Source organism: Oncorhynchus kisutch, unplaced genomic scaffold, assembly GCF_002021735.2.
Source record: "Oncorhynchus kisutch isolate 150728-3 unplaced genomic scaffold, Okis_V2 Okis03b-Okis08b_hom, whole genome shotgun sequence".
Classification (NCBI taxonomy): domain Eukaryota; kingdom Metazoa; phylum Chordata; class Actinopteri; order Salmoniformes; family Salmonidae; genus Oncorhynchus; species Oncorhynchus kisutch.
Genome location: NW_022261980.1, coordinates 14,806,237 through 14,933,736, shown reverse-complemented (window position 1 = coordinate 14,933,736; position 127,500 = coordinate 14,806,237). Strand labels below are relative to the sequence as shown.

Below are 127,500 nucleotides of genomic sequence, written 5' to 3'. Positions count from 1 at the left end.
CCCGGCCACAGATCCACGGTGGACCACAAAGCCTGGATCAGCTGAGCAACAACCCACTGTACCAGGCCTCTGTCGGGCTTGGTGAGGGCCGGGACACCCCCTGGAAGGTACCACAGAAGCAGAGAGAAGGGGACCCTGGCAGAAGCCCCCAGGACCAGACTCCTCAGCAGGAGGAGAGTATGTATGCAGAGGTTCCAGAGGGGCCATCTCCTCCCCGTCATCTGATTACAGACAACACCTATGAGCAGATCCCAGGGGACGGTGGCCTAAAGAGGACACAAAGCACAGCCACAGACCAGGAGGGAAACACCTATGAGATGCTGGAGAACCTGAAGTCCAAGGAGTCTACTTGGGGCAAGAAGGTAAAAGAACTACTGAAATAGTCCTTGAGTATCTAGATACACAAAATGACATTCACGATGTTATGCAAAATGAAAAGATTATTATATAAATATATACAGTCCACGTAACTGGTAAAATGAAGGAAACACGCGAGTGCAACTGTGTACAACAACATACTGTATGTGTTCCTACCAACATCTGACTGCACTCACTGCAGACATCCAGGTAACAGGTAACGTATATGGAAAGCAGCAGGTGCTTCTACACAGGTGTGGTTCCTGAGTTAATTAGCAATTAACATCCCATCATGCTTAAGGTCATGTATAAAAATGCCCAGTTGTCCATTATTTTGGTTACCGTGGATAGAAGAAGAGATCTCAGTGACTTTCGGATCTCAGTGGCTCTCAAATGGAGCGTGAGGGGTTTAAAGGTGTGTGTGTGTGTGTGTGTGTCTCAGTCACCAGATCTCAACCCAATTGAACACTTATGGGAGATTCTGGAGTGGTGACTGAGACCAGCGTTTTCCACCACCATCAACAAAACAAAACACCAAATGATGGAATTTATGTAGAAAATATAAAAAAGAAAGATAAACCCTTGAATGAGTCGGTGTGTCCAACCTTTTGACTGGTCCTGTATATACCCACACTGTATAATGATAACATATATTCTATTGATTCTGTTGCTATGCAGAATATCACATGGAGAAAATTATTCCCTGAATACAAGAAGAAATAGCAGCACCCTGCAGATTCAGCAACAAACCAATCAGCACCCTGCAGATTCAGCATTAAACCAATCAGCACCCTGCAGATTCAGCAACAAACCAATCAGCACCCTGTAGATTCAGCAACAAACCAATCAGCACCCTGTAGATTCAGCAACAAACCAATCAGCACCCTGCAGATTCAGCAACAAACCAATCAGCACCCTGCAGATTCAGCAACAAACCAATCAGCACCCTGCAGATTCAGCAACAAGACAATCAGCACCCTGCAGATTCAGCAACAAACCAATCAGCACCCTGCAGATTCAGCAACAAGACAATCAGCACCCTGCAGATTCAGCAACAAACCAATCAGCACCCTGCAGATTCAGCAACAAACCAATCAGCACCCTGCAGATTCAGCAACAAACCAATCAGCACCCTGCAGATTCAGCAACAAACCAATCAGCACCCTGCAGATTCAGCAACAAACCAATCAGCACCCTGCAGATTCAGCAACAAACCAATCAGCACCCTGCAGATTCAGCAACAAACCAATCAGCACCCTGCAGATTCAGCAACAAACCAATCAGCACCCTGCAGATTCAGCAACAAGACAATCAGCACCCTGCAGATTCAGCAACAAACCAATCAGCACCCTGCAGATTCAGCAACAAACCAATCAGCACCCTGCAGATTCAGCAGGAAGACAATTCTTTGGTCAATGTTATTGTATTTAGGAAATGTGTTTTATTAGCAAATATAAAGTACATGCATTTTCCCTTATCTCCACATTGATTGTACTTGGAAATTGAAACTCAAGCTGTCTTGAGCAGAGAGAGAGAGAGAAACTAGTGAAGCTATACACGGAGTGTACAAAACATTATTGAGTTGCACCCCCTTTTAACCCTCAGAACAGCCTCAATTCATCGGGGCGTGGACTCTACAAGGTGTTGAAAGCCTTCCACAGGGACTCTACAAGGTGTTTAAAGCGTTCCACAGGGACTCTACAAGGTGTTGAAAGCCTTCCACAGAGACTCTACAAGGTGTCGAAAGCCTTCCACAGGGACTCTACAAGGTGTTGAAAGCGTTCCACAGGGACTCTACAAGGTGTTGAAAGCCTTCCACAGGGTCTCTACAAGGTGTTGAAAGCCTTCCACAGGGTCTCTACAAGGTGTTGAAAGCCTTCCACAGGGACTCTACAAGGTGTTGAAAGCCTTCCACAGGGACTCTACAAGGTGTTGAAAGCCTTCCACAGGGACTCTACAAGGTGTTGAAAGCCTTCCACAGGGTCTCTACAAGGTGTTGAAAGCCTTCCACAGGGTCTCTACAAGGTGTTGAAAGCCTTCCACAGGGACTCTACAAGGTGTTGAAAGCCTTCCACAGGGACTCTACAAGGTGTTGAAAGCCTTCCACAGGGACTCTACAAGGTGTTGAAAGCCTTCCACAGGGACTCTACAAGGTGTTGAAAGCCTTCCACAGGGTCTCTACAAGGTGTTGAAAGCCTTCCACAGGGACTCTACAAGGTGTTGAAAGTATTCCACAGGGATGCTGGCCCATGTTGACTCCAATGCTTCCCACAGTTGTGTCAAGTTGGCTGGATGTCCTTTGGGTGGTGGACCATTCTTGATACACACAGGGAAACTGTTGAGAGTGAAAAACCCAGCAGCGTTGCAGTTCTTGACACACTCAAACTGGTGCACCAGGTACCTACCACCATACTCCGTTCAAAGGCACTTATATATGTTGTCTGGCCCATTCACCCTCTGAATGGCACACATACACAATCCATGTCTCAATTGTCTCAAGGCTTAAAAATCCATCATTAACATGTCTCTTCCCTTCACCTAAGACTGACTGAAGTGGATTTAACATGTCTCCTCCCCTTCACCTAAGACTGACTGAAGTGGATTTAACATGACTCCTCCCCTTCACCTAAGACTGACTGAAGTGGATTTAACAAGAGACATTAAAAAGGGATCTTTCACCTGAATTCACCTGGTCAGTCTGTGTTACAGTAGTATGTATGGAGGGTCTATGGAAGGTCTATGGAGGGTCTATGGAGGGTCTATGGAGGGTCTATGGAGGGTCTATGGATGGTTGATGTATTCTGATAGAGGACATTACAGTAGTGTCTATGGAGGGTCTATGGAGGGTCTATGGAGGGTCTATGGATGGTTGATGTATTCTGATAGAGGACATTACAGTAGTGTCTATGGAGGGTCTATGGAGGGTCTATGGAGTGTTTAGGGAGGGATACCTGGTACATTAAAGGCACATAAACCTCAGTGAGAGAGTTCAGATGTTAGACTGTACTGTATAATACTACTTCCTGTTTATGGAACCCCTCTGTACTGTATAATACTACTTCCTCTTTATGGAACCCCTCTGTACTGTATAATACTACTTCCTGTTTATGGAACCCCTCTGTACTGTATAATACTACTTCCTGTTTATTGAACCACTCTGTACTGTATAATACTACTTCCTCTTTATGGAACCCCTCTGTACTGTATAATACTACTTCCTGTTTATGGAACCCCTCTGTACTGTATAATACTACTTCCTGTTTATGGAACCCCTCTGTACTGTATAATACTACTTCCTGTTTATGGAACCCCTCTGTACTGTATAATACTACTTCCTGTTTATGGAACCCCTCTGTACTGTATAATACTACTTCCTGTTTATGGAACCCCTCTGTACTGTATAATACTACTTCCTGTTTATGGAACCCCTCTGTACTGTATAATACTACTTCCTGTTTATGGAACCCCTCTGTACTGTATAATACTACTTCCTGTTTATGGAACCTCTCTGTACTGTATAATACTACTTCCTGTTTATGGAACCCCTCTGTACTGTATAATACTACTTCCTGTTTATGGAACCTCTGTACTGTATAATACTACTTCCTGTACTGTATAATACTACTTCCTGTTTATGGAACCCCTCTGTATCATTTTATCCATTGGAATAGTTACACCACTTGAATTCTGATTAAGGTACCATACTCATAACGACCATCGCAACATGACATTATTCCCAGATGTTTTGATGTTGCCATGTAAAATGATGTCTTTAATAAATGATTGTCATTTGGGTTATGAAGATAATGTCACAACAAGCCAGCCAGTACATTATGTACTGATGATGTTCTATGCCAGACTTCACCCTACTGTTATTTGGTTAATCAGAAAACCAGACTTCAGCTCCTGCCAGATGCTGTCCGGCGCTGGGGCCGTTAGGTCAGGTGTAATTGTGAGTTAACGGTTGTAGACATGGTTAAGTGGACTAGAGCTAATAGTGCTGGCTGGACCCAGAGCTAAATGTCAAGCAGAAATGACTGGACTTTATCTCAGCTCCACACCAACTGTTTAATGTGTTCCCATCCCAGCACTTAGAGCAGGCCGAGGAGAATGACTTCCTGCTGAACGGGACGTCCCAAATGGTACCCTATTCCCTATATAGTGCACTACTTTATATCAGAGCCCTATGGCACCCTATTCCCTATACAGTGCACTACTTTATATCAGAGCCCTATGGCACCCTATTCCCTATATAGTGCACTACTTTATATCAGAGCCCTATGGCACCCTATTCCCTATATAGTGCACTACTTTATATCAGAGCCCTATGGCACCCTATTCCCTATATATATATAGTGCACTACTTTCGAACAGGACACATTGGGGTATGTCTTGTGAATAAAGTAGTGCACTATATAATAGGGAATAGGGTGTCATAGGGCTCTAATATAAAATAGTGCACTATATAGGGAATAGGGTGCCATAGGGCTCTGATATAAAATTGTGCACTACATAGGGAATAGGGTGTCATAGGGCTCTGATATAAAATTGTGTACTACATAGGGAATAGGGTGCTATAGGGCTCTAATATAAAATAGTGCACTACGTAGGGAATAGGGTGCCATAGGGCTCTGATATAAAATAGTGCACTATATAGGGAATAGAGTGCCATAGGGCTCTAATATAAAATAGTGCACTACGTAGGGAATAGGGTGCCATAGGGCTCTGATATAAAATAGTGCACTACATAGGGAATAGGGTACCGTTTGGGATTTAGCCGAGGTCTGGATGTGGACATCTGGATAACAGAGATCATAGTTTCACGAAGGTACTGATCCATTTGATTCCATCTGCTTCTCTCTCTGTCTCTCTCTGTCTCTGTCTCTCTCTCTCTGAGAGCAGTGACTCAGATACAGTAGGACTGTTTAAAATGCTCCGTCAGCAAAACATGGAACAGCCCCCTGTTATACGAGAGACAGCAGTCATTTCAGTTCAACACCACTCCAGGGGTTAGGGTATACGACACCAGGAAGTGGTACCTGTAGTATGTTGTAGTGATGTAACAGGACCAGGAAGTGGTACCTGTATTATGTTGTAGTGATGTAACAGAACCAGGAAGTGGTACCTGTTTTATGTTGTAGTGATGTAACAGGACCAGGAAGTGGTACCTGTATTATGTTGTAGTGATGTAACAGGACCAGGAAGTGGTACCTGTATTATGTTGAGTGATGTAACAGGACCAGGAAGTGGTACCTGTATTATGTTGTAGTGACGTAACAGGACTAGGAAGTGGTACCTGTATTATGTTGTAGTGATGTAACAGGAGAAACCCTAATGGAGATTAAGGTTTTAAATAGTCAGTGTTGAAATCTGACTCCTCCCCCCCAGGAGTTCTTGGCCAGGCTGAGAGAGAGAGAGGGCTGACAGCAGTTCCTGGCCAGGCTGAGAGAGGGGGGGTGACAGCAGTTCCTGGCCAGGCTGAGAGAGAAAGAGGGCTGACAGCAGTTCCTGGCCAGGCTGAGAGATATTACAACGGCCTTTAGGCACAACCCCCCCCCTCCTAATTCAATTTTGCCCCGTATGCACCTCTCTGCTTCTCTGTACCAGACCAGGGTTCAAGTACTATTCAAATATGATCATTTCTAATACATTACCTGGGCTTCAATGAGCTTGCCTGTCACAATGGAACCAATAGAAGAGCCTGTAAAAGTCCTAACCCAACCCATCTGGAACTTAAGAATGGCTAAAGCCAATGCTAGACGTATTTCAAAGATTTTGAATAGTATGTAAACCCATATCTGCTCTGCGCTGGTCTCTGTTTGGCTAAGGTCCAGTGGAAGGAAGAGAGGCAAGGTAGGTCCTATAACTCCTTACTCTGACAGGCGTCTCGGACTGCATGTCCCCCCCCCCCCCTTGGGCAGACGCAGCCTGCATGCCCAGGTACGGAGAGGTCCGGGACACTGTAATGAAAGTAGTAAATTAAAAAAGGTCAAAGTTGAATCGGTCACCCGTCTTAAGGCCACAGTATTTGGCTACGGTGACAGTGGCCACGGTGGGGTGTTGGACGGAGGAGGAAGAGGAGGAGGAGGAGGAGGAGGAGGAGGAGGAAGAGGAGGAGGAGGAGGAGGAGGGAGGGAGGGATGATAGTGGCCACGGTGGGGTGTTGGACAGAGGCAGGGAGGAGGAGGAGGAGGAGGAGGAGGAGGAAGGGTGGGATGATAGTGGCCACGGTGGGGTGTTGGACAGAGGCAGGGAGGAGGAAGAAGAGGAGGAGGAGGAGGAGGAGGAGGGAGGGAGGGATGATAGTGGCCACGGTGGGGTGTTGGACAGAGGAGGAGGAGGAGGAGGAGGAGGAAGGGAGGGATAATAGTGGCCACGGTGGGGTGTTGGACGGAGGCAGGGAGGAGGAGGAAGGGAGGGATGATAGTGGCCACGGTGGGGTGTTGGACGGAGGTAGAGAGGAGGAGGAGGAGGAGGAGGGGAGGGAGGGATGATAGTGGCCACGGTGGGGTGTTGGACGGAGGTAGGGAGGAGGAGGAGGAGGAAGGGAGGGATGATAGTGGCCACGGTGGGGTGTTGGACGGAGGTAGAGAGGAGGAGGAGGAGGAGGAGGAGGAGGAAGGGAGGGATGATAGTGGCCACGGTGGGTTGTTGGACGGAGGCAGGGAGGAGGAGGAGGAGGAGGAGGAGGAGGGGGAAGGGAGGGATGACAGTGGCCACGGTGGGGTGTTGGACGGAGGCAGGGAGGAGGAGGAGGAGGAGGAGGAGGAGGAGGAAGGGAGGGAGGGATGATAGTGGCCACGGTGGGGTGTTGGACGGAGGTAGGGAGGAGAAGGAGGAGGAGGAGGAAGGGAGGGATGATAGTGGCCACGGTGGGGTGTTGGACGGAGGCAGGGAGGAGAAGGAGGAGGAGGAGGAAGGGAGGGATGATAGTGGCCACGGTGGGGTGTTGGACGGAGGCAGGGAGGAGGAGGAGGAGGAGGAGGAGGAGGAGGAGGAGGAGGAGGGAGGGATGATAGTGGCCACGGTGGGGTGTTGGACGGAGGCAGGGAGGAGGAGGAGGAGGAGGAGGAGGAGGAGGAGGAGGAAGGGAGGGATGATAGTGGCCACGGTGGGGTGTTGGACGGAGGCAGGGAGGAGGAGGAGGAGGAGGAGGAGGAGGAGGAGGAGGAGGAAGGGAGGGGTGACAGTGGCCACGGTGGGGTGTTGGACGGAGGCAGGGAGGAGGAGGAGGAGGAGGAGGAGGAGGAGGAGGAGGGAGGAAGGGAGGGATGATAGTGGCCACGGTGGGGTGTTGGACGGAGGCAGGGAGGAGGAGGAGGAGGAAGGAGGGATGATAGTGGCCACGGTGGGGTGTTGGACGGAGGCAGGGAGGAGGAGGAGGAGGAGGAGGAGGAAGGGAGGGATAATAGTGGCCACGGTGGGGTGTTGGACGGAGGCAGGGAGGAGGAGGAAGGGAGGGATGATAGTGGCCACGGTGGGGTGTTGGACGGAGGTAGAGAGGAGGAGGAGGAGGAGGAGGGGAGGGAGGGATGATAGTGGCCACGGTGGGGTGTTGGACGGAGGTAGGGAGGAGGAGGAGGAGGAAGGGAGGGATGATAGTGGCCACGGTGGGGTGTTGGACGGAGGTAGAGAGGAGGAGGAGGAGGAGGAGGAGGAAGGGAGGGATGATAGTGGCGACGGTGGGGTGTTGGACGGAGGTAGGGAGGAAGAGGAGGAGGAGGAGGAAGGGAGGGATGATAGTGGCCACGGTGGGTTGTTGGACGGAGGCAGGGAGGAGGAGGAGGAGGAGGAGGAGGAGGAGGAAGGGAGGGATGACAGTGGCCACGGTGGGGTGTTGGACGGAGGCAGGGAGGAGGAGGAGGAGGAGGAGGAGGAGGAAGGGAGGGATGATAGTGGCCACGGTGGGGTGTTGGACGGAGGTAGGGAGGAGGAGGAGGAGGAGGAGGAGGAGGAGGAGGAGGAGGAGGGGAGGGATGATAGTGGCCACGGTGGGGTGTTGGACAGAGGCAGGGAGGAGGAGGAGGAAGGGAGGGATGATAGCTGTTTAAAAGATGGAGTGTGACAAAACAGATAACTCGGCGCTGTCTTGCCAAGACAGACAACTTGACAACAGCTTAGATACTATAGGGAAGTTATGAAGAAATTAGAGGACAGGACATAGTGAGGACAGGACACAGAGAGGACAGGACACAGAGAGGACAGGACACAGAGAGGACAGGACACAGAGATGACAGGACACAGAGATGACAGGACACAGAGAGGACAGGACACAGAGAGGACAGGACATAGAGGGGACAGGACACAGAGAAGACAGGACACAGAGAGGACAGGACACAGAGAGGACAGGACACAGAGAGGACAGGACACAGAGAGGACAGGACATAGAGGGGACAGGACACAGAGAAGACAGGACACAGAGAGGACAGGACACAGAGAGGACAGGACACAGAGAGGACAGGACACAGAGAGGACAGGATATAGAGAGGACAGGACACAGAGAGGACAGGACATAGAGGGGACAGGACACAGAGAAGACAGGACACAGAGAGGACAGGACACAGAGAGGACAGGACACAGAGAGGACAGGACATAGAGAGGACAGGACATAGAGAGGACAGGACATAGAGAGGACAGGACATAGAGAGGACAGGACATAGAGAGGACAGGAAATAGAGAGGACAGGACATAGAGAGGACAGGACACAGAGAGGACAGGACATAGAGAGGACAGGACATAGAGAGGACAGGAGATAGAGAGGACAGGATATAGAGAGGACAGGACACAGAGAGGACAGGACACAGAGAGGACAGGACACAGAGAGGACAGGACATAGAGAGGACAGGACATAGAGAGGACAGGAGATAGAGAGGACAGGATATAGAGAGGACAGGACACAGAGAGGACAGGACACAGAGAAGACAGGACACAGAGAGGACAGGACACAGAGAGGACAGGACATAGAGGGGACAGGACATAGAGAGGACAGGACACAGAGAGGACAGGACACATTATCAGGTTAGGAGTAGAGTGGCAGAAAAACAGAATAACCTAATCACAATACCCACGACAGACCTCTTTTAGAGCAGGGCGCCAATAGATGGAGCACATCTGACTGTAATACAATCACAATGCATTCAGGAAGGTGATGGCTGAAACTGTAGCTTAGAAACAGCACTTCCCAGAGGCTTCATGCCCGGTTAGAAACTGAGGGGGCTGAGGAGGCATGTGCCCTTCAGTTTGATCATTTCGAAGTTTACAAATTATATAATACACGATCTGGTTCAAAGAGACATTTGAAGGAGAAGCAGGCCTACTAATGGATTGCTGATAGATCTGGTTCATAGAGACATTTGAAGGAGAAGCAGGCCTACTAATGGATTGCTGATAGATCTGGTTCAAAGAGCCATTTGAAGGAGAAGCAGACCTACTAATAGAGGGCTGATAGATGTTAGATGGATAGAAGGATATTGAAATCGGTCATGAGTGTCTCGACTGGTCCCAGATATGTTTGTACTATTTGGCAAGAGAGCAGAGACAGACTGGGACCCAGGCTACATGAGTCCACAGATAACACCCAGGCTACATGAGTCCACAGATAACACCCAGGCTACATGAGTCCACGGATAACACCCAGGTTACATGAGTCCACAGATAACACCCAGGCTACATGAGTCCACAGATAACACCCAGGCTACATGAGTCCACGGATAACACCCAGGCTACATGATAACACCCTCAGGCTACATGATAACACCCAGGCTACATGAGTCCACGGATAACACCCAGGATACATGATAACACCCAGGCTACATGAGTCCATGGATAACACCCAGGCTACATGATAACACCCAGGCTACATGATAACACACAGGCCACATGAGTCCACAGATAACACCCAGGCTACATGAGTCCACGGATAACACCCAGGCTACATGATAACACCCAGGCTACACGATAACACCCAGGCTACATGATAACAGGCTACATGAGTCCACGGATAACACCCAGGCTACATGATAACACCCAGGCTACATGAGTCCACAGATAACACTCAGGCTACATGATAACACCCAGGCTACATGAGTCCATGGATAACACCCAGGCTACATGATAACACCCAGGCTACATGATAACACACAGGCCACATGAGTCCACAGATAACACCCAGGCTACATGAGTCCATGGATAAAACCCAGGCTACATGATAACACCCAGGCTACACGATAACACCCAGGCTACATGATAACACCCAGGCTACATGATAACACCCAGGCTACATGATAACACCCAGGCTACATGATAACACCTCTGGTCCTTCTAGTGGAGGTTTCATTCCTGGACGGTAATGTCGATCCCCACAGGTCAACTGAACGTGGTGTTACGCAACACCTCCACCAAGGTGCCTCAGGTGATTGGGTCTGCAGTGAGGGTCTGCAGTGAGGGTCTGCATTGGGTCTGCAGTGAGGGTCAGCATTGGGTCTGCAGTGAGGGTCTGCATTGGGTCTGCAGTGAGGTGTGTGTGTCAGTGTGCGATGTGAGTGTCTATGTGTGACAGAGAGAAACAGAGAGAGAGAGAGAGAGAGAGAGAGAGAGAGAGAGAGAAAAGGTAGAGGATGGAGAGAGGGAGAGAGAGAGAGAGAGAGAGAGAGAGAGAGAGAGAGAAGGTAGAGGATGGAGAGAGGGAGAGAGAGAGAGAGAGAGAGAGAGAGAGAGAGAGAGAGAGAGAGAGAGAGAGAGAGAGAGAGAGAGAGAGAGAGAGAAAAGAGAGAGTGTGTGTGTGCATGTGTGCAGAGGTGTGTGTGTGTGTGTGTGTGTGTGTGTGTGGACACATCACCGTACTTGGCTGAGCGGCTCAGTAATTAGAATCAATGTCCTTATGGCCGTTTAACGGCTTCTGCAATATCCCTTTACAACACCGAGCTCTCTAACACAGGCTGTTAATACAACCAGCTCTCTGTTAATACACCCAGCTCTCTAACACAGGCTGTTAATACAACCAGCTCTCTAACACAGGCTGTTAATACAACCAGCTCTCTGTTAATACACCCAGCTCTCTAACACAGACTGTTAATACACCCAGCTCTCTAACACAGGCTGTTAATACAACCAGCTCTCTAATACAGACTGTTAATACAACCAGCTCTCTAACACAGACTGTTAATACAACCAGCTCTCTGTTAATACACCCAGCTCTCTAACACAGGCTGTTAATACAACCAGCTCTCTGTTAATACACCCAGCTCTCTAACACAGGCTGTTAATACAACCAGCTCTCTAACACAGACTGTTAATACACCCAGCTCTCTAACACAGGCTGTTAATACAACCAGCTCTCTGTTAATACAACCAGCTCTCTAACACAGGCTGTTAATACAACCAGCTCTCTGTTAATACACCCAGCTCTCTAACACAGGCTGTTAATACAACCAGCTCTCTAACACAGACTGTTAATACAACCAGCTCTCTAATACAGACTGTTAATACACCCAGCTCTCTAACACAGACTGTTAATACAACCAGCTCTCTGTTAATACACCCCGCTCTCTAATACAGACCGTTAATACAACCAGCTCTCTAACACAGACTGTTAATACAACCAGCTCTCTAACACAGACTGTTAATACAACCAGCTCTCTAACACAGACTGTTAATACAACCAGCTCTCTGTTAATACACCCAGCTCTCTAATACAGGCTGTTAATACAACCAGCTCTCTAACACAGGCTGTTAATACAACCAGCTCTCTGTTACTACACCCAGCTCTCTAATACAGGCTGTTAATACAACCAGCTCTCTGTTAATACACCCAGCTCTCTAATACAGGCTGTTAATACAACCAGCTCTCTAACACAGACTGTTAATACAACCAGCTCTCTAACACAGGCTGTTAATACAACCAGCTCTCTAACACAGACTGTTAATACAACCAGCTCTCTAACACAGACTGTTAATACAACCAGCTCTCTAATACAGACTGTTAATACAACCAGCTATCTAATACAGGCTATTAATACACCCAGCTCTCTAATACAGACTGTTAATACAACCAGCTCTCTGTTAATACACCCAGCTCTCTAACACAGACTGTTAATACAACCAGCTCTCTGTTAATACACCCAATTCTCTGTTAATACACCCAGCTCTCTGTTAATACACCCAGCTCTCTGTTAATACAACCAGCTCTCTAACACAGACTGTTAATACACCCAGCTCTCTAATACAGACTGTTAATACACCCAGCTCTCTAACACAGACTGTTAATACACCCAGCTCTCTGTTAATACACCCAGCTCTCTGGTAATACACCCAGCTCTCTGTTAATACACCCAGCTCTCTGTTAATACAACCAGCTCTCTAACACAGACTGTTAATACAACCAGCTCTCTAATACAGACTGTTAATACAACCAGCTCTCTAACACAGACTGTTAATACAACCAGCTCTCTAATACAGGCTGTTAATACAACCAGCTCTCTAACACAGGCTGTTAATACAACCAGCTCTCTAATACAGACTGTTAATACACCCAGCTCTCTAACACAGACTGTTAATACAACCAGCTCTCTGTTAATACACCCCGCTCTCTAATACAGACCGTTAATACAACCAGCTCTCTAACACAGACTGTTAATACAACCAGCTCTCTAACACAGACTGTTAATACAACCAGCTCTCTAATACAGACTGTTAATACAACCAGCTATCTAATACAGGCTATTAATACACCCAGCTCTCTAATACAGACTGTTAATACAACCAGCTCTCTGTTAATACACCCAGCTCTCTAACACAGACTGTTAATACAACCAGCTCTCTGTTAATACACCCAATTCTCTGTTAATACACCCAGCTCTCTGTTAATACACCCAGCTCTCTGTTAATACAACCAGCTCTCTAACACAGACTGTTAATACACCCAGCTCTCTAATACAGACTGTTAATACACCCAGCTCTCTAACACAGACTGTTAATACACCCAGCTCTCTGTTAATACACCCAGCTCTCTGGTAATACACCCAGCTCTCTAACACAAACTGTTAATACAACCAGCTCTCTAATACAGACTGTTAATACAACCAGCTCTCTAACACAGACTGTTAATACACCCAGCTCTCTGTTAATACACCCAGCTCTCTAACACAGGCTGTTAATACAACCAGCTCTCTAACACAGGCTGTTAATACAACCAGCTCTCTAATACAGGCTGTTAATACAACCAGCTCTCTAATACAGGCTGTTAATACAACCAGCTCTCTAACACAGGCTGTTAATACAACCAGCTCTCTAACACAGGCTGTTAATACAACCAGCTCTCTGTTAATACACCCAGCTCTCTAACACAGGCTGTTAATACAACCAGCTCTCTAATACAGGCTGTTAATACAACCAGCTCTCTAACACAGACTGTTAATACACCCAGCTCTCTAACACAGGCTATTAATACAACCAGCTCTCTAATACAGGCTGTTAATACAACCAGCTCTCTAACACAGGCTGTTAATACAACCAGCTCTCTAACACAGGCTGTTAATACAACCAGCTCTCTGTTAATACACCCAGCTCTCTAACACAGGCTGTTAATACAACCAGCTCTCTAATACAGGCTGTTAATACAACCAGCTCTCTAATACAGACTGTTAATACACCCAGCTCTCTAACACAGACTGTTAATACAACCAGCTCTCTAACACAGGCTGTTAATACAACCAGCTCTCTGTTAATAGACCCAGCTCTCTAACACAGGCTGTTAATACAACCAGCTCTCTGTTAATACACCCAGCTCTCTAACACAGACTGTTAATACACCCAGCTCTCTGTTAATACACCCAGCTCTCTAACACAGACTGTTAATACAACCAGCTCTCTGTTAATACACCCAGCTCTCTGTTAATACACCCAGCTCTCTGTTAATACACCCAGCTCTCTGTTAATACAACCAGCTCTCTAACACAGACTGTTAATACACCCAGCTCTCTAATACAGACTGTTAATACACCCAGCTCTCTAACACAGACTGTTAATACACCCAGCTCTCTGTTAATACACCCAGCTCTCTGGTAATACACCCAGCTCTCTGTTAATACACCCAGCTCTCTGTTAATACAACCAGCTCTCTAACACAGACTGTTAATACAACCAGCTCTCTAATACAGACTGTTAATACAACCAGCTCTCTAACACAGACTGTTAATACAACCAGCTCTCTAATACAGGCTGTTAATACAACCAGCTCTCTAACACAGGCTGTTAATACAACCAGCTCTCTAATACAGACTGTTAATACACCCAGCTCTCTAACACAGACTGTTAATACAACCAGCTCTCTGTTAATACACCCCGCTCTCTAATACAGACCGTTAATACAACCAGCTCTCTAACACAGACTGTTAATACAACCAGCTCTCTAACACAGACTGTTAATACAACCAGCTCTCTAATACAGACTGTTAATACAACCAGCTCTCTAACACAGGCTGTTAATACAACCAGCTCTCTAACACAGGCTGTTAATACAACCAGCTCTCTGTTAATACACCCAGCTCTCTAACACAGGCTGTTAATACAACCAGCTCTCTAACACAGACTGTTAATACAACCAGCTCTCTAATACAGACTGTTAATACAACCAGCTCTCTAACACAGGCTGTTAATACAACCAGCTCTCTAACACAGACTGTTAATACAACCACCTCTCTAACAGAGGCTGTTAATACAACCAGCTCTCTAATACAGACTGTTAATACAACCAGCTATCTAATACAGGCTGTTAATACACCCAGCTCTCTAATACAGACTGTTAATACAACCAGCTCTCTAACACAGACTGTTAATACAACCAGCTCTCTGTTAATACACCCAGCTCTCTAACACAGACTGTTAATACAACCAGCTCTCTGTTAATACACCCAGCTCTCTGTTAATACACCCAGCTCTCTGTTAATACACCCAGCTCTCTGTTAATACAACCAGCTCTCTAACACAGACTGTTAATACACCCAGCTCTCTAATACAGACTGTTAATACACCCAGCTCTCTAACACAGACTGTTAATACACCCAGCTCTCTGTTAATACACCCAGCTCTCTGTTAATACACCCAGCTCTCTGTTAATACACCCAGCTCTCTGTTAATACAACCAGCTCTCTAACACAGACTGTTAATACAACCAGCTCGCTAATACAGACTGTTAATACAACCAGCTCTCTAACACAGACTGTTAATACAACCAGCTCTCTAACACAGACTGTTAATACAACCAGCTCTCTGTTAATACACCCCGCTCTCTAACACAAACTGTTAATACAACCAGCTCTCTAATACAGACTGTTAATACAACCAGCTCTCTAACACAGACTGTTAATACACCCAGCTCTCTGTTAATACACCCAGCTCTCTAACACAGGCTGTTAATACAACCAGCTCTCTAACACAGGCTGTTAATACAACCAGCTCTCTAATACAGGCTGTTAATACAACCAGCTCTCTAATACAGGCTGTTAATACAACCAGCTCTCTAACACAGGCTGTTAATACAACCAGCTCTCTAACACAGGCTGTTAATACAACCAGCTCTCTGTTAATACACCCAGCTCTCTAACACAGGCTGTTAATACAACCAGCTCTCTAATACAGGCTGTTAATACAACCAGCTCTCTAACACAGACTGTTAATACACCCAGCTCTCTAACACAGGCTATTAATACAACCAGCTCTCTAATACAGGCTGTTAATACAACCAGCTCTCTAACACAGGCTGTTAATACAACCAGCTCTCTAACACAGGCTGTTAATACAACCAGCTCTCTGTTAATACACCCAGCTCTCTAACACAGGCTGTTAATACAACCAGCTCTCTAATACAGGCTGTTAATACAACCAGCTCTCTAATACAGACTGTTAATACACCCAGCTCTCTAACACAGACTGTTAATACAACCAGCTCTCTAACACAGGCTGTTAATACAACCAGCTCTCTGTTAATACACCCAGCTCTCTAACACAGGCTGTTAATACAACCAGCTCTCTGTTAATACACCCAGCTCTCTAACACAGACTGTTAATACACCCAGCTCTCTGTTAATACACCCAGCTCTCTAACACAGGCTGTTAATACAACCAGCTCTCTAACACAGACTGTTAATACAACCAGCTCTCTAATACAGACTGTTAATACAACCAGCTCTCTAACACAGACTGTTAATACAACCAGCTCTCTGTTAATACACCCAGCTCTCTAACACAGGCTGTTAATACAACCAGCTCTCTAATACAGGCTGTTAATACAACCAGCTCTCTAATACAGACTGTTAATACACCCAGCTCTCTAACACAGACTGTTAATACAACCAGCTCTCTAACACAGGCTGTTAATACAACCAGCTCTCTGTTAATACACCCAGCTCTCTAACACAGGCTGTTAATACAACCAGCTCTCTGTTAATACACCCAGCTCTCTAACACAGACTGTTAATACACCCAGCTCTCTGTTAATACACCCAGCTCGCTAACACAGGCTGTTAATACAACCAGCTCTCTAACACAGACTGTTAATACACCCAGCTCTCTAATACAGACTGTTAATACAACCAGCTCTCTAACACAGGCTGTTAATACAACCAGCTCTCTAACACAGGCTGTTAATACAACCAGCTCTCTGTTAATACACCCAGCTCTCTAACACAGGCTGTTAATACAACCAGCTCTCTAACACAGACTGTTAATACAACCAGCTCTCTAATACAGACTGTTAATACAACCAGCTCTCTAACACAGGCTGTTAATACAACCAGCTCTCTAACACAGACTGTTAATACAACCAGCTCTCTAACAGAGGCTGTTAATACAACCAGCTCTCTAATACAGACTGTTAATACAACCAGCTATCTAATACAGGCTGTTAATACACCCAGCTCTCTAATACAGACTGTTAATACAACCAGCTCTCTAACAGAGACTGTTAATACAACCAGCTCTCTGTTAATACACCCAGCTCTCTAACACAGACTGTTAATACAACCAGCTCTCTGTTAATACACCCAGCTCTCTGTTAATACACCCAGCTCTCTGTTAATACACCCAGCTCTCTGTTAATACAACCAGCTCTCTAACACAGACTGTTAATACACCCAGCTCTCTAATACAGACTGTTAATACAGCCAGCTCTCTAACACAGACTGTTAATACACCCAGCTCTCTGTTAATACACCCAGCTCTCTGTTAATACACCCAGCTCTCTAACACAGACTGTTAATATACCCAGCTCTCTGTTAATACACCCAGCTCTCTAACACAGACTGTTAATACAACCAGCTCTCTGTTAATACACCCAGCTCTCTGTTAATACACCCAGCTCTCTGTTAATACAACCAGCTCTCTAACACAGACTGTTAATACACCCAGCTCTCTAATACAGACTGTTAATACACCCAGCTCTCTAACACAGACTGTTAATACACCCAGCTCTCTGTTAATACACCCAGCTCTCTGTTAATACACCCAGCTCTCTGTTAATACACCCAGCTCTCTGTTAATACACCCAGCTCTCTAACACAGACTGTTAATACAACCAGCTCTCTAATACAGACTGTTAATACAACCAGCTCTCTAACACAGACTGTTAATACAACCAGCTCTCTAACACAGACTGTTAATACAACCAGCTCTCTAACACAGACTGTTAATACAACCAGCTCTCTGTTAATACACCCCGCTCTCTAACACAGACTGTTAATACAACCAGCTCTCTAATACAGACTGTTAATACAACCAGCTCTCTAACACAGACTGTTAATACACCCAGCTCTCTGTTAATACACCCAGCTCTCTAACACAGGCTGTTAATACAACCAGCTCTCTAACACAGGCTGTTAATACAACCAGCTCTCTAATACAGGCTGTTAATACAACCAGCTCTCTAATACAGGCTGTTAATACAACCAGCTCTCTAACACAGGCTGTTAATACAACCAGCTCTCTAACACAGGCTGTTAATACAACCAGCTCTCTGTTAATACACCCAGCTCTCTAACACAGGCTGTTAATACACCCAGCTCTCTGTTAATACAACCAGCTCTCTAACACAGACTGTTAATACACCCAGCTCTCTAATACAGACTGTTAATACACCCAGCTCTCTAACACAGACTGTTAATACACCCAGCTCTCTGTTAATACACCCAGCTCTCTGTTAATACACCCAGCTCTCTAACACAGACTGTTAATATACCCAGCTCTCTGTTAATACACCCAGCTCTCTAACACAGACTGTTAATACAACCAGCTCTCTGTTAATACACCCAGCTCTCTGTTAATACACCCAGCTCTCTGTTAATACAACCAGCTCTCTAACACAGACTGTTAATACACCCAGCTCTCTAATACAGACTGTTAATACACCCAGCTCTCTAACACAGACTGTTAATACACCCAGCTCTCTGTTAATACACCCAGCTCTCTGTTAATACACCCAGCTCTCTGTTAATACACCCAGCTCTCTGTTAATACAACCAGCTCTCTAACACAGACTGTTAATACAACCAGCTCTCTAATACAGACTGTTAATACAACCAGCTCTCTAACACAGACTGTTAATACAACCAGCTCTCTAACACAGACTGTTAATACAACCAGCTCTCTAACACAGACTGTTAATACAACCAGCTCTCTGTTAATACACCCCGCTCTCTAACACAGACTGTTAATACAACCAGCTCTCTAATACAGACTGTTAATACAACCAGCTCTCTAACACAGACTGTTAATACACCCAGCTCTCTGTTAATACACCCAGCTCTCTAACACAGGCTGTTAATACAACCAGCGCTCTAACACAGGCTGTTAATACAACCAGCTCTCTAATACAGGCTGTTAATACAACCAGCTCTCTAATACAGGCTGTTAATACAACCAGCTCTCTAACACAGACTGTTAATACAACCAGCTCTCTAATACAGGCTGTTAATACAACCGGCTCTCTAACACAGACTGTTAATACAACCAGCTCTCTAACACAGGCTATTAATACAACCAGCTCTCTAATACAGGCTGTTAATACAACCAGCTCTCTAACACAGGCTGTTAATACAACCAGCTCTCTAACACAGGCTGTTAATACAACCAGCTCTCTGTTAATACACCCAGCTCTCTGGGTGAACAGTGAAGGGACCTGGAGATGAGGACAGTAAAGGGAGCTGAAGATGAGAACAGTAAAGGGAGCTGGAGATGAGGACAGTAAAGGGGAGATGAGGACAGTAAAGGGAGCTGGAGATGAGGACAGTAAAGGGATCTGGAGATGAGGACAATAAAGGGATCTGGAGATGAGGACAGTAAAGGGAGCTGGAGATGAGGACAGTAAAGGGAGCTGGAGATGAGGACAGTAAAGGGGAGATGAGGACAGTAAAGGGAGCTGGAGATGAGGACAGTAAAGGGAGCTGGAGATGAGGACAGTAAAGGGATCTGGAGATGAGGACAGTAAAGGGATCTGGAGATGAGGACAGTAAAGGGAGCTGGAGATGAGGACAGTAAAGGGAGCTGGAGATAAGGACAGTAAAGGGGAGATGAGGACAGTAAAGGGAGCTGGAGATGAGGACAGTAAAGGGAGCTGGAGATGAGGACAGTAAAGGGAGCTGGAGATGAGGACAGTAAAGGGGAGATGAGGACAGTAAAGGGAGCTGGAGATGAGGACAGTAAAGGGAGCTGGAGATGAGGACAATAAAGGGATCTGGAGATGAGGACAGTAAAGGGAGCTGGAGATGAGGACAGTAAAGGGAGCTGGAGATGACGACAGTAAAGGGATCTGGAGATGAGGACAATAAAGGGATCTGGAGATGAGGACAGTAAAGGGAGCTGGAGATGATGACAGTAAAGGGAGCTGGAGATGAGGACAGTAAAGGGAGCTGAAGATGAGGACAGTAAAGGGGAGATGAGGACAGTAAAGGGAGCTGGAGATGAGGACAGTAAAGGGAGCTGGAGATGAGGACAGTAAAGGGAGCTGGAGATGAGGACAGTAAAGGGAGCTGGAGATGAGGACAGTAAAGGGGAGATGAGGACAATAAAGGGATCTGGAGATGAGGACAGTAAAGGGATCTGGAGATGAGGACAGTAAAGGGAGCTGGAGATGAGGACAGTAAAGGGAGCTGGAGATGAGGACAGTAAAGGGAGCTGGAGATGAGGACAGTAAAGGGAGCTGGAGATGAGGACAGTAAAGGGGAGATGAGGACAGTAAAGGGAGCTGGAGATGAGGACAGTAAAGGGAGCTGGAGATGAGGACAATAAAGGGATCTGGAGATGAGGACAGTAAAGGGAGCTGGAGATGAGGACAGTAAAGGGAGCTGGAGATGACGACAGTAAAGGGATCTGGAGATGAGGACAATAAAGGGATCTGGAGATGAGGACAGTAAAGGGAGCTGGAGATGATGACAGTAAAGGGATCTGGAGATGAGGACAGTAAAGGGAGCTGAAGATGAGGACAGTAAAGGGGAGATGAGGACAGTAAAGGGAGCTGGAGATGAGGACAGTAAAGGGAGCTGGAGATGAGGACAGTAAAGGGAGCTGGAGATGAGGACAGTAAAGGGAGCTGGAGATGAGGACAGTAAAGGGGAGATGAGGACAATAAAGGGATCTGGAGATGAGGACAGTAAAGGGAGCTGGAGATGAGGACAGAAAATGTATTTAATCAAAGTCTAGCCAAATGCTCTTATCATATGAAAGACTGAACACGTTATTATCTTAAGTGATGTTAATGCCATTATATCAAGTTGACAGGCAGGACAAGGTAACATAGCATAACATAACGGAAGGGGTGATGAGACAGAGAACAGAGCCCTTCCTTTAACTGCGGAACAGTTAGGTAACATTATGGTCCGTGGTTTAGAGGAGCGGGGAAGCGCACATTGAAAAAAAAAACAAAAAAAACAACGCGCCTTTTTATATATTAGTTTGTTTTGTGCGCGTGAGTTTTCTCCCACCTTTTGAAATGCAGGAAAATATAAAGAGAGTTGAAAGCATAGAGGATGAGCATTACTTTTACTCAACGCGAAACGGCGATTCAGCGTTTATTCACCTATTTGTTAATGTTACCACTACGTCACAGGTTCTGATTGTCATTGTGATCCAGCAGTACAAAACCCACTATATATACTTGGACTGGAGCAACAAACAAAAAAATAGCTATTTGCAATTTTATGTAACACTCATGCATTTCATAAAGATATATTGCATAGCTCTTCAACTGTTTTGCCCTCGGTGCTAAAACTGTGCTTGTAATAATTCATATACTAATATATCGTACTGTTTTTTTTTTTCTTCCGTACACCGTCAGACAGAAAATATCTTGTTGTTCAATCCACTTCCGAATTGTTGTCAGTCAGTGTTCATACAATGTATACACTTTAAAAGGTTAGGTCCGTTTAAAGAAAGAAGAAACCTAACAATTCTGCCAAAAAATAAAATAAATCCTACATCTTCTAGAAAACTGCTTATAGGTTGTGTTGTAGCTAAGCCCTACAGGTATAAAAATTAGCCCCTCGTTGTCAATGGTTCATTTTCTATCTCCATTTGGAGTCTGTTTGTGTTTCCATCTTTTAAACAAGTTTACAATTGATTATAAGAGAAAACAACCATGCATTAATGATCTTCTCTTCCGAAAAAATGGAAATGTCTTGTTGGTCGATAATGTCCTTCCTATAGAACATGAGTTGGCAAAAAAAAGGGCCTGTGCTTCCGAGAATAAAATCCCCCCGGGTCCATTTTCCTGCAGCCGAAGCCAAACCTTTTGTTCCACTTCCCTTTTCTCTCTCTTCTCAATGTTATATTTTGTACAAACATCGCATCGATCGAAGATAGACTTGGGGAAACACAAGACTTCTCTACTAACGTTTTTTTTTTGGTAGGCACTATGCTGTACTGAGGTTGAGGTCAGGGGTCATTCTGCTGTGGATCGGGGCCACAGAGACTCTGGGAGGAGTCTTCGGGGATGACGTCATCAGACGAACCAGAAAGCGACCACATTCTTCTTCTTCTTCATCTTCCCCCCTCTTCCGTCTTTGTCTAAAGCCTCATCATGTGAGCGGCTGAATCACCTCACCTCAGATCCGTAGGTGGAACGTGCTGGAAAAACAAAGAACACAACACAAGGACATAGTTAGTTACACAGCTGCATTTACAACAGATGGGACGTCATGGACTCATCCAACAAAATATAGAAAAACATTTTAGAGGTCTTGAAAACATTGGAGTGATGTATCACTTTAACTGGGTTGTCTATGAGGCTAGTTATTCTGTCAACAGTGGAGCTGGTCTTCTTTTACAAGTGTTGTCCCCTTTATCAACAACATATACAGGGCTTTCGGAAAGTATTCAGACCCCTTGACTTTTTTTTCCACATTTTGTTACGTTACAGAATTAATCTTTAATGAATTAAATAAATAAAAAATCCTCATCAATCTACACACAATACCCTGTAATGACATCACAATACCCCATAATGACATCACAATACCCCGTAATGACATCACAATACCCCATAATGACATCACAATACCCCGTAATGACATCACAATACCCCATAATGACATCACAATACCCCATAATGATTGGAGTCCACTTGTGGTAAATTCAATTGATTGGACATGATTTGGAAAGGCACACACCTGTCTATATAAGGTCCCACAGTTGACAGTGCATGTCAGAGCAAAAACCAAGCCATGAGGTCGAAGGAATTGTCTGTGGAGCTCTGAGACAGGATTGTGTCGAGGCACAGATCTAGGGAAGGGTACCAACAAATATTCTGCAGATTTGAAGGTCCCCCAAGAACACAGTGGCCTCCATGATTCTTAAATGGAAGAAGTTTAGAACCACCAAGATTCTTCCTAGAGCTGTCCAATTGGCCAAACTGAGCAATCGGGGGAGAAGGGCCTTGGTCAGGTAGATGACCAAGATCCCAATGGTCACTTTGACAGAGCTCCAGAGTTCCTCTGTGGAGATGGGAGAACCTTCCAGAAGGACAACCATCTCTGCAGCACTCCACCAATCAGGCCTTTATGATTGAGTAGTCAGACAGAAGCCACTCCTCAGTAAAAGGAACATGAGAATGTTGCAGTGACCGTATTACCGCCACACCGGAGGTCACAGTCAAATTCCACGTGACCATTTAGTCACGGTAATTAGGCTTCTTCAAGCTCTGATGCTGCTGATGGTCATTAGTTGCCTACCAGCTAACTGCCTGGTACTCAGCACTCTATTGTCCCTCTAATCAGTCTGACATCAATGCAAATGTAATAGAAAATCAAACACTTAATGAGAGCCCATGAACTCATGTTGCGTAACATTTCTACAGGCTATGAAATTGCGTGAGAAAACAGAGTGATGGCTTCTATTAAAAAGAGGAGGATCCCATCAGCTTTCTATAGGCTAGGCCTAGTATATTTACTTCTCAACTCTCCTAATATTTAGCACATTGCTTCTCTTTACAACAGGAGTATAGCCCACCTGGCTGGCATGAAAATTGAACCACGGAAAAAGCGTCCTCCATTCTCTATTCGCTATAGATGTGATGTATTTTTTCCCCCCTACCCGCTTCCATACAGGTGCATGATAATGGTCCATTCTAAATCAAAACTAATGTCACATCAATGTATTATTTAGTATATGCAAAGACAAGATTCAATCAAGAATAGTCTGAGGGGTGACAATATTAGCCTATCACTTGTGAATGATGCCCAGCATAAGAAACGGTGTCTTTTTTTCCTCTCAACTTTTTATAAGGCCTGTATCACACCTCATGTAGCCAATAGGCCTGTATGTTATAATAAGGCCTGTATCACACCTCATGTAGCCAATAGGCCTGTATGTTATAATAAGGTCTGTATCACACCTCATGTAGCCAATAGGCCTGTATGTTATAATAAGGTCTGTATCACACCTCATGTAGCCAATAGGCCTGTATGTTATAATAAGTTTGGTATCACACCTCATGTAGCCAATAGGCCTGTATGTTATAATAAGGTCTGTATCACACCTCATGTAGCCAATAGGCCTGTATGTTATAATAAGGTCTGTATCACACCTCATGTAGCCAATAGGCCTGTATGTTATAATAAGGTTGGTATCACACCTCATGTAGCCAATAGGCCTGTATGTTATAATAAGGTTGGTATCACACCTCATGTAGCCAATAGGCCTGTATGTTATAATAAGGTCTGTATCACACCTCATGTAGCCCATAGGCCTATATGTTATAATAAGGTTAGTATCACACCTCATGTACTCTAGCCCATAGTCCTATAAGGTCTGTATCACACCTCATGTAGCCCATAGGCCTATGTGTTTTGATAAGGTTTGTACCACAACTAATGTGGACAAATAACTTCTTGAAATGAAGCACATTAATCCGCTTTAGAAGGGGTGTAGAGCCTAAGTGGCAGATATAAACAACGTTTTAGTTTCAAGTTTGGGGAAGCTCATTTTCAGTTTCATTGGGAATGTGTCTAACTATTACATATCCCCTCTGAGGTTGCCCTTATCTTGTTATATGGCCTAGGAGGCTCACTGTCTCTGAGAGCTTGTCCAGGAGGGATTGTATTTGGGATGGGCGTATCTCAAATGGCAATTGATATATGCCATTGGATGAGGTAATGTTTTGGTTCTAAGTGGTACCAAGAATGAGATAAGAACTTAGTTTAGGAGACCATGTTAACCTTATGTTAGGTCCTAAGCACACAGCCAAGACAATGCAGGAGTGGCTTAGGGACAAGTCTCTGAATGTCCTTGAGTGGCCGAGACGCAATCTCTGGAGAGACCTGAAAATAGCTGTGCAGCGACGCTCCCCATCCAACCTGACAGAGCTTGAGAGAATCTGCAGAGAAGAATGGGAGAAACTCCTAAAAATACAGGTGTGCCAAACTTGTAGCGTCATACCCAATGAGACTCGAGGCTGTAGTCAATGCCAAAGGTGCTTCGTCTGAATAAAGGGTCTGAATACTTATGTAAATGTTATATTTCAGTTTTTTATCTGTATATATTTGCAAAAAATGTCATAGAATTTTTTTGTTTTGTGTTGTCATTATGGGGTATTGTGATGTCATTGTGGGGTATTGTGATGTCATTGTGGGATATTGTGATGTCATTATGGGGTATTGTGATGTCATTGTGGGATATTGTGATGTCATTATGGGGTATTGTGATGTCATTATGGGGTATTGTGATGTCATTCTGGGGTATTGTGATGTCATTATGGGGTATAGTGTTGCCATTATGGGGTATTGTGTTGCCATTATGGGGTATTGTGTTGCCATTATGGGGTATTGTGTTGCCATTATGGGGTATTGTGTTGCCATTAATGTTGCCATTATGGGGTATTGTGATGTCATTATGGGGTATTGTGATGTCATTCTGGGGTATTGTGATGTCATTATGGGGTATAGTGTTGCCATTATGGGGTATTGTGTTGCCATTATGGGGTATTGTGTTGCCATTATGGGGTATTGTGTTGCCATTATGGGGTATTGTGTGTTGCCATTAATGTTGCCATTATGGGGTATTGTGATGCCATTATGGGGTATTGTGTTGTCATTATGGGGTATTGTGTTGCCATTATGGGGTATTGTGTTGCCATTAATGTTGCCATTATGGGGTATTGTGATGTCATTATGGGGTATTGTGATGTCATTCTGGGGTATTGTGATGTCATTATGGGGTATAGTGTTGCCATTATGGGGTATTGTGTTGCCATTATGGGGTATTGTGTTGCCATTATGGGGTATTGTGTTGCCATTATGGGTATTGTGATGCCATTATGGGGTATTGTGTTGCCATTATGGGGTATTGTGTTGCCATTATGGGGTATTGTGTTGTCATTATGGGGTAATGTGTTGCCATTATGGGGTATTGTGATGTCATTATGGGGTATTGTGATGTCATTATGGGGTATTGTGATGTCATTATGGGGTATTGTGTTGCCATTATGGGGTATTGTGATGTCATTATGGGGTATTGTGTTGCCATTATGGGGTATTGTGATGTCATTATGTGGTATTGTGTTGCCATTATGGGGTATTGTGATGCCATTATGGGGTATTGTGTTGTCATTATGGGGTATTGTGATGTCATTATGGGGTATTATGATGTCATTATGGGGTATTGTGTTGCCATTATGGGGTATTGTGATGTCATTATGGGGTATTGTGATGTCATTATGGGGTATTGTGATGTCATTATGGGGTATTGTGTTGCCATTATGGGGTATTGTGATGTCATTATGGGGTATTGTGTTGCCATTATGGGGTATTGTGATGTCATTATGGGGTATTGTGTTGCCATTATGGGGTATTGTGTTGCCATTATGGGGTATTGTGATGTCATTATGGGGTATTGTGTTGCCATTATGGGGTATTGTGTTGCCATTATGGGGTATTGTGATGTCATTATGGGGTATTGTGTTGCCATTATGGGGTATTGTGTTGCCATTATGGGGTATAGTGTTGCCATTATGGGGTATTGTGTTGCCATTATGGGGTATTGTGTTGCCATTATGGGGTATTGTGTTGCCATTATGGGGTATTGTGTTGCCATTATGGGGTATTGTGTTGCCATTATGGGGTATTGTGTTGCCATTATGGGGTATTGTGTTGCCATTATGGGTATTGTGATGTCATTATGGGGTATTGTGATGTCATTATGGGGTATTGTGATGTCATTATGGGGTATTGTGTTGCCATTATGGGGTATTGTGTGTTGCCATTATGGGGTATTGTGTTGTCATTATGGGGTATTGTGTTGCCATTATGGGGTATTGTGATGCCATTATGGGGTATTGTGATGCCATTATGGGGTAATGTGTTTGCCATTATGGGGTATTGTGTTGCCATTATGGGGTATTGTGATGCCATTATGGGGTATTGTGATGCCATTATGGGGTATTGTGTTGCCATTATGGGGTATTGTGATGTCATTATGGGGTATTGTGATGTCATTATGGGGTATTGTGTGTTGCCATTATGGGGTATTGTGATGTCATTATGGGGTATTGTGATGTCATTATGGGGTATTGTGATGTCATTATGGGGTATTGTGATGCCATTATGGGGTATTGTGTTGTCATTATGGGGTATTGTGTTGTCATTATGGGGTATTGTGATGTCATTATGGGGTATTGTGATGCCATTATGGGGTATGGTGTTGCCATTATGGGGTATTGTGATGTCATTATGGGGTATTGTGTTGCCATTATGGGGTATTGTGATGCCATTATGGGGTATGGTGTTGCCATTATGGGGTATTGTGATGTCATTATGGGGTATTGTGTTGCCATTATGGGGTATTGTGATGCCATTATGGGTATTGTGATGCCATTATGGGGTATTGTGATGTCATTATGGGGTATTGTGATGCCATTATGGGGTATTGTGATGCCATTATGGGGTATTGTGATGTCATTATGGGGTATTGTGATGCCATTATGAGGTATTGTGATGCCATTATGGGGTATTGTGTTGCCATTATGGGGTATTGTGTTGCCAATCTCGGGTATTGTGTTGCCATTATGGGGTATTGTGTTGCCATTATGGGGTATTGTGTTGCCATTATGGGGTATTGTGTTGCCATTATGGGGTATTGTGATGCCATTATGGGGTATGGTGTTGCCATTATGGGGTATTGTGTTGTCATTATGGGGTATTGTGATGTCATTATGGGGTATTGTGATGTCATTATGGGGTATTGTGATGTCATTATGGGGTATTGTGATGTCATTATGGGGTATTGTGATGTCATTATGGGGTATTGTGATGTCATTATGGGGTATTGTGATGTCATTATGGGGTATTGTGATGTCATTATGGGTATTGTGATGTCATTATGGGGTATTGTGATGTCATTATGGGGTATGTGGATGTCATTATGGGTTATTGTGTTGTCATTATGGGGTATTGTGTTGTCATTATGGGGTATTGTGATGTCATTATGGGGTTATTGTGATGTCATTATGGGGTATTGTGATGTCATTATGGGGTATTGTGATGTCATTATGGGGTATTGTGATGTCATTCTGGCGTATTGTGATGTCATTATGGGGTATTGTGTTGCCATTATGGGGTATTGTGTTGCCATTATGGGTATTGTGATGTCATTATGGGGTATTGTGATGTCATTATGGGTATTGTGGTTGCCATTATTGTGGTATTGTGTTGCCATTATGTGGTATTGTGTTGCCATTATTGTGCCATTATGTGGTATTGTGTTGCCATTATGTGGTATTGTGTTGCCATTATGGGGTATTGTGATGCCATTATGGGGTATTGTGATGTCATTATGGGGTATTATGTTGCCATTATGGGGTATTGTGTGTTGCCATTATGGGGTATTGTGATGTCATTATGGGGTATTGTGATGCCATTATGGGGTATTGTGATGTCATTATGGGGTATTGTGATGTCATTATGGGGTATTGTGATGTCATTATGGGGTATTGTGATGCCATTATGGGGTATTGTGATGTCATTATGGGGTATTGTGTTGCCATTATGGGGTATTGTGATGTCATTATGGGGTATTGTGATGCCATTATGGGGTATTGTGATGTCATTATGGGGTATTGTGATGTCATTATGGGGTATTGTGATGCCATTATGGGGTATTGTGATGTCATTATGGGGTATTGTGTTGCCATTATGGGGTATTGTGATGTCATTATGGGGTATTGTGATGCCATTATGGGGTATTGTGATGTCATTATGGGGTATTGTGTTGCCATTATGGGGTATTGTGATGTCATTATGGGGTATTGTGATGCCATTATGGGGTATTGTGATGTCATTATGGGGTATTGTGATGCCATTATGGGGTATTGTGATGTCATTATGGGGTATTGTGTTGCCATTATGGGGTATTGTGATGCCATTATGGGGTATTGTGATGCCATTATGGGGTATTGTGATGTCATTATGGGGTATTGTGATGCCATTATGGGGTATTGTGATGTCATTATGGGGTATTGTGTGTAGATTGATGAGGATTTTTTAAATGTATTTAATCAATTTTAGATGGCTGTAACGTAACAAAATGTGGAAAAAGTCAAGGGGTCTGAATACTTTCTGAATGCACTGTACCGGCTGACTGGATACATCTAATAACCTTATCAACAATAGATACAGTATATCTGCTGACTGGATACATCTAGCATGACTAATAACCTTATCAACAATAGATACAGTATATCTGCTGACTGGATACATCTAGCATGACTAATAACCTTATCAACAATAGATACAGTATATCTGCTGACTGGATACATCTAGCATGACTAATAACCTTATCAACAATAGATACAGTATATCTGCTGACTGGATACATCTAGCATGACTAATAACCTTATCAACAATAGATACAGTATATCTGCTGACTGGATACATCTAGCATGACTAATAACCTTATCAACAATAGATACAGTATATCTGCTGACTGGATACATCTAGCATGACTAATAACCTTATCAACAATAGATACAGTATATCTGCTGACTGGATACATCTAGCATGACTAATAACCTTATCAACAATAGATACAGTATATCTGCTGACTGGATACATCTAGCATGACTAATAACCTTATCAACAATAGATACAGTATATCTGCTGACTGGATACATCTAGCATGACTAATAACCTTATCAACAATAGATACAGTATATCTGCTGACTGGATACATCTAACATGACTAATAACCTTATCAACAATAGATACAGTATATCTGCTGACTGGATACATCTAGCATGACTAATAACCTTATCAACAATAGATACAGTATATCTGCTGACTGGATACATCTAGCATGACTAATAACCTTATCAACAATAGATACAGTATATCTGCTGACTGGATACCTCTGGAGGGGACTGAGGAGAAACCTTGAGAGAGTTATGTTGCCATGAATTCATCTATCTTGAATTAACCCTTCCATCTTCAACCAGATCTCCTTTTAGAAACGTCTGACAGATTTATTCCTGACATTATTTCACAACTCCTCTCCTCTCCTCTCCTCTCCTCTCCTCTCCTCTCCTCTCCTCTCCTCTCCTCTCCTCTCCTCTCCTCTCCTCTCCTCTCCTCTCCTCTCCTCTCCTCTCCTCTCCTCTCCTCTCCTCTCCTCTCCTCTCCTCTCCTCTCCTCTCCTCTCCTCTCCTCTCCTCTCCTCTCCCCTCCCATCCCCTCCTTTCCTCTCCTCTCCTGTTCATATGTATTGTGTGCCAGTCTGTCAGTTGCAGCTGAGATTATACAAAAGCCATTTTCTGTGTGAGTGAGAAATGGCGTCTTTCCTGAGGAGAGAATCACAGAACAGAACAAGTCCGCATCCCAAATGGTACCCTATTCCATTCACAGTGCTTGAGCCATGATAAAAAAAAGTAGTGCACTATATAGGGCATAGGGTGCCAGAGTCCTACTGACTCTGGTCTAAAGTAGTGCACTATATAGGGACAGTACTCTGCTGCTAATAGAGCTACTATACCGACATTATACAAGGCCTGGCCAGTGAACTAGTACCAATGTCACATTGGACCGCGGCTCGGGTGACAGGACGATACTGTACCGATGACTTTTTACCCTGCCAAATGCTGGAAATGGACAATCTTTTGCATGAAGTAATATTAAAGTAGAGAGGGGGCCCTGCAAGGTCATCCAGACAGTGTATACATCTAACGGGCTGGGGAGATGACCATGAATCCATTACATCTAATGGACTGGGGAGATGGCCATGAATCCATTACATCTAATGGACTGGGGAGATGGCCATGAATCCATTACATCTAATGGACTGGGGAGATGGCCATGAATGCATTACATCTAATGGGCTGGGGAGATGGCCATGAATCCATTATATCTAATGGACTGGGGAGATGGCCATGAATCCATTACATCTAATGGACTGGGGAGATGGCCATGAATGCATTACATCTAATGGACTGGGGAGATGGCCATGAATGCATTACATCTAATGGGCTGGGGAGATGGCCATGAATCCATTACATCTAATGGACTGGGGAGATGGCCATGAATCCATGATATCTAATGGACTGGGGAGATGGCCATGAATCCATTACATCTAATGGACTGGGGAGATGGCCATGAATCCATTACATCTAATGGACTGGGGAGATGGCCATGAATCCATTACATCTAATGGACTGGGGAGATGGCCATGAATCCATTACATCTAATGGTCTGGGGAGATGGCCATGAATCCATTACAGCTAACGGGCTGGGGAGATGGCCATGAATCCATTACATCTAATGGGCTGGGGAGATGGCCATGAATCCATTACAGCTAACGGGCTGGGGAGATGGCCATGAATCCATTACATCTAATGGGCTGGGGAGATGGCCATGAATCCATTACATCTGATGGACTGGGGAGATGGCCATGAATCAATTACATCTGATGGACTGGGGAGATGGCCATGAATCCATTACATCTGATGGACTGGGGAGATGGCCATGAATCCATTACATCTAATGGACTGGGGAGATGGCCATGAATCCATTACATCTAATGGACTGGGGAGATGGCCATGAATCCATTATATCTAATGGGCTGGAGAGATGGCCATGAATCCATTACATCTAACGGACTGGGGAGATGGCCATGAATCCATTAAATCCAGCAGGATCCAGGGGTCTGTAGGGCAGCAGGCCAGTCAGAGTATTCCACACCTCAGCAGTGAATCTAAAGATACTGACAGGTTGTTGAAAACTGACAACTTAACGCTGCAATGACATGGTTCTAATACAAGTCTATTAGAAGGGCAGGTCTGGCTGTCTGTGGCTGGAGGAAAGTCCATCTGCATAGGAGCATCTACTCTGGTAGCCCAGGTATTGGCAAAATATCTGATCTGATTGGTCAAAAGACCAATTAGTGGCAAAAGGATCAGAATTGTGCTACCTGTGTAAACCAGCCTCACTCAAATGTGTGTAATGTGTATGTTTTGTGTTTATCCCTCTACTGTGAGCCAAAGCGCCAAATACACATTTCCATTCCTGTGTAAACAATGGACAAGTCTATCAGCTAGCATGCTAGTATACACCCATATACTTCCAGTCATTGCGCTAATGCTAGTTAGCATTGGCTCCCTCTTAACTTCCTTCATACCGGACACGGAGACATAAAAAATGGTATCCACAAGTTCACCTGACTCTGGGGAATTAGATAAAGGGGCTCATTGCTGAAATCCCCACGTATCCCTTTGACATGTAAATGTCTATAACCTCTCTGGGGTAGGGGGCAGTGTTTTGACATCCGGATGAAAAGCATACCCAAAGTAAACTGCCTGTTACTCAGGCCCAGAAGCTAGGATATGCATATAGAAAACACTCTACAGTTTCTAAATCTGTTAAGATAATGTCTGTAGGTATAACAGAACTGATTTAGCAGGCGAAACCCAGAGGACAAACCATCCAGGGGAATTTTTTTTTGAGGTCATAGGATTTTAAAAATTGTTTTCTTTGGGACTCCCTTTTTTTATTAGGAACCTGGTTGCAGTTCCTATGGCTTTCACTAGATGTCAACAGTCTTTAGAAATTCATTCGATGTTTTTCTTTTGAGAAATGAAGAAGTGGTGCTATTCATTGTAAGTGTCACTCCAGGTGGACTCTACTGTTTTGATGCGCGGGAACAGGAGTGCGCTTCACGTTGTTTTTATCTGGTATTAGAAACAGTTTATTCCGTCTTAAAATTTGATTGATTATTTACATTTTAGGGTACCTGAGGTTGGATTAGGAACGTTGTTTGAAATGTTTGGACCAAGTTTACAGGTAACTTATTAGATACTTTGTAGTCATGTTGGGGGAGTTGGAACCGGTGTATTTCTGAATCAATAAATTTACATTTTTGGGACATAAAAAAGGACATTATCAAACAAAAGGACCATTTGTGATGTTTCTGGGACATTTTGGAGTGCCAACAGAAGAAGATCTTCAAAGGTAAGGCATTAATTATATCGCTATTTCTGACTTTTGTGGTGCACCTGCCTGGTTGAAATATGATTGTCATGTGTTTGTATGCTGGGCGCTGTCCTCAGATAATCGCATGTTTGCTTTCGCCGTAAAGCCTTTTTGAAATCTGACACAGCGGCTGGATGAACAAGAAGTTAAAGCTTTATTTTGATGTATAACACATATATTTTGAAGAATGTTAAATATTTGAATTTAGTATTTTTTTACGCTAGCGTCTCACCTACCCGAGAGAGGATAACAACATTCACTCGCCAGGCACCTGTTACAGGAGGAGAGAGACATGTTGTTGTTTCTCTCTATTTATGTCTTACAGGGCCATCGTGTTTTATCTGTCACTGTCTCTGGTTACAGGCAGCAGCGTCCTGCCAAAGGCCTGACCTGGTTGCCACGACAACACGCTCCAACCAATAAACCATGGAAACCAGGAAGAGTTCAAGCCAATCTACAGCCGCCCCCGTGTGATTGGCAGATTTACGGGCCATATCATTGGCCAGCTAAATCAAGCTCTCTGGAATGGGAGAGGTTTTTACTAGCCAGTTCTTTCCGCCTGGTTTGGGCTCTCAAATGAAAACGATTTACAATACTGTTGATAGATTGATTGGTCCGCAGTAAAAAGGCTCTGATCAAGCACTATTGGTTCTCTCTCTCTGTGTTTAATGTCAGTCTGAAAGCAGCATCATGCAGAGCAGCAGAAGTTATCTTTGTCTGAAAGCAGCATTATATAGGGCAGCAGAAGTTATCTTTGTCTGAAAGCAGCATTATATAGGGCAGCAGAAATGATCTTTGTCTGAAAGCAGCATTATATAGGGCAGCAGAAGTTATCTTTGTCTGAAAGCAGCATTATATAGGGCAGCAGAAATGATCTTTGTCTGAAAGCAGCATTATATAGGGCAGCAGAAGTTATCTCCACCTCCATGTCATTATACACTAACCTGACACACCAGACATTATACACTAGCCTGACACACCAGACATTATACACTAGCCTGACACACCAGACATTATACACTAGCCTGACACACCAGACATTACACACTAGCCTGACACACCAGACATTATACACTAACCTGACATTACACACTAGCCTGACACACCAGACATTATACACTAGCCTGACACACCAGACATTATACACTAGCCTGACACACCAGACATTATACACTAACCTGACTCACCAGACATTATACACTAGCCTGACTCACCAGACATTATACACTAGCCTGACACACCAGACATTATACACTAACCTGACACACCAGACATTATACACTAACCTGACACACCAGACATTATACACTAGCCTGACACACCAGACATTATACACTAACCTGACGCACCAGACATTATACACTAGCCTGACACACCAGACATTATACACTAGCCTGACACACCAGACATTATACACTAGCCTGACACACCAGACATTATACACTAGCCTGACACACCAGACATTATACACTAGCCTGACACACCAGACATTATACACTAGCCTGACACACCAGACATTATACACTAGCCTGACACACCAGACATTATACACTAGCCTGACACACCAGACATTATACACTAGCCTGACACACCAGACATTATACATTAGCCTGACACACCAGACATTATACACTAGCCTGACACACCAGACATTACACACTAGCCTGACACACCAAACATTATACACTAGCCTGACACACCAGACATTATACACTAGCCTGACACACCAGACATTACACACTAGCCTGACACACCAGACATTATACACTAACCTGACACACCAGACATTATACACTAGCTTGACACACCAGACATTATACACTAGCCTGACACACCAGACATTATACACTAGCCTGACACACCAGACCACATCCATGACATCTTACCTTAGAAAGTCTGGAGCTTTAGAGATCATGTTCTCAAAGTCCGAGAAGGAGAGCTTGCTGTCCCCGTCGAGGTCAGCCTCCTCCATGGCCTTGCTACAGACCAGATTGACCTCTTCAGGGGTCAGCTCTCCTTTAGTCAGCCGGTTCAACGTCTTCTCCAGATCCTCCTTACACAGGAAGTTATCCACGTTAAAATCTGACACGCAGGAAAGAGGAAGAGAGATAAAAAATGAGATGAAGAGATTTGATTTGATTTAAAATGGGAGAAATTAAGAGATTCAAAACTTGTTTGAATGGCGCAGGACAGAACGGGTCGGAAGCAGTTTGCTGATGTTCCGCAAGAAATTCAAAAAGCCTAACTAAATAAGTTACTAAATAACTAACTTAGTAACTCAGTAAGCAAGATAAAACAGAGTAAGTATGAGTCAGAGTCCTAGTTGTCATCAGACAGACAGACACACATACAGACACTCAGACAGACAGACCTAAAGACAGACAGACAGAATAAACACACTCTCATAAGTGACTCCATAGGAGACATACTAGTATACTCAGTACTAACCAGTACTAACCATAGGAGACATACTAGTCTACTCAGTACTAACCAGTGCTAACCATAGGAGACATACTAGTCTACTCAGTACTAACCAGTGCTAACCATAGGACACATACTAGTCTACACAGTACTAACCAGTGCTAACCATAGGACACATACTAGTCTACACAGTACTAACCATAGGAGACATACTAGTCTACTCAGTACTAACCAGTACTAACCATAGGATACATACTAGTCTACTCAGTACTAACCATAGGATACATACTAGTCTACATAGCACTAACCAGTACTAACCATAGGAGACATACTAGTCTACACAGTAGTAACCAGTACTAACCATAGGAGACATACTAGTCTACTCAGTACTAACCAGTGCTAACCATAGGACACATACTAGTCTACATAGTACTAACCAGTACTAACCATAGGAGACATACTAGTCTACTCAGTACTAACCATAGGATACATACTAGTCTACACAGCACTAACCAGTACTAACCATAGGAGACATACTAGTCTACACAGTACTAACCAGTACTAACCATAGGAGACATACTAGTCTACTCAGTACTAACCAGTACTAACCAGTACTAACCATAGGAGACATACTAGTCTACACAGTACTAACCAGTACTAACCAGTACTAACCATAAGAGACATACTAGTCTACACAGTACTAACCAGTACTAACCATAGGAGACATACTAGTCTACTCAGTACTAACCAGTACTAACCATAAGAGACATACTAGTCTACTCAGTACTAACCAGTACTAACCAGTACTAACCATAAGAGACATACTAGTCTACTCAGTACTAACCAGTACTAACCATAGGAGACATACTAGTCTACTCAGTACTAACCAGTACTAACCATAGGACACATACTAGTCTACACAGTACTAACCAGTACTAACCAGTACTAACCATAGGAGACATACTAGTCTACTCAGTACTAACCAGTACTAACCAGTACTAACCATAGATTTTAAAAGCATATATGGTCTTCAGTTCTCGTGGAGCCGTTTCGCAGAGAGCAGAGAACATGTCTACAAAGTCATTGAAGCTCAAGTTGCCTTGTCCGTCCTCAGAGAAGACTTCCACGATGCGGTTTCTGAACGGGTTCTCCTGTAAGAAGGAGCAGAGGGACAGGAACAATCAGTACTGTATACAGGGCATTATGGGTATTGTAGTAGATCATGAGTGAGTCAGTTCTGTATACAGGGCATTATGGGTATTGCAGTAGATCAAGAGTGAGTCAGTTCTGTATACAGGGCATTATGGGTATTGTAGTAGATCAAGAGTGAGTCAGTTCTGTATACAGGGCATTATGGGTATTGTAGTAGATCAAGAGTGAGTCAGTTCTGTATACAGGGCATTATGGGTATTGTAGTAGATCATGAGTGAGTCAGTACTGTATACAGAGCATTATGGGTATTGTAGTACATCATGAGTGAGTCAGTTCTGTATACAGAGCATTATGGGTATTGTAGTAGATCATGAGTGAGTCAGTACTGTATACAGGGCATTATGGGTATTGTAGTAGATCAAGAGTGAGTCAGTTCTGTATACAGGGCATTATGGGTATTGTAGTAGATCATGAGTGAGTCAGTACTGTATACAGAGCATTATGGGTATTGTAGTACATCATGAATGAGTCAGTACTGTATACAGGGCATTATGGGTATTGTAGTAGATCATGAGTGAGTCAGTACTGTATACAGAGCATTATGGGTATTGTAGTACATCATGAGTGAGTCAGTACTGTATACAGGGCATTATACATGTTGTAGTACATCATGAGTGAGTCAGTACTGTATACAGGGCATTATGGGTGTTGTAGTAGATCATGAGTGAGTCAGTACTGTATACAGGGCAATATGCGTGTTGTAGTACATCATGAGTGAGTCAGTACCTTATACAGGGCATTATGGGTATTGTAGTACATCATGCTACAGGTACTACTAAGAGGAATATGGAGTCTCAACCATGACGGTGATGTAAATAGATGCAGAGTAAAGTCCTGCGTCCCCTTCTACTGTGTCTTATGTGGAACATAATAAACGGCTCTCTATCCACCGGGTCTGTACCAAACTCACTAAAAGTGGAAGTAATAAAGCCTCTCTTGAAAAAAACTATTGGCCTATATCGAATCTTCCATTCCTCTCAAAAAAGTTAGAAAAAGCTGTTGCACAGCAACTCACTCCTGTCCTGAAGACAAACAATGTATACAAAACGCTTCAGTCTGGTTTTAGACCCCATCATAGCACTGAGACTGCACTTGTGAAGGTGGTAAATTACCTTTTAATGGCGTCAGACCGAGACTCTGCATCTGTCCTCGTGCTCCTAGACCTTAGTGCTGCTTTTGACACCATCGATCACCACATACTTTTGGAGAGATTGGAAACCCTAATAGGTCTACACAGACTGGCCTGGTTTAGAGTTCTGGCCTGGTTTAGATCTTATCTGTTGGAAAGATATCAGTTTGTCTCTGTGGATGGTTTGTCCTCTGACAAATGAACTGTACATTTCGGTGTTCCTCAAGGCTCCGTTTTAGGACCACTATTGTTTTCACTATATATTTTACCTCTCGGTGATGTCATTCGGAAACATAATGTTAACTTTCACTGCTATGCGGATGACACACAGCTGTACATTTCAATGAAACATGGTGAAGCCCCAAAATTGCCCTCCCTGGAAGCATGTGTTTCAGACATAAGGAAGTGGGTGGCTGCAAATGTTCTATTTTTAAACTCGGACAAAACAGAGATGCTTGTTCTAGGTCCCAAGAAACAAAAAGATCTTCTGATGGATCTGACAATTAATCTTGATGGATGTACAGTCGTCTCAAATAAATACTCTGGACCTTGATCTCTCTTTTGACGAACATATCAAGACTGTTTCAAGGACAGCTTATTTCCATCTACGTAACATTGGAAAAATCGGAAACTTTCGGTCCAAAAATGTGGCAGAAAAATTAATCCATGCTTTTGTCACTTCCAGGTTAGACTACTACAATCCTCTACTTTCCGGCTACCCGGATAAAGCACTAAATAAACTTCAGTTGGTGCTAAACACGGCTGCTAGAATCTTGACTAGAACCAAAAAATGTGATCATATTACTCCAGTGCTAGCCTCTCGACACTGGCTTCCTGTTAAGGCAAGGGCTGATTTCAAGGTTTTACTGCTAACCTACAAAGCATTACATGGGCTTGCTCTTACCTATCTTTCCGATTTGGTCCTGCCATAGATATCTACACGTACGCTACGGTCACAAGACGCAGGCCTTCTTACTGTCCCTAGAATTTCTAAGCAAACAGCTGGAGGCAGGGCTTTCTCCTATAGATCTCCATTTTTATGGAATGGTCTGCCTATCCACGTGAGAGATGCAAACTCGGTCTCGACCTTTGAGTCTTTATTGAAGACTCATCTCTTCAGTAGGTCCAATGATTGAGTGTAGTCTGGCCCAGGAGTGTGAAGGTGAATGGAAAGGCACTGGAGCAACGAACCGCCCTTGCTGTCTCTGCCTGGTCAGTTCCCCTCTCTGAGTCACTGGCTTACTGGTGCTCTTCCATGCTGTCCCTAGGAGTGGTGCGTCACTTGAGTCACTGACGTGATCTTCCTGTCCGGGTTGGAGCCCCCCCTTGGGTTGTGCCGTGGCGGAGATCTTTGTGGGCTATACTCAGCCTTGTCTCAGGATGGTAAGTTGGTGGTTGAAGAAATCCCTCTAGTGGTGTGGGGGTTGTGCTTTGGCAAAGCGGGTGGGGTTATATCCTGCCCGTTTGGCCCTGTTCGGGGGTATCGTCGGATGGGGCCACAGTGACTCCCGACCCCTCCTATCACCTCCAGTATTTATGCTGCAGTAGTTTATGTGTCGGGGGGCTAGGGTCAGTCTGTATATGTGGAGTATTTCTCCTGTCTTATCCGGAGTCCTGTGTGAATTTAAGTATGCTCTCTCTAATTCTCTCTCTCTTTTTCTCTCTCTTTCTCTCTTTCTTTCTCTCTCTCAGAGGACCTGAGCCCTAGGACCATGCCTCAGGACTACCTAGCCTGATGACTCCTTGCTGTCCCCAGTCCACCTGGCCGTGCTGCTGCTCCAGTTTCAACTGTTCTGCCTGCAGCTATGGAACCCTGACCTGTTCACCGGGCGTGCTACCTGTCCCAGACCTGCTGTTTTCTAGAGACAGCAGGAGCGGCAGAGATACTCTCAATGATTGGCAATGAAAAGCCAAATGACATTTACTCCTGAGGTGCTGACATGTTGCACCCCCAACAGCCACTGTGATTATTATTATTTGACCCTGCTGGTCATCTATGAACATTTGAACATCTTGGCCATGTTCGGTTATAATCTCCACCCGGCACAGCCAGGAGAGGACTGGCCACCCCTCATGGCCTGGTTCCTCTCTAGGTTTCTTCCTAGGTTCCTGCCTTTCTAGGGAGTTTTTCCTAGCCACCGTGCTTCTACACCTGCATTCCTTGCTGTTTGGGGTTTTAGGCTGGGTTTCTGTGCAGCACTTTGAGATATCAGCTGATGTAAGAAGGGCTTTATACATACATTTGATTGATTGATCTACTTGATTGTCCCACTATAACAGATCTCCACGAGGTCAGTAGGTGACACAACAGCCCCAGACATCACACACGGCAGATGCCAAGTTTGGTAACAGAATTACGGCACCAACAGCACAAACCGTCATTCTGTTACCAAACTTTGCATCTGCACTGTTCAAGTAAAGGTGTTTTATTTGTCATATTTTCTATGGTTTAAAGTGTGCATAAAGCTGTATGGTTTGTTTAACTTTACAATCATTGTTTTTAAGTTTGACATACATTGGGTCTCAGCACCATTCTGTTACCGTGGAATTACATTGGGTCTCAGCACCATTCTGTTACCGTGGAATTACATTGGGTCTCAGCACCATTCTGTTACCGTGGAATTACATTGGGTCTCAGCACCATTCTGTTACCGTGGAATTCCATTGGGTCTCAGCACCATTCTGTTACCGTGGAATTGCCCTCAATCATCTTAAAAGCATTTTTAACCCCAAAAGCACCAACTGGCGTCATTTTACAACCCAAATTGGTAAATGACAAATCTCCCAAATTAAGCATATATTTTTTAACTGCTCACAGATTTATAGTCAAAATTGATGTTTCAAAATAGACATTTGTGTTTCTGTTGAGATTCTGATGGATTTCACCCATCGCCAAATGTTAACAACATTAGTCTGCTATTAACTCAAAGCGTTGTGTTTCTGTGATACTCAGAGGCTGAGACATGAGCGATATACCGGTACGACCTAAGATGGCCACCGGTATGGGCACGGGGACCAATCAGACCTTGACCTCTTACTTTGGAGATAACTCAGTTCCAATTAGGTTTGATTTGGTGTAGAGACATTGACTAGAGACGTGTACTTACATTTGAATAACGTGTTCTTTTTTAGTTATAGGCCATGCCCCCAAGGGGACACATCTGGACTGGTGTTGTTGGGTCTGTTGTAAGTGGAATGGACTGGTGTTGTTGGGTCTGTTGTAAGTGGAATGGACTGGTGTTGTTGGGTCTGTTGTAAGTGGAATGGACTGGTGTTGTTGGGTCTGTTGTAAGTGGAATGGACTGGTGTTGTTGGGTCTGTTGTAAGTGGAATGGACTGGTGTTGTATGGTCTGTTGTAAGTGGAATGGACTGGTGTTGTTGGGTCTGTTGTAAGTGGAATGGACTGGTGTTGTTGGGTCTGTTGTAAGTGGAATGGACTGGTGTTGTTGGGTCTGTTGTAAGTGGAATGGACCGGTGTTGTTGGGTCTGTTGTAAGTGGAATGGACTGGTGTTGTTGGGTCTGTTGTAAGTGGAATGGACTGGTGTTGTTGGGTCTGTTGTAAGTGGAATGGACTGGTGTTGTTGGGTCTGTTATAAGTGGAATGGACTGGTGTTGTTGGGTCTGTTGTAAGTGGAATGGACTGGTGTTGTTGGGTCTGTTGTAAGTGGAATGGACTGGTGTTGTTGGGTCTGTTGTAAGTGGAATGGACTGGTGTTGTTGGGTCTGTTGGGTCTGTTGTAAGTGGAATGTTGGGTCTGTTGGGTCTGTTGGGTCTGTTGTAAGTGGAATATACTGGTGTTGTATGGTCTGTTGTAAGTGGAATGGACTGGTGTTGTTGGGTCTGTTATAAGTGGAATGGACTGGTGTTGTATGGTCTGTTGTAAGTGGAATGGACTGGTGTTGTTGGGTCTGTTGTAAGTGGAATGGACTTGGGTTTTTTGGGTCCGTTGGGTCTGTTGTAAGTGGAATGTTGGGTCTGTTGGGTCTGTTGGGTCTGTTGTAAGTGGAATATACTGGTGTTGTATGGTCTGTTGTAAGTGGAATGGACTGGTGTTGTTGGGTCTGTTGTAAGTGGAATGGACTGGTGTTGTTGGGTCTGTTGTATAAGTGGAATGGACTGGTGTTGTTGGGTCTGTTGTAAGTGGAATGGACTGGTGTTGTTGGGTCTGTTGTAAGTGGAATGGACTGGTGTTGTTGGGTCTGTTGTAAGTGGAATGGACTGGTGTTGTTGGGTCTGTTGTAAGTGAATAGACTGGTGTTGTTGGGTCTGTTGTAAGTGGAATGGACTGGTGTTGTTGGGTCTGTTGTAAGTGGAATGGACTGGTGTTGTTGGGTCTGTTGTAAGTGGAATAGACTGGTGTTGTTGGGTCTGTTGTAAGTGGAATGGACTGGTGTTGTTGGGTCTGTTGTAAGTGGAATAGACTGGTGTTGTTGGGTCTGTTGTAAGTGGAATAGACTGGTGTTGTTGGGTCTGTTGTAAGTGGAATAGACTGGTGTCGTTGGTTCTGTTATAAGTGGTTCGCTAGGCTCTGATGTTATCTGTCTTGGAAAAGCCATACAACATTTGTTATATAGAGACTGACTTATGCTCCCAACAGTGTGCTGCAATGGTAGCTCAACCAATGTTCTACAGTATGTTTACTGAGCACTGCGTGATTACGGATCATGATTTATTAAAAGAAGATCTCAAACGACCGATCGGGCAACGCAAGAAAAATAAGAGACATGATGACTCAACAATATCACCACAGACTGAGTCCCTGTTCTCTCGCTCCTCTGTTTAAATGACCCTGTCTGTCTGTGTGGGCTCTGGTGACTGGGCTGTGCACTGCTGGGCTAGCTGGAGGGAGGGATGGAGGGATGGAGGGATGGAGGGGATGGAGACATATTGAGGCTGACTAATCACAATCGAGGTTGAGTCAGCAGAAGGTGAATGGAATGCTGCTCACCAGGAAACAGGCTTAACACATCAGTAGTAACGATCACATGAATCCTCACTGTTACCAAGCAACTATCTACTGCTCCATATTACCTCCCTGTTACCAAGCAACTATCTACTGCTCCATATTACCTCCCTGTTACCAAGCAATTATCTACTGCTCCATATTCCCTCCCTGTTACCAAGCAACTATCTACTGGCCCATATCACCTCCCTGTTACCAAGCAACTATCTACTGGCCCATATCACCTCCCTGTTACCAAGCAACTATCTACTGGCCCATATCACCTCCCTGTTACCAAGCAACTATCTACTGGCCCATATCACCTCCCTGTTACCAAGCAACTATCTACTGGCCCATATCACCTCCCCGTTACCAAGCAACTATCTACTGGCCCATATCACCTCCCTGTTACCAAGCAACTATCTACTGGCCCATATCACCTCACTGTAGGGTTGGCTAGAACAAGTTACACTTATAAGCTTAATGTCTTACAATAACATTGAACAGAGGACTAAAGAGATGAGTTCTACATGAGATTTACCAGCTCATAACACATACAGGTGGTGTGTATTAAATATCTTCGCAGCCGGTTAGAAAACTATGAAGAACAGATCATTTAAGTTTGAACTTTAAAGCTCAATTTATTAAGAAGTTAAATATTTACACTTAACTGACATTAACACCAAGCGAGTATCAATAACAACAACAACAACCCCCCCCCCCCCCCCCCCAGAACATCAGAACCAGATACCTTTAGTTCTGGCATGCTGACGATGAGCGCCAGGGGGAGTCTGATGTCAGGCTGGTTGGTGTAGTCCAGTGGTACTAGGTGAGGAGCCAGCTCGTGGAATCTCCCATGTAACCTAGGACACAGAGGCAGGAGAAGGTCAGGAAACATCCACACACATAACCCTATGGGTTTTGGGCTCTTTTGTTTTACAAGACAAGGAGGGGTTTAACCTGGTCCAAGATCTGTTTGTGCTGTAAGAGTTAGCTGTACGAGCACAAAAACAGATCTGGGACCAGGCCAAGAGAAATGAAGAGCCATTATGGACATCGTATGTTAGAGGTCTAGCGTCAGTACAGTCGACTCACTCAGTCATAAATATATTCGCATACAGTATACGGTGCTTATCTTTTCCATTCATTTTAGATTGAAACACGAAATGTATCTACACAACAGATGGACTGGGACGTGGGCTTTTCTCACACATTCCTGACACATATCCACATTTTAAGGTCTGAAAACATCTTGACAAACTTACATTTTTTGGAGCCAATTTTCTTTGATTCTCTGAGGTAAGCACCTTGTACTGTCATGGAGCTGGGATGTTTAAACCCCTTTCATACTAACAACATATTTGACATATTACCAACTGGGGGTCATTTCAACCCAGAGAAGAAACTATTGGGAAAAACAACAATCATAGCAAAACATAAAGTATTCACAAAGTATTCACAAAGTATTTAGAAGGTATTCACAAAGTATTCACAAAGTATTTAGAAGGTATTCACAAAGTATTTAGAAGGTATTCACAAAGTATTTAGAAGGTATTCACAAAGTATTCAAAGTATTTAGAAAGTATTCACAAAGTATTCAAAGTATTTAGAAAGTATTCACAAAGTATTCAAAGTATTTAGAAGGTATTCACAAAGTATTCACAAAGTATTCAAAGTATTTAGAAGGTATTCATGAACTATTCACAAAGTATTTAGAAGGTATTCATAAAGTATTCAAAGTATTCACAAAGTATTCAAAGTATTCATAAAGTATTCACAAAGTATTCAAAGTATTCATAAAGTATTCACAAAGTATTCAAAGTATACAAAGTATTCATAAAGTATTCAGGAGGTATTCATAAAGTATTCATGAAGTATTCAAAGTATTTAGAAGGTATTCATAAAGTATTCATGAAGTATTCACAAAGTATTTAGAAGGTATTCATAAAGTATTCATGAAGTATTCACAAAGTATTTAGAAGGTATTCATAAAGTATTCATGAAGTATTCACAAAGTATTTAGAAGGTATTCATAAAGTATTCATGAAGTATTCAGACCCCTTGACTTTTTCCACATTTTGTTACGTTACAGACTTATTCTAAAATATATATATCTATTTAAATACTCCTAATAATCCTCCCGAGTGGTGCATCGGTTTAAGGTACTGCATCTCAGTGCTAGGGTCGTCACTACAGACCCTGGTTTGATTCCAGGCTGTTTCACAACCGGCCGTGATTGGGAGTCCCATAGGGCGGCGCATAATTGGCCCAGCGTCATCTGGGTTAGGGTTTGGCCCGGTGTAGGCCGTCATTGCAAATAAGAATGTGTTCTTAACTGACTAGTTATATAAAGGTAAAATGTAAATAAGATCCTGTCATTATTATTGTGTGTAGTTTTTATTTATATATTTTCTATTTAACCTTAATTTAGTGAAAACTGTTTTTGTTTTTGAATTTCTTGCAAATGTCTAAATTAAAAAATACAAAAATACCTTATTTACATAAGTATTCAGACACTTTGCTATTACGAGATTCGAAATTGAGCTCAGATGCATCTGGTTTACCTTGATCATCCTTGAGATGTTTCTACAGCTTGATTGGGTATATTGTGTGTAGATTGATGGGGTTGGGGGGGGGGGGGGGGGGGGTGTATCCTTTTAAGAATAAGGCTGTAACGTAAACAAATTGTGGAATAAGTAAAAGGGTCAGAATACCTTCCTGAATGCATTGTACACTTCATTAGTGTAAAAAACCTCATTAGTTAATCATGTTAAAGAACGACCTATTTTAGTAATATATTTCATTTGCATGTTCTGAAAAAACTAAAATATATATCATCCCTCAAATAATGTACAGCTTTTTTCCAAGTACAATCTACATCAGTAGTAAAAAGCTGATTAACCACAAGTCGATTGAAATATCGTTTTTAAACATTTTTGAAGTAAATATTAATTGTCATATTTATGTGGTAAAAAAAAACAACTGTCATTTAAAGGGGCTGTACAGCAACATTTGAAACATACGTCATTTTTTGGACATTAAGTGATTCATCCTGTCACATCGGTATAAAGGGATCGGGAGACAGGCGCAGGAATGCGTAATAGTGTTTTTTATGGACATTAAGTGATTCATCCTGTCACGTCGGTATAAAGGGATCGGGAGACAGGCGCAGGAATGCCTAATAGGGTTTTTTATCGACCCTGATTACAACGTGCCGCGTAAAGGCATGGGGACGAAGACCTCACAAACACGTAAACAAGACACAGGGTTGAAACAAAACAAAAGAGCGAGTGTGATAATAATCAATTTTCATGGCAGATGGAGGGAAATACGTGAACCACGTCCTTTAGAGAGCATATATATATACACACACACTGTGTGATAGAAACAGCAGGTGTTCCTAATGTTTTGTTAATAGAAACAGCAGGTGTTCCTAATGTTTTTGCTGATAGAAACAGCAGGTGTTCCTAATGTTTTTCAGATAGAAACAGCAGGTGTTCCTAATGTTTTTCTGATAGAAACAGCAGGTGTTCCTAATGTTTTTCTGATAGAAACAGCAGGTGTTCCTAATGTTTTGTTAATAGAAACAGCAGGTGTTCCTAATGTTTTACTGATAGAAACAGCAGGTGTTCCTAATGTTTTGTTGATAGAAACAGCAGGTGTTCCTAATGTTTTGCTGATAGAAACAGCAGGAGTTCCTAATGTTTTGTTGATAGAAACAGCAGGTGTTCCTAATGTTTTGCTAATAGAAACAGCAGGTGTTCCTAATGTTTTGCTAATAGAAACCGCAGGTGTTCCTAATGTTTTGCACCCTCGGTGTATATAGACCAGGCCATTTCCATTGTGTGCATCCCAAATAGAGACAGGGGCTCTGGCGCTAACAGTGAATAGGGATTCATTTGGGACGTAGACATGAAAGACATTTACAGATGGACGACGGGTCTATTGGGACATCGGTGTGGTATGTCACTGGGTTGTCTGCTCCCAACGGCAGAAAGTGCTCTTGGGAAAAATGTTCCATTATTGATGCTGGCTATCTTGTAATAACATGAGGTCACACAGTGAAATAAATAACGGTTAATAACGACTAACTCTCCGGTGATAAATGACCTGATGATCCGTCTGTGAACAGTATCCACTGACAACGTTTTAAAAGGCAAGGAAGGACACAGCGAGAGAAAAGCACACACACACGAACACACACACACACACACGCACACACACACACGCACGCACACAGACACATACACACACGCACGCACACAGACACACACAAACACACGCACGCACAGACACACACACACACAGACACCAGGGTCGACAGTATGTCCGGGCCTTATGGGGCCAGGCCCGTCCAAATAAAATATTTATACTTTTTTTGGACAGAAGAGCACCGACAGAAAGACGCATCAATCACAGATAAATCATCCGAGTTACTGAAACAGCATCTCTCTGTCTCAGTATGTGTAGACCATGTATCTGATGCTGTCTGGACAGTGAAACAGCACCTCTCTGTCTCAGTATGTGTAGACCATGTATCTGATGCTGTCTGGACAGTGAAACAGCACCTCTCTGTCTCAGTATGTGTAGACCATGTATCTGATGCTGTCTGGACAGTGAAACAGCATCTCTCTGTCTCAGTATGTGTAGACCATGTATCTGATGCTGTCTGGACAGTGAAACAGCATCTCTCTGTCTCAGTATGTGTAGACCATGTATCTGATGCTGTCTGGCCAGTGAAACAGCACCTCTCTGTCTCAGTATGTGTAGACCATGTATCTGATGCTGTCTGGACAGTGAAACAGCATCTCTCTGTCTCAGTATGTGTAGACCATGTATCTGATGCTGTCTGGACAGTGAAACAGCACCTCTCTGTCTCAGTATGTGTAGACCATGTATCTGATGCTGTCTGGACAGTGAAACAGCATCTCTCTGTCTCAGTATGTGTAGACCATGTATCTGATGCTGTCTGGCCAGTGAAACAGCACCTCTCTGTCTCAGTATGTGTAGACCATGTATCTGATGCTGTCCGGACAGTGAAACAGCACCTCTCTGTCTCAGTATGTGTAGACCATGTATTTGATGCTGTCTGGACAGTGAAACAGCATCTCTCTGTCTCAGTATGTGTAGACCATGTATCTGATGCTGTCTGGACAGTGAAACAGCACCTCTCTGTCTCAGTATGTGTAGACCATGTATCTGATGCTGTCTGGCCAGTGAAACAGCACCTCTCTGTCTCAGTATGTGTAGACCATGTATCTGATGCTGTCTGGCCAGTGAAACAGCACCTCTCCGTCTCAGTATGTGTAGACCATGTATCTGATGCTGTCTGGACAGTGAAACAGCACCTCTCTGTCTCAGTATGTGTAGACCATGTATCTGATGCTGTCTGGCCAGTGAAACAGCACCTCTCTGTCTCAGTATGTGTAGACCATGTATCTGATGCTGTCTGGCCAGTGAAACAGCACCTCTCCGTCTCAGTATGTGTAGACCATGTATCTGATGCTGTCTAGACAGTGAAACAGCATCTCTCTCTCTCAGAATATGTAGTCCATGTTCTCATAATATGATGCTGTCTTGCATGTCATACTCTTTTTGGCCAGACAGCATCAAATACATGGGCTACACATAGTAAGACAGAGGGGGCGCTGTTTCACTCGCTCGGATGGTTTCTCCTGGTGAGATAGTTTCAGCCACCTGCGAATTGAAGGAAGGCTCTTCCCTCCCCCTGCCTCCCTCCTCCCCTCCCTCCCTCCCTCTCTCCTCACCACATAATTATATCCCTCAGCTCATCTGCTCCCGCTCTTCCCTCCCCCTGGCGTTTGATGTCGCCAGGTTGCCCTGCATCACGCACTCCTGCCATCCATCACGCACTCCTGCTATCCATCACGCACACCTGCCATCCATCACGCACTCCTGCCATCCATCACGCACACCTGGATATCCATCACGCACACCTGGATATCCATCACGCACACCTGCCATCCATCACGCACACCTGGATATCCATCACGCACACCTGGATATCCATCACGCACACCTGGATATCCATCACGCACACCTGGATATCCATCACGCACTCCTGCCATCCATCACGCACACCTGGATATCCATCACGCACTCCTGCCATCCATCACGCACACCTGCCATCCATCACGCACTCCTGGATATCCATCACGCACTCCTGGATATCCATCACGCACTCCTGCCATCCATCACGCACTCCTGCCATCAATCACGCACACCTGCCATCCATCACGCACTCCTGCCATCCATCACGCACACCTGCCATCCATCACGCACTCCTGCCATCCATCACGCACACCTGGATATCCATCCCGCACACCTGGATATCCATCACGCACACCTGGATATCCATCACGCACACCTGGATATCCATCACGCACACCTGGATATCCATCACGCACACCTGGATATCCATCACGCACACCTGGATATCAATCACGCACTCCTGCCATCCATCACGCACACCTGCCATCCATCATGCACTCCTGGATATCCATCACACACTCCTGGATATCCATCACGCACTCCTGCCATCCATCACGCACTCCTGAGATCAATCACGCACTCCTGCCATCCATCACACACACATGCCATCCATCATGCACTCCTGCCATCCATCACCCTCCTGCCATCCATCTCGCACACCTGCCATCCATCACGCACTCCTGCCATCCAACACGCACTCCTGCCATCCATCACGCACACCTGCCATCCCTCGTCACGTGCTTCAGCGTTATTGGACTCACCTGGACTCACTTATCACCTGCCTTCCCTCGTAACGCGCTTCAGCGTTATTGGACTCACCTGGACTCACTTATCACCTGCCTTCCCTCGTAACGCACTTCAGCGTTATTGGACTCACCTGGACTCACCTATCACCTGCCTTCCCTCGTAACGCACTTCAGCGTTATTGGACTCACCTGGACTCACGTATCACCTGCCTTCCCTCGCAACGCGCTTTTAATTTTATTTTTAAAGTGATTTGTCTGACAAATCAGATCAAAACATCATGACTGGTTGTGTTCATTCAACATTAAAAGGGATTTTTAGAGTAAAATGACATGTCAGTTAATATAAAACCCATAGAAAATGTTGCACGCACATAGGAGGTCACGTGACCCCCCCCCTTCCCCATGGAAATGAAATGCCCCGTCCAACTGATTGGTTGTGGCGCCGGCCCTGGAGTCTGGAACTCCTCCTCCACTGTCACCCTATGTCATCTCATCATGACTTTGTGCCTTTGATTACCAACATTACTGAAACGGATCCTTATAACAAATCCATCAGCTCACAAATAAAACCTCCCTTTATAGCTCTAACACCATTACCCCACACAGCCAGCCTGCAGAGAGAGAGAAGAGAGAGGAGAGAGAGGAGAGAGAAGAGAGAGGAGAGAGAGAGAGGAGAGAGAGAAGAGAGAGGAGAGAGAGAAGAGAGTGAAGAGAGAGAAGAGAGAGGAGAGAGAGAAGAGAGAGAAGAGAGAGAGAGAGAGAGAGAGAGAGAGAAGAGAGAGGAGAGAGAGAGAAGAGAGAGGAGAGAGAGAGAAGAGAGAGGAGAGAGAGAGAGAGAAGAGAGAGAGAGAGAAGAGAGAGAGGAGAGAGAGGAGAGAGAGAGAGAGACAGTGAGAAACAGATAGAGAGAGGGAGAGAGACAGAATGGGAGTGAGAGAGAGAGACAGTGAGAGAGAGGAGGGAGAGAGACAGTGAGAGAGAGAGAGACAGAGAGAGACAGAGAGAGAGAGAGAGAGAGAGAGAGCTAGCCCCACTACTAATGACTTAGTAAATCCCATCCATATATTGCTTAGCAGCCGGGTGGCCAGGTGCCCCTCCTCTCCTCATGATTCACACTACAGCTTGGTGTGCTGCCGTTTTATTGGGTCATTTGTGGCACATCGCTGGCGATTGCAGCCATCCATCTTGGAGACAGTGTGTGCGTCATACCTCTGAAAACCAGGCTCAGTAGAACCTCTCTGGTCTGAATGAACTATGTTGAGGTGAGGTACATCATGTCCTGGTATAACAGACAGGATGTTGAGGTGAGGTATGTCCTGTCCTGGTATAACAGACAGGATGTTGAGGTGAAGTACATCCTGTCCTGGTATAACAGACAGGATGTTGAGGTGAGGTACATCCTGTCCTGGTATAACAGAAAGGAAGTTGAGGTGAGGTACATCCTGTCCTGGTATAAAAGACAGGATGTTGAGGTGAGGTACATCATATCCTGGTATAACAGAAAGGAAGTTAAGGTGAGGTACATCCTGTCCTGGTATAACAGACAGGATGTGGAGGTGAGGTACATCCTGTCCTGGTATAACAGACAGGATGTTGAGGTGAGGTACATCCTGTCCTGGTATAACAGACAGGATGTTGAGGTGAGGTACGTCCTGTCCTGGTATAACAGACAGGATGTTGAGGTGAAGTACATCCTGTCCTGGTATAACAGACAGGATGTTGAGGTGAGGTACATCCTGTCCTGGTATAACAGAAAGGAAGTTGAGGTGAGGTACATCCTGTCCTGGTATAAAAGACAGGATGTTGAGGTGAGGTACATCATATCCTGGTATAACAGAAAGGATGTTGAGGTGAGGTACATCCTGTCCTGGTATAACAGACAGGATGTTGAGGTGAGGTACATCCTGTCCTGGTATAACAGACAGGATGTTGAGGTAAGGTACATCCTGTCCTGGTATAAACAACAGGAAGTGGCTCTCAGTTTAAAGAACAACAACGTCCAGAGGAACCGAGGGGCACCAACTGTTATCACACCGGGAAATCAGATCATGGAGAAAGTGGAATCAAGGTGGAGGTTGTTTTAAATTAGATGAACTATTATGGGACACATGGAGGGAATTGAATTGACTCACGGATAGGTCATCTCTACTGTTTACTTGATACCTTAGTTGGAACACACATTCAAATTCAGTTACTTAAAGCACCATGAGGCGAGAAGCAGAACCGAGAGGTGTGGAGTCAACAAAAAAAATGTTGAGATTACTCCACACCTTAACCACCAAGAATCAAAAAGTCGACTCCATAAATCCTGGAAGGGTCCACCATAGCAGAACCGAGAGGTGTGTTATCAGAGCCAGAAATCAGAATCAGTGGAAGGAGGAGGGTGTTGTTGAGAGTAAACAATCCCCTATTATGGGATGCCTGGTTAAAAGGGAATCAACTGACTATTTGATAGGAACATCATGCTCACTTCATGAACTTGAAAGGATGAATGAGAGTACAGAGTATTATAGACAGATGTATCAGTCTGATTAACAAGGAGTACAGAGTATTTTAGACAGATGTATCAGTCTGATTAACAAGGAGAGAGTACAGAGTATTATAGACAGATGTATCAGTCTGATTAACAAGGAGATAGTATTATAGACAGATGTATCAGTCTGATTAACAAGGAGAGAGTACAGAGTATTATAGAAAGATGTATCAGTCTGATTAACAAGGAGATAGTATTATAGACAGATGTATCAGTCTGATTAACAAGGAGAGAGTACAGAGTATTATAGACAGATGTACCAGTCTGATTAACAAGGAGAGAGTACAGAGTATTATAGACAGATGTATCAGTCTGATTAACAAGGTGTACAGAGTATTATAGACAGATGTACCAGTCTGAATAACAAGGAGAGAGTACAGAGTATTATAGACAGATGTATCAGTCTGATTAACAAGGAGAGAGTATTATAGACAGATGTATCAGTCTGATTAACAAGGAGAGAGTATTATAGACAGATGTATCAGTCTGATTAACAAGGAGAGTATTATAGACAGATGTATCAGTCTGATTAACAAGGAGAGAGTACAGAGTATTATAGACAGATGTACCAGTCTGATTAACAAGGAGAGAGTACAGAGTATTATAGACAGATGTACCAGTCTGATTAACAAGGAGAGAGTACAGAGTATTATAGACAGATGTACCAGTCTGATTAACAAGGAGAGAGTACAGAGTATTATAGACAGATGTACCAGTCTGATTAACAAGGAGAGAGTACAGAGTATTATAGACAGATGTACCAGTCTGATTAACAAGGAGAGAGTACAGAGTATTATAGACAGATGTACCAGTCTGATTAACAAGGAGAGAGTACAGAGTATTATAGACAGATGTACCAGTCTGATTAACAAGGAGAGAGTACAGAGTATTATAGACAGATGTACCAGTCTGATTAACAAGGAGAGAGTACAGAGTATTATAGACAGATGTATCAGTCTGATTAACAAGGAGAGTATTATAGACAGATGTACCAGTCTGATTAACAAGGAGAGAGTACAGAGTATTATAGACAGATGTACCAGTCTGATTAACAAGGAGAGAGTACAGAGTATTATAGACAGATGTATCAGTCTGATTAACAAGGAGAGAGTACAGAGGATTATAGACAGATGTATCAGTCTGATTAACAAGGAGAGAGTACAGAGTATTATAGACAGATGTACCAGTCTGATTAACAAGGAGAGAGTACAGAGTATTATAGACAGATGTATCAGTCTGATTAACAAGGAGAGAGTACAGAGTATTATAGCGAACGAGTCTGCAGCTATCAGCAAACGGCCTGCACCACACTACACATTGGTCATCTACAACGCATCAAAAGACAGTAAGTGTGTGTTAATAGGAATCTACATCCAATACGTCATTTTAATGTTGCCGATGCAGCTTTGCAACTTCAGAGGATTATTGAAGTGGCCCTGACCTATAGTATATTTCAAGAAAACAAATGGCCATTGGGTTTAAAAAAACAAACACACAAAAAAAACAAGCTCCTACAGGTTTTTAATTGTAAGCGGGGAGCGATTTCCTACCATAAGTCATTCTGGAAGGGCACTAGCAACCCTTCAGGAATTTCATTGCTTTAGAATACTGAGGCCAGCAAAAAAGAGAGAACAAGGGATAGGGAGGGAGGGAGGGAGGGGGAGAGAGAGGGAGGGAGGGAGGGGGAGAGAGAGGGAGGGAGAGAGGGAGGGTGGGAGGGTGGGTGGGCGGGAGACAGAGGGAAAGAGGGAGGGAGGGAGGGAGACAGAGGGAAAGAGGGAGAGAGGGAGGGAGACAGAGGGAAAGAGGGAGGGAAAGAGGGAGGGAGGGAGGGTGGGTGGGTGGGCGGGAGACAGAGGGAAAGAGGGAGAGAGGGAGGGAGACAGAGGGAAAGAGGGAGAGAGGGAGGGAGACAGAGAGGGAGGGAGACAGAGAGGGAGGGAGACAGAGAGGGAGGGAGGGAGGGAGGGAGGGAGGGAGGGAGGGAGGGAGGGAGGGAGGGAGGGAGGGAGGGAGGGAGGGAGGGAGGGAGGGAGGGAGGGAGGGAGAGGGCGGGCGAGAGGGAGAGAGGGCGGGCGAGAGGGAGGGAGACAGAGCGGGAGAGGGAGGGAGACAGAGAGGGAGAGAGGGAGGGAGAGAGACAGAGAGAGAGACAGAGATGAACTGTCTTTGGAGACGCTCCAAGTTACAGGCAACGCAGTGTGGACTGGAGACTAGGAGTTAGCTGAAAGCCCACAGGCAAGGCAGTGTGACCTGGAGACTAGGAGTTAGCTGAAAGCCCACAGGCAAGGCAGTGTGACCTGGAGACTAGGAGTTAGCTGAAAGCCCACAGGCAAGGCAGTGTGACCTGGAGACTAGGAGTTAGCTGAAAGCCCACATACAAGGCAGTGTGGACTGGAGACTAGGAGTTAGCTGAAAGCCCACAGACAAGGCAGTGTGGACTGGAGACTAGGAGTTAGCTGAAAGCCCACAGGCAAGGCAGTGTGGACTGGAGACTAGGAGTTAGCTGAAAGCCCACAGGCAAGGCAGTGTGGACTGGAGACTAGGAGTTAGCTGAAAGCCCACAGGCAAGGCAGTGTGGACTGGAGACTAGGAGTTAGCTGAAAGCCCACAGGCAAGGCAGTGTGGACTGGAGACTAGGAGTTACCTGAAAGCCCACAGACAAGGCAGTGTGGACTGGAGACTAGGAGTTAGCTGAAAGCCCACAGGCAAGGCAGTGTGGACTGGAGACTAGAGAAGAATGGGTAGTGCCAGCTGAAATGATTTACTACAAAAACTATGATATACGCTGCATTTGGAAAGCAGACCCCTTGACCCCCCCCCCCCAAAAAAAATTACTTTACAGCCTTATTCTAAAATAGATTAAATACAGTTTAAAAATCCTTGGTGCATCAAAGCTGGAACCGAGAGACTGAAAAACAGCTTCTATCTCTGTAACGATTCTCGTCCTCTTCTTCTGACGAGGAGTAGCAAGGATCGGACCAAAATGCAGCGTGGTATGTATCCATAATGATTTAATGATTTATTTAATTAATACAAAATAACAAGAGAATCAAAATGAAAACCGAGTCCCGAATGGTGCAAACACTGAAACGGAAAAATAAACACCCACAAAACACAGGTGGGAAAAGGCTACCTAAGTTTGATTCTCAATCAGAGACAACTAACGACACCTGCCTCTGATTTGACAACCATACCAGGCCAAACTCAAAAACCAACATAGAAAAACAAACAGACTGCCCACCCCAACTCACGCCCAGAGAGAATGATTTATTTCAGCTTTTATTTCTTTCATCACATTCCCAGTGAGTCAGAAGATTACATACACTCAATTAGTATTTGGTAGCATTGCCTTTAAATTGTTATGTCAAGCGTTTCGGGTAGCCTTTGTGATGGCCACTCCAATATCTTGACTTTGTTGTCCTTAAGCCATTTTGCCACAACTTTGGAAGTATGCTTGGGGTCATTGTCCATTTGGAAGACCCATTTGCGACCAAGCTTTAACTGATGTCTTGAGATGTTGCTTCAATATATCCACATAATTTCCCCCCTCATGATACCATCCATTTTGTGAAGTGCACCAGTCCCTCCTGCAGCAAAGCACCCCCACAACATGATGCTGCCACCCCCGTGCTTCACGGTTGGGATGGTGTTCTTCGACTTGCAAGCATCCCCCTTTTTCCTCCAAACATAACGATGGTCATTATGGCCAAACAGTTCCCTATTTGTTTCATCAGACCAGTGGACATTTCTCCAAAAAGTACGATCTTTGTCCCCACGTGCAGTTGCAGACCGAAGTCTGTCTTTTTGATGGCGGTTTTGGAGCAGAGGCTTCTTCCTTGTTGAGCGGCCTTTCAGATTATATCCATATAGGAATAATTTTACTGTGGATATAGATACTTTTGTACCTGTTTCCTCCAGCATCTTCACAAGGTCCTTTGCTGTTGTTTTGGGATTGATTTGCACTTTTCGCACCGAAGTACGTTCATCTCTAGGAGACAGTACGCGTCTCCTTCCTGAGCGGTATGATGGCTGTGTTGTCCCATGGTGTTTATACTTGCGTACTATTGTTTGTACAGATGAACGTGGTACCTTCAGGCGTTTGGAAATTGTTCCCAAGAATGAACCTGACTTGTGGAGGTCCACAATTTTTTTTCTGAGGTCTTGGCTGATTTCTTTTTATTTTCCCATGATATCAAGCAAAGAGGCACTGAGTTTGAAGGTAGGCCTTGAAACACATCCACAGGTACACCTCCAATTGACTCAAATGATGTCAATTAGCCTATCAGAAGCTTCTAAAGCCATGACGTAATTTTCTGGAATTGTCCAAGCTGTTAAAAGGCACAGTCAACTTAGTGTATGTAAACTTCTGACCCACTGGAATTGTGATACAGTGAATTATAAGTGAAATAATCTTTCTGTAAACAATTGTTGGAAAAATGACTTGTGTCATGCACAAAGTAGATGTCCTAACCGACTTGCCAAAACTAGTTCGTTAACAAGATATTTGTGGAGTGGTTGAAAAACGAGTTAATGACTCCAACCTAAAGTGTATGGAAACTTCCAACTTCAACAGTAAATGGTTTAACATGAACTGCACTAGCTAGCTAGCTAAACTCAGCTCATCATCAATGGTATCAAGCACATCAAAAACATAGACAACTAGCGGTCTATATTGATGTGGTTCGAATTACTAAACATTTGGATGAACAAATATTTTATGAAAACATGATGTGATGTACGACAGGTTTGTGTTTCAGAAAAGTTGATGACGTCTCTTGTAACGTGCATCGGGCCAACAGAAATTGCGTCCAAATTGCTCCGTGTGACACAGGTTTCAGAACACGACATAAAGCCAAGGCTAAATGTGTAGAATTGCAGGAACCTAGCTTAAAAACAGCAATGTTTTTACCAGAAAGGTGAGATGTTAACCTTAAACTAATGAAGATTGCAGCTGCTGGCTGGGCTTGGTTAAACTAATGAAGATTGCAGCTGCTGGCTGGGCTTTGGTTAAACTCATGAAGATTGCAGCTGCTGGCTGGGCTTGGTTAAACTAATGAAGATTGCAGCTGCTGGCTGGGCTTGGTTAAACTAATGAAGATTGCAGCTGCTGGCTCGGCTTGGTTAAACTCATGAAGCTGCTGGCTAGGCTTGGTTAAACTAATGAAGATTGCAGCTGCTGGCTGGGCTTGGTTAAACTCATGAAGATTGCAGCTGCTGGCTCGGCTTGGTTAAACTAATGAAGATTGCAGCTGCTGGCTGGGCTTGGTTAAACTAATGAAGGTTGCAGCTGCTGGCTGGGCTTGGTTAAACTAATGAAGATTGCAGCTGCTGGCTGGGCTTGGTTAAACTAATGAAGGTTGAAGCTGCTGGCTAGGCTTGGCTAAACTAATGAAGGTTGCAGCTGCTGGCTGGGCCTGGTTAAACTAATGAAGGTTTCAGCTGCTGGCTGGGCTTGGTTAAACTAATGAAGGTTGCAGCTGCTGGCTGGGCTTGGTTAAACTAATGAAGATTGCAGCTGCTGGCTGGGCTTGGTTAAACTAATGAAGATTGCAGCTGCTGGCTGGGCTTGGTTAAACTAATGAAGATTGCAGCTGTTGGCTGGGCTTGGTTTCCAATGGAGGAAGTGTTTTAACCCATTCTTAGTTTGTGAATTCTAAATTCTGTACTGGACTAGTTACACAGAGACTGCTGAGGGAAAACTGCTATAATATGGGCCGGAATGAAGCGAATGGAATGGCATCAAAGACCTGGAAACCATGGAAACCATGTGTTTGATACCATTCCACTGATTCCGCTCCAGTTATTACCACAAGCCCGTTTTCTCCCCAACCTCCTGTGCTGTGTGACAATAATCCCTATGAGCACGAGACAGTACGTATCTTTCAACGGTCTTGTGCTCACTGGGGTAAATTGCGATTGCAGCCTCAGTCCATAGTCGTCACGTGTTTCATTAATAAAGGGAAGTGCAATTAACTGTCTCCGATCCATTGAATTAACATACGGATGGTAAAGCACGTGTACTGTAGAAAATAAACTTACTGTAGGATTTCTTTGCGCGTGAAGAATGTGCAGTCCTGGAAAGAGACAAAGGAACGTTAAAAATCCCGTTGGAATGAACAGACTAGCCTAGCAGAACAAAGATAGAAGGTTTAAATGATTGGGCGGTGTGGCAGCAGCTCTCATTTGATGCCAACCATTGGGCACTAAACCCTGGGAGTGTTTAGATGAGGTACTCCACGCTCAATGGGGTTTACCACAAATCAAAGGTTTTACGTGGCGTTATTATGAAACGAGCTCATTTATTCCTTTGTTTGGTGGTAACCAAACCTGTACACCTCAGCGATAATTTAGCGTGCGCTGGCAAATTGACACGCTATTTCATATACAGCGCACTACTTTTGATGAGGGTTCTGGTAATAGGGAATAGGGAGCCGTTTGGAATGGAATCTTACAGTATATAGCCAGTAGTCCACCTACCTGGGATTTATCTCAACCACCCAACAATAAACAACTATAGCGCACGGAAAATGATCCGTGTGTAAGAGAAAGATACATTTGCCTGAAAATAAACTTATTTTCATTATGGTCATTTGCAATTCTTCGTGACGGATTAATTTCCCGAGGTTTTCGATTAAAAATAGGGATTAATAAACATAAATTGGCCTATCTAAACTACTTGTATTTGATATGACAATATGGAAATTAAGTAGCCTAAATGAGATGAAGAAAAAAAAATTTGAACACATTTTACCTGATATGCCTCGAACTGTTCATCAGTAAATATCGTTTGCTTATTACCCATCCTGGTTGAGTATTTTCCCCATCACACAGATACATTACATTGGACGTTCGTGACGTGCTTATTTCTGTTTCAGTCATTTAAGACGACATCGTCGCATTATCTTGTGAAAGATTTCATTCATAAAAACCCAACGTGGATTTAACGAACAAAAACGCGTTGATTAGAAATGCAAAATCTCAAAGAACAGGTGATTTTGTAAAGAGGTGTGACGAAAAATACAAATATATTCCTTCCCCTGCATCCTTGGAGCGGCAGCGTGGCGAGGGGTAGGTAGGGTACCACTGACTCTGCCCTTGTTGACCGTTGTCTCATCACTGGACTGTTTCAGGATGTTGCAGCCGATACAGTAGCCTACCGTCCCAGACCAAGACAAGCCAGCAGGCGGCGTCATTTAGGCAGCCAAGTGGTCAGATCTGTCCAGCTATGTGATGGGTTCCTATGGTATATGGTGCCACATTACGCTGCTTTTTAAAACACCATTAGAAGTTATATACAGTAAATCTAACGGAAGCTACTGTCTAGAGAGCTAACGGAAGCTACTGTCTAGAGAGCTAACGGAAGCTACTGTCTAGAGAGCTAACGGAAGCTACTGTATAGAGATCTAACGGAAGCTACTGTATAGAGATCTAACGGAAGCTACTGTCTAGAGAGCTAACGGAAGCTACTGTATAGAGAGCTAACGGAAGCTACTGTCTAGAGATCTAACGGAAGCTACTGTCTAGAGAGCTAACGGAAGCTACTGTCTAGAGATCTAACGGAAGCTACTGTATAGAGATCTAACGGAAGCTACTGTATAGAGAGCTAACGGAAGCTACTGTCTAGAGAGCTAACGGAAGCTACTGTATAGAGAGCTAACGGAAGCTACTGTCTAGAGATCTAACGGAAGCTACTGTCTAGAGAGCTAACGGAAGCTACTGTCTAGAGATCTAACGGAAGCTACTGTCCAGAGAGCTAACGGAAGCTACTGTATAGAGATCTAACGGAAGCTACTGTCTAGAGAGCTAACGGAAGCTACTGTCTAGAGAGCTAACAGAAGCTACTGTATGGAGATATAACAGAAGCTACTGTATAGAGAGCTAACGGAAGCTACTGTATGGAGATATAACAGAAGCTACTGTATAGAGAGCTAACGGAAGCTACTGTATGGAGATCTAACAGAAGCTACTGTCCAGAGAGCTAACGGAAGCTACTGTCCAGAGAGCTAACAGATGCCACTATAGTTTTGAATATAAAAATATGAAGAAATATGGATTATATCCATAGAGGAATCTGTCATTTTAAAATGTAATAGAAGTTTAAATGACTCACAGAGAAGATTACACAATACTAGTAAGGAGAAATGTCAAAGACGACCTAGACTGGTAAATGTTAATAGATAGGCAAGCCCTTTGTACCAATGTACTTAGGATACCTACATGTAAAACATTAACAGAGAGACTGGATGGAAAATGTGTGAACTGTGAATGAACTGCAGCTTGCAGGCTACCAGTCTGTCTTTCTCTCTTCTCTCTGCAGATTTACAGAACATGAAATGAGCCACTATTTTAGAGGAATAGGTGTCCTCATACCTGCAACCAACCAACCAACCCTGTTACATGTGATAATTATATGGCCCCTATAGTCTACATTTGTAGGCTACTTTACATGTGGTCATTATATGGCCCCTATAGTCTACATTTGTAATCTACTTTACATGTGGTAATTATATAGCCCCTATAGTAGTAGACTACTTTACATGTGGTAATTATATGGCCCCTATAGTAGTAGACTAATTTACATGTAATAAAAATATGGCCCCTACAATAGTAGGCTACTTTACATGTGATAATGATATGGCCCCTGGACTGTGATCACACAGTCCCCTGGAACAGCTGGTACTCTCATGCATGGTTCAGTGTTGCTTGCCTCAAAGCAAGCATAGAAGACATTTAGCTCATCAGGTAGGTTCACATCACCTCAATACCATCAGATGAATCCTGGAAAATATTCCAGTCAGTGCTAGCGACAAAGTCCTGTAGCTTAGCATCAATGAGCGCCTCCTGTTTGAGTTTTTGCTTGTAAACAGGAATCAGGAGGATAGAGTTACGGTCAGATTTGCCAAATGGAGGGCGTGGGAGAGCTTTGAATGTGTCTCTGTGTGTGGAGTAAAGGTGATCTAGAGTTTTGTCTACTCTAGTTGCACAGGTGACATACTGGTAGAAGTTAGGTTAAAAAAATAATAATTTCAGTTCCACTGCAATAAAAGCACTGGCCTCAAGAAGCGTCACCTCTTGATGAGCAATTTCATGCTTTCTTATGGCCCTATGCAGCTGGCTGAGTGCAGTCTTAGTGCCAGCATCGGTTTGTGGTGGTAAATAGATGGCTACAAAAAACATAGATAAAAACCCTGTGGCCTATAACCTATAAATAATATAATATAGATCTATAGTCTGAATCTGTAGTCCTTTAACAATAGGTTAGATCCATAGTATGAATCTGTAGTCCTATAATAATAGGTTAGATCCATAGTATGAATCTGTAGTCCTTTAACAATAGGTTAGATCCATAGTATGAATCTGTAGTCCTTTAACAATAGGTTAGATCCATAGTATGAATCTGTAGTCCTTTAACAATAGGTTAGATCCATAGTATGAATCTGTAGTCCTTTAACAATAGGTTAGATCCATAGTATGAATCTGTAGTCCTATAATAATAGGTTAGATCCATAGTATGAATCTGTAGTCCTATATTAATAGGTTAGATCCATAGTATGAATCTGTAGTCCTATAATAATAGGTTAGATCCATAGTATGAATCTGTAGTCCTATAATAATAGGTTAGATCTATAGTATGAATCTGTAGTCCTATAATAATAGGTTAGATCCATAGTATGAATCTGTAGTCCTATAATAATAGGTTAGATCCATAGTATGAATCTGTAGTCCTATAATAATAGGTTAGATCTATAGTATGAATCTGTAGTCCTATAATAATAGGTTAGATCCATAGTATGAATCTGTAGTCCTTTAACAATAGGTTAGATCCATAGTCTGAATTTGTTTCTCTACAGATGAAGCTAACGTGATGAACAAAGAGAAGGGAAGCCTGCCATCTGGTGGTGGACATATGTACTGTAGAAAGGATTGGATGGAGGATGTATCAGTGGTGTCAAACTCATTCAATGGAGGATTCGTTGTTCTTTTAAATGAAGACCTAGACAACCAGGTGAGGGGAGTTCCTAACTAATTAGGGACATTCATTCATCAATCAAACACAAGGGAGGAGCGGAAACCCGCAGTCACTCGGCCCTCTGGAATTAGTTTGACACTCAACTATGAAGTACATAGTTGAGTTGTACAACAAAGTAGAAGTGGTGGAACCAAACGTCATACTTCTAGTAAAAGTTAAAATATCTTAAAAGAAAATGACTCAAGTAAAAGTCACCCAGTAAAATACTATTTGAGTAAAAGTATATAAAAAAAACTATTACTTTAAAGTATTTTCACTTAAATACTTTACACCACTGCAAAGTAGACATATTATGTCGATCAAAAACAGTAATGTTCAACATGAAAGCATTTCAATAAAATAATACATCACGGATTTATTTCACGCTGTAGTATTAGGATAAACAGACATTAGATACGTTGCTTATGGTACGTTTTTTCACGCAGGTGTCTACGTCATCGTTTCCCACCCCGGAAGTCCCGTTAACGGCAGAGCGGTGCAGGACCACATTAACACAGGACTATGGCTAGCAACGTGTGGAGGTCAATGGTAAGAAAATGCCGTTTGTCAGCGTAAAGATAATCGAATGTAACTTGGCCATGTATTGGATTTATGTTTGTGTAATGTAAGTTCGTGTTCGGATGACTTTGTCGGATGTATAATGTTGTTTTCATGGGTTTTCTGTGAGGCCTTTTACTGTGCGTGTGTCCTTGTCCTGCTACTACCGTAGCGAGCTATGCTATTAACCAACCGCTTTTTATCCGCCTAATGCTTGACAAGTGACATTTCGTGTTTGTCAATATGTTTTCTGATTCAATCACACTCGACTAGAGATGGTGTGTGGATGTTGTTGGGATACGTTTTTATCTGCGCGGTAGTAATTTAACCTTCCTCCTCCAGCTCTCTCACGTCGTGGGGGCGGCAAAGAGACCGACGGTATGTTTCAGAAGGGGGGTAAGTCAAGGACTGACAAATAGACAAGTCGACTCCTGTTTTTTTATGAACTTTTCCCTCGTTGACAAAAAGCCTGAAATGATGTAATTCATGATCCAGTGTTTTTAGTGCTAGTATGTAATCCCTCTAAAAACCGATTTTAATATGGGTTTGTTTTCTCTTTACAGCTGCAAACGGTTACGTTAATTCCTGGGGATGGAATCGGTCCAGAAATATCCGTGGCTGTAATGAAGATTTTTGAGGCTGCTAAGGTAAACTGGAAAAGCTGTCAAACTCTCTCTCTCACACACATGGACAGAACATTGAACCCCAGTCCTTCCTGTACCATTTGTGTCCTCTCTCTTACCACCTGTTAGGTTCCCATCCAGTGGGAGGAGAGGAATGTGACAGCTATCCAGGGCCCAGGAGGTAGATGGATGATCCCTCCAGACTGTAAGGAGTCTATGGACAGGACCCTGATCGGGTTAAAAGGTAGGTAGCAGTTACAGAGATCCTATGGTAGTAGCTACCTGCATGGTCATGATGGACATAGTGTACTGAAGTCAGCTGGAATAAAGAACGTCATGCAGGCGGCATCGTAGGGGGTAGTATGTAGGGTTCGTAGGGGGTAGTATGCAGGGGTTCGTAGGGGGTAGTATGCAGGGGTTCGTACGGGGTAGGGGGTAGTATGTAGGGGTTCGTAGGGGGTAGTATGTAGGGGGTAGTATGTAGGGGGTAGTATGTAGGGGGTAGTATGTAGGGGGTAGTATGTAGGGGGTAGTATGTAGGGGGTAGTATGTAGGGGGTAGTATGTAGGGGGTAGTATGTAGGGGTTCATAGGGGGATGGTATGCAGGGGTTTATAGGGGATGGTATGCAGGGGTTTATAGGGGATGGTATGCAGGGGTTTATAGGGGATGGTATGCAGGGGTTTATAGGGGATGGTATGCAGGGGTTTATAGGGGATGGTATGCAGGGGTTTATAGGGGATGGTATGCAGGGGTTTATAGGGGATGGTATGCAGGGGTTTATAGGGGATGGTATGCAGGGGTTTATAGGGGATGGTATGCAGGGGTTTATAGGGGATGGTATGCAGGGGTTTATAGGGGATGGTATGCAGGGGTTTATAGGGGATGGTATGCAGGGGTTTATAGGGGATGGTATGCAGGGGTTTATAGGGGATGGTATGCAGGGGTTTATAGGGGATGGTATGCAGGGGTTTATAGGGGATGGTATGCAGGGGTTTATAGGGGATGGTATGCAGGGGTTTATAGGGGATGGTATGCAGGGGTTTATAGGGGATGGTATGCAGGGGTTTATAGGGGATGGTATGCAGGGGTTTATAGGGGATGGTATGCAGGGGTTTATAGGGGATGGTATGCAGGGGTTTATAGGGGATGGTATGCAGGGGTTTATAGGGATGGTATGCAGGGGTTTGTAGGGGATGGTATGCAGGGGTTTGTAGGGGATGGTATGCGGGGGTTTGTAGGGGATGGTATGCGGGGTTTGTAGGGGATAGTAGCCTGTAGGGCTCGGTATGCGGGGTTTGTAGGGGATAGTAGCCTGTAGGGCTCATGGGGAATAGTGGGGATTGAATGGGACACGGCCTTGATGAGAGAGGTCAGGCGACCGGTGTGGAAGCCCGTCTCGAGGTCAACATGTCTATGCTCCAGTACATCCCTGTCTTCAGTAGACGCAAACAGAAAACGTTTTGCGATGGAAAATTGGAAAGGGTATTTTATTCTACCTGTACATAGTCTTTCCCTGTTTGTCTGTTTCCATTTGGTTCCTAATGAACAGTAAACTGGTGTTTAAAGTCCCAGTGTTGTCAAAAATTAGACTTCTGTGTTTTTATATATATATACTCTCCATCCATCCACACGGAGGTTGGACCAATACTGTGATGTTTTGAACATGAGGATAATGTCCTTTTAGTGTAAGAGATGTTTTAAAAGACCACCTGCAATGTTATGATGGGATGGAGTTTAGTCTGCCTGGTGATGTTATGATGGGATGGAGTTTAGTCTGCCTGGTTATGATGGGATGGCGTTTAGTCTGCCTGGTGACATCACCTGCAATGTTATGATGGGATGGAGTTTAGTCTGCCTGGTGACCTCTGCCAATAACAGCTAGTTTTCAGTTTTCCCCTCACCACTCACTTTGGTTACCTTGAAATGATCACAATAAGGTGTTCCATTGTTATCCAGAAATTATTTGACATTGAGATAAAAAAATTAAAAAAGGTCTGCGTTGGTCTTTTAACCTCCCCCTTCTGTGTGTAGGCCCCCTGAAGACCCCCATCGCAGCCGGCCACCCCTCCATGAACCTGCTCCTCAGGAAGACCTTTGACCTGTACGCCAACGTGCGGCCCTGCGTGTCCATCGAGGGCTACAAGACCCCCTACACCGACGTGGACCTGGTCACCATCCGAGAGAACACCGAGGGAGAGTACAGTGGAATCGAACACATAGTATGTCGCTATGGTTACCACGGTCACGGTCAGGAGGAGAGAAATGGGACAAAGTTATGAGTGAAACCAGTTTGTTTTTTTTCAAATGTGTGGATTTCAAACTGAATCTGTAAAATGCCTGCAGCTAACACTGACTACAGAGGAATAGACCAGGGAGCAGTAGCTACCTCGTATGTTAAAATGCCTACAGCTAACACTGACTACAGAGGAATAGACCAGGGAGCAGTAGCTACCTCGTATGTTAACATGCCTACAGAGGAATAGACCAGGGAGCAGTAGCTACCTCGTATGTTAACATGCCTGCAGCTAACACTGACTACAGAGGAATAGACCAGGGAACAGTAGCTACCTCGTATGTTAACATGCCTGCAGCTAACACTGACTACAGAGGAATAGACCAGGGAGCAGTACCTACCTCGTATGTTAAAATGCCTACAGCTAACACTGACTACAGAGGAATAGACCACATAGCAGTAGCTACCTCGTATGTTAACATGCCTACAGCTAACACTGACTACAGAGGAATAGACCACATAGCAGTAGCTACCTCGTATGTTAAAATGCCTACAGCTAACACTGACTACAGAGGACTAGACCAGGGAGCAGTAGCTACCTCGTATGTTAACATGCCTACAGCTAACACTGACTACAGAGGAATAGACCACATAGCAGTAGCTACCTCATATGTTTGCTGGAATAGTTGTTCAGGAGAATAATTTTAATTGGCTGATCCCTCCTACTGACCAGAGGGGAACGCTACAAAACGGAATCAATGAGTTAGCCAGCTAACTTTGAGAAAGAACCAGAAATAACGATGGATTTTTTTTGTGGGGGAGGGGTTTAAAGAAAGCTAAACTTGTGTGTTTTTGGTTGTCGAATCATTTAGTCCATTTCAAACTTTATCTTTCTAAATAAAAAATAATTGTCAAGTTAGCTAGTGAACTCCTTGATCCTGCGTTGTAGTCAACCCCTCTGGGGGGGGGGGGGGGGGGGGGGGGGGAATACTCTTACAACATTAGCATGCAGGGATGTGTTCATCCGGTATGAAATGGAGGTGAAACAAGAGGTCCTACCTGAACATGACCCAAGAAGAATGTTCAGGTGACTCGTTTTTAATGGCTACGTTGTGCCCTGCTGAACATGACCCAGTGTTTCAACACTGGGGTGGGTTCTTCATTAGGGCATCTGGTGTAGTTTTCGGAGCAAATGTCAGTACTAAAATGGTTGCGGTTGGTTTGACAGTTTATTTTTACCTTTATTTTACTAGGCAAGTCAGTTAAGAACAAATTCTTATTTTCAATGACGGCCTAGGAACAGTGGGTTAACTGCCTGTTCAGGGGCAGAACGACAGATTTGTACCTTGTCAGCTCAGGGGATTTGAACTTGCAACCATTCGATTACTAGTCCAATGCTCTAACCACTAGGCTACCCTCTCAGTAACTGAGAAGTCACGTTGACTGTGATGTGACTACTCTGGACCGTCGTTTTCAACTCTTGATAAGCAGCTGTTTTCAAGGCTGAGAACTGAGCAGTCCGTATTTTCACTGTGGTGTTGTGTGGAATCGGTGTCCTCGGTTATTGAAACTGTTTTATCTGGGTTGGACAGGGCACCTCACATCACAGGTGATTGGTTATTCTCCAGGTGTTCCTTAGGTAAGCCAGAGGAACAGCAGCTTCACTAACCAGACCACCACCTCAGTCTCTAACTCTAGCGTGCCCGAATGTACACTCCCGATCAAACGTTTGGGGTCACTTAGAAATGTCCTTGATTTTTGAAAGAAAATCACAAAAAACTTGGTCCATTTTAAAATAACATCAAATTGATCAGAAATACAGTGTAGACATTGTTAATGTTGTGAATGACTATTGTAGCTGGAAACGGCAATTTTTTATGGAATATCTACATAGGCGCACAGAGGCCCATTGTCAGCAACCATCACTCCTGTGTTCCAATGGCACGTTGTGTTAGCTAATCCAAGTGGATCATTTTAAAAGGCTAATTGATCATTAGAAAAAAATTGTTGCAATTAAGTTAGCACAGCTGAAAACTGTTGTCCTGATTTAAAGAAGCAATAAAACTGGCCTTCTTTAGACTCGTTGAGTATCTGGAGCATCAGCATTTGTGGGTTCGATTACAGGCTCTAAATGGCCAGAAACAACTTTCTTCTGAAAGTTTCTCTTCTTGTTCTGAGAAATGAAGGCTATTCCATGTGAGATATTGTCAAGAAACAGAAGATCTCGTACAACGCTGTGTACTACTCTCTTCACAGAACAGTGCGAACTGGCTCTAACCAGAATAGAAAGAGGTGTGGGAAGCCCCGTTCCACAACTGAGCAAGGGGCCAAGTAGATTCGTGTCTAGTTTGAGATAGAGACGCCTCACAAGTCCTCAACTGGCAGCTTTATTAAATAGTACCCGCAAAACACCTGTCTCAACGTCAACAGTGAAGAGGCGACTCCGGGATGCTGGCCTTCTAGGCAGAGTTCCTCTGTCCAGTCTCAACGTCAACAGTGAAGAGGCGACTCCGGGATGCTGAATGACCCAAAGCACAGCTCCAAACTATGCAAGAACTATTTAGAGAAGAAGCAGTCAGCTGGTATTCTGTCTAATGGAGTGGCCAGCACAGTCACCGGATCTCAACACTATTGAGCTGTTGTGGGAACAGCTTTACCGTATGGTATGTAAGAAGTGCCCATCAAGCCAATCCAACTTGTGGGAGGTGCTTCAGGAAGCATGGGGGTGAAATCTCTTCAGATTACCTCAACAGATTGACAACGAGAATGCCAAAGATCTGCAAGGCTGTAATTGGGGGTGAAATCTCTTCAGATTACCTCAACAGATTGACAACGAGAATGCCAAAGGTCTGCAAGGCTGTAATTGCTGCAAATGGAGGATTCTTTGTCAAAAGCAACGTTTGAAGGACACAATTATTATTTCAATGAAAAATCATTATTTATAACCTTGTCAACAAGATTATATTTCCACATTTTGTAACTCATTTCATTTTTATTTTGAAGTTATTTATTTAAACTTTTATTTAACTAGGCAAGTCAGTTAAAAACAATGGCCTAGGAACCTGGGTTAACTGCCTTGTTCAGGGGTAGAATGACAGATTTGTACCTTGTCAGCTCGGGAATTCGATCTTGCAATCTTTCGGTTACTAGTCCAACGCTCTAACCACTAGGCTACCTGCCGCCCCATCGTGTATGTTTTCATTGAAAACAAGGACATTTCTAAGTGACCCCAAACGTTTGAACGGGTAGTCTATGTTCATCAACTTCTCTCTCCAGTTCTCCTTCTTTTGTTCACTTAGTTTTTTTTTCTCCAACTAAAAGGTTTTATGTGTTATTCCTACATGTGCTGTCTTAATTTGATCACTCTGCCGTATAATGTTTTGCAGGTACTGCTAACTTGTAGTGTATTCAATGTTTTAAAAGGCTTCCAAAGTTTGACATTTCCAATTTCAGACATGATTTTCCCAAATAAAAAAATGTATCTACCCTTAGAAAAATGTACATTTAAAAAATAATAATCCACATAATCATTTCCTGTTGCTGCAGGATTTACTTTCCTACTGGGGAAACTGGTCAAATTAAGATGGCACATCTGGAATTTCTTGATGTCACTTCCTTTACGGTGAAATCCTATTGTTTGTAGTTGTCACCTCAGGCTGAGAGTACTTCTAGTTCTTTTCCACTCACGGTGATGTAATGAATACCTTTTCATACGTCTTCTCTTCCAGTTTCATTGTTCCAGTTCAATTGTTTTTTTAAAGTGGCTCAGTTGTCTTTCCCAGTTGTTACCGTCCCTCCAAAACATTTTGACCAAAGTAGGACATTTAGATATTGTATTCTGTATGATTTAATGAAGTCCTCTATTGTATGATTTAGGCTCAGGTGATTGTCCTCTTCTCTTGTAGATCGTTGACGGCGTAGTTCAGAGCATCAAACTCATCACGGAAGACGCCAGTCGACGTATCGCCGAGTACGCCTTCGAGTACGCAAGAAACAACCAAAGAAACAGCGTCACGGCCGTTCACAAAGCCAACATCATGTAAGTCTCTCTAGCTCCAGAATCAAACGGGCGGTGGAGTCTAACAAATTGTACTTTAAAAAAAAAAATTATTGTGCCGTTGTGGATCATTTAAAAAAAAAAAAAAGGATTTTTTAAAGAGAAGCAAATATCGACTAAATGTATGATCACTATGGGTCAATTACAAGTCGAAACAGAATGATAAGATATTGAATGTTACGTACAACATATTTAACAGATGTTATCGCAGGTGCAGTGAAATGCTTATTTGTTCCAACAGTGCAGTAATACCTAGCAGCACAAAACAATACGCACACATATACAAATATATTAAATAAATAAATAAAATATCAGAACGAGCACATCGAATGGCACCAATATTCAGGCATTAAACTTAACGTGCCCGGTGTGTTTTGATGTGACCAGGAGGATGTCGGATGGGCTGTTCCTGAGGAAATGCAGAGAGGTGGCTGAAAACTTCAAGGACGTCAAGTTTACTGAGATGTACCTGGACACCGTGTGTCTCAACGTATGTGCCCTCCTTTACACTATCCTTCCTACGTGACGCTGTTTTGATGCACATGTCTAAAGCCTGATTTTACAACTACCGTGTCAATCGGAAGACCGCTCCCGTCTGCGTGTCTCCGCGCACCTCCCTTTGAAAGGGGACCTTGCGGATGCAGAGATTTGACCATGCCGACGGGAGTGGAAGTTCGATATTGCATCGTTCCGTTGGCGCAGACCTAGCAGATGACCCGGAAGCAGAAGGTAGAAATTAGGCGTAATCGGGTTCTCTTGTTGGAGATGGAAACGGGGCTTAATCAAGTTCTCTTGGAGATGGAAATTAGGCGTAATCGGGTTCTCTTGTCGGAGATGGAAACATGGGGCGTAATCGGGTTCTCTTGTCGGAGATGGAAACATGGGGCGTAATCAGGTTCTCTTGTTGGAGATGGAAACATGGGGCTTAATCGGGTTCTCTTGTTGGAGATGGAAACATGGGGCTTAATCGGGTTCTCTTTTTGGAAGCGGAAGATCAAATCAAATGTATTTATATAGCCCTTCGTACATCAGTTGATATCTCAAAGTGCTGTACAGAAACCCAGCCTAAAACCCCAAACAGCAAGCAGTGCAGGTGTAGAAGCACGGCTTTATGGAAACAGGGCTTTATGGAAACAGGGCTTTATGGAAACAGGGCTTTATGGAAACAGGGCTTTATCAGGTTCTCTTGTTGGAAGCTGGAGATGGAAACATGGGGCGTAATCGGGTTCTCTTGTTGGAGATGGAAACGGGGCGTAATCGGGTTCTCTTGTTGGAGATGGAAACATGGGGCGTAATCGGGTTCTCTTGTTGGAGATGGAAACGGGGCGTAATCGGGTTCTCTTGTTGGAGATGGAAACGGGGCGTAATCGGGTTCTCTTGTTGGAGATGGAAACATGGGGCGTAATCGGGTTCTCTTGTTGGAGATGGAAACGGGGCGTAATCGGGTTCTCTTGTTGGAGATGGAAATGGGGCGTAATCGGGGTTGTCTGGTTGGAGACGGAAACACGGGGCGTAATCGGGTTCTGTTGTTGGAGCGGGAGATGGAAACGGGGCGTAATCGAGGTTCTCTTGTTGGAGACGGAAACACGGCGTAATCGGGGTTGTCATGGTGAATGTTTCAGATGGTGCAAGATCCCACCCAGTTTGACGTCCTGGTGATGCCCAACCTGTATGGTGACATTCTCAGGTTAGTTACTATTTATTTGCATGCATCTATATTAATTAATCGCTATTGAATGCAATTTGTTTTAAGCTATTAATTCAAACATTTTAATAGCTTGGCAGAGTTTGGTCTTATTGGGCCTAATACTGTGTTTCATGTGTTGTGCTAATGTGACTAGATGATTCTGCTAACTAAAGGCTGCGGCTGCTACTACAGATAGAGGTGTGTGTCATGTATTGCAGTGATCTGTGTGCTGGACTTATTGGCGGTCTGGGAGTCACTCCTAGTGGAAACATTGGTGCCAATGGAGTCGCCATTTTTGAATCGGTTTGTCTCGCTCTTTACTTGGCTGTATTTATCATCTGAATATGTTTAGCTACTCTGGTCTCAACTGTTTTGATAAAAGGCTTCTTGTCCTGTAAACAGTCTATTGTGCAATAGATAATAACTAAACATGTTTGTTTTTTTGTTGAAGACTTCCCTCCCTTTTCAACAAAACAATTTTTAATACGAGATATTTCAATAAGTTGTCCATTTCTAATGGATGTACGGAAGCTTGTTCCAGTGTTGAGAGTAGTAGACGTTTTAAATCAAATTTATTTATATAGCCCTTCGTACATCAGCTGATATCTCAAAGTGCTGTACAGAAACCCAGCCTAAAACCCCAAACAGCAAGCAATGCAGGTGTAGAAGCACGGTTTTAACATTGTCCCCTCTACCCCCCTGTGGTATCTAGGTCCATGGGACGGCCCCCGACATAGCCGGTCTGGACATGGCCAACCCTACAGCTCTGCTGCTCAGTGCTGTGATGATGCTGCGTCACATGGGCATGCACGACTACGGCAAGAAGATCGAGACCGCCTGTTTCGACACCATCAGAGACAAGAAGGTGGCTAGTTGTTTATTTTATTACCCCCAATAGTGACTATTGTGGCTCTTGCATATCGGTGCCGGGAATACATTTGGAAAGTGGAGGTGCCCCGGGGGGAGAAGTAGTGGTGCTTCCTTGTTCTTGGAGGACCACTCAGTCTGCTCTGATGCCAGATTATATGGTGGATGTCTGGCTAGTTGGTTTACAATATGTTGTCTCCCCTGGACACCACACCTCCTTCCAGTTGCCAATGCTCTTATAGATTTTTTTTCTTCTGCAGATCGAACATAACAGATTTTTGTTCAGTTGGTCATTGTATGCAAAAAAAAAAAAAGAATCTGCTTTTGTCTTTTCAATGAATTAATTGGGCTGTTTTTTTTCTTCTATCCTCTCCCAGGTGTTGACCGGGGACCTCGGTGGGAAGTCGAAGTGCTCAGAGTTTACAGAGGAGATCTGCCGTAGAGTGCGAGACATGGACTGAAAACGACGGGCTGTTGATTTTCTGAAGACTTCATAATAATTCAACCGCTGCTTTGAACTTACTCCTAAAGACTCTGGGGGGGCGTTCCAGGTTGTCAGTTCCGCAGTTACGATGCAGCTGCATATCTTAGATTACTATATTATATTTATGTCGGTTCCTGAGAATGGACAATTCTCCAGGTTTTCTAGAAATAGAAATTCGATAATTTGTGCAGTGTGACTGAAATAAATCACCACCTGGAACGCGCCCTACATGGATGGGTATTCACTCTTAAGGTGTATTTAAGCACAATTTTACTCACATGATCATTTCATGGGGCAAACTTCCCCAAAGTTCTACTTGCCTCTATACTACGTGGCACTCCTCCTGTGTTGTCCGGCAGTGGTTCTGATCGTTTGCTAGTTAGATTTTTTTTAACGGTAAATGTAATGCTAACGGCTTCAATGTACTGTATTTATTGTTACCAGTCGGGGTTCCTGTGCATGAATGGATTGTATTGTACCAGCGTCTCATGTCTCTCTTTTCTGTTTCGAGATCATACATAAAAATCACATGACTTTAAAGCCTGATGTCTCATTCTTCCTGTTAACAGGTACAAGTGTATTGTTATTGCAATACAAATTGGATTAATTTTCAACCCGATTTGATTACTTATTATCTAAAGCAGACATTTGTGTTTATGGCAGGGTCACTTTCACCTACTGGTACATAATATCGTCAAACATTTGTCAGCTGATTTCAGTCTGCGTCCTGATTGTTACAGTATTACTACCAATCTGGCAACCCAGATGAGAGGATGCTTCCGGTTGTCACTCGTCGCCACAGACAAAATAGGCTTTTATAAAAATAAAATGAAAACAAAAAGTAGCTGTTTGGTCTTTTAATTTAGGGTTAAGCTTAAGGTTTGTAGTGTGGGTTAGGTTTAAAATCTGATAATTAATTTTTTTGAGACATTTGAGAAATAGTCTAGTGTTTATGAATAATGAGTTTGTGGCTGTGGTAACCAGTGACTACCACGCTTCCGTCCTATCTTCTGTTCCGCCTATTCTGTGTAACGTCATTAAACTAACGCCTTCTCGTTTCCCCCTGTACTGTTACTGTACGGTTAGTTAGTGTAACGAAGAGGTGTTTGCTACGGTCCAGACATTTTTATCAAATTTCGGCAAGAAAGAAGCGAGGGTGGAGAGATGGCGAAAACCTATGATTACCTTTTTAAATTGCTTCTCATCGGGGACAGCGGTGTCGGCAAGACATGTCTCCTCTTCAGATTCAGCGAAGATGCGTTCAACACTACCTTCATATCAACAATAGGTCCGTTTCTCTTTCTACAATTGAGTGGGTTTTTTGAACAACTGCATGCTGCTGAAAATGCTACATTACATATCGCAAATCTACTGTATGCTGTTGACAGATAGTGGGACGAATTCGCGACAGGAAACGGGCCTAGAAGCATCATCTTGTGCCAATTCAGATATAGTAAATGGTTTTATTACATTGAATTATCTCATGTTTTATACTGTAGGCCTGGTTGTATCACCCTGCTAACTCTGTATTTGTGAGCTAAGCTGACATCTATTTTCATAGGCTCATATTTGTGACCTGTTGGCTGTCAGACAGCTTGGTTGTCAGCTGTAAGGGGGGGCTCCTGAATGGCACTGACAGTATTCCTGACCAGGGCTTTGTTTTATCAGACAAAGAACATAACATTATACAGGTAACTGCCAAAATAATTGAAACACTTGAGTAAATGAGGGATACAAAGTATATTGAAACACGGGTGTGATTCCTGAGTTAATTAAGCAATTAACTATCCATCATGCATTGGGTCATGTATGAAAATGCTGGGCAGGCCATTATTTTGGCTACCATGGCTATGCCCCCGTCCACAGGGCTGGAGTGGTCACTGAATGGTTATATGAGCATGAAAACAATGTAAAACCATAGGCCATGGCCGTCTCAGTCACCAGATCTCAACCCAATTGAACACTTATGATTCTGGAGTGGTGACTGAGACCAGTGTTTTCCACCACCATCAACAAAACACCAAATGATTAAATTTCTCGTTAAAGAATGGTGTCTCATCCCTCCAATAGAGAGTTCCAGACACTTGTAGAATCTATGACGAGGTGCATTGAAGCTGTTCTGACTGGTGGTGACCCAACGCCCCTATAAACACACTTTATGTTGGCGTTTCCTTTATTTTGACAGTTACCTGGAGTTATTGTCTGAGCTACATGTCCATGTTGTTAGACGTGTCTGTGTTCTGGGGGTGTAAATGGAACCTATAAACCTAGAGGTGACGTATGTATTTTTACCTCAGGAGTAGTTTGACTAGGTGGATTTACCAGATGTATTTCTCCATAGAGAGACAGATCACTATGGCAATGTTGGGGGGCGGGGGAGGGGCGTTTCTTGTGCTATTAGAAATCTTCTTTTGAGATGACGGACGTTCAGTTTTAGTGTGAAATTAGGAAACCCCCTTCACTGCTCCTTGACATTCAGTTACCTTTTGGGTGGGTGGGGTTTTCATCGTATATGTACTTAAAACTCAACGATGATCAATTGGGAAAGCACCCAGGTTCTGTTTATGACACACAGGTTCAGAGAGAGCACACATTTGATACTTTTCCCCCTTCGTAAATAAACTGAGTGTACATGGGACACACACACTTAACACACACACACACTCACACACTAACACACAGACACACAGACACACACACACACACACACACACACACACACACACACACACACACACACACACACACACACACACACACACACACACACACACACACACACACGTAAAGAACACATGCTGCTTGCTAAGCGTGTACCACTTTCTCCCGATTTTGCCCATATCTGGCGAGAACTTGGGAAGCGTCTTACTGTTCAGCGCCACGCAAAAAGCGAGCTATTCTCTGGCACAAGTGGAGACACTTCAGACTGAGGAGTAGGTTTCACACATCCCCATGTGCAACACACACACACACAAACCCCTGTAAGTGTGGAACAGCACTTTTCTGAACGTTCGACATCACTTTCTACTCTGTCTTGAAAACGAAGTCACCATTACTCCCAAACAACTGATCCTCATTGGTCGTCGTCAGTCCTCAAAACGTGAGTCTGTATTGTTTGTGAACTAGGCCAACAGAAGAAGAAAAAGCAGCAGTAGTTTGGTCTCACTCTCGTCGTTAATGAAGTGAATGCTACCAGCTCTGAGGTCATTCCTGTGAGTAGAATAGAATACCAGGAAGGTGTTCATTACTTCAGACTGGGGAATTCGTCCCAAATCACTCCCTATTCCCTTTTATAGTGCACTACCTCTGACTGGAGTACTGTGTGGCTCTGGTAAAAAAGTAGTGCACTGTGTAGGCCATTTGGGACGCAAGCCTGGGTTGTGCTCTAAGGCTCACCCTGGGACTCTGTTGAATAGAATAGAAACATCAACATGGAGCTTTGAGACTCTGTTGAATAGAAACATCAACATGGAGCTTTGAGACTCTGTTGAATAGAAACAACAACAACATGGAGCTCTGAGACTCTGTTGAATAGAAACAACAACAACATGGAGCTTTGGGACTCTGTTGAATAGAAACAACAACAACATGGAGCTTTGAGACTCTGTTGAATAGAAACAACAACAACATGGAGCTTTGAGACTCTGTTGAATAGAAACAACAACAACATGGAGCTTTGGGACTCTGTTGAATAGAAACAACAACAACATGGAGCTTTGAGACTCTGTTGAATAGAAACAACAACAACATGGAGCTTTGAGACTCTGTTGAATAGAAACAACAACAACATGGAGCTTTGGGACTCTGTTGAATAGAAACATCAACAACATGGAGCTTTGGGACTCTGTTGAATAGAAACAACAACAACATGGAGCTTTGGGACTCTGTTGAATAGAAACAACAACAACATGGAGCTTTGGGACTCTGTTGAATAGAAACAACAACAACATGGAGCTCTGAGACTCTGTTGAATAGAAACAACAACAACATGGAGCATTGAGACTCTGTTGAATAGAAACAACAACAACATGGAGCTTTGAGACTCTGTTGAATAGAAACATCAACATGGAGCTTTGGGACTCTGTTGAATAGAAACAACAACAACATGGAGCTTTGAGACTCTGTTGAATAGAAACATCAACATGGAGCTTTGAGACTCTGTTGAATAGAAACAACAACAACATGGAGCTTTGAGACTCTGTTGAATAGAAACAACAACAACATGGAGCTCTGAGACTCTGTTGAATAGAAACAACAACAACATGGAGCTTTGAGACTCTTTTCCACCATAATTTGCAAATCAATTCATAAAAAATCCTACAATGTGATTTTCTGGATTTTTTTTCTCATTTTGTCTGTCATAGTTGAAGTGTACCTATGATGAAAATTACAGGCCTCTCTCATCTTTTTAAGTGGGAGAACTTGTACAATTGGTGGCTGACTAAATACTTTTTTGCCCCACTGTATATTATTCAGCTTTTCTCACCAATCCCTACTGTCTGTCACAGACTAATATAGAAAGTTGCACTACCCTCAGAATACACTGTATATACAAACGTATGTGGACACCCCTTCAAACGAGTGGACTGGTCTATTTTAGCCACACCCGTTGCTGACGTGTAAAATCGTGGCTCGTTATTTCCAGTGAAGGGAAATCGTAACACTACAGCATACAATGACATTCTAGATGTTTCTGTGCTTCCAACTCTGTGGCAACAATTTAGGGAAGGCCCTTTCCTGTTTCAGCATGACAATGCCCCCGTGCACAAAGCGAGGTATACAGCGAGGTATCTCGAAAATGGTTTGTCGAAATCGGTGTTGGAAGAACTTGACTGGCCTGCACAGGGCCCTGAACTCAACCTCAACGATCACCTTTCAGATGAATTGGAACGCCGACTGCGAGACAGACCTAATCACCCAATATCAGTGCCCCGATCTCACTAATGCTCTTATGGCTGAATGGAAGCAAGTCCCCTCAGCAATGTTCCAACATCTAGTGGGAAGCCTTCCCAGAAGAGTGGAGGCTGTTATAGCAGCAATGTTCCAACATCTAGTGGAAAGCCTTCCCAGAAGAGTGGAGGCTGTTATAGCAGCAATGTTCCAACATCTAGTGGAAAGCCTTCCCAGAAGAGTGGAGGCTGTTATAGCAGCAATGTTCCAACATCTAGTGCAAAGCCTTCCCAGAAGAGTGGAGGCTGTTATAGCAGCAATGTTCCAACATCTAGTGGAAAGCCTTCCTAGAAGAGTGGAGGCTGTTATAGCAGCAATGTTCCAACATCTAGTGGAAAGCCTTCCCAGAAGAGTGGAGGCTGTTATAGCAGCAAAGTTGGGACCAACTCCATATTAATGCCAATGACTTTGGAATGAGATGTTGGACGAGCAGCTGTCCTCATACTGCTGGTCATATAGTGTATAGTGTTTAGTCTGTCATGTCAACATATTTGACAGAGTTGACCTGTTCCCCTACTCCCCTCTAAGCCAATTCAAGAGAGAAAGTTGAGAAGTTACAAGCGTCTTATTTGATTCAGGCTACTGAGTGACAGAAATAGATGGCTAGAATCCACTGCTAGGACTAGGTTAGTCTGTGGCTGTGTTTGAATTGACAGCCCTGTGGGGCCTGGTCAAAAGTAGTGCACTATATAGGGAATAGGGTGCCAGAGTCCTATAGGCCTTGGTCAAAAGTAGTGCACTATATAGGGAATAGGGTGCCAGAGTCCTATAGGCCTTGGTCAAAAGTAGTGCACTATATAGGGAATAGGGTGCCAGAGTCCTATAGGCCCTGGTCAAAAGTAGTGCACTATTTAAGGAATAGGGTGCCAATTCAGACAAGACCTGTGTTTTTCACCACCACAGTTCCCAACATAACAACCTCTTCAGCCTGTCACTCTTCCACCACTCTCAGACCTCCTGTCTGTCTGTCTGTCTGTCTTCCACCACTCTCAGACCTCCTGTCTTTCTGTCTGTCTGTCTGTCTGTCTGTCTGTCTGTCTGTCTGTCTGTCTGCATCCATTCAGCCTGTCACTCTTCCACCACTCTCAGACCTCCTGTCTGTCTGTCTGCATCTCTTCAGCCTGTCACTCTTCCACCACTCTCAGCCCTCCTGTCTGTCTGTCTGCATCCCTTCAGCCTGTAACTCTTCCACCACTCTCCTGTCTGTCTGTCTGTCTGTCTGTCTGCATCTCTTCAGCCTGTCACTCTTCCACCACTCTCAGACCTCCTGTCTGTCTGTCTGTCTGTCTGTCTGCATCTCTTCAGCCTGTCACACTTCCACCACTCTCAGATCTCCTGTCTGTTTGCGTTCCAAATGGCATCCTATTCCCTATATAGTGCACTACTTTATACCAGGGCCTATAGGACTCTGGTTAAATGTAGTGCACTAGGGAATAGGGGGCCATTTGGATTGCCCTCCTGTGTTTCCTGTGCGTCACGGAGGACAAGGTTGTTGAATTGTTTCAGTCCGGTTGGTGGGAGCGTCGCGAGGAGAATCTTCCTGAGTGAAACAGGAAGTGAGAAGTGTATATATATATTTTTTATCTCCAAACAGGAAGACACTCGCTCAAAGAGCAGAGAAGAAGAAAGTATAGGCCAGCTCTACTCTATTGTACAGACACAGCAGCAGTAGTCTAGTTTAACATCAGGTGACCTGGTCTATTGAATTCCTGCTGTCTGAAGTGGACACCGTGACATAGGTGATATGATGTTGTGTGTGTGTGTGTGAAGCAGCACAGTTCTCTCTCTCTCTCTCTCTCTCTCTCTCTCTCTCTCTCTCTCTCTCTCTCTCTCTCTCTCTCTCTCTCTCACTCCAGCTCTGTGATGTTATTGTACAGTATGAATGCTGGGAACTGTATAACTAAGATGGTGAATATCTAATGAGAGCCCCTACTGTACAGTACTGTATTAGTGTTGGGAATTTAAAGGGTGACTGTGAAATGAGTAACTCAGCCTGTATACAATGACCTGTAGTAACAGAAGCAGCACAGTCATAAACCTCCTCTGTCTCGTGAGCCATCAGCTGACCAGCTGTTGTATTCAGGGTCGGGCACAATTGTGTGTGTGTGTGTGTGTGTGTATGTACATACTCTGTGTGTGTGTGTGTATCTTCCATCCATGTGTCACTCACATCTCTTCCTGTGTGTGAGGCCTGAGCAGAGAGGTCAGTGAACTCAGGGTGGGTCCTGCTGCAGGCTTCCCTAATCACCACCACTAACCAGCCCCCGCTGGCCAGCCCCTGGTTCCTCTTCCTGGACACAAGTGACTGGCTGGGAGGGGAAGGGCCCTGTTGGAGCCAGCACAGAGAGGGGGGGGGGGGGGGGGCCCTGTTGGAGCCAGCACAGAGAGGGGAGGGGGGGGAAGGAAAAGTCTCTCTCTCTCTCACTCTGACGTACTGACTGACTGCCAGTAACCCCACGCAGTACAGAGCCAGTAACCCCACGCAGTACAGAGCCAGTAACCCCACGCAGTACAGATCCAGTAACCCCACGCAGTACAGAGCCAGTAACCCCACGCAGTACAGAGCCAGTAACCCCACGCAGTACAGAGCCAGTAACCCCACGCAGTACAGAGCCAGTAATCCCACGCAGTACAGAGCCAGTAACCCCACACAGTACAGAGCCAGTAGCCCACGCAGTACAGAGCCAGTAACCCCACGCAGTACAGAGCCAGTAACCCCACGCAGTACAGAGCCAGTAACCCCACGCAGTACAGAGCCAGTAACCCCACGCAGTACAGAGCCAGTAACCCCACGCAGTACAGAGCCAGTAACCCCACGCAGTACAGAGCCATCGATGCAGCTCTTTCTCTGCAGGCCCAGCAGCTCCGGTCACCAACCAGCCTCCTTCAAAAGAACACAAGTTGAATCTCAGCCATTGGAATTCACCCCACTGTCAAGTGAATTCACCAACAAAAGATCATTATTTCATTGTCGTGACTCCTTCTGTCAGTACTTCTGGGGGGGAGGATAGTTACTTCAGTTTTTGTTCAGTTTCAGACATTTCTATTGCCCTAAACATGGTTGAAGAAGATTTCTTGAAGATAGTTAAAAAAGGCCCCTATATTGTATTTTGAGGATTAGCTTGGAAAGGAAACAAAGCTGCCATGTCGTCCTCATCCTGATGGTCTTGGATTAGAGGGTAGAGACAGGAAGGGAAGTCTGTGTGTTTACAGCCCTGTAGAGACAGGAAGGGAAGTCTGTGTGTTTCCCCCCTGTAGAGACAGGAAGTCTGTGTGTTTTTACAGCCCCGTAGAGACAGGAAGGGAAGTCTGTGTGTTTTCCCCCTGTAGAGACAGGAAGTCTGTGTGTTTCCCCCCTGTAGAGACAGGAAGTCTGTGTGTTTACAGCCCCGTAGAGACAGGAAGGGAAGTCTGTGTGTTTTCCCCCTGTAGAGACAGGAAGGGAAGTCTGTGTGTTTACAGCCCTGTAGAGACAGGAAGGGAAGTCTGTGTGTTTCCCCCCTATAGAGACAGGAAGGGAAGTCTGTGTGTTTACAGCCCTGTAGAGACAGGAAGGGAAGTCTGTGTGTTTTCCCCTGTAGAGACAGGAAGAGAAGTCTGTGTGTTTACAGCCCTGTAGAGACAGGAAGCGAAGTCTGTGTGTTTACAGCCCTGTAGAGACAGGAAGAGAAGTCTGTGTGTTTACAGCCCTGTAGAGACAGGAGGAACCACTGTCCTCCACTAGACACCACTGGTTATATCCTCCACTAGACACCACTGTCCTCCACTAGACACCACTGGTTATGTCCTCCACTAGACACCACTGGTTATATCCTCCACTAGACACCACTGGTTATGTCCTCCACTAGACACCACTGTCCTCCACTAGACACCACTGGTTATATCCTCCACTAGACACCACTGTCCTCCACTAGACACCACTGGTTATATCCTCCACTAGACACCACTGGTTATATCCTCCACTAGACACCACTGGTTATGTCCTCCACTAGACACCACTGTCCTCCACTAGACACCACTGTCCTCCACTAGACACCACTGGTTATATCCTCCACTAGACACCACTGTCCTCCACTAGACACCACTGGTTATATCCTCCACTAGACATCACTGGTTATATCCTCCACTAGACACCACTGTCCTCCACTAGACACCACTGGTTATATCCTCCACTAGACACCACTGGTTATGGCCTCCACTAGACACCACTGGTTATATCCTCCACTAGACACCACTGGTTATATCCTCCACTAGACACCACTGGTTATGTCCTCCACTAGACACCACTGGTTATATCCTCCACTAGACACCACTGGTTATATCCTCCACTAGACACCACTGGTTATATCCTCCACTAGACACCACTGGTTACGGCCTCCACTAGACACCACTGGTTATGTCCGCCACTAGACACCACTGGTTATATCCTCCACTAGACACCACTGGTTATGTCCTCCACTAGACACCACTGGTTATATCCTCCACTAGACACCACTGGTTATATCCTCCACTAGACACCACTGGTTATGTCCTCCACTAGACACCACTGGTTATATCCTCCACTAGACACCACTGGTTATATCCTCCACTACACACCACTGGTTACGGCCTCCACTAGACACCACGGGTTATGTCCTCCACTAGACACCACTGGTTATATCCTCCACTAGACACCACTGTCCTCCACTAGACACCACTGGTTATATCCTCCACTAGACACCACTGGTTATGTCCTCCACTAGACACCACTGGTTATATCCTCCACTAGACACCACTGGTTATGTCCTCCACTAGACACCACTGGTTATATCCTCCACTAGACACCACTGGTTATGTCCTCCACTAGACACCACTGGTTATGTCCTCCACTAGACACCACTGGTTATATCCTCCACTAGACACCACTGTCCTCCACTAGACACCACTGGTTATGTCCTCCACTAGACACCACTGGTTATATCCTCCACTAGACACCACTGGTTATGTCCTCCACTAGACACCACTGGTTATATCCTCCACTAGACACCACTGGTTATATCCTCCACTAGACACCACTGGTGATATCCTCCACTAGACACCACTGGTTATATCCTCCACTAGACACCACTGGTTACGGCCTCCACTAGACACCACTGGTTATATCCTCCACTAGACACCACTGGTTATATCCTCCACTAGACACCACTGGTTATGGCCTCCACTAGACACCACTGGTTATATCCGCCACTAGACACCACTGGTTATATCCTCCACTAGACACCACTGGTTATGTCCTCCACTAGACACCACTGGTTATATCCTCCACTAGACACCACTGGTTATATCCTCCACTAGACACCACTGGTTATATCCTCCACTAGACACCACTGGTTACGGCCTCCACTAGACACCACTGGTTATGTCCGCCACTAGACACCACTGGTTATATCCTCCACTAGACACCACTGGTTATGTCCTCCACTAGACACCACTGGTTATATCCTCCACTAGACACCACTGGTTATATCCTCCACTAGACACCACTGGTTATGTCCTCCACTAGACACCACTGGTTATATCCTCCACTAGACACCACTGGTTATATCCTCCACTACACACCACTGGTTACGGCCTCCACTAGACACCACTGGTTATGTCCTCCACTAGACACCACTGGTTATATCCTCCACTAGACACCACTGTCCTCCACTAGACACCACTGGTTATATCCTCCACTAGACACCACTGGTTATGTCCTCCACTAGACACCACTGGTTATATCCTCCACTAGACACCACTGGTTATATCCTCCACTAGACACCACTGGTTATATCCTCCACTAGACACCACTGGTTATGTCCTCCACTAGACACCACTGGTTATGTCCTCCACTAGACACCACTGGTTATATCCTCCACTAGACACCACTGTCCTCCACTAGACACCACTGGTTATGTCCTCCACTAGACACCACTGGTTATATCCTCCACTAGACACCACTGGTTATGTCCTCCACTAGACACCACTGGTTATATCCTCCACTAGACACCACTGGTTATATCCTCCACTAGACACCACTGGTGATATCCTCCACTAGACACCACTGGTTATATCCTCCACTAGACACCACTGGTTACGGCCTCCACTAGACACCACTGGTTATATCCTCCACTAGACACCACTGGTTATGTCCTCCACTAGACACCACTGGTTATATCCTCCACTAGACACCACTGGTTATATCCTCCACTAGACACCACTGGTGATATCCTCCACTAGACACCACTGGTTACGGCCTCCACTAGACACCACTGGTTATATCCTCCACTAGACACCACTGGTTATGTCCTCCACTAGACACCACTGGTTATATCCTCCACTAGACACCACTGTCCTCCACTCGACACCACTGGTTATATCCTCCACTAGACACCACTGGTTATGTCCTCCACTAGACACCACTGGTTATGTCCTCCACTAGACACCACTGGTTATATCCTCCACTAGACACCACGGTCCTCCACTAGACACCACTGGTTATGTCCTCCACTAGACACCACTGGTTATATCCTCCACTAGACACCACTGGTTATATCCTCCACTAGACACCACAGGTTATATCCTCCACTAGACACCACTGGTTATATCCTCCACTAGACACCACTGTCCTCCACTAGACACCACTGGTTATGTCCTCCACTAGACACCACTGTCCTCCACTAGACACCACTGGTTATGTCCTCCACTAGACACCACTGGTTATGTCCTCCACTAGACACCACTGGTTATATCCTCCACTAGACACCACTGGTTATGTCCTCCACTAGACACCACTGGTTATATCCTCCACTAGACACCACTGGTTATGTCCTCCACTAGACACCACTGGTTATGTCCTCCACTAGACACCACTGGTTATATCCTCCACTAGACACCACTGTCCTCCACTAGACACCACTGGTTATGTCCTCCACTAGACACCACTGGTTATATCCTCCACTAGACACCACTGGTTATGTCCTCCACTAGACACCACTGGTTATATCCTCCACTAGACACCACTGGTTATATCCTCCACTAGACACCACTGGTGATATCCTCCACTAGACACCACTGGTTACGGCCTCCACTAGACACCACTGGTTATATCCTCCACTAGACACCACTGGTTATGTCCTCCACTAGACACCACTGGTTATATCCTCCACTAGACACCACTGGTTATATCCTCCACTAGACACCACTGGTTATGTCCTCCACTAGACACCACTGGTTATATCCTCCACTAGACACCACTGGTTATATCCTCCACTACACACCACTGGTTACGGCCTCCACTAGACACCACTGGTTATGTCCTCCACTAGACACCACTGGTTATGTCCTCCACTAGACACCACTGGTTATATCCTCCACTAGACACCACTGGTTATGTCCTCCACTAGACACCACTGGTTATATCCTCCACTAGACACCACTGGTTATATCCTCCACTAGACACCACTGGTTATATCCTCCACTAGACACCACTGGTTATATACTCCACTAGACACCACTGGTTATTTCCTCCACTAGACACCACTGGTTATGTCCTCCACTAGACACCACTGGTTATATCCTCCACTAGACACCACTGGTTATGTCCTCCACTAGACACCACTGGTTATATCCTCCACTAGACACCACTGGTTATGTCCTCCACTAGACACCACTGGTTATGTCCTCCACTAGACACCACTGGTTATATCCTCCACTAGACACCACTGGTTATGTCCTCCACTAGACACCACTGTCCTCCACTAGACACCACTGGTTATATCCTCCACTAGACACCACTGGTTATATCCTCCACTAGACACCACTGGTTACGGCCTCCACTAGACACCACTGGTTATGTCCTCCACTAGACACCACTGGTTATATCCTCCACTAGACACCACTGGTTATGTCCTCCACTAGACACCACTGGTTATATCCTCCACTAGACACCACTGGTTATATCCTCCACTACACACCACTGGTTACGGCCTCCACTAGACACCACTGGTTATGTCCTCCACTAGACACCACTGGTTATGTCCTCCACTAGACACCACTGGTTATATCCTCCACTAGACACCACTGGTTATGTCCTCCACTAGACACCACTGGTTATATCCTCCACTAGACACCACTGGTTATATCCTCCACTAGACACCACTGGTTATATACTCCACTAGACACCACTGGTTATTTCCTCCACTAGACACCACTGGTTATGTCCTCCACTAGACACCACTGGTTATATCCTCCACTAGACACCACTGGTTATGTCCTCCACTAGACACCACTGTCCTCCACTAGACACCACTGGTTATATCCTCCACTAGACACCACTGGTTACGGCCTCCACTAGACACCACTGGTTATGTCCTCCACTAGACACCACTGGTTATGTCCTCCACAAGACACCACTGGTTATGTCCTCCACTAGACACCACTGGTTATGTCCTCCACTAGACACCACTGGTTATATCCTCCACTAGACACCACTGTCCTCCACTAGATACCACTGGTTATGTCCTCCACTAGACACCACTGTCCTCCACTAGACACCACTGGTTATGTCCTCCACTAGACACCACTGGTTATATCCTCCACTAGACACCACTGTCCTCCACTAGACACCACTGGTTATATCCTCCACTAGACACCACTGGTTATATCCTCCACTAGACACCACTGTCCTCCACTAGACACCACTGGTTATATCCTCCACTAGACACCACTGGTTATGTCCTCCACTAGACACCACTGGTTATATCCTCCACTAGACACCACTGGTTATGTCCTCCACTAGACACCACTGGTTATATCCTCCACTAGACACCACTGGTTATGTCCTCCACTAGACACCACTGGTTATGTCCTCCACTAGACACCACTGGTTATATCCTCCACTAGACACCACTGTCCTCCACTAGAACACCACTGGTTATGTCCTCCACTAGACACCACTGGTTATATCCTCCACTAGACACCACTGGTTATATCCTCCACTAGACACCACAGGTTATATCCTCCACTAGACACCACTGGTTATATCCTCCACTAGACACCACTGTCCTCCACTAGACACCACTGGTTATGTCCTCCACTAGACACCACTGTCCTCCACTAGACACCACTGGTTATGTCCTCCACTAGACACCACTGGTTATATCCTCCACTAGACACCACTGGTTATATCTTCCACTAGACACCACTGTCCTCCACTAGACACCACTGGTTATATCCTCCACTAGACACCACTGGTTATGGCCTCCACTAGGCACCACTGGTTATATCCTCCACTAGACACCACTGGTTATATCCTCCACTAGACACCACTGGTTATGTCCTCCACTAGACACCACTGGTTATATCCTCCACTAGACACCACTGGTTATGTCCTCCACTAGACACCACTGGTTATATCCTCCACTAGACACCACTGGTTATATCCTCCACTAGACACCACTGGTTATATCCTCCACTACACACCACTTGTTACGGCCTCCACTAGACACCACCGGTTATGTCCTCCACTAGACACCACTGGTTATATCCTCCACTAGACACCACTGGTTATGTCCTCCCTAGACACCACTGGTTACGCCCTCCACTAGACACCACTGGTTTTGTCCTCCACTAGACACCACTGGTTATGTCCTCCACTAGACACCACTGGTTATATCCTCCACTAGACACCACTGGTTATGTCCTCCACTAGACACCACTGGTTATGTCCTCCACTAGACACCACTGGTTATATCCTCCACTAGACACCACTGGTTATGTCCTCCACTAGACACCACTGGTTATATCCTCCACTAGACACCACTGGTTATGTCCTCCACTAGACACCACTGTCCTCCATTAGACACCACTGGTTATGTCCTCCACTAGACACCACTGTCCTCCACTAGACACCACTGGTTATATCCTCCACTAGACACCACTGGTTATATCCTCCACTAGACACCACTGGTTATGTCCTCCACTAGACACCACTGGTTATGTCCTCCACTAGACACCACTGGTTATGTCCTCCACTAGACACCACTGGTTATGTCCTCCACTAGACACCACTGGTTATGTCCTCCACTAGACACCACTGGTTATATCCTCCACTAGACACCACTGGTTATATCCTCCACTAGACACCACTGGTTATATCCTCCACTAGACACCACTGGTTATATCCTCCACTAGATGCCACTGGTTATGTCCTCCACTAGACACCACTGGTTATATCCTCCACTAGACACCACTGGTTATGTCCTCCACTAGACACCGCTGGTTATATCCTCCACTAGACACCACTGTCCTCCACTAGACACCACTGGTTACGGCCTCCACTAGACACCACTGGTTATGTCCTCCACTAGACACCACTGGTTATATCCTCCACTAGACACCACTGTCCTCCACTAGACACCACTGGTTATATCCTCCACAAGACACCACTGGTTATGTCCTCCACTAGACACCACTGGTTATGTCCTCCACTAGACACCACTGGTTATATCCTCCACTAGACACCACTGTCCTCCACTAGATACCACTGGTTATGTCCTCCACTAGACACCACTGTCCTCCACTAGACACCACTGGTTATCTCCTCCCTAGACACCACTGGTTATGTCCTCCACTAGACACCACTGGTTTTGTCCTCCACTAGACACCACTGTCCTCCACTAGACACCACTGGTTATGGCCTCCACTAGACACCACTGGTTATGTCCTCCACTAGACACCACTGGTTATGTCCTCCACTAGACACCACTGGTTATGTCCTCCACTAGACACCACTGGTTATGTCCTCCACTAGACACCACTGGTTATGTCCTCCACTAGACACCACTGGTTATGTCCTCCACTAGACACCACTGTCCTCCACTAGACACCACTGTCCTCCACTAGACACCACTGGTTATATCCTCCACTAGACACCACTCCTTTCCCCTTCCTCTCTCCTCTGCTCCCCTCTTCCCCTCTCCTCCTTTCCCCTTCCTCTCTCCTCTGCTCCCCTCTTCCCCTCTCCTCTCCTCCTGTCCTCTTCCTCTCTCCTCTGCTCCCCTCTTCCCCTCTCCTCCTTTTCCCTTCCTCTCTCCTCTGCTCCCCTCTTCCCCTCTCCTCTCCTCCTGTCCTCTTCCTCTCTCCTCTGCTCCTCTCTTCCCCTCTCCTCCTTTCCTCTTCCCCTCCCCTCCTCTCCTCTCCTCAGGTAGAGCATCACATTGAAAGCAGTTTCTATTGTAAAGGCCATGTGTAACCCCCTAGGAAACATAGCAGTTTCTATTGTAAAGGCCCTGTATAAACCCCTAGGAAACACAGCAGTTATCTATTGTAAAGGCCCTGTATAAACCCCTAGGAAACACAGCAGTTATCTATTGTAAAGGCCCTGTATAAACCCCTAGGAAACACAGCAGTTTCTACTGTAAAGGCCCTGTATTAACCCTAGGAAACACAGCAGTTATCTATTGTAAAGGCCCTGTATAAACCCCTAGGAAACACAGCAGTTATCTATTGTAAAGGTCCTGTATAAACCCCTAGGAAACACAGCAGTTATCTATTGTAAAGGCCCTGTATAAACCCCTAGGAAACACAGCAGGTTCAATTGTAAAGGCCCTGTATAAACCCCTAGGAAACACAGCAGTTTATATTGTAAAGGCCCTGTATAAACCCCTAGGAAACCCAGCAGTTATCTATTGTAAAGGTCCTGTATAAACCCCTAGGAAACACAGCAGTTTCTATTGTAAAGGCCCTGTATAAACCCCTAGGAAACACAGCAGGTTCTATTGTAAAGGCCCTGTATAAACCCCTAGGAAACACAGCAGTTATCTATTGTAAAGGCCCTGTATAAACCCCTAGGAAACACAGCAGTTATCTATTGTAAAGGCCCTGTATAAACCCCTAGGAAACATAGCAGTTTCTATTGTAAAGGCCCTGTATAAACCCCTAGGAAACACAGCAGTTATCTATTGTAAAGGCCCTGTATAAACCCCTAGGAAACACAGCAGTTATCTATTGTAAAGACCCTGTATAAACCCCTAGGAAACACAGCAGTTTCTACTGTAAAGGCCCTGTATTAACCCTAGGAAACACAGCAGTTATCTATTGTAAAGGCCCTGTATAAACCCCTAGGAAACACAGCAGTTATCTATTGTAAAGGTCCTGTATAAACCCCTAGGAAACACAGCAGTTATCTATTGTAAAGGCCCTGTATAAACCCCTAGGAAACACAGCAGGTTCAATTGTAAAGGCCCTGTATAAACCCCTAGGAAACACAGCAGTTTATATTGTAAAGGCCCTGTATAAACCCCTAGGAAACCCAGCAGTTATCTATTGTAAAGGTCCTGTATAAACCCCTAGGAAACACAGCAGTTTCTATTGTAAAGGCCCTGTATAAACCCCTAGGAAACACAGCAGGTTATATTGTAAAGGCCCTGTATAAACCCCTAGGAAACACAGCAGTTATCTATTGTAAAGGCCCTGTATAAACCCCTAGGAAACACAGCAGTTATCTATTGTAAAGGCCCTGTATAAACCCCTAGGAAACATAGCAGTTTCTATTGTAAAGGCCCTGTATAAACCCCTAGGAAACACAGCAGTTATCTATTGTAAAGGCCCTGTATAAACCCCTAGGAAACACAGCAGTTATCTATTGTAAAGGCCCTGTATAAACCCCTAGGAAACACAGCAGTTATCTATTGTAAAGGTCCTGTATAAACCCCTAGGAAACACAGCAGGTTCAATTGTAAAGGCCCTGTATAAACCCCTAGGAAACACAGCAGTTTCTATTGTAAAGGCCCTGTATAAACCCCTAGGAAACACAGCAGTTATCTATTGTAAAGGCCCTGTATAAACCCCTAGGAAACACAGCAGTTATCTATTGTAAAGGCCCTGTATAAACCCCTAGGAAACACAGTAGTTATCTATTGTAAAGGCCCTGTATAAACCCTTAGAAAACACAGCAGTTATCTATTGTACAGGTCCTGTATAAACCCTTAGAAAACACAGCAGTTTCTATTGTATAGGCCCTGTATAAACCCCTAGGAAACACAGCAGTTATCTATTGTAAAGGCCCTGTATAAACCCCTAGGAAACACAGCAGGTTCTATTGTAAAGGCCCTGTATAAACCCTTAGAAAACACAGCAGTTTCTATTGTAAAGGCCCTGTATAAACCCCTAGGAAACACAGCAGTTATCTATTGTAAAGGCCCTTTGTAAACCCCTAGGAAACAGCAGTTTCTCTAGAACAGGAAGGTAGCCTAGCATCCTCATCTTGCACTTACTGAAGGTAGTAGGCTATTAAACCTACAGAAAGCATTTGAAACTCTAGCCTGCAGCAGACGACTATAACAGAAGTCATGTCTCATTTGCTACGTAGACCACTTTTATTCAATTCAATTGAGTTTTATGTAACCCCCCCCCCGAGGGACAAACGCTCTAGTGTCTGTTTAGTATCTGGTGTAAATAGTGAGTCTGTGTTCCCGGTAGACTGCTCTCTACAACCTGCTGTGGTGCTCTGTTCTCTACACCACTTCCTCTCCTCTCAGTGAGCCTGCCCACCTGCATCACACCTTCCGTCTGCATCTGCGTCCTGAATAGCACCCTTATTCCCTATTTTAGTCAAAGGTCGTGCACTATATAGGGAATAGGTTGCCAGACGCGGGGCGGCAGGGTAGCCTAGTGGTTAGAGCATTGGACTAGTAACCGGAAGGTTGCAAGTTCAAACCCCCGAGCTGACAAGCTACAAATCTGTCGTTCTGCCCCTGAACAGGCAGTTAACCCACTGTTCCTAGGCCATCATTGTAAATAAGAATTTGTTCTTAACTGACTTGTTAAATAAAGGTAATTATTATTTTTTTAAAGACCTGTATCAAAGCCCCGCAGCTAGCTGGCGCTAGGCTAGCTCATTATGTGTTTTAATATTGACACTTGTTCCAGGGACAGACTGGTAATTGTGCAGGTACCCACGTTTCCTCTCATGTTACTGGCTAGTGACGTGTGCTGTCCCTCAGCACTCAACAAGGACTATTCTGATTGGAGCTCGTCTGTCATCAGGTTACAGAAGTACACCATAGCAACCTACTACGTGCCAATAGATTTATACACTCAGAACCTACACCTTTCAGTAAGAGAAACCGCTTGACAGACCGCTTATAGGGGATAGTTTTTACCTTGTAGCGCTGTCTGTCTGTCTGTTTGTCTGTCTGTCATTCTGTCTGTCTGTCTGTCTGTCTGTCTGTCTGTCTGTCTGTCTGTCTGTCTGTCTGTCTGTCTGTCATTCTGTCTGTCTGTCTGTCTGTCTGTCTGTCTGTCTGTCTGTCTGTCTGTCTGGCTGTCTGTCTCTGTCTGTCTGTCTGTCTGTCTGTCTGTCTGTCTGTCTGTCTGTCTGTCTGTCTGTCTGTATGTCTCTCTGTCTGTCTCTGTCTGTCTGTCTGTCTGTCTGTCTGTCTGTCTGTCTGTCTGTCTGTCTGTCTGTCTGTCTGTCTGTCTGCTAGGTCAGCTAGCTCCCAGTGAGCCCCCAGTTATCACCCAGTTATCTCCCAGCTAGCTCCCAGTTAGCCCCCAGTTAGCCCCCAGCTAGCCCCCAGCTAGCCCCCAGCTAGCCCCCAGCTAGCCCTCAGCGAGCCCCCAGTTAGCCCCCAGCTAGCTCACAGCTAGCCCCCAGCTAGCCCCCAGCTAGCCCCCAGCTAGCCCCCAGTTAGCCCCCAGCTAGCCCTCAGCGAGCCCCCAGTTAGCCCCCAGCTAGCTCACAGCTAGCCCCCAGCTAGCCCCCAGCTAGCCCCTACCCACTGGCTCAGATGTAGTTTAACACTTTCAAAATGTTTTCCTCACTTTTTCTCTGATTTCAGGTATTGACTTCAAAATCAGGACGATAGAGTTGGACGGGAAGAAGATCAAGCTCCAGATATGGTGAGTTTGTCTGGTTACCCAGACTCCTAGCTCCAGATATGGTGAGTTTGCCCGGTTACCCAGACTCCTAGCTCCAGATATGGTGAGTTTGCCCGGTTACCCAGACTCCTAGCTCCAGATATGGTGAGTTTGCCTGGTTACCCAGACTCCTCACCCCAGATATGGTGAGTTTACCTGGTTACCCAGACTCCTAGCTCCAGATATGGTGAGTTTGCCTGGTTACCCAGACTCCTCGCCCCAGATATGGTGAGTTTGCCTGGTTACCCAGACTCCTAGCTCCAGATATGGTGAGTTTGCCTGGTTACCCAGACTCCTAGCTCCAGATATGGTGAGTTTGCCTGGTTACCCAGACTCCTAGCTCCAGATATAGTGAGTTTGCCCGGTTACCCAGACTCCTAGCTCCAGTTATGGTGAGCTTGCCTGGTTACCCAGACTCCTAGCTCCAGATATAGTGAGTTTGCCTGGTTAACCAGACTCCTAGCTCCAGATATGGTGAGTTTGCCTGGCTACCCAGACTCCTTGCTCCAGATATGGTGAGTTTGCCTGGTTACCCAGACTCCTAGCTCAAGATATGGTGAGTTTGCCTGGTTACCCAGACTCCTAGCTCCAGATATGGTGAGTTTGCCCGGTTACCCAGACTCCTAGCTCCAGATATGGTGAGTTTGCCCGGTTACCCAGACTCCTAGCTCCAGATATGGTGAGTTTGCCTGGTTACCCAGACTCCTAGCTCCAGATATGGTGAGTTTGCCTGGTTACCCAGACTCCTAGCTCCAGATATAGTGAGTTTGCCCGGTTACCCAGACTCCTAGCTCCAGTTATGGTGAGCTTGCCTGGTTACCCAGACTCCTAGCTCCAGATATAGTGAGTTTGCCTGGTTAACCAGACTCCTAGCTCCAGATATGGTGAGTTTGCCTGGCTACCCAGACTCCTTGCTCCAGATATGGTGAGTTTGCCTGGTTACCCAGACTCCTAGCTCAAGATATGGTGAGTTTGCCTGGTTACCCAGACTCCTAGCTCCAGATATGGTGAGTTTGCCTGGCTACCCAGACTCCTAGCTCCAGATATGGTGAGTTTGCCTGGCTACCCAGACTCCTAGCTCCAGATATGGTGAGTTTGCCTGGTTACCCAGACTCCTAGCTCCATATATGGTGAGTTTGCCTGGTTACCCAGACTCCTAGCTCCAGATATGGTGAGTTTGCCTGGTTACCCAGACTCCTAGCTCCAGATATGGTGAGTTTGCCTGGTTACCCAGACTCCTACCCCCAGATATGGTGAGTTTGCCTGGCTACCCAGACTCCTAGCTCCAGATATAGTGAGTTTGCCCGGTTACCCAGACTCCTAGCTCCAGTTATGGTGAGCTTGCCTGGTTACCCAGACTCCTAGCTCCAGATATGGTGAGTTTGCCTGGTTACCCAGACTCCTAGCTCCAGATATGGTGAGTTTGCCTGGCTACCCAGACTCCTTGCTCCAGATATGGTGAGTTTGCCTGGTTACCCAGACTCCTAGCTCCAGATATGGTGAGTTTGCCTGGTTACCCAGACTCCTAGCTCCAGATATGGTGAGTTTGCCTGGCTACCCAGACTCCTAGCTCCAGATATGGTGAGTTTGCCTGGTTACCCAGACTCCTAGCTCCAGATATGGTGAGTTTGCCTGGTTACCCAGACTCCTAGCTCCAGATATGGTGAGTTTGCCTGGTTACCCAGACTCCTAGCTCCAGATATAGTGAGTTTGCCCGGTTACCCAGACTCCTAGCTCCAGTTATGGTGAGCTTGCCTGGTTACCCAGACTCCTAGCTCCAGATATAGTGAGTTTGCCTGGTTAACCAGACTCCTAGCTCCAGATATGGTGAGTTTGCCTGGTTACCCAGACTCCTTGCTCCAGATATGGTGAGTTTGCCTGGTTACCCAGACTCCTACCCCCAGATATGGTGAGTTTGCCTGGTTACCCAGACTCCTAGCTCCAGATATGGTGAATTTGCCTGGTTACCCAGACTCCTAGCTCCATATATGGTGAGTTTGCCTGGTTACCCAGACTACTAGCTCCAGAAGTGTAGTGTGACTGCCTTGTAGTCAGTGATAGCTTGGAGAGCCTCTATCAGCCCTGAGGGGATCTGAAGTGTAGTGTTGACTGCCTTGTAGTCAGTGATAGCTTGGAGAGCCTCTATCAGCCCTGAGGGGATCTGAAATGTAGTGTTGACTGCCTTGTAGTCAGAGATAGCTTGGAGAGCCTCTATCAGCCCTGAGTGGATATGAATTGTAGTGTTGACTGCCTTGTAGTTAGTGATAGGTTGGAGAGCCTCTATCAGCCCTGAGGGGATCTGAAGTGTAGTGTTGACTGCCTTGTAGTCAGTGATAGGGCTGACAGAGGCTCTCCAAGCTGAGTGAATCTGAAGTGTAGTGTTGACTGCCTTGTAGTCAGTGATAGCTTGGAGAGCCTCTATCAGCCCTGAGTGGATCTGAAGTGTAGTGTTGACTGCCTTTTGGTCAGTGATAGCTTGGAGAGCCTCTGTCAGCCCTGAGTGGATCTGAAGTGTAGTGTTGACTGCCTTGTAGTCAGTGATAGCTTGGAGAGCCTCTGTCAGCCCTGAGTGAATCTGAAGTGTAGTGTTGACTGCCTTGGAGTCAGTGATAGCTTGTGTGTGTAAGAGTGTTCAGCTGTGTTTGGATACACACATTTGGCCTGCTTATTCATCCCCTGTCCAGGGTCGTCCCTTACACTAGGTGGTTGTATCACTGTCTGGCACGGATTAGAGGGAGAACCCCCAGGCCCTCTTACACTGATGTTTGGTAACACTGGCTGTAGCTACTGCATTATCAACATGGTTGTTACGTTGTACTGACGTTGTTCTGTCTCTCCCAGGGTAATGTAGTAATGCTGTAGCTACTGCATTATCAACATGGTTGTTACGTTGTACTGACATTGTACTGTCTCTCCCAGGGTAATGTAGTAATGCTGTAGCTACTGCATTATCAACATGGTTGTTACGTTGTACTGACGTTGTACTGGCTCTCCCAGGGTAATGTAGTAATGCTGTAGCTACTGAATTATCAACATGGTTGTTACGTTTTACTGTCTCTCCCAGGGTAATGTAGTAATGATGTAGCTACTGCATTATCAACATGGTTGTTACGTTGTACTGACGTTGTTCTGTCTCTCCCAGGGTAATGTAGTAATACTGTAGCTACTGCATTATCAACATGGTTGTTACGTTGTACTGACGTTGTACTGTCTCTCCCAGGGTAATGTAGTAATGCTGTAGCTACTGCATTATCAACATGGTTGTTACGTTGTACTGACATTGTACTGGCTCTCCCAGGGTAATGTAGTAATGCTGTAGCTACTGCATTATCAACATGGTTGTTACGTTGTACTGTCTCTCCCAGGGTAATGTAGTAATGATGTAGCTACTGCATTATCAACATGGTTGTTACGTTGTACTGACGTTGTACTGTCTCTCCCAGGGTAATGTAGTAATACTGTAGCTACTGCATTATCAACATGGTTTTTTACGTTGTACTGACGTTGTACTGTCTCTCCCAGGGTAATGTAGTAATTCTGTAGCTACTGCATTATCGACATGGTTGTTACGTTGTGCTGACATTGTACTGTCTCTCCCAGGGTAATGTAGTAATGCTGTAGCTACTGCATTATCAACATGGTTGTTACGTTGTACTGACTCTCCCAGGGTAATGTAGTAATGCTGTAGCTACTGCATTATCAACATGGTTGTTACGTTGTACTGTCTCTCCCAGGGTAATGTAGTAATGCTGTAGCTACTGCATTATATACACGGTTGTTACGTTGTACTGACTCTCCCAGGGTAATGTAGTAATGCTGTAGCTACTACACTGCCAACATGGTTGTTACGTTGTACTGACGTTGTACTGTCTCTCCCAGGGTAATGTAGTAATGCTGTAGCTACTGCATTATCAACATGGTTGTTACGTTGTACTGTCTCTCCCAGGGTAATGTAGTAATGCTGTAGCTACTACACTATAAACATGGTTGTTACGTTGTACTGTCTCTCCCAGGGTAATGTAGTAATGCTGTAGCTACTACACTATCGACATGGTTGTTACGTTGTACTGTCTCTCCCAGGGTAATGTAGTAATGCTGTAGCTACTGCATTATCAACATGGTTGTTACGTTGTACTGACGTTGTTCTGTCTCTCCCAGGGTAACGTAGTAATGCTGTAGATACTGCACTATTGACATGGTTGTTACGTTGTACTGACGTTGTTCTGTCTCTCCCAGGGTAACGTAGTAATGCTGTAGCTACTGCATTATCAACATGGTTGTTACGTTGTACTGTCTCACCCAGGGTAATGTAGTAATGCTGTAGCTACTACACTATCGACATGGTTGTTACGTTGTACTGTCTCTCCCAGGGTAATGTAGTAATGCTGTAGCTACTACATTATCTACATGGTTGTTACGTTGTACTGTCTCTCCCAGGGTAATGTAATAATGCTGTAGCTACTACACTATCGTCATGGTTGTTACATTGTTCTGTCTCTCCCAGGGTAATGTAGTAATGCTGTAGCTACTGCATTATCAACATGTTTGTTACGTTGTACTGTCTCTCCCAGGGTAATGTAGTAATGCTGTAGCTACTACATTATCTACATGGTTGTTACGTTGTACTGTCTCTCCCAGGGTAATGTAGTAATGCTGTAGCTACTACACTATCGTCATGGTTGTTACGTTGTACTGTCTCTCCCAGGGTAATGTAGTAATGCTGTAGTTACTGCATTATCAACATGGTTGTTACGTTGTTCTGTCTCTCCCAGGGTAATGTAGTAATGCTGTAGCTACTACACTATCGTCATGGTTGTTACGTTGTTCTGTCTCTCCCAGGGTAATGTAGTAATGCTGTAGCTACTGCATTATCAACATGGTTGTTACGTTGTACTGCCTCTCCCAGGGTAATGTAGTAATGCTGTAGCTACTACACTATCGTCATGGTTGTTACGTTGTACTGACGTTGTACTGTCTCTCCCAGGGTAATGTAGTAATGCTGTAGCTACTACACTATCGTCATGGTTGTTACGTTGTACTTACGTTGTTCTGTCTCTCCCAGGGACACAGCCGGTCAGGAGAGGTTCAGGACCATCACAACAGCCTACTACAGAGGAGCTATGGTAAGATCTGTCCACTGTCACATGTCTCCAAAAGGTCACAGACTGAACACAGACACAGACACAGATAAAACAACTTGCGTGGAGGTTATCGTGTGTGTGTGTGTGTGTCTGTGTGTGTGTGTGTGTGTGTGTGTGTGTTTGTGTGTGTGTGTGTGTGTGTGTGTGTTCAGAATGGGAGCCATCTTTTATAATGAGTTGTAGCCTACTCTGTCGACCTGTCTCCTCCGTATGTCTCCGGTCCAGTCATATTAAACAGTGTCTCTAGTTAAGCTAGATGTATCTATGAACTGCTTGTTAACGCCCAGGTCCATCTTACAGATGTGTATGCTCTGTGTGAAGTGGTGAAAACGATGGAATGGACAGTTTGACTTGCTGTCCCCAGTCCATCTGACAGTGCTGCTGCTCCAGTTTCAACTGTTCTGCCTTATTATTATACGACCATGCTGGTCATTTATGAACATTTGAACATCTTGGCCATGTTCTGTTATAATCTCCACCCGGCACAGCCAGAAGAGGACTGGCCACCCCACATAGCCTGGTTCCTCTCTAGGCTTCTTCCTAGGTTTTGGCCTTTCTAGGGAGTTTTTCCTAGCCACCGTGCTTCTACACCTGCATTGCTTGCTGTTTGGGGTTTTAGGCTGGGTTTCTGTACAGCACTTTGAGATATCAGCTGATGTACGAAGGGCTTTATAAATACATTTGATTTGATTTGATTTGATAGGAGACTGTATACACAGGAAGGACCCAAGTGGAGTTTCCCTAGAGCTGTTGGACCATTCAATCACTGGGGCTGATGGTGTTGTTACTATGGAGGGCCGTGTGTGTTACTATGGAGGGCCGTGTGTGTGTTACTATGGAGGGTCGTGTGTGTTACTATGGAGGGTCGTGTGTGTTACTATGGAGGGCCGTGTACTATGGAGGGCCGTGTGTGTTACTATGGAGGGCCGTGTGTGTTACTATGGAGGGCCGTGTGTGTGTTACTATGGAGGGCCGTGTGTGTTACTATGGAGGGCCATGTGTGTTACTATGGAGGGCCATGTGTGTTACTATGGAGGGCCATGTGTGTTACTATGGAGGGCCATGTGTGTTACTATGGAGGGCCGTGTGTGTTACTATGGAGGGCCGTGTGTGTTACTATGGAGGGCCATGTGTGTTACTATGGAGGGCCATGTGTGTTACTATGGAGGGCCGTGTGTGTTACTATGGAGGGCCGTGTGTGTTACTATGGAGGGCCATGTGTGTTACTATGGAGGGCCATGTGTGTGTTACTATGGAGGGCCGTGTGTGTTACTATGGAGGGCCATGTGTGTGTGTGTGTGTGTTTTACTATGGAGGGCCATGTGTGTTACTATGGAGGGCCATGTGTGTTACTATGGAGGGCCGTGTGTGTGTTACTATGGAGGGCCGTGTGTGTTACTATGGAGGGCCATGTGTGTTACTATGGAGGGCCATGTGTGTTACTATGGAGGGCCATGGGTGTTACTATGGAGGGCCATGTGTGTTACTATGGAGGGCCGTGTGTGTTACTATGGAGGGCCGTGTGTGTTACTATGGAGGGCCATGTGTGTTACTATGGAGGGCCATGTGTGTGTTACTATGGAGGGCCGTGTGTGTTACTATGGAGGGCCATGTGTGTGTGTGTTTTACTATGGAGGGCCATGTGTGTTACTATGGAGGGCCATGTGTGTGTGTTTTACTATGGAGGGCCATGTGTGTTACTATGGAGGGCCGTGTGTGTGTTACTATGGAGGGCCGTGTGTGTTACTATGGAGGGCCATGTGTGTTACTATGGAGGGCCATGTGTGTGTGTGTTTTACTATGGAGGGCCGTGTGTGTGTTACTATGGAGGGCCGTGTGTGTTACTATGGAGGGCCGTGTGTGTTACTATGGAGGGCCGTGTGTGTGTTACTATGGAGGGCCGTGTGTGTTACTATGGAGGGCCGTGTGTGTTACTATGGAGGGCCGTGTGTGTTACTATGGAGGGCCGTGTGTGTTACTATGGAGGGCCGTGTGTGTGTTACTATGGAGGGCCGTGTGTGTTACTATGGAGGGCCGTGTGTGTTACTATGGAGGGCCGTGTGTGTGTTACTATGGAGGGCCGTGTGTGTTACTATGGAGGGCCGTGTGTGTTACTATGGAGGGCCGTGTGTGTTACTATGGAGGGCCGTGTGTGTTACTATGGAGGGCCATGTGTGTGTGTGTTACTATGGAGGGCCGTGTGTGTGTTACTATGGAGGGCTGTGTGTGTGTTACTATAGAGGGCCGTGTGTGTTACTATGGAGGGCCGTGTGTGTTACTATGGAGGGCCATGTGTGTTACTATGGAGGGCCGTGTGTGTTACTATGGAGGGCCAGGGTTCGTGTGTGTGTGTTACCATAGACCTCTACTAACTCTCCTCTGTCTCCTCCTCTCTGTTGTTCTACACTACATGACCTCTACTAACTCTACTCTGTCTCCTCTCTGTTGTTCTACACTACATGACCTCTACTAACTCTCCTCTGTCTCCTCTCTGTTGTTCTACACTACATGACCTCTACTAACTCTACTCTGTCTCCTCTCATGCACGATCGATTTTGTATTTCCACTCGTTCAATTTGCATAGAAAGGAATCTGTGAAAATCTCACCCTGAACGTTGTTTCAACCAGTCAAATCACGTTCGTATGTATTCCTCAGAGATCCTAGAACGTAACCAGAGTTCACTCTATCATTAGGGGTGTAGTATATCCTATAGGACACCATATCAGAGATCCTAGAACGTAACCAGACTTCACTCTATCATTAGGGGAGTAGTATATCCTATAGGACACCATATCAGAGATCCTAGAACGTAACCAGACTTCACTCTATCATTAGGGGTGTAGTATATCCTATAGGACACCATATCAGAGATCCTAGAACGTAACCAGACTTCACTCTATCATTAGGGGTGTAGTATATCCTATAGGACACCATATCAGAGATCCTAGAACGTAACCAGACTTCACTCTATCATTAGGGGTGTAGTATATCCGATAGGACACCATATCAGAGATCCTAGAACGTAACCAGACTTCACTGTATCATTAGGGGCTGATAGAGGCTCTCCAAGCTATCACTGACTACAAGGCAGACACCATATTTGGTCAGAGAGCGACGCCTCAAACTAATTGTTTAGCAAATGTTGAACTTGAATAATATGGCTACTAATACTTGGAAAGTTAAATCACAAGTCCAAGTAAACAGATTTGACAATATTCTTGCAGAATTGTTTGATATGAATGGGAATGTCTCCTTCACGATTTGCCCAAATGTACCTGGGGGGACTAAAAGTCTTGTAGTTCACTCATACTTCAAGTTATCTGTCTGAAACTTTGCACATACCCTCTGCTGCCATCTTGTGGACACTATCGGAATTACAACCAGAATGATGGCTTTAGCTGGGACCTTTCTCTTGCATTTCAAAGATGGCGACAGAAAAACAAACGGTTGGTTTTGTCTTTGTATTTTCTTCTACCAGATCTATTGTGTTATATTCTACCTACATCTCTTTCACATTTCCACAAACTTCAAAGTGTTTCCTTTCAAATGGTACCAAGAAAATGTATATCCTTGCTTCAGGTCCTGAGCAACAGGAAGTTATTTTTTGAATTTTATTTTACCTTTATTTAACTAGGCAAGTCAGTTAAGAACAAATTCTTATTTTTAATGACGGCCTAGGAACAGTGGGTTAACTGCCTTGTTCAGGGGCAGAACGACAGATTTGTACCTTGTCAGCTCGGGGGTTTGAACTTCCGGGTTATTAGTCCAACACTCTAACCACTAGGCTAGTTAGATTTGAGTCATTTTAGGTGAAAATTGAATAAAAGGGGGCGGATCCTTAGGAAGATGTATCCTGTGGTCAGTTCCACTGCCTCAGAGTTCTAGTAGAATAGTCAGAGCGATGTCTATTCCACCTTATTCATGGCTGTGTGTCCGGTTAGGAAATGTACTGTTCTTATGTTTTGCTTACTAACCAGGTTCTATATATGTCAACTTTATATATGTAAATACATGTTTGGAAAAACAACCTGTTATTATTTTATCAAGGCAGAGTATTCTGGGTTTATAAAGGCTTCAAGCTTGTAGTGATAACAGTCAAGACCCAAGCCCCTTACTTGACGACAGCACAGACATACAGACATTTCACCGGGTCATGACTGGAATGGCGCTAGGTTGGGTCTTTTCCTGTTAATGTCACGGCGTGTCACTTCCTCTGACGTCACTTCCTCTGACGTCACTTCCTGTCCTTTGTCCAACAGGGTATCATGCTAGTGTATGACATCACTAACGAGAAGTCCTTCGAGAACATCAAGAACTGGATCAGGAACATTGAAGAGGTATGAAGCTACCGCAGCAGGTGGCCTAAAAACTATCAGGTGTGAAGCTACCGCAGCAGGTAGCCTAAAAACTATCAGTTGTGAAGCTACCGCAGCAGGTAGCCTAAAAACAATCAGGTGTGAAGCTACCGCAGCAGGTAGCCTAAAAACAATCAGGTGTGAAGCTACCGCAGCAGGTAGCCTAAAAACAATCAGGTGTGAAGCTACCGCAGCAGGTAACCTAAAAACAATCAGTTGCAATAATCAGTCTTCTCTCATTCTGTCTGTAGCAATATTCAGTCTTCTCTCATTCTGTCTGTAGCAATAATCAGTCTTCTCTCATTCTGTCTGTAGCAATAATCAGTCTTCTCTCATTCTGTCTGTAGCAATAATCAGTCTTCTCTCATTCTGTCTGTAGCAATAATCAGTCTTCTCTCATTCTGTCTGTAGCAATAATCAGTCTTCTCTCATTCTGTCTGTAGCAATAATCAGTCTCCTCATTCTGTCTGTAGCAATATTCAGTCTTCTCTCATTCTGCCTGTAGCAATAATCAGTCTTCTCTCATTCTGTCTGTAGCAATAATCCGTCTTCTCTCATTCTGTCTGTCTGTAGCAATATTCAGTCTTCTCTCATTCTGTTTGTAGCAATAATCAGTCTTCTCATTCTGTCTGTAGCAATAATCAGTCTTCTCTCATTCTGTCTGTCTGTAGCAATATTCAGTCTTCTCTCATTCTGTCTGTAGCAATAATCAGTCTTCTCATTCTGTCTGTAGCAATAATCAGTCTTCTCTCATTCTGTCTGTCTGTAGCAATAATCAGTCTTCTCTCATTCTGTCTGTAGCAATACTCAGTCTTCTCTCATTCTGTCTGTAGCAATACTCGGTCTTCTCTCATTCTGTCTGTAGCAATACTCGGTCTTCTCTCATTCTGTCTGTAGCAATAATCAGTCTTCTCTCATTCTGTCTGTAGCAATAATCAGTCTTCTCTCATTCTGTCTGTAGCAATAATCAGTCTTCTCTCATTCTGTCTGTCTGTAGCAATAATCAGTCTTCTCTCATTCTGTCTGTCTGTAGCAATAATCAGTCTTCTCATTCTGTCTGTAGCAATAATCAGTCTTCTCTCATTCTGTCTGTAGTATTACTGAGTCTCCTCCTTCTCTGTCTGTCTGTAGCAATAATCACTCTTCTCTCATTCTGTCTGTAGTATTACTGAGTCTCCCCCTTCTCTGTCTGTCTGTAGCAATAATCAGTCTTCTCTCATTCTGTCTGTAGTATTACTGAGTCTCCTCCTTCTCTGTCTGTCTGTAGCATGCCTCCTCTGACGTGGAGAGGATGATCCTAGGAAACAAGTGTGACATGAACGACAAAAGACAGGTGTCAAAAGAACGAGGAGAAAAGGTATGGAGGGTCTCCGAGTTTCAGGGTCTCTGTGTGTTTCAAATAAGCACTGACGAGTCTGAGATGTCTTGTTGCAGGGTGTCTGAGATGTCTTGTTGCAGGGTGTCTGAGATGTCTTGTTGCAGGGTGCGTTGGAAACAATGTGATAACGTTCCCGAGAAAAGAGAAACCCCCACACTGCCCTTCATAGTGTATTTGGAGAAACCCCCACACTGCCCTTCATAGTGTATTTGGAGAAACCCCCACACTGCCCTTCATAGTGTATTTGGAGAAACCCCCACACTGCCCGTCATAGTGTATTTGGAGAAACCCCCACACTGCCCTTCATAGTGTATTTGGAGAAACCCCCACACTGCCCTTCATAGTATCTTTGGAGAAACCCCCACACTGCCCTTCATAGTGTATTTGGAGAAACCCCCACACTGCCCTTCATAGTGTATTTGGAGAAACCCCCACACTGCCCTTCATAGTGTATTTGGAGAAACCCCCACACTGCCCTTCATAGTGTATTTGGAGAAACCCCCACACTGCTCTTCATAGTGTATTTGGTGAAACCCCCACACTGCCCTTCATAGTGTATTTGGAGAAACCCGCCACACTGCTCTTCATAGTATCTTTGGACAAACCCGCCACACTGCTCTTCATAGTGTATTTGGTGAAACCCCCACACTGCCCTTCATAGTGTATTTGGAGAAACCCGCCACACTGCTCTTCATAGTATCTTTGGAGAAACCCCCACACTGCCCTTCATAGTGTATTTGGAGAAACCCCCACACTGCCCTTCATAGTGTATTTGGAGAAACCCCCACACTGCTCTTCATAGTGTATTTGGTGAAACCCCCACACTGCTCTTCATAGTATCTTTGGTGAAACCCCCACACTGCTCTTCATAGTGTCTTTGGTGAAACCCCCACACTGCTCTTCATAGTATCTTTGGTGAAACCCCCACACTGCTCTTCATAGTATCTTTGATGTAAATGTACTCCCAGTTGTATGTTTGACAATACTCATAATATACAGTATGATCTATGTCTGTCATAGCCAGCCCAGTTCTCCCTTCATGATGTAGTACAATTCCCTTTTGTAACAGAAAGGTAACATCACTTTTATGTTCTGTGCTATGCCTCTTGGAATGTGTTGCATGGGGGGGGGGGGGGGGGGGGGGGGGGGGGGGGGGGGGGGGGGCTGCTGTTGATTCTTTTTAAAGGCACATCTGTTATTAACATGAATTGTTCTCATAATGTTTTATTTGTCACAGTTGGCGATTGATTACGGCATCAAGTTCTTAGAAACGAGCGCCAAGTCCAGCCTGAACGTGGAAGAGGTGAGTTATTTTCCATACTATTCATTTATACCTATTTATTCATTCTTCTCTCAGTCTTTTTCCATTGAAAACAGGACATTTGTTCCTCTAATCAACGTGTTCCTGAAGTATACATTTTGTCTTGTTTTGAAACAGTCCTTTTTCACACTGGGAAGAGACATAATGACGAGACTCAACAGAAAAATAGTGAGTTTATGTTTGTTGTTTTGCAGATGATGCTCATATGATATGATGTATACTCAGTTGTTGACAGCAATGGGATCTTAAGAGTGGTAATTGACCTTTGGCACCAACCCTTTCCACCCCCCCCCCCCTGCTTTAGAACGACAACAGTCCTCCAGGAGGAGGTGGGCCGGTCAAGATCACAGAGACCCGGTCGAAGAAGAGCAACTTCTTCAGATGTTCACTGTTCTAGTGGATCCGTCCTCTCCTTTCCATGGACTGATACACTCCTCCAACCCCTCACCAGGCCTGGCTACCAGGCTACCTACCTAGCACTCCTCCAACCCCTCACCAGGCCTGGGTACCAGGCTACCTACCTAGCACTCCTCCAACCCCTCACCAGGCCTGGGTACCAGGCTACCTACCTAGCACTCCTCCAACCCCTCACCAGGCCTGGTACCAGGCTACCTACCTAGCACTCCTCCAACCCCTCACCAGGCCTGGTACCAGGCTACCTACCTAGCACTCCTCCAACCCCTCACCAGGCCTGGTACCAGGCTACCTACCTAGCACTCCTCCAACCCCTCACCAGGCCTGGTACCAGGCTACCTACCTAGCACTCCTCCAACCCCTCACCAGGCTACCTACCTAGCACTCCTCCAACCCCTCACCAGGCTACATACCTAGCACTCCTCCAACCCCTCACCAGGCCTGGTACCAGGCTACCTACCTAGCACTCCTCCAACCCCTCACCAGGCCTGGTACCAGGCTACCTACCTAGCACTCCTCCAACCCCTCACCAGGCCTGGTACCAGGCTACCTACCTAGCACTCCTCCAACCCCTCACCAGGCTACCTACCTAGCACTCCTCCAACCCCTCACCAGGCCTGGGTACCAGGCTACCTACCTAGCACTCCTCCAACCCCTCACCAGGCCTGGTACCAGGCTACCTACCTAGCACTCCTCCAACCCCTCACCAGGCCTGGGTACCAGGCTACCTACCTAGCACTCCTCCAACCCCTCACCAGGCCTGGGTACCAGGCTACCTACCTAGCACTCCTCTAACCCCTCACCAGGCCTGGTACCAGGCTACCTACCTAGCACTCCTCCAACCCCTCACCAGGCCTGGTACCAGGCTACCTACCTAGCACTCTCCCAACCCCTCACCAGGCCTGGTACCAGGCTACCTACCTAGCACTCCTCCAACCCCTCACCAGGCCTGGTACCAGGCTACCTACCTAGCACTCCTCCAACCCCTCACCAGGCCTGGTACCAGGCTACCTACCTAGCACTCCTCCAACCCCTCACCAGGCCTGAAACCAGGCTACCTACCTAGCACTCCTCCAACCCCTCACCAGGCCTGGTACCAGGCTACCTACAAAGCACTGGGTCTTGGCCAGGCTAGGCTACTTATTGCTGCTGAACTGCCTGGCTATTCTGTAGGCTACAGAGGAAAGCGACTCGCCATCCTATTAAAAAAATGACACGTTAGAGAACCAAAATTCTGAAAAGAACAAGGATTGCCCCTCAACTGCACCCCTCTCCCCCTTCCCCAAAGGAGTTAGTCTAGGGTTGCATCCCAAATGGAACCCTTTTCACTATATAGTGCACTACTCTTCACCAGAGCCCTATTATGCAGGCCCAGGTCAAAAGTAGTGCACTATATAGGGAATAGGGTGGCATTTTGGATGCAGTACATTTCTCCCCTCCCCCCAAAAGCTCTGATTGACAGTTGAACCCTGTCTTCTGTGTTCTTTAACTCACCCCTGGAAATGCTTTGTTGTTTGTTCCGCTTCCTGTTTAGCTGAAGCTGCCTTTCCCCTGTATTCACTCGATGCACAGCTAACTTTTTATTTTGTTGTCGCGTGTCTTGTCTTTCTTTACCTGCCTATCTTTCTAAGGGGGGAAAAAAAAGATTGACACCTGAAGGATTGGAAGAGTTTGTTTGACGTGGATCTCGGTTGGACTAGAGAAGATTATAGTCAGCTGAAAATCGCAACGTCATCATCACGTTCACTTTTTTAAAGTCATGAATGAACATGACTGCAGGGAGAGATGGAGAGAAAAGAGAGTATTGTACTGCATGTTCTGCCCACACTAGAAAGGAAAATGTAACTGTTGTTTAGTATTCTACCAAAGCTAATGACTTCATTGTGGTGGTTGTTTCACCAATGCCTTTATTTTTTTGTCTTTTAGTTTTATATAATCTTTATGATAATCGCACTGGAGATCGTTATGGATGTTTCAATGATTGTTAAAACACCGCCTCTGTCAAAAAGGACGCTGCAGTCATTCAACGATGCATCCCTGATCCAGAGCACTAAAGGCTAGATTCAGAGCCGCTCTTCAGAACCGCTCTTCAGAACCACTCTAAAGAGTTAAAGGATGCTCATTGCTTGGCACTTCAACTGATGACGGTCTCAGAATTGGCTTCACTCAATCGGACGTAATGAACGACTAGTTTTTCTGTTGTCACTTAGTCATGCACTTACAGAAGGAGGTTTCTCAATTACTCCAATTTAAAACCACTGATTAGCCTCTACTCAACTTAAAACCACTGAGCAGCCTCTACTCAACTTAAAACCACTGAGCAGCCTCTACTCAACTTAAAACCACTGATTAGCCTCTACTCAACTTAAAACCACTGATTAGCCTCTACTCAACTTAAAACCACTGATTAGCCTCAACTCAACTTAAAACCACTGATCAGCCTCTACTCAACTTAAAACCACTGATTAGCCTCTACTCAACTTAAAACCACTGATTAGCCTCTACTCAACTTAAAACCACTGAGCAGCCTCTACTCAACTTAAAACCACTGAGCAGCCTCTACTCAACTTAAAACCACTGAGCAGCCTCTACTCAACTTAAAACCACTGAGCAGCCTCTACTCAACTTAAAACCACTGATTAGCCTCTACTCAACTTAAAACCACTGAGCAGCCTCTACTCAACTTAAAACCACTGATTAGCCTCTACTCAACTTAAAACCACTGATTAGCCTCTACTCAACTTAAAACCACTGAGCAGCCTCTACTCAACTTAAAACCACTGATTAGCCTCAACTCAACTTAAAACCACTGATTAGCCTCTACTCAACTTAAAACCACTGATTAGCCTCTACTCAACTTAAAACCACTGAGCAGCCTCTACTCAACTTAAAACCACTGAGCAGCCTCTACTCAACTTAAAACCACTGAGCAGCCTCTACTCAACTTAAAACCACTGATTAGCCTCTACTCAACTTAAAACCACTGATTAGCCTCTACTCAACTTAAAACCACTGAGCAGCCTCTACTCAACTTAAAACCACTGATTAGCCTCTACTCAACTTAAAACCACTGATTAGTCTCTACTCAACTTAAAACCACTGAGCAGCCTCTACTCAACTTAAAACCACTGATTAGCCTCAACTCAACTTAAAACCACTGATTAGCCTCTACTCAACTTAAAACCACTGATTAGCCTCTACTCAACTTAAAACCACTGATTAGCCTCTACTCAACTTAAAACCACTGAGCAGCCTCTACTCAACTTAAAACCACTGATTAGCCTCTACTCAACTTAAAACCACTGATTAGCCTCTACTCAACTTAAAACCACTGAGCAGCCTCTACTCAACTTAAAACCACTGATTAGCCTCTACTCAACTTAAAACCACTGAGCAGCCTCTACTCAACTTAAAACCACTGATTAGCCTCTACTCAACTTAAAACCACTGAGCAGCCTCTACTCAACTTAAAACCACTGAGCAGCCTCTACTCAACTTAAAACCACTGAGCAGCCTCTACTCAACTTAAAACCACTGATTAGCCTCTACTCAACTTAAAACCACTGATCAGCCTCTACTCAACTTAAAACCACTGAGCAGCCTCTACTCAACTTAAATCCACTGAGCAGCCTCTACTCAACTTAAAACCACTGAGCAGCCTCTACTCAACTTAAATCCACTGAGCAGCCTCTACTCAACTTAAAACCACTGATTAGCCTCTACTCAACTTAAAACCACTGATTAGCCTCTACTCAACTTAAAACCACTGATTAGCCTCTACTCAACTTAAAACCACTGATCAGCCTCTACTCAACTTAAATCCACTGAGCAGCCTCTACTCAACTTAAAACCACTGATTAGCCTCTACTCAACTTAAAACCACTGATCAGCCTCTACTCAACTTAAAACCACTGAGCAGCCTCTACTCAACTTAAAACCACTGATTAGCCTCTACTCAACTGACTCATACAACCACCACGGTAGCAGATACTGACTCATACAACCACCAGGGTAGCAGATACCGACTCATACAACCACCACGGTAGCAGATACCGACTCATACAACCACCACGGTAGCAGATACCGACTCATACAAGTGCTTTTGAAAAGTAGCCACAAGCAAAAAAAACTCTTGTGTTCTATCGTTGGTGCGTTCATGCAAATGTTGTTGATGGTATTATATTTACATACGGTATCCGATAAGACATTGGACACTGGCGTTTACTCCCAGCATGCTTTGTGAAACCACAAGGTAAACCACTTTCTACATGTTTCATTTTATTAGCTCTTTATTATCGCCAAACAAAACCATGTTGATTAGGACACCTTTTCCCAGTTCATATTAATATCCTTATATCTGCTCTCTGCTGTTACATCCTGTTCTTTCTGGTTTATAAAACCACTGTTGTATTATTCTGATCTGCTGCACTTTATCTCCTCTCTCTGTGTGTGTGTGTGTGTGTGTGTGTGTTCAGATTGAAGGTGCTTCTAACACATCTATATTTCATGTGAAGGGTCAGTAGTTTGATGAGGATTGTGTGTATCGAGGGTAAATTGATGTCTGTGCCACTCCATGTCATGACAAAAGACACGTCAGATAGGATTTAATTTATTTTTTATTTTAATTTATGGTTAGTCTAGCTGTCAAACCTAACTTTCTTTATTCCGAAAACACTTTTTTTTTAATGCAAATTTATCCACACCGTTCTGTTGTTGGGGTTACCTCCACACCATTCTGTTGTTGGGGTTACCTCCACACCGTTCTGTTGTTAGGGTTACCTCCACACCGTTCTGTTGTTGGGGTTACCTCCACACCATTCTGTTGTTGGGGTTACCTCCACACCGTTCTGTTGTTAGGGTTACCTCCACACCGTTCTGTTAACTCACCGTTCTGTTGTTGGGGTTACCTCCACACCGTTCTGTTGTTGGGGTTACCTCCACACCGTTCTGTTAACTCACCGTTCTGTTGTTGGGGTTACCTCCACACCGTTCTGTTGTTGGGGTTACCTCCACACCGTTCTGTTGTTGGGGTTACCTCCACACCGTTCTGTTGTTAGGGTTACCTCCACACCGTTCTGTTGTTAGGGTTACCTCCACACCGTTCTGTTGTTAGGGTTACCTCCACACCGTTCTGTTGTTAGGGTTACCTCCACACCGTTCTGTTGTTGGGGTTACCTCCACACCGTTCTCTTAACTCACCATTCTGTTAACTCACCGTTCTGTTGTTGGGGATACCTCCACACCGTTCTGTTGTTGGGGTTACCTCCACACCGTTCTGTTGTTGGGGATACCTCCACACCGTTCTGTTGTTGGGGATACCTCCACACCGTTCTGTTGTTGGGGTTACCTCCACACCGTTCTGTTGTTGGGGTTACCTCCACACCGTTCTGTTGTTAGGGTTACCTCCACACCGTTCTGATGTTAGGGTTTTCTCCACACCGTTCTGTTGTTGGGGTTACCTCCACACCGTTCTGTTAACTCACCGTTCTGTTGTTGGGGTTACCTCCACACCGTTCTGTTGTTGGGGTTACCTCCACACCGTTCTGTTGTTGGGGTTACCTCCACACCGTTCTGTTGTAGGGGTTACCTCCACACCGTTCTGCTAACTCACCGTTCTGTTGTTAGGGACACCTCCACACTGTTCTGTTGTTGGGGTTACCTCCACACCGTTACCTCCCCCGTCGTCACCGAGACGACGACGACGACGGGGGGGGGGGGGGGGGGGCAGAGACTGACGGTATAATAATCACTTGTTTTTTGTGGAACGATGCGTGAAGGCTTGAGTTACTACATGTAGTAGATATGTTTGTTAGAGAGCTGCTGTTGTGATGCAGTGATGGCGAGGGACATGAATTCTCATGGGAACGTCATGTAGCATCATGTCTGGAAATACAGATGTATGCAGACATTCTAGAATACTTTCTATCATGTTGGTGTAACAATGAAAGCATTCCTCCCATTTGTTTTCTATCACGTTGGTGTAACAATGAAAGCATTCCTCCCATTTGTTTTCTATCATGTTGGTGTAACAATGAAAGCATTCCTCCCATTTGTTTTGGCGTTCTTTCTCTTCCTATCTGAAAGACATGTTTAAATTGGTCTTTTCTCCTTATCAACGCACTTTGTACAAGCAGCTTGTTAACTTGTCTTCCGGCTCCTTTTTTGTCAACTCTGTAACATATCGATCTGATCAGTGGGAACTGATATTGTATAAAAATTAAATTACTTTTGTCTTTTTTTAAAAATCCAGTGTGGGTGTTTTTTGTTTGTTTCCTTCCTTATTATTTGTTATCTTCCTTATCGGAAGTTTACATCCACTTAGGTTGGAGTCATTAAAACTAGTTTACATCCACTTAGGTTGGGAGTCATTAAAACTAGTTTACATCCACTTAGGTTGGGAGTCATTAAAACTAGTTTACATCCACTTAGGTTGGAGTCATTAAAACTAGTTTACATCCACTTAGGTTGGGAGTCATTAAAACTAGTTTACATACACTTAGGTTGGGAGTCATTAAAACTAGTTTCCATACTCTTAGGTTGGGAGTCATTAAAACTAGTTTACATACACTTAGGTTGGGAGTCATTAAAACTAGTTTACATACACTTAGGTTGGACTCATTAAAACTAGTTTACATACACTTAGGTTGGAGTCATTACAACTAGTTTACATACACTTAGGTTGGGAGTCATTAAAACTAGTTTACATACACTTAGGTTGGGAGTCATTAAAACTAGTTTACATACACTTAGGTTGGGAGTCATTAAAACTAGTTTACATACACTTAGGTTGGAGTCATTACAACTAGTTTACATACTCTTAGGTTGGAGTCATTAAAACTAGTTTACATACACTTAGGTTGGGAGTCATTAAAACTAGTTTACATACACTTAGGTTGGGAGTCATTAAAACTAGTTTACACACACTTAGGTTGGGAGTCATTAAAACTAGTTTACATACACTTAGGTTGGGAGTCATTAAAACTAGTTTACATACACTTAGGTTGGAGTCATTACAACTAGTTTACATACACTTAGGTTGGGAGTCATTAAAACTAGTTTACATACACTTAGGTTGGAGTCATTAAAACTAGTGTACATACACTTAGGTTGGGAGTCATTAAAACTAGTTTACATACACTTAGGTTGGGAGTCATTAAAACTAGTTTACATACACTTAGGTTGGGAGTCATTAAAACTAGTTTACATACACTTAGGTTGGAGTCATTAAAACTAGTTTACATACACTTAGGTTGGAGTCATTAAAACTAGTTTACATACACTTAGGTTGGAGTCATTAAAACTAGTTTACATACACTTAGGTTGGGAGTCATTAAAACTAGTTTACATACACTTAGGTTGGAGTCATTAAAACTAGTTTACATACACTTAGGTTGGGAGTCATTAAAACTAGTTTACATACACTTAGGTTGGGAGTCATTAAAACTAGTTTACATACACTTAGGTTGGAGTCATTACAACTAGTTTACATACTCTTAGGTTGGAGTCATTAAAACTAGTTTACATACACTTAGGTTGGGAGTCATTAAAACTAGTTTACATACACTTAGGTTGGGAGTCATTAAAACTAGTTTACACACACTTAGGTTGGGAGTCATTAAAACTAGTTTACATACACTTAGGTTGGGAGTCATTAAAACTAGTTTACATACACTTAGGTTGGGAGTCATTAAAACTAGTTTACATACACTTAGGTTGGGAGTCATTAAAACTAGTTTACATACTCTTAGGTTGGAGTCATTAAAACTTGTTTTTTAAACCACTTCACAAATTTCTTGTGAACAAACTATAGTTTTGGCGAGTTGGTTAGGACAACTACATTGTGCATGACATAAGTACATTTTCCAACAATTGTTTCACTTATAATTCACTGTATCACAATAACAGTGGGTCAGAAGTTTACATCCACTAAGTTGACTGTGCCTTTAAACAGCTTGGAAAATTCCAGAAAATGATGTAATGGCTTTAGAAGCTTCTGATAGGCTAATTGACATCATTTGAGTCAATTGGAGGTGTACCTGTGGATTTATTTCTAGATCTACCTTCAAACTCAGTGCCTCTTTGCTTGACATCATGGGAAAATCAAAAGAAATCAGCCAAGACCTCAGAAAAAAAATTGTAGACCTCCACTAAGTCTGGTTCATCCTTGGGAGCAATTTCCAAACACCTGATGGTACCACGTTCATCTGTACAAACAATAGTACGCAAGTATAAACACCATGGGTCTACGCAGCCGTCATATCGCTCAGGAAGGAGACGTGTTCTGTCTCCTAGAGATGAACATACTTTGGTGCGAAAAGTGCAAATCAATCTCAGAACAACAGCAAAGGACCTTATGAAGATGCTGGAGGAAACAGGTCCCAAAAAAATATCTATATCCACAGTAAAACGAGTCCTATATCGACGTAACCTGAAAGGCCGCTCAGCAAGGAAGAAGCCACTGCTCCACTGTACTTTCACTGAGTCATGGCTGAACGACGACATTAAGAACAAACAGCTGGTGGGTTATACACCCTATCAGCAGGAGAGAACAGCAGCCTCTGGTAAGACACGGGGGCGGGGCCTATTCATTTACGTAAACAACAGCTGGTGGGTTATACACTCTATCGGCAGGAGAGAACAGCAGCCTCTGGTAAGACAAGGGGGCGGGGCCTATTCATTCATGTAAACAACAGCTGGTGGGTTATACACTCTATTGGCAGGAGAGAACAGCAGCCTCTGGTAAGACACGGGGGCGGGGCCTATTCATTTATTTAAACAACAGCTGGAGCAAGATATCTAAGGAAGTCTGGTGTTTTTTCTCGCCTGAGGTAGAGTATCTCATGATAAACTGTAGACCACACTATCTACCTAGAGAGTTTTCATTTTCTACATACCACCACAGCCCGATGCTGGCACTAATAGCATTCTCAATGAGCTGTATTCCGCCATAAGCAAACAGGAAAACGCTCATCCAGAGGCGGCGCTCCTAGTGGCCGGGGACTTTAATGCAGGGAAACTTAAATCAGTTTTACCTCATTTCTATCAGCATGTTAAATGTACAACCAGTGACTCGGTCAATAAAAAATTGGTCAGATGAAGAAGATGCTAAACTTCAGGACTGTTCTGCTAGCACAGACTGGAATATATACCGGGATTCTTCTAATGGCATCGAGGAGTTCACCACATCAGTCACAGGCTTCATCAATAAGTGCATTGAGGAGTTCACCACATCAGTCACAGGCTTCATCAATAAGTCCATTGAGGAGTTCACCACATCAGTCATTGGCTTTATCAATAAGTCCATTGAGGAGTTCACCACATCAGTCACCGGCTTCATCAATAAGTCCATTGAGGAGTTCACCACATCAGTCACCGGCTTCATCAATAAGTCCATTGAGGAGTTCACCACATCAGTCATTGGCTTTATCAATAAGTCCATTGAGGAGTTCACCACATCAGTCACAGGCTTCATCAATAAGTGCATTGAGGAGTTCACCACATCAGTCACAGGCTTCATCAATAAGTGCATTGAGGAGTTCACCACATCAGTCATTGGCTTTATCAATAAGCCCATTGAGGAGTTCACCACATCAGTCATTGGCTTTATCAATAAGTGCATTGAGGAGTTCACCACATCAGTCACTGGCTTTATCAATAAGTGCATTGAGGAGTTCACCACATCAGTCATTGGCTTTATCAATAAGTGCATTGAGGAGTTCACCACATCAGTCACCGGCTTCATCAATAAGTCCATTGAGGAGTTCACCACATCAGTCATTGGCTTTATCAATAAGTCCATTGAGGAGTTCACCACATCAGTCATTGGCTTTATCAATAAGTGCATTGAGGAGTTCACCATATCAGTCACTGGCTCTATCAATAAGTGCATTGAGGACGTCGTCCCCATGGTGACCGTACGTACATACCCCAACCAGAAGATAAATAACTTCTAGGATCGCTTTGAGGCAAATAACATTGAAACATGCATGAGAGCATCAGCTGTTCCGGATGACTGTGTGATCACACTCTCCGCAGCCGCTTTGAGTTTCAGTCGGATTACCAGGACGTGTATTCCGAGCATGCGCTGACCAACTGGCAAGTATCTTCACTGACATTTTCAACCTCTCCCTGTCTGAGTTTGTAATACTAACATGTTTCAAGCAGACCACCATAGTCCCTGTGCCCAATAAATCAAATCAAATCAATTTTTATTTGTCACATGCACATGGTTAGCTGATGTTAACCATGCAGTAATATCTCACAAGTAATCTAACCTAACAATTCCACAACTACTACCTTATACACACAAATGTAAAGGAATGAATAAGAACATGCACATAAAGATATATGAATGAGTGATGGTACAGAACAGCATAGGCAAGATACAGTAGATGGTATAGAGTGCAGTATATACATATGAGATGAGTAATGTAGGGTATGTAAACATTATATAAAGTGGCATTGTTTAAAGTGGCTAGTGATACATTACATCAAGATGGCAAGATGCAGTAGATGGTATAGAGTGCAGTATATACATATGAGATGAGTAATGTAGGGTATGTAAACATTATATAAAGTGGCATTGTTTAAAGTGGCTAGTGATACATTACATCAAGATGGCAAGATGCAGTAGATGGTATAGAGTGCAGTATATACATATGAGATGAGTAATGTAGGGTATGTAAACATTATATAAAGTGGCATTGTTTAAAGTGACTAGTGTTACATTTATTACATCAATTTTTCCATTATTAAAGTGGCTGGAGTTGAGTCAGTGTGTTGGCAGCAGCCACTCAATGTTAGTGGTGGCTGTTTAACAGTTTGATCATTGTAAGATGATGTTATAATGCTTGTATTGCATTATAATGGTTGTTTTATTCGACAGAATAGAGTGTTCTGTTAACTATTGTGTGTGTGTTCAACTGAGGATGGGCCTCTATGAGACAGAGGAGGTGACAGAGGAGATTTACAATGTCTTTGGGTGATAAAACCTAAAGAGCATTCCAGAGAACATGAGTTAATGGTTCTGTTCTATACCTTACCAGGGAGAGATGGTTCCAGTTTTGACTCAGAGGACCAGACACCGGTCTCTATACAATGAAAACTCTTGACACAGCAGATGCTGTCTGCTATGTATTATAGATACCTTTCATACAAATCTTAACCTTGTCACCCATTCTATGTATCTGTTGTTCGTCATGTAGGTTGAAAGGGGTGAATCTTGGCTATAAAAGATCTTTGTACTTTTGTGTTGTCACTTTCAATGGTTCGTTAGAAATGGCGCATCATTGAAAGTCAGTGCAAAGCTCTTATTATTAAAGATGTAGTTTAAGTATAACTCTGACTTGTGTGATAAGTTTGTCTCTCCTCGTTAGATAGTTAAGAAATTAACCACCACATGGCCTTGAGATAGAAGCTGTTTTTCAGTCTCTCCGTCCCTGCTTTGACGCACCTGTACTGACCTCGCCTTCTGGATGATAGCGGGCTGAACAGGCAGTGGCTTGGGTGGTTGTTGTCCTTGATGATCTTTATGGCCTTCCTGTGACATCGGGTGGTGTAGGTGTCCTGGAGGGCAGGTAGTTTGCCCCCGGTGATGCGTTGTGCAGACCTCACTACCCTCTGGAGAGCCTTACGGTTGTGGGCGGAGCAGTTGCCGTACCAAGCGGTAGTACAGCCCGACAGGATGCTCTCAATTGTACATCTGTAAAAGTTTGTGAGTGCTTTTGGTGACAAGCCGAATTTCTTCAGCCTCCTGAGGTTGAAGAGGTGCTGCTGCGCCTTCTTCACCACGCTGTCTGTGTGGGTGGACCATTTCAGTTTGTCCGTGATGTGTACGCCGAGGAACTTAAAACTTTCCACCCTCTCCACTACTGTCCCGTCGATGTGGATAGAGGGGGTGCTCCCTCTGCTGTTTCCTGAAGTCCACGATCGTCTCCTTTGGTTTGTTGACATTGAGTGTGAGTTTATTTTCCTGACTCCACACTCCGAGGGCCCTCACCTCCTCCCTGTAGGCCGTCTCGTCTTTGTTGGTAATCAAGCCTACCACTGTAGTGTCGTCTGCAAATTTGATGATTGAGTTGGAGGCGTGCGTGGCCACGGAGTCATGGGTGAACAGGGAGTACAGGAGACCTGACCACCTCCCTATAGTGCATGGACAACAACCTCTCCTTCAACGTGATCAAAACAAAGGAGATGATTGTGGACTAAAGGGAATGGAGGACCGACCACGCCCCCATTCTCATCGATTGTGCTGTAGTGGAGCAGGTTGAGAGCTTGAAGTTCCTTGGTGTCCACATCACTAACAAAATAACATGGTCCAAGCACACCAAGACAGTCGTGAAGAGGGCACGACAAAACCTATTCCCTCTCAAGAGACTTAAAAGATTTGGCACGGGTCCTCAGATCCTCAAAAGGTTTTACAGCTGCACCATCGAAAGCATCCTGACGGGTTGCATCACTGCCTAGTATGGCAACTGCTCGGCCTCCGACCGCCAGGCACTACAGAGGGTAGTGCTTAAGGCCCAGTACATCACCAGGGGCAAGCTTCCTGCCATACAGGACCTCTATACCAGGCGGTGTCAGAGGAAGGCCCTAAAAATTGTAAAAGACTCCAGCCACCCTAGTCATAGACTGTCCTCTCTACTACCCCACGGCAAGCGGTACTGGAGCGCCAAGTCTAGATCCAAGCGGCTTCTAAACAGCATTTACCCCTAAGCCAGAAGACTTCTGAACGTCTAATGGCTACCCATTATTACATCATTACTATTTGCATATTAACCATCCCTGTATATAGTATGGTATTAACTGACCCTGTATATAGTATGGTATTAACTGACCCTGTATATAGTATGGTATTAACTGACCCTGTATATAGTATGGTATTAACTGACCCTGTATATAGTATGGTATTAACTGACCCTGTATATAGTATGGTATTAACTGACCCTGTATATAGTATGGTATTAACTGACCCTGTATATAGTATGGTATTAACTGACCCTGTATATAGTATGGTATTAACTGACCCTGTATATAGTATGGTATTAACTGACCCTGTATATAGTATGGTATTAACTGACCCTGTATATAGTATGGTATTAACTGACCCTGTGTATAGTATGGTATTAACTGACCCTGTATATAGTGACCCTGTATATAGTATGGTATTAACTGACCCTGTATATAGTATGGTATTAACTGACCCTGTATATAGTATGGTATTAACTGACCCTGTATATAGTATGGTATTAACTGACCCTGTATATAGTATGGTATTAACTGACCCTGTATATAGTATGGTACTAACTGACCCTGTATATAGTATGGTATTAACTGACCCTGTATATAGTATGGTAATCACTGACCCTGTATTAACTGACCCTGTATATAGTATGGTATTAAATGACCCTGTATATAGTATGGTATTAACTGACCCTGTATATAGTGACCCTGTATATAGTATGGTATTAACTGACCCTGTATATAGTGACCCTGTATATAGTATGGTATTAACTGACCCTGTATATAGTATCGTATTAACTGACCCTGTGTATAGTATGGTATTAACTGACCCTGTATATAGTATGGTATTAACTGACCCTGTATATAGTGACCCTGTATATAGTATGGTATTAACTGACCCTGTATATAGTGACCCTGTATATAGTATGGTATTAACTGACCCTGTATATAGTATCGTATTAACTGACCCTGTGTATAGTATGGTATTAACTGACCCTGTATATAGTATGGTATTAACTGACCCTGTATATAGTATGGTATTAACTGACCCTGTATATAGTATGGTATTAACTGACCCTGTATATAGTATGGTATTAACTGACCCTGTATATAGTATGGTATTAACTGACCCTGTATATAGTATGGTATTAACTGACCCTGTATATAGTATGGTATTAACTGACCCTGTATATAGTATGGTATTAACTGACCCTGTATATAGTATGGTATTAACTGACCCTGTATATAGTATGGTATTAACTGACCCTGTATATAGTATGGTATTAACTGACCCTGTATATAGTATGGTATTAACTGACCCTGTATACAGTATGGTATTAACTGACCCTGTATATAGTATGGTATTAACTGACCCTGTATATAGTATGGTATTAACTGACCCTGTATATAGTATGGTATTAACTGACCCTGTATACAGTATGGTATTAACTGACCCTGTATATAGTATGGTATTAACTGACCCTGTATATAGTATGGTATTAACTGACCCTGTATATAGTATGGTATTAACTGACCCTGTATATAGTATGGTATTAACTGTCTGTTGTTCCCCGTCTCAGAAAGCTGCTGACACATAGCAGATATTACAACACCTGGATATGGGAACGTGACCCATGATTAGCTGATTCTTAGAGTCAGGTTTACTAGCTTGGACTGGGCCAAAAGTGTGTTATAAATCAGGCCCCGAGGACCGGAGCTGACCATCCCTGCTGCATGTTCTTCCCATGTGGATTGTTGATGTAATTAAGGTCCTTTGTTTTCCTCAGCTGAGCTCTAGAGGGCGCTGTTACAACATTTTTAAACTCACAGATAGACCGACATGCTGATACTCAACACAACTGTAATTCAAATAATTAATTTTTTATTTATTTCAGAATACAACGTTATTCAATCTGTTACACAGAGATCGTTATAATTGTCCCTTTTTACCCATTTTTAAGGATCAAACAAATGTTTGGAAAAACTATGCCTTGTCTCTTACCTTGTTTGTGTAATGATTTCCATTTGAGATGAATACAAATATCCCTTATCTTTATAAGATGTCTGTATCTGCAATGTTATTTGCCTGATTAATCAACATGAAATACATCTAATACAATAAACATTTAAAAACAAATAAACATTTAACAACAAATAAACATTTAACAACAACTCAATAATCACCGCACTTTCGCCATTCGCTCGCTCAAAGCTGTCCCCATCAACTGGAATGATTTGGAAAAACCAAGATATGCAACATTCCTGGGTCTCAGACAGTAGTTCAGCGCTGCTCAGCTCTACCACACACCATTGGCTAGTTTATTCCATTCCACAGTGAGTAATACCAGTCAGACATCATCAGAAGTCATTCACAGGTGTTCTGTCTTTGAGGCTTTTTGTCTTTCTGTCAGTCTCTACCTCTGTCTCCCCAGTCCCTCCTAACATAGCTGTTAGGTCTTTAATACTGTCTGTCAGTCTCTACCTCTGTCTCTACCTCTGTCTCTGTCTCTACCTCTGTCTCTGTCTCCCCAGTCCTTCCTAACATAGCTGTTAGGTCTTTAATACTGTCTGTCTGTCTCTACCTCTGTCTCTGTCTCCCCAGTCCCTCCTAACATAGCTGTTAGGTCTTTAATACTGTCTGTCTGTCTCTACCTCTGTCTCTGTCTCCCCAGTCCCTCCTAACATAGCTGTTAGGTCTTTAATACTGTCTGTCAGTCTCTACCTCTGTCTCTACCTCTGTCTCTGTCTCTACCTCTGTCTCTGTCTCCCCAGTCCCTCCTAACATAGCTGTTAGGTCTTTAATACTGTCTGTCAGTCTCTATCTCTGTCTCTGTCTCCCCAGTCCCTCCTAACATAGCTGTTAGGTCTTTAATACTGTCTGTCAGTCTCTACCTCTGTCTCTGTCTCTACCTCTGTCTCTGTCTCCCCAGTCCCTCCTAACATAGCTGTTAGGTCTTTAATACTGTCTGTCAGTCTCTACCTCTGTCTCTACCTCTGTCTCTGTCTCTACCTCTGTCTCTGTCTCCCCAGTCCCTCCTAACATAGCTGTTAGGTCTTTAATACTGTCTGTCAGTCTCTACCTCTGTCTCTGTCTCCCCAGTCCCTCCTAACATAGCTGTTAGGTCTTTAATACTGTCTGTCAGTCTCTACCTCTGTCTCTACCTCTGTCTCTGTCTCTACCTCTGTCTCTGTCTCCCCAGTCACTCCTAACATAGCTGTTAGGTCTTAAATACTGTCTGTCAGTCTCTATCTCTACCTCTGTCTCTGTCTCCCCAGTCCCTCCTAACATAGCTGTTAGGTCTTTAATACTGTCTGTCAGTCTCTACCTCTGTCTCTACCTCTGTCTCTGTCTCTACCTCTGTCTCTGTCTCCCCAGTCCCTCCTAACATAGCTGTTAGGTCTTTAATAATGTCTGTCAGTCTCTACCTCTGTCTCTACCTCTGTCTCTGTCTCCCCAGTCTCTCCTAACATAGCTGTTAAGTCTTTAATACTGTCTGTCAGTCTCTACCTCTGTCTCTGTCTCCCCAGTCCCTCCTAACATAGCTGTTAGGTCTTTAACACTGCTGTCTGACTTGGTTCTCTGTGCCCAGTCCCCTCTGGCCTTCACTTTCCTGGGGTTGGTGTTCAGGCTCTTAGACCTCAGTGATGGATACATCCTGTCCTCTGCCACAAGCAGAAGGCCTCCACCAGTATCTTTAGCCTCCGCTTCCTGTTTCTCCTCACCTCCATCTTGGTTGCTCTCTGACTGACTCTTCCCTGGCTCCTGTGGTTCACTGTCTGTCGTTGTCTCTTTGGCCTCTGCCTCGTCCTTTGTGTCTGTGGTGGTGGGGACTAGCTTCTCCATGGAGACTTTGGGCATGTGGCCGAACGGGCAGGGGTGGACTTTGTACTCGAAGCGCGCTGCCCAGTGACCAATAGTCGGAGATCTGGAGGTAACCGTTTCCTGATCCCCTGTGAGGTTGTTGACGTCTGTGGCCCAAGTAGCCCCCTCATCTCCCCCATCGGCTGGGTTGTACACCATAGTGCTCCTGGATCTGGGCCTGGAGGTGAGACAGTCACTGTGGGTCTCGGGTGACTGGTACTGCAGGGACCTGACCCTCTCCAGAGGGTATGAGATGGTTGCTTCTAGCTTGATCTTCTCCGTGGTCACTCCTGCCTTCTCCAGGGCTGCGTCCATCGAGGCTGCAGGGCTGCAGGGCAGTGGAAAAGGCTCTGTAGGAACCTCAGGCCTCTGGGTTGGGGTTTCCTTCGCCCCTTCGCAGACAGAGACACTGGAGCTGGAATGATTCCTCTCTCTGGGGCCCACCACGTCTAACGTGGCTCCGTACTCCTTCACAGAGGCCGTGATGCCGGTCGTGGTTTCTCTCATACTCCGTTTCCTCTCAACCACCTTCCTCTGGCTCCCCTTCCTCTCAGGGCTCCTGATGTCCCCAGCCTCAGAGCGGGTGTCATCTCCCATCTCCAGGTGGTACCGGTACAGACTGTAGCCGTCAGAGCTGATGGACAGACAGACACACAGACAGATATATAATCAGTAAACATCATCCTCACATCGTCCATAAACACTAGACTACTGTACTGATCATCATCCTCTCATCATCCTTATTAAACACTAGACTACTGTACTGATCATCAGTAAACATCATCCTCTCATCCTCCTTATTAAACACTAGACTACTGTACTGATCATCAGTAAACATCATCCTCTCATCATCCTTATTAAACACTAGACTACTGAACTGATAATCAGTAAACATCATCCTCTCATCATCCTTATTAAACACTAGACTACTGTACTGATCATCAGTAAACATCATCCTTATTAAACACTAGACTACCGTACTGATCATCAGTAAACATCATCCTCTCATCATCCTTATTAAAAACTAGACTACCGTACTGATCATCAGTAAACATCATCCTTAATAAAAACTAGACTACTGTAATGATCATCAGTAAACATCATCCTTAATAAACACTAGACTACTGTACTGATCATCAGTAAACATCATCCTTAATAAACACTAGACTACTGTACTGATAATCAGTAAACATCATCCTCTCATCATCCTTATTAAACACTAGACTACTGTACTGATCATCAGTAAACATCATCCTCTCATCATCCTTATTAAACACTAGACTACTGAACTGATAATCAGTAAACATCATCCTCTCATCATCCTTATTAAACACTAGACTACCGTACTGATCATCAGTAAACATCATCCTCTCATCATCCTTATTAAAAACTAGACTACTGTACTGATCATCAGTAAACATCATCCTTAATAAACACTAGACTACTGTACTGATAATCAGTAAACATCATCCTTAATAAACACTAGACTACTGTACTGATCATCAGTAAACATCATCCTTATTAAACAGTAAACATCATCCTTATTAAACACTAGACTACTGTACTGATCATCAGTAAACATCATCCTCTCATCATCCTTATTAAACACTAGACTACTGTACTGTCCATGACAGAGCAGACCATTCAGTCTTTCTCATCTGGAGTCCTTAAAGTTGTTATTGAACCTGTTGATGGAGCTGTGACGGAGCAGAGAGGACGTGTCGCAGACTGAGGAGACCCCCGACTGGGTTCTGACCAGGTCGTTGTGGTCCACCCCGGCCAGCTTCTCCAGGGCGTTCATCATACGTCCAGAGAACTCCTCCAGCTGACCCAGTCGCAGGTCCACCGTCTGCAGGGAAGCCTTCATGGAGTGCTCCCTCTCGTTCACCTCCTCCAGACGCATCGACATGTTCTCCACCCTGAGAGGAGAGAGAGTCAACGGTACCACAACTCTTTACTCACCCTGCCGATTACACCAAATGTACTGTGATTACACCACATGTATTGGGATTACACCAAATGTATTCCTAAATGATTACACCAAATGTATTGGGATTACACCAAATGTATTGGGATTAACCCAAATGTATTGGGATTACACCAAATGTACACCAAATGTATTGGGATTACACCAAATGTATTGGGATTACACCAAATGTATTGGGATTACACCAAATGTATTGGGATTACACCAAATGTATTGGGATTACACCAAATGTATTGGGATTACACCAAATGTATTGGGATTACACCAAATGTATTACTAATATATATGAATAACTGTAGCGAATACTGAGACAGTTCTACAAGGCTAATTTAAATGTAAGTAGTTCCCCCAAAGAGGAAAGACCATAGCTGTCCGGTCTCCGACCTCTCCGATGTGACCCGGATGCGTTCGTTGCTAGACGACTGCTCCTCGTCCTCCTTCTCTCTGAAATACTCCTCCACACACTGCTCCTCGAAGTCATACAGAGCCTTCAGCTCCTCGGCGTTCAGCAGCAGCTCTGTCAGAGAGAGAAACACACGTCACACGTTGGAGCCAGGGTTGGTGGAGTTCAACTGCTTCTGAAACCTGGTAGAACGCACTGACATCGGTCTCGGAAGGACCAATCAGTCAACCCAGACAACCAACCAGACAACCAACCAGACAACCAACCAGTCATACAATCAGTCAACCCAGCCAACCAACCAGACAACCAACCAGTCATCCAATCAACCAGTCATCCAATCAGTCAACCAATCAACCAGTCATCCAATCAGTCAACCAATCAACCAGTCATCCAATCCAATCCATCAACCAATTAACCAGTCATCCAATCAATCAACCAATCAACCAGTCATCCAATCAGTCAACCAATCAACCAGTCATCCAATCCATCAACCAATCAACCAGTCATCCAATCAGTCAACCAATCAACCAGTCATCCAATCAGTCAACCAATCAACCAGTCATCCAATCAGTCAACCCAGCCAACCAACCGGCTGGCCAGCCAGAAAACCATTTCAGCCAGTTAGCCAGCTAGCTAATCAATCAAGCCTTCATCCAATCAGTCAACCAATCAACCAGTCATCCATTCACTCAACCAATCAACCAGTCATCCAATCACTCAACCAATCAGTCAACCAATCACTCAACCAATCAACCAGTCATCCAATCAGAGTCGACCAATCAACCATTCATCCAATCAGTCAACCAATCAACCAGTCATCCAATCCAATCCATCAACCAATTAACCAGTCATCCAATCAATCAACCAATCAACCAGTCATCCAATCAGTCAACCAATATCCCCGAAAACCACTGACGTAGTCCTTTGTTGTCCCTGTCGTCCTGCTCTCCCTCTGTTCTCCTCTTGCAGCGACGACAGACGTGTTTCAGAACGATATGGATGTGGCTGAAGATGATGAGGGGCGGAGGGAGGAGGGGCCGGTCGTGGAACTTCATGATCAGCTGGTAACGCTGGAACTTCCAGATCTGGTTGGAGACGGACTTGACCTCTAAGAAGGTGTTGCTGTTGGTCAGAGGTCAGGACGGAAAAAGCGGATCAATCAGGGAGCTGTTTTTTTTTACCAACGGGGTTAAATCTCAATGTCTCCTGCACAACACCACAACACAGTAAACTACATGAATGAACCAGGTTAAATCCCAATGTCTCCTACACAACACCACAACACAGTCAACTACATGAATGAACCAGGTTAAATCCCAATGTCTCCTACACAACACCACAACACAGTCAACTACATGAATGAACCAGGTTAAATACCCAGGTCTCCTACACAACACCACAACACAGTCAACTACATGAATGAACCAGGTTAAATACCCAGGTCTCCTACACAACACCACAACACAGTCAACTACATGAATGAACCAGGTTAAATCCCAATGTCTGCTACACAACACCACAACACAGTCAACTACATGAATGAACCAGGTTAAATCCCAATGTCTCCTGCACAACACCACAACACAGTAAACTACATGAATGAACCAGGTTAAATCCCAATGTCTCCTACACAACACCACAACACAGTCAACTACATGAATGAACCAGGTTAAATACCCAGGTCTCCTACACAACACCACAACACAGTGAACTACATGAATGAACCAGGTTAAATCCCAATGTCTCCTACACAACACCACAACACAGTCAACTACATGAATGCATAATGCATGATGTAATGACTGTAGCTGTCCGTATTGTCTGTAATGACTGTGATTATCACACCCTGAATGGAGAGGGTTTTCATTGGACCGACTGCTCGCCACAAAGTTATGGCTTCACTTCAGACCTCGTGCTGCTCCCTACCGTTCCGTTACGCTGGTGTCAGAAGTGGGATCCACGACTTACTTGAAGACAGCGATGAGTAAGTTGACCAGGAGGATGTTGGCCACCAGCAGGTAGCAGGCCATGATGGCTGGAGTGAGCCAGGCTCCGGGGATACAAGGAGGTAGCTTCTTCCCATCCTCATCGTACATGTTATCACCACATGGTGCTGGAAACAGGCTCAATGTCAGTCCACAGTACTACTACTGATACTACTACTACTCCTACTGATACTACTACTACTACTCCTACTGATACTACTACTACTACTACTACTGATACTACTACTACTATACTACTACTACTACTACTACTACTACTGATACTACTACTACTACTGATACTACTACTGATACTACTACTACTACTACTATTACTACTGATATTACTACTACTACTACTGATACTACTACTACTACTATTACTACTAATACAACTAATACTACTACTACTACTACTGATAATACTACTACTACTACTACTACTACTACTGATACTACTACTACTACTACTACTACTGATACTACTACTACTAATACTACTACTACTACTACTGATACTACTACTATTACTACTAATACAACTACTACTACTACTGATAATACTACTACTACTACTACTACTGATACTACTACTACTACTACTGATACTACTACTAATACAACTAATACTACTACTACTACTACTACTAATACTGATACTACTACTACTACTACTGATACTACTGATAATACTACTACTACTACTACTACTACTACTACTGATACTACCACTATTACTACTACTACTACTACTGATACTACTACTACTACTACTACTACTACTACTACTACTACTACTACTACTACTACTGATACTACTACTACTACTACTACTACTGATACTACTACTACTACTACTACTACTACTACTACTACTACTACTACTACTACTACTACTACTATACTAATACTGCTGCTACTACTACTACTACTACTACTAATACTGCTACTACTACTACTGCTACTACTACTACACTACTACTACTACTACTACTACTACTAATACAACGACTACTACTACTGTTACTACTACTGTTACTACTACTACTACTACTACTACTACTACTGATACTACTACTACTGATACTACTACTACTACTACTACTACTACTACTACTATACTAATACTGCTGCTACTACTACTACTACTACTACTA

The 127,500-nt window shown here is 44.4% G+C and overlaps 5 protein-coding genes across 7 annotated transcripts in view; 3 read left to right on the top strand and 2 right to left on the bottom strand.

The window, feature by feature from the left end:
* Positions 1 to 1,752, top strand: part of LOC116359543 (uncharacterized) — a 6,263-nt gene extending 4,511 nt beyond the window's left edge. The window contains exons 5-6 of the mRNA XM_031812287.1: positions 1 to 362; positions 1,036 to 1,752. The exon at positions 1 to 362 is cut by the window's left edge and continues 625 nt beyond it. Coding sequence (XP_031668147.1) covers positions 1 to 362; positions 1,036 to 1,080 — 407 coding nt within the window. The 3' untranslated portion in view covers positions 1,081 to 1,752. The remainder of the gene's footprint in view (positions 363 to 1,035) is intronic.
* Positions 1,753 to 21,082: 19,330 nt separating this feature from the next.
* On the bottom strand, positions 21,083 to 59,800 carry LOC116352965 (calcium and integrin-binding family member 2). The gene is made up of 6 exons (XM_031812962.1): positions 59,097 to 59,800; positions 58,385 to 58,419; positions 43,803 to 43,914; positions 36,769 to 36,916; positions 35,231 to 35,426; positions 21,083 to 22,467 (listed from the first exon to the last, which is right to left on the bottom strand). Exons 1-6 carry the CDS (start codon positions 59,145 to 59,147, stop codon positions 22,446 to 22,448), a joined length of 564 nt encoding a protein of 187 aa, XP_031668822.1. The 5' UTR covers positions 59,148 to 59,800; the 3' UTR covers positions 21,083 to 22,445.
* A 2,994-nt stretch (positions 59,801 to 62,794) lies between these two features.
* Positions 62,795 to 73,405, top strand: LOC109887235 (isocitrate dehydrogenase [NAD] subunit alpha, mitochondrial). Of its 2 annotated transcripts, none has more exons than XM_031812359.1 (11): positions 62,795 to 62,903; positions 63,255 to 63,308; positions 63,476 to 63,559; positions 63,665 to 63,779; positions 65,569 to 65,756; positions 69,676 to 69,809; positions 70,215 to 70,317; positions 71,450 to 71,514; positions 71,733 to 71,817; positions 72,227 to 72,379; positions 72,759 to 73,405. In XM_031812359.1, exons 1-11 carry the CDS (start codon positions 62,877 to 62,879, stop codon positions 72,840 to 72,842), a joined length of 1,092 nt encoding a protein of 363 aa, XP_031668219.1. In that variant the 5' UTR covers positions 62,795 to 62,876; the 3' UTR covers positions 72,843 to 73,405. The 2 variants fall into 2 exon arrangements, with proteins under 2 accessions (XP_031668219.1, XP_031668220.1); XM_031812360.1 differs by having other exon boundaries at positions 62,803 to 62,903; positions 63,255 to 63,290.
* Positions 73,406 to 73,909: 504 nt separating this feature from the next.
* On the top strand, positions 73,910 to 109,784 carry LOC109877118 (ras-related protein Rab-8B). 2 transcript variants are annotated; one of them, XR_004206695.1, is made up of 9 exons: positions 73,910 to 74,153; positions 92,677 to 92,737; positions 97,818 to 97,878; positions 102,157 to 102,234; positions 103,520 to 103,609; positions 104,868 to 104,933; positions 105,069 to 105,119; positions 105,256 to 105,415; positions 105,464 to 109,784. XR_004206695.1 is itself a non-coding variant. In XM_031812361.1 (8 exons), exons 1-8 carry the CDS (start codon positions 74,030 to 74,032, stop codon positions 105,346 to 105,348), a joined length of 624 nt encoding a protein of 207 aa, XP_031668221.1. In that variant the 5' UTR covers positions 73,911 to 74,029; the 3' UTR covers positions 105,349 to 109,784. The 2 variants fall into 2 exon arrangements, 1 of the variants encoding a protein (XP_031668221.1); XM_031812361.1 differs by having other exon boundaries at positions 73,911 to 74,153; positions 105,256 to 109,784.
* Positions 109,785 to 119,971: 10,187 nt separating this feature from the next.
* LOC109886492 (transient receptor potential cation channel subfamily M member 1) overlaps positions 119,972 to 127,500 on the bottom strand; it is a 90,148-nt gene continuing 82,619 nt past the window's right edge. Inside the window, exons 24-29 of the mRNA XM_031812755.1 lie at positions 126,327 to 126,471; positions 125,275 to 125,480; positions 124,340 to 124,472; positions 123,654 to 123,887; positions 121,615 to 122,602; positions 119,972 to 121,444 (exon numbers count right to left, since the gene is read on the bottom strand). Coding sequence (XP_031668615.1) covers positions 121,409 to 121,444; positions 121,615 to 122,602; positions 123,654 to 123,887; positions 124,340 to 124,472; positions 125,275 to 125,480; positions 126,327 to 126,471 — 1,742 coding nt within the window. The 3' untranslated portion in view covers positions 119,972 to 121,408. The remainder of the gene's footprint in view (positions 121,445 to 121,614; positions 122,603 to 123,653; positions 123,888 to 124,339; positions 124,473 to 125,274; positions 125,481 to 126,326; positions 126,472 to 127,500) is intronic.

Excerpts from the sequence above, each read along its gene's own strand:
- LOC116352965 (XM_031812962.1), bottom strand. The coding sequence starts at position 59,147 with ATGGGTAATAAGCAAACGATATTTACTGATGAACAGTTCGAGGCATAT. Across the intron at positions 58,420-59,096 it reads AACAGTTCGAGGCATATCAG|GACTGCACATTCTTCACGCG; the intron begins GTAAAATGTGTT and ends GTCTCTTTCCAG. Across the intron at positions 36,917-43,802 it reads TCAGCATGCCAGAACTAAAG|GAGAACCCGTTCAGAAACCG; the intron begins GTATCTGGTTCT and ends TCCTTCTTACAG.
- LOC109887235 (XM_031812359.1), top strand. The coding sequence starts at position 62,877 with ATGGCTAGCAACGTGTGGAGGTCAATG. Across the intron at positions 63,780-65,568 it reads GACCCTGATCGGGTTAAAAG|GCCCCCTGAAGACCCCCATC; the intron begins GTAGGTAGCAGT and ends TTCTGTGTGTAG. Across the intron at positions 72,380-72,758 it reads ACACCATCAGAGACAAGAAG|GTGTTGACCGGGGACCTCGG; the intron begins GTGGCTAGTTGT and ends ATCCTCTCCCAG.
- LOC109877118 (XM_031812361.1), top strand. The coding sequence starts at position 74,030 with ATGGCGAAAACCTATGATTACCTTTTTAAATTGCTTCTCATCGGGGAC. Across the intron at positions 74,154-92,676 it reads TACCTTCATATCAACAATAG|GTATTGACTTCAAAATCAGG; the intron begins GTCCGTTTCTCT and ends CTCTGATTTCAG. Across the intron at positions 105,120-105,255 it reads CGAGACTCAACAGAAAAATA|AACGACAACAGTCCTCCAGG; the intron begins GTGAGTTTATGT and ends CCCCTGCTTTAG.